The sequence below is a fragment of the Phyllobates terribilis genome, unplaced genomic scaffold (assembly GCF_046119375.1).
Source record: "Phyllobates terribilis strain yellow unplaced genomic scaffold, ASM4611937v1 Scaffold_186__1_contigs__length_3700242, whole genome shotgun sequence".
NCBI lineage: Eukaryota > Metazoa > Chordata > Amphibia > Anura > Dendrobatidae > Phyllobates > Phyllobates terribilis.
Window position 1 is genome coordinate 872,357 of NW_027362946.1, and position 141,447 is coordinate 1,013,803.

At 46.0% G+C, this 141,447-nt stretch overlaps 4 protein-coding genes, 1 long non-coding RNA gene and 1 pseudogene across 5 annotated transcripts; 2 read left to right on the forward strand and 4 right to left on the reverse strand.

Moving 5' to 3' along the window:
- The first annotated feature begins 1,737 nt into the window (after positions 1 to 1,737).
- Positions 1,738 to 2,227, forward strand: LOC141212767 (uncharacterized). The gene is made up of 3 exons (XR_012282412.1): positions 1,738 to 1,905; positions 1,988 to 2,111; positions 2,195 to 2,227. It is a non-coding gene; the product is annotated as an uncharacterized lncRNA (long non-coding RNA).
- A 1,126-nt stretch (positions 2,228 to 3,353) lies between these two features.
- Positions 3,354 to 15,709, forward strand: LOC141212799 (uncharacterized). The gene is made up of 2 exons (XM_073665105.1): positions 3,354 to 3,408; positions 12,849 to 15,709. The coding sequence occupies exon 2, from the start codon at positions 12,875 to 12,877 to the stop codon at positions 13,787 to 13,789; it is 915 nt and encodes a 304-aa protein (XP_073521206.1). The 5' UTR covers positions 3,354 to 3,408; positions 12,849 to 12,874; the 3' UTR covers positions 13,790 to 15,709.
- A 22,832-nt stretch (positions 15,710 to 38,541) lies between these two features.
- On the reverse strand, positions 38,542 to 42,898 carry LOC141212783 (uncharacterized). Its single transcript, XM_073665090.1, has 3 exons — positions 42,884 to 42,898; positions 42,492 to 42,582; positions 38,542 to 40,402 (listed from the first exon to the last, which is right to left on the reverse strand). The coding sequence occupies exons 1-3, from the start codon at positions 42,896 to 42,898 to the stop codon at positions 39,555 to 39,557; spliced, it is 954 nt and encodes a 317-aa protein (XP_073521191.1). The 3' UTR covers positions 38,542 to 39,554.
- A 33-nt stretch (positions 42,899 to 42,931) lies between these two features.
- On the reverse strand, positions 42,932 to 44,694 carry LOC141212784 (gastrula zinc finger protein XlCGF66.1-like). Its single transcript, XM_073665091.1, has 5 exons — positions 44,658 to 44,694; positions 43,895 to 44,043; positions 43,463 to 43,617; positions 43,154 to 43,333; positions 42,932 to 43,072 (listed from the first exon to the last, which is right to left on the reverse strand). The coding sequence occupies exons 3-5, from the start codon at positions 43,538 to 43,540 to the stop codon at positions 42,932 to 42,934; spliced, it is 399 nt and encodes a 132-aa protein (XP_073521192.1). The 5' UTR covers positions 43,541 to 43,617; positions 43,895 to 44,043; positions 44,658 to 44,694.
- Positions 44,695 to 52,103: 7,409 nt separating this feature from the next.
- LOC141212805 (uncharacterized) lies at positions 52,104 to 114,967 on the reverse strand (annotated as a pseudogene).
- On the reverse strand, positions 58,655 to 87,436 carry LOC141212804 (gastrula zinc finger protein XlCGF66.1-like). Its single transcript, XM_073665110.1, has 6 exons — positions 87,377 to 87,436; positions 59,644 to 59,792; positions 59,335 to 59,514; positions 59,128 to 59,251; positions 58,891 to 59,044; positions 58,655 to 58,749 (listed from the first exon to the last, which is right to left on the reverse strand). The coding sequence occupies exons 2-5, from the start codon at positions 59,719 to 59,721 to the stop codon at positions 58,923 to 58,925; spliced, it is 504 nt and encodes a 167-aa protein (XP_073521211.1). The 5' UTR covers positions 59,722 to 59,792; positions 87,377 to 87,436; the 3' UTR covers positions 58,655 to 58,749; positions 58,891 to 58,922.
- Positions 114,968 to 141,447: the final 26,480 nt, after the last annotated feature.

Below are 141,447 nucleotides of genomic sequence, written 5' to 3' on the forward strand. Positions count from 1 at the left end.
AGGGATGAGGGGTGCCATGCATGCCAGGATGGAGGGGTGCCATACATACCAGGATGGAGGGATGCCAGGCATGCCAGGATGGGGATGGGGGCCACGTATAAAAGGAAGGGGGACATATAAACCAAGATGGGGGATATTGTTAGAATTGGAGGACATTACCCCTATACCAGTGTCAGCAATGTCAACACATTTTTTGCTTAAATTTTTTTTTTATATTTTCTTCCTCTAAAACCTAGGTGCATCTTATAGTCCGAAAAATACGGTACTGTAAAATAATATATCTCCTCATATGTTTCTGTGGCATCGCGGTACCCGTTCTACTGCTGCTAAATGAGCCAGTTGTAGTGTGATAGTAGACTTGTTCCAGTGTGGGCACTGTGAGTTAGGGGATATAATACATTGCATTGTAAATTGGACTTTCCTGCCATCTACTGGCCAATGTGTGTATATGAAAGGTAAGTGATTATTCTCCTCACAATAAGCTGCCATAGAAACGGCTGTGAGGAGTCTCCCAGCTCAGGGCTCGCACACTGACTGAGCACTGGTACAAATCAGTAGTGGGGGGTTCAAGCTGCCTAATGAAGATATAGGAGACGGACACTATTTCTCACAGAAGAGTTTCCATGCCAGTCCACGCTGGGGGGACATTTTTCTCCACATAATCTCCTTCCCAAAAAGACAAGCGTCTTCCAGTCAGGAGAGATAACGCTGTTCATGTGCTCTCCTGCACGTTGGTTATCCTGTTTGCTTCTAGCCGGACCAGATCCACGTGGCTGCCACACCACCGACTTTTTGTTTAAACCTACCCCCTGCGAAAGGGAACGGTGGGCTAAAAACTGAGCACACCCAGACTTTAGTGTGTTTCCACGGAGAGCCAATCTGTGAAGGTCCCTCCATCAGTGTAATATTTCTTAGACTGTGCATAGCATTTCCTCTACTAGCAAGTGAAGAGGACTCTGCTCCAGCCGCCCTGAGAGACCATAACCTCGCTTGTCTCATGAGGAGAGAACCATTACTTTCCTATGCACAAAATACTGTAAACTTTGCCTTCAAGAGAGACTGTACCCCGTTACCTCCTTCAGTAAAATTGTTATGTTTACAAGTTCACCTCCGTGTCTGGCTGCTTGAGTTTGCACAAACATCACGGACACTCCAAACTTGCACCCAGACACCACAACTACAGGAGTGCCCCCTGGGGGTCCTATACCATCCACAAGTGCCACCTTCCGACAATTGTTGTGGACACTAGGGAAGTGTTTAGGGGTCCACTTCAACTACTGTGACATCATTATCTGCTGCCTTTGAGACTACATACCCCAGCTGGCCCTTCTGCAACATCTGGGACCTCCTCAGTGGCCCACCACATTTCCCCTTATTATCTCCAGTAATTGTATTCTTACACAGGATTTTTATGATGTTATATAGGCTCATCATCTTCTCATTCAGGTCCCTACAATATCGGATCCCCTCAGTGAAGATCTTTTATATAAGAGAATTTTCCTGATTTACCCATCAAGGATGGATATGGACAGAGACAAGATGGCGGAGAGGATATTACACCTCACCCTAGAGATCCTCTTCCGGCTTACTGGAGAGGTGAGAGATTCTGATGACGTCCCATTACATCATTCTTATCTATGGGAATAACAGATGGACAGAACTGGAGAGGTGAGGACTCTGGAAATGTCTGGAGGGAGATTTATTAATGTGTCTCTCCATAACCAGGATTACACAGTAGTGAAGAAGACCTCTAGTGAGCGCTGTCAGGACCCTGTGTCTGAGGGATGGAAAAGACCCCTGAGCCCAATCACAGGACCTCCATCTCACCCCCTGATACATGAGGACATCAATGACCAGAAGATCCTAGAACTCGCCTACAAGATGATTGAGCTGCTGACTGGAGAGGTGACACTGCTGGGAATGCTGGGACATTATACAGTAACAATATGAAGGGATCGGGGGATGACATTATCATTGTATGTGTCAGGTTCCTTTAAGATGTCAGGATGTCGCTGTCTATTTTTCCATGGAGGAGTGGGAGTATTTAGAAGGACACAAAGATCTGTACAAGGACGTCATGATGGAGGTTCCCCAGCCCCTCACATCACCAGGTAATAGACAGGACTAAATACACACGGCCTATAATTATCTGTATGTAAAGAATGAATTCAGTCCCTGTATGTGTTTCCTACAGATTTATCCAGTAAGAGAACAACACCAGAGAGATGTCCCTGTCCTCTTCTTCCACAGGACTGTAAACAAGAAGACCCCAATGTTCCTCAGGATCATCAGGTAGATGGAGAGAAGGTGTCATGAGATCTCCCCTATGATGTGTAGACTGCTGTGAAAGTCTTGTGCTCAGTCTTGTTTTATCCACCAGTATTATATGTTTTATACTAGCTATTGAACCCATTCTACGCCCAGGTGGTGAGCATTTTTATTGGTATATGGTCTCCCATGCTGGTATGTGCTGCCCCCCTCTTGGTATTTGTGCTGCCCCCATCCTGTCCCCACCATCCTATCCTGGTATGCATGGCACCCCTCACCCACAAATCCTTGTATGCATGGCACCCCTCACCCCCACATCCTGGTATGCGTGGTACCCCTCACCCCCCAATCCTGGTATGCATGGTCCCCTCACCCTGCAATCCTGGTATGTGTGGTACCCCTCATCCTGGTATGCAAGGTCCCCTCACCCCCCAATCCTGATATGTGTGGCCCCCTCACCCCCCAATCCTGATATGTGTGGCCCCCTCATTCCTTTCACACTGTACACACATACAAAAAAATAAACAGTTATACTCACCTTTCTTCTCTGTGCTCCAGCTCTTCTGCGCCCTGTTCTGCCGGAGGCCGGGGGAGGAGTGTGTCACCGGAGCACTGCGTTGTCTGGCGCCATTTTGCTGAACGCACACTGTAAATGTGTCTTCAGTAAAATGGCGCCGGATAGCACTACGCTCATGCGCCAATTCGACGCCTCACTCCAGCCCCATCTCCGAAGAAGAGAGGCGCTGCAGCAACGCTCCTCCCGATCAGGTAAGTATGGCGCCGGAGATTGTGGTATGTGTTCAGTGCCTACGCATATCGCGATCTCCGGAGCCATATACTCCTCTTACCTGTAACGGCTGGATGCCTGATTCTGTCTGGAGCCAGACTGCGCGTCGCGCATGCGCAGTCTATCGAGGCTTAAGACAGAGATACGCATCCCCGGTTATATTATAGACTATTGTAATGAGAACGGTGGAGATGGCAGGATTAGAGCTAATCATAGATGGGACTTCTCCATCTGTCTGTGACTTTTCCAATATTTGTTTCAGGGTGAAGATCTGACCCATATTAGTACTACAGAGACATATGTGAGGGGTGATGAGCGCTGTAAAGAGGAGATTCCTACATATGACTACCCAGGTGAGTAGTAACCACTAAATGCAGAGAAGTCACAGATTCTTCTCAGTCACCGGCTGTGGCTGCTTTATCGGTGGTGTAGTCCGGCCGTATCACAATCGTGTGATCATCATTTTGCCTCTAGGCCACAACATTCTCCTCCACCCTAAACTGTTCAAATCATTTTGGACATTGAAAGCCCTTTTCTATAGAACTTACAACCTCGACAATCCACCTACCCCCTGGGATTAGGAGACTCTGACCGTGACCTGCGCAGATCTGTAAACTACAAAAAATAAATAAATAAAAAGATTATTATTATTAACTACAAAGCCAAATGACAGCGTATGAAGAATGGGCTGACAAGTTAGAAAATCACTTGAAGAAAAATATTATGATGGGCCTGTAAGAGAAACAGAGGGTAATGATGGTGTTGGCTTCCTAGATCCCTGATATCTTATTGGATGAATCTACCTTCTCTCCCTTCTGTCCTGCTGAATGTCCTCATATGGTTCCTACAAGACCAGGTCCAGTCTTTCTGGCCAAACGTCACTTTTATGATCTACAACATTAAATGTGCAGTGAGGCCAAGTGTGAATTTCTGTACAATAACAGTAGAGTCTCCCTTTATATTGAGTTTTCAATTTCTTCTAAAACGGACTAACTTCAAACAGGATTGTGATAAACTATACAGAAAACATTACACCTGTGCATGATATATCTCTAAGCTGTGCGTGGCTGATGGCTGTAATATACATTTATTCCCGCCTGCAGGAGATGTGTTGGCTCGAGTCCTGGTTTCATGGATTCACTCCACGTCATAAATTACATTATATTTTCAATCCTAAGGAATTCACATTACTGCACAATCTCTCCTGAAATTGGGGCGCTAATACTTTCTCTACTCTTCTGGTCAGGACTCATAGTAGCGCCAATGGTCCACCACAAATGAGTGCAACTCCAGTTTAGTTTGTAGTTCTCCTCTCATACATACATTGTTGTTGAGGATGTAACATAGAATAAAAAAATAAGTTATTTTTTTCCAGGTTCATTCTGTATGATAGTTTGATTGTGGTGGGATCGTCCGGCCTCACTTACTTCAGTCTGTAACTCCTTGGTAGCCTTTAAAAAAAAGGTCTCCATTGACTCTCCCAGATGCCCGAGATCTAAAATTAAGACATTTTCAGCTCTGCACTATTATAAATAGTTCTCTTTAATAAAAGTATATTTTTTTCTTGAATCTCATGTGATAGAAAATATTTATTAGACATTACAATAATTTAGATGGCCAAGAGCCACCAAGCCGCATACTATAATTACCCCAGAGAGGTTTCACCATTAGTTACTCATTTTTTACTGATGAAGACTCTTGAGTTTGATCATTTCAGGAGATGTGTTATTGTCTATACTCACAGTTTTGCTCATCACCCTTTAACCCCCTCTACATGGATCTGGCGTTACACAGAGACCCCTAGGCTTGGGCCACAGTGTTACCTGCTGTTCTGTGGAGTGAGATGGGAAGAAGAATAGTCAGGTAGCCGGGTCAGAACCAGGAGAGCAGAGAAAATACAAAATCAGAAGACACAAGAGTAGTCAGTAAACGGGCCGAGGTCACAACAGGAAACAAATACACAAGCCGGGAGCTGAGCACAGAGGACTGACCCAGAGGAGAACAAGGCTGTATCTGGCAGCTTCCAGCAATATGCTTCCAGCTTTAGTAGGGTGTGGTGCTTTCCAGTTGGCTGAAGCAGGGAGCAGATTACTCCAGCTGGACAGCACACACCCATACTGCCAGACTGGATGATACTACAGGTCCCAGGCACCCTAATCTTAGTGGCTGGACAGAGCCTTCGCCATACAGAGCTTCTGGTTCTGACGTCTCCTCCATCACCAGCGCCGCCTGCAGGATGAATAAGGCGGCTTCTGGTGAGAGAAGCAGACGTCGGGGAGCAGATCCCAGAGGAGATGGGACACACCATTTGCAGAAGCCCTAATATGACGTAATAACAGAAAACCAGAGCAGTAATAATCTTTATTTTCTTTATATATATATATATATATATATATATATATATATATATATATATATATATATATATATATAGCGCCAACATATTCCTCAGCGATTTACATACATTATCATCGCTGTCCCCATTGGGGCTCACAATCTAAATTCCCTATCAGTAGTATGTCTTTGAAGTGTGGGAGGAAACCAGAGAAACACGGGGAGAACATACAAACTCCTTGCAGATGTTGTCCTTGGTGGCATTTGAGCCCAGGACCCCAGCGCTGCAGTACGAAGCACTGAGCTATCGTGCTGCCCTAAGCAGGGCAGCACAGTGAAATCCACATAAAGTGACTCCATTGCTCCATTGTGTAATTTTTAACCCTCAGGGAATTAATCTAAAGGGGTAGTGACTATTTTGATTCTACTGGCACTTTCCGGATATTAGAATGCAGTGGATGTTGGAGAGTGAAAATTGCAATTATGCCATTTTATTGCCCAACACATAGTGCCCAGATTGTGCTCCAGGAGACACACACCGTAAATTAAGTGGGTTCTTCTCACTATAGTAATGTCAAATACATAGATGCTAAATGTGGTTTGGGCGCACTGCAAGGCTCAGAAGCAAGGGGGAGATTTGACTTTGGGAGATCGGATATTGCTGGATTGGGTTATGGAAGCCATGTTGCTTTTCAAGAGCCTTTATGGAAACCTCTGTTTTTTTTTCCTTTTTCACCACCTGAGAGAGGGTATCCGCCCACCAAGGGTACACGCGGGAGTGCAGTGGTATTATGCACCCTGTGGCTAAGCGCGCTGGCAAGTGGGACTTCCGGGGTTGTGCACATGCAGGGCACGTGTCAAGAGGTTCCGGGGCGCCCTGCTAACGTAGCGTGCCGGGACCAGGACTACACACACGCAGAGCGCATGTTAGTTTCCGGCGCACCCTGCTGACGTTGCGCGCCGGAATGCTGGTCCATGGGGCTGCGCACACGCAGGGCGTGTGTCAGGAAGTGAAGCGCCCTGCGGCAAGAGCCGCAGTCACCAGAGCAGAAGCAGCAGAAGCCACCAAAGCAGCCTCAGCAGCAACAGCAGCTCCATCAAGGCCACAGCAGTGTCAGTCAGACAAGCGGCAGCAAGACCAGCCAGAGGAGCAGGGCAGGTCGCGAGTCCACCACCTCCAGCCGGGAGCGATCATATGAATTGATCCAGCCTCAATCTCCGGTACCCTGAACGGCAGAGTAGTGAGTGATCTATGTGAAAGTTCACCATAGTAGATGGGTCCCTTTTTTCTATGTATTTTTTCTACTAGGAAAAACCCAAAAAGTGTAGTGCCAAGAGGAATAACATGGAGTGTGCGCTGTGCAGGGTTAATTTTCCCAACACTTATACTAAAAAGCTTAGCCCGAGTTGTATCCAAGAAACCATATCAGAGGAAACACCTAATTTTGCTATGGATTTAAAATCTTTAATCCAGACGGAGGTTAGGGACTCCCTAAAGACGTTGGTTATACGTAAAAAGAGTAGGAAGCTGAGATGTCATACATCAGACTCAGAAATTCTGTAGTATTCCAGGGCAAGGGGAAGTCTGTTTCCTCTCCTACCTACTCGTCATCCTCATCATCATCATCTTCCTCAGATAGCAATACAGGAGGTAGGCCATGTTTTCCAGTGCAAACCACGGATAAGCTGATTAAAGCCATCAGAACAACTATGGGCATAGCCGATACCAAGACCCCTAGTACTGTTCAGGACATCATGATTGGGGGTCTGGATCAGAAGAAGAGGCGCACATTCCCTGTCAATGAGAGGATCGTTTATCGACAGGGAATAGAAAAGACCTGATGGGAGAGGGCAGTTACCATCACCTTCAAAGAGAAGATACCCGTTTGAGGAAGAAGAATCAACCAGGTGAGATAAAACCCCAAAAATTGACGTGACAGTATCAAAATTCTCTAAAAAAAAATCCACCCTGCCGTTTGAGGATTTAGGAGCTTTCAAGGATCCTCTTGATAAAAAAAGCGGAAACCTTATTAAAACAAACCTGCGAGGGACCAGCGGGAGCATTGAAACCGGAAGTCGCAGCCACTTGCACAGCCAGGTCAATGATGGTCTGGTTTCAGCATCTAGAAGACCAGATTAAAGGGGACATTCCAAGGGAAAAAATCCTGGCCAGTCTTCCGCTAATGCAGGGGGCGGCTGCTTTCCTCGCGGACGCGTCGGCAGATTCAGTAAGGCTGGCCGCCAGATCAGCGAATTTATCCATCGCAGCTCGCAGAGCTCTGTGGCTCAAGAGCTGGTCAGGTGATGTACAGTCTAAGATGAAACTGTTCAATCCCGTGTGAAGGGGAGTTTCTTTTTGGCAAAGCTCTGGATGACATACTGGATAAAGCCACAGATAAGAAACACAGGTTTTCCAGTGTGTTGATGCCTCAGTACAAGACTTCCTTTTGTAAAAGGAGGTATAGCATAGGTAAATTTTTCAGAGACCAGGGCAGATGAAAGGACAAGGAGTGAAGGCTTCATGTTCGGAGGTCCTTCCTCTGAGAACAGAAAAACCCCTAAGTGATGGGCCTCCCCAGGTAGGAGGAAGACTGTCCCACTTCCTGCCTACCTGGGAAAAAATTACATCCAGTGCCTGGATATTAGGGATTATAAAGACAGGACTGAGACTGGAATTCAGATCCATTCCCCTGCAGACCTTCAGGATTTCGTCTCCCAGGAGGCCCAGAGAGCAAACATCCCTGGAGCAAGAGGTATTAAAACCAGTGGAAAAGAAGGTTCTGAGAGAGACTGATAAGCAAGCAGGGGAAAGGATTCTATTCGCCCCTGTTTCTGATAAAGAAGCCGGATGGCTCCTTTAGAACCATAATCAACTTGAAGGGCCTAAACAACTTTCTAATCTACAGACCCTTCAAAATGGAATCTATAATATTAGCCATAAAGGTGTTGTTCCCGGGTTGTTATGAGTGTCCTCGACCTGAAGGACGCCTATTACCACTTCCCAATCCATACAGGATACCAGCAGTATCTGAGAGTAGCTGTATATATCATCAATCGTGTGAGGCAATTTCAGTTCACAGCTCTGCCCTTTGGCCTCTCCATGGCGCCGAGAATCTTTACGAAGATCATTCTGGAGGTCATGGCGCATGACCTCCAGAATGTCCCTTATCTGGACGACTTCCTGGTAGTATGCAGATCAAGAGAGCATTGAAAACTCGCATTGACAAGAGTCAGAGCCAGCCTGATCAATCTTGGATGGATACTGAATCTAGAGAAGTCAAGCCTGGAGCGTCGGAAGGTTCCGTCTTTTTTAGGGCTTATCTTGGACTCAGAGGGATAGACTTGTCTGCTACCAGAAGACAAGAAAAACAGAATTATGTCCTTAGACTAAGGAGTAGTCAGGAATCCATCCATGACCCTAAGGAAAGCAATGTCTCTTTTAGGTACAATGACATCATGTATCCCAGCAGTCCAGTGGGCTCAGATACACTCCCGATATCTGCAGCAAGATATCCTAGCAGCGGAGAAACAACTCAGGGGGACACTTGGACAGGAAGATGACACTTTCCAATACAGCCATCAGCTCAATCGCATGGTGGCTGGATCGGGAGAACCTGTCACAGAGAGTTCCCTGGTCGTATCAGGTCAGGGACATAATTACAGCGGACTCAAGCTCAGATGACTGGGAGCACATCTGGGAGATCGTGTAATACAAGGAATCTGGTCGGACAGTGAGAAAGCCTTCTCAAAACATGAAGTAGCTGTCGGCGATAAAGAATGCAGTGATGAAGTTCAGTTCCCAACTACAGGAACAACACATCCTAATTATGTCAGACAACAGTACAACAGTCGCTTATGTAAATCATCAGGGGGGCACGAGATCCCGACCTCTCCTGTTAGTGAAAGAGCAGATTCTGTAGTTTGCAGAACAACATCAATTTATGCTCTCGGCTCTGCATATAAGAGGCAAAGAAAACTAAAGATCAGATTTTCTGAGTCAGAATATACTGAATCAGGGCGAATGGGAGCTGAATCCAACAGTATTCCAGCAAATTGTGGATCGCTGGGGTCAATCAGAAATAGATCTTTTCGCAAACAAACGAAACAGAAAAACAAGGATCTTCTGCTCCTTAAATCCAAAAGAAAGACCCTATGCATTAGATGCATTACAAATACCCTGGAGCTTTGGCCTAGCCTATGCTTTCCCCCCACTAATGTTAATGCCAACGATTTTGAGGAAGATCCGAGAGGAGCAGGCAAGGGTCATACTAATCGCCCCATTCTGGCCCAAGAGACCCTGGTTCACCTGGATAAAGAGGATGTCCCAGTCAGATCCATGGGTCCTTCCAGATACTCCAGATCTCCTCAAGCAAGGCCCAGGCTTCCATCATCAGAGGTTGGGCATTTGATGGCCTGGAGTTTGAAAGGTCGTTACTAATCCAGGAAGGTTTTCCCTAGGTCTAGTAACTACTCTGCTCAAAAGCAGTGTGACGACTAAGATCTATTGTAGGACATGGTCAAAATTCCTATCTATTTCGGCGCAGTGAGCTAAGGTTAAAATTCCTATAAAGCTATTCTGGAATTTCTTCAAAGGGTCTTAGATATGGGGTTGGCTACCAGTACCCTTTAGGTGCAAGTATCAGCGCTTAGAGCTTTATATAACTATAATTTGGCAGCAGATAGATGGGTTATCAGGTTTAAAAAGGCGTGCAATAGATCCAGACCTATTGCTACCCCGAGAATGCCTCCCTGGGATCTAAACCTGGTCCTGGAAGCCCTGACTAAGTCTCCTTTTTGAGCACTTAGGAAGCGTGACAGAAAGAACTCTCACTCTGAACACAGTGATACTGATAGCGCTAACATCAGCCCGTAGAGTTAGTGACTTACAAGCTCTGTCAGTAAATCATCCTTTTACACAGGTCACTGTAGATGGAGTTACATTAATACCAGACCCAGCCTATTTTCCGAAGGTGGCCTCCAAATTCCACAGAACACAGGAGATCATTCTCCCCTCATTGTATCCTAACCCAACAGATTTAGGGGAACAGAGGCTTCATACTCTAGATGTTAGACTGGTTTTGGTTCAGTATTTGGAGGTAACAAGGCCTTGGAGAAGTGATGCCTTATTTGTCTCCTTCCAGGGAGCTTAAAGTTACAAGGGGAACTATAGTTAGCTGGATCAGGGACACTGTTAGCTTAGCATATTTCCCTAGTAATGTGCCAGTTTCAGAGAACCTGAAGGGCCATTCCACAGAGCTGGTGCAGCCTCCTGGGCTGAGAAGGCAGAAGTGTCCATTGATAACCTATGTAAGGCAGCAACATGGTAATCTCCTTCTACCTTTTATAACCATTACCGGCTTGATCTTTCTTCATCTGCTGATCTATCCTTTGGGAGAAAGGTGTTGCAAGTGGTGATCCATCCCTAAGGTGTCTGTTCTATATAAATCTCTCAGGTGGTGCTATCATAGGAGAAGGGGAAAAAAATCATAGTTGCCTACCGATAACGGGATTTTACAGAGCCCATAACAGCACCCTTTTATGCCCCCCCCTTTTTTTATCACTTATGGTGTTCTCTATATATGGGTGTATAGTGAGAAATGTTTTATTGGTGGTAGTTGTGTACTAACAGACTGTCTGGAGGTTCTCTCATGCTCTAAAACAAAACTGATGTGGAGGAGAGGTACCGCCTTTTTTATTCAGCAGGTTTCCTGTCCTGGGTGGGCGGATACCATCTCTCAGGTGGTGCTATCATGGGCTCTGTAAAATCCTGTTACCGGTAACTATGATTTTTTTTCCATTTACAGACGATGGACCTGAGTGGGGCTTGTTGTTTGTGAGATGAGTAGAAGTTTTAATTGGTATTATTGTTGCCTACATAACTTGGTGGCTTTTTATTCCATATTTGAAAGGCAGAATGAACAAACAGTTGAAAACCACGCTCTACTGGTTCATCCTATGAGGTTTTCTATTAGATTTTGAAATGTCAGTGTCTTGGTGAATAATTAATTCAATGTATTTTTCGGACTATAAGACGCACTTTTTTCCTCCTTTTTTTCTCCTATGCCCGCTGTTAAAGGGCATGAATATTCAACCTCTCTCCATGCCCATGGGCATGGGGAAGGGGTGAATATTCATTCCCTTTAATGAGCGGGCACAGGAGATAGCCAGCAGCCGCAGCGCGGCTCCGCTATGTGCCGGCTATGAAGGAGAGTGAATTCACTGCTCCCCGTGCACACAGTCCCGGCGTGGGAAGCAGTGACTTCCAGCAGCTAATCTCTCCTTGTGAGCCGTGCATGGCAGTGACGTCATGCACGGCTCACATGGAGAGATCAGTGCAGGCAGACAGGACGCAGCGCTGGAGGAGAGAGAAGAGAGGTGAGTAGGAGTGTTTATTTTTTTTTAATGTGCAGCATGATGGGGATTAGGGGTGCCATGCATATTTGGGCAGGGATTAAGGGTGCCATGCATACCTGGACAGGGATTGGGGGTGCCATGCATACCAGGACAGGGATGAGGGGTGCCATGCATACCAGGACAGGGATGAGGGGTGCCATGCATACCAGGACAGGGATGAGGGGTGCCATGCATACCAAGACAGGGATGAGGGGTGCCATGCATACCAGGACAGGGATGAGGGGTGCCATGCATACCAGGACAGGGATGAGGGGTGCCATGCATACCAGGATAGGGATTAGGGGTGCCATGCATACCAGGACAGGGATGAGGGGTTCCATGCATACTAGGACAGGGATGAGGGGTGCCATGCATGCCAAGACAGGGATGAGGGGTGCCATGCATACCAGGACAGGGATGAGGGGTGCCATGCATACCAGGACCGGGATGAAGGGTGCCATGCATACCAGGATAGGGATGATGGGTGCCATGCATACCAGGATAGGGATGATGGGTGCCATCCATACCAGGACAGGGATGAAGGGTGCCTTGCATACCAGGACAGGGATGAGGGGTGCCTTGCATACCAGGACAGGGATGAGGGGTACCATGCATACTAGGACAGGGATGAGGGGTGCCATGCATATCAGGATAGGGATGAGGGGTGCCATGCATACCAGGATAAGGATGAGGGGTGCCATGCATACCAGGATGGAGGGATGCCAGGCATACCAGGATGGGGATGGGGACCACGTATAAAAGGAAGGGGCGGCATATATACCAGGATGGGGGATATTGTCAGAATTGGGGGACATTACCCCTGTACCAGTGTCAGCAGAAGACCCCCCTCCCCCTTAAAAGTGCATCATGACCACATTTTATGCTTAAATTTTTATTTTTTTATTTTCCTCCTTAAAACCTAGGTGCGTCTTATGGTCCGTTGCGTCTTATAGTCCGAAAAATACGGTACATAACTTGCCATTATTATAGACAGTTTAAGTAGAAATGTAAAAAAATAAAATCCAAGGATATTTTATTGAAAAATAATAGATTTTTATCTTAGCAGATAACTGTACCTGGAGATCAGAGGTAATGCTGACATCTTCAATTTTTAAATCAGAAGATCTTGAGATCCCACAGGATACAATTGAATTGAATGCCATTACTCCAGATATACCATCATCCCTTCACAGCAAAGATTTGTCATCTGATCCTTTGAAACAGGTCCTGTCTTCTGATTCATTACCAACTACTAAGGAAAATTATAGTCACAAATTAAGCATTAAAAAACAAACTGCTCCTAAAGCAAAGAAGACATTTTTAGAATATGGAAATAGTTTTCCTCTCGAAAAATCTTTTCCTAACCATCAAAAAATTCACACAGCCGAGAATAGATTTTCTTGTTCCAAGTGTGGGAAATATTTTAACAAGAAATCAGATCTTGTTAAACACCAGGGAACCCACACAGGGGAGAAGCCTTTTTCATGTTCAGAATGTGGGAAATGTTTTACACGAAAAGCAGCTCTTAATAAACATCAAAGAAGTCACACAGGGGAGAAGCCTTTTTCATGTTCAGAATGTGGTAAACATTTTAAACAGAAATACGGTCTTGTTATACACCAGATAACTCATACAGAGGAGAAGCCTTTTTCATGTTCAGAATGTGGGAAATATTTTACACGAAAATCAGCTCTTAATAAACATCAGAGAAGTCACACAGGGGAGAAGCCTTTTTCATGTTCAGAATGTGGTAAACATTTTAAATTGAAATACAGTCTTGTTATACACCAGAGAACTCACACATGGGAGAAGCCTTTTTCATGTTCAGAATGTGGTAAACATTTTAAACAGAAATGCAATCTTGTTGAACACTACAGAACTCACACAGGGGAGAAGCCTTTTTCATGTTCAGAATGTGGGAAATATTTTACGCGGAAAGTAACTCTTAATAAACATCAGAGAAGTCACACAGGGGAGAAGCCTTTTTCAAAATTCAATTTTTATTGAAAGGTTAAATAATTTTCAATTACAAAAATACAAAAAAAAAAAAAAAAATGAATAACCAGGACAATATCAGCATCAATATATCATAGAATATAAGTATAACGTCCAATAAAACATCAAGTTATAGCAAGAAAAAGGAAGGAAGAAAACATTTTAGGCCATCAGTATTACAATTATGAAGTTACTAAAATCCAATGGAAACCATACGTAGTGCAGCCAGGCCCGAACCAATGCAGAGCACAATCCGGACAGAGAAGAAACGCTCCAGAGAAAAGGGTGGGTCACATCAGTGTGATGTAAGACTGTAGGCATCGGATTCCTGGAATTCAATCCAGTCTCTCCAAGACTCACAATCAGTGGGGGATCGGGCAATCAAATGTTCCATCCTATTTAGAAGAGCTATGTCACAGAACCACTCCTCCAGAGTAGGTGGAGAAGTACTTTTCCATTGACGAGGAATGATATTCTTAGCAGCCTGTATAAGGTAGCTTACTAAAGACCTTTTGTAATTGGTGAGACTAGTTGGGATCATAAAGAGCAAAAGAGATTCAGGAGAGTCGGGCAGAGAAGCCATTTTCATGTTCAAAATTTGGGAAATCTTTTAACCAGAAAGCGCATCTTGATAGCCACCAGAGAACCCACACAGGGAAGAATGCAGCAACTACACCCAATTGGTCTCTGTACAGACAGGCCCTAGCTAACTAAAAATAACACCTCAGACCTAACTCCCTAATAGGCAGTTGAGGAGTTTCTCTTACCTCCTGAGGAATCAGAGGGGGGGGGGGGCAGCAATACACTGTCAACAAGGGGAAAGAAAAGTGTGAAGATATGGAAACCCTGAGTGAGAAACTAAGACACATTCATATAGGGCAAAGAAGGCAAGCTAATGAGAACCAAAAATAAAAGGAATAAGTATAACTTCCCAGAAACCTAACCGTGGTAGAAAGAAAAGGTATTGGGAGGGAAAGAAAACAGACAAGGAGGATTGTTTCACCTTTGTGGTGAAACTTACAAAATTCATCCTCACCCACAATTATTTGAATTTGATAACATTTATCTACAGGAGACTGGTTCAGCAATGGGAAGTAAAATGGCTCCACAGTACGCAAATCTTTTTGTGGCCAAGCTTTATAGTGACTTCTTGTCCTCATGTCCCATCAGGCCTCTTGCCTACTACCGTTACATTGACGATATCTTAATCATCTGGACAGAATCTCAGCAACAGCTTAAGATGTTCCATGAACACTTTAATCAATTTCATCCCACCATCAACTTAACACTCAACTACTCCTGTACTGAAATCAACACCTTGGTGGCCTCAGAAAGGCCTTTTTGAACGAGGACTATCATACAAGAACAATTGTAAACCAGATTGCAAGAGCCACCAGAATATTATGGAATCATCTCCTACATTTCAAAACTAAACAAGAAAGCAATCTGGTGTCTCTAGTAGTCACCTACAATCCAAATCTGGAGATGCCAATGGGATCTGCATGGAAATTACAACCATTATTAGAAAAAGATGCTTATTACAATCTATATTTCCAGACCCCCCACTTCTGTGATTTAGGCAGCCCCCAAATCTAAGAAGCATCATTATCAGAAACTCCCTGTCCTTTCCAACAGCTACAGGAACTTTTCCCTGCAGCCAGAAAAAATGTAAAACCTGTCTATTTATAATGACCACTGGCAAGATAAAGATTCCCAACTCAAATCAGGAGACAACCACAAGATCCCAGGTACTTTCAGCTTCATCACATCTAATGTAGTGTACTTAATTATATGTACCAAATGTCCAGCTGGGGGTCTGTACATAGGGGAGACAGGGCAAAAACTTAGAACAAGGATGAATTCTCATCGCCACACAATAAAAGAAAAAAGAATAGATCTACCTGTGGCCAAACATTTTTTATCCCTGATCACAGCATCATTGACATGAAATTACTTGTATTAAAAGGTAACTTCAAATTTCAGAGGGACAGAAAAATGTGGAATTACAAACTTATGACAATCTTTGACACACTCACAGATCAGGAGTTAATGTGTCACATGGATTTATGTCAACTAAGGAACGTGCTCCTCAGACCGTTTTGGGCATCACAATCATGGACCAGACCTCAATCACAGGACAATAAAACTTTCACACTCCTTATCAATGAACTGTTCCAATATTCATGGCCACAACTGCTTCTCCCTCTCCGATGCTAATAGTTCTGCTTCACGCCACTTGTCTTATCTATTGCATTATTCCTGTGCCCTGTTGTGTATAAATATATGACACTTCAGATTTTGTGTTATACTGTGTCTGAAAAGAGACCTGAGTAGTCTTGAAATTTTGCAATTTACCATCTTTTCAGTTAGCCAAAGGTATCAACTACTGAAGATTCTCAAATTTTAATATTTTTCTCCAAACAGCAATTTTAAGATCTCTCCACAGGTGTTCAATGGGATTTAGATCCAAGCTCATTGGCGGTCACTTCACAACTCTCCAGCACTTTGTTTCCATCCATTTCTGGGTGCTTCTTGATGTATGTTTGGGGTCATTGCCATGCTGGCAACCCATGACCTAGAACGCAAACCCAGCTTTCTGAGACTAGGCACTACATTGCCACACAAAATCCTTTGGTAATCTTCAGATTTCATGATGACTTGCACACAGTGAAGGCACCCAATGCCAGAGGCAGTAAAACCACTCCAAAACATCTTTGAACCTCCACCATATTCCACTGTAGTTACTGTGATCTTTTCTTTGCATGCTTCTTTCTGTTTAAACAGTAGAACGATGTGCTTTTACCGAAAAGCTCTATATTGGTGTCTTCTGTCCACAAGACGCTTCCCCAGAAAGGGTTTTAGCTTACTCATGTACATTTTGGCAAACTGCAGTGTAGCTTTTGTATGCCTCTGTGTCAGCTGTGGGGTCCGCCTTATTCTCCTGCCATAGCGTTTCATTTAATTCAAATGTTGAAGGCTGGTTCACGTTGGCACTGAAGCAACCTGAGCATGCAAGACAGCTTGAATTTCTTTGGAACTTTGGTGGGGCTACTTATTCACCATCTGGACTACCCTTTCGTCAGTTTTTCTTCTGTCCACATCCAGGGAGATTAGCTACAGTGACATGGGTTGTAAATGTACTGATTATGTTGTGCACCATGGACAAAGGAACATCCGGATCTCTGGAGATGGACTTGAAAAATATCAAGAATTTCAAGATTAGAACAATTTTGGTTCTCAAGTCCTCAAACAGTTCTCTTCTTCTCTTTCTGTCCTCCATGCTTAGTATGGCACACGCTTGCACACAATGCAAAGATTGAATCAACTTCTCCCTTTTTATCTGGTTTCAGGTGTGATTTTCATGTTGCCCACACCTGTTACTTGCCACAATTGAGTATGAACGAGTTTCACATGCTTGAAACGAAGTTGTTTACCCACACCCCACAATTTTGAGAAAAGGTGCCAACAATTTTGACCGGTCCATTTTTTCTGGTTTTGTGTGAAATTATGTTCACTTTGCCTTTTTTTATCTGTTTTTTTTTTGTGTTGTTCACATACACATAAAGGAAATAAACATGTATAACAAAATATGTGTAATTGCAATAATTTTCTGGTAGAATTACGTCATTTTCTGGAACAATTTCAAGGGAGCCAACACTTTGACCATGACTTGTTTTTGTTGCAGCATTTCATCCTCTACATGTTCAGCTATATTAGAAGGCTCGTAGCAAATTCCAATTAACAGCGTTACATTATTGGCATTTCCTTGTACATTTACCCATACTGACTCTACATTGTCGAAGCTCCCCTCCAATGTCGTCATTTAGCGCAGGTCTTAAGTTGGATTTAATGAAAATACCCACCCCTCTACCTTTTTATCTTTCCTAACCTTTTGAATGTAGTGTAATCCTCTGTTTATCACTCAGTCGTGACTTGCCAGCCAGGTTTCCGTAATGCCCACCACATCGTAATCTGTGGCTGACATTAAGAGTCTCTAATTCATTAATTTTGTTTGCAAGACCTCTTGCATTTGCCAGCAGACATTTAATACTATTAACTATTTATTACTCCTTCTTGCCTCCTTACTTTCCTTGAATGTCCCAGCCCCCTAAATCCTCATTGACCCCTACTGTCTCTCTCTCTGTCTACTCTATCCCCAAATTTTCACAAAAAACCTCCCTCCCCCCAGATCCCAGTTTAAAAGCTCCTCCATCCATCTGACCATTTTTCACTGCAGCACATCTGCACCCCCCCAGTTGAGGTGCAGCCTGTCCCTATCGTAGAGCCTGTAGCCAACAGAAGTAGGCCCAGTTCTCCATGAACCCAAACCTTTTATCCTGCCACTTATTTATCTCCTTAAGTTCCCGCTAACTTTCTAGTGACGCTAGTGGAATCGGCTGTATTTCTGCAAACACTACCTTAGAGGTCCTGTACTTCAACTTCTCTCCTAATTCCCTGTGACCTTCCACCTTCCTCTAACTTTGTCATTGGTACCAATGTGTACCATGACTGCTGGGTTTTCCCCAGCCCCACCCAATAATCTGTTTATCTGATCGCAGGAAGATCCCCCATATTAACTTGGGAGCTACCTTAAGGACCATAATATTTCCACTTAACGAGATAGTGCAGACAGCGCCTGACCCACCTGGAACTAAGAACTCGCTCTACCTCATACTCCCGACACCCTTCCAAATCCACCTTATTTATGTCTTGAGGTCCCCTCAAATTTTTTTAAAAGAGAAAAATGGAAAGAATTATGATTTTCCAGGTAATAAGTTGCAACTTAACTGTCACATGATTTAAATTTGTAATAATTTTATAAGGACCTACAAATTTAGGTGCAAACTTTCTATATGTGACCTTTAAGCGCAGATATTTTGAGGGCAACCACACAAAATCCCCCACCCTAAAGATAGAAGCTTTCCTACGTCTGCAGTTAGCACCACTTTTGGCCTGGTCACTAGCTACCAAAAAATCCCTTTTGTCCTCCCTCCAGACCTTAATTAATTGGGACAAAATCTCTCCTCCACTGGCAGGGATGATTTGTAATCCTGAAATATTCCCAAACTCTAGATTAAAACTACAGCAGCTAAAAAAAGGCAAGGTCCCGGTAGCCTTTGAGGAACGGTTATTTAGAGCAGAGGTCCCCAACCGCCGGTCCGCGGACCAGGACCGGGCCGTTGGGGTTTTTCAGCCGGTCCGCGGGGAGAGGGGGCCCCTCCAGCCTCCAGCAGGGCCGCCATCAGGGCATGACTGCCCTGACTCCAGTATGGGGCCCGGCCGGTAGGAGCCCCCTCGGAGCCCCCCTCTTGTGCGTCTCTCTCCTCATGGGGCCCCCGGCCGCATGCTAAGCGCCGGGTCCGGGACATCTTAGCGCCGCGCTGCTGCGGCAGCACCTTCATGATTCCCCTGACTTCCGGTCATGTGACGGCGCCGTCACATGGCCGGAAGTCAGGAGAACCTGGTGTCAGCGATTTGGACGAGCGCCAGGATTCTGCAGGGATCGCATGGGGGTAAGTATAACAAGTTTTATTTTTTTTTAAATACAATTAACTAGGAGTGGGGGGAATGGGAGATGCACATGGGGGGAGGGGAGAGATGAGAGATGCACATGGGGGAGGGGAGAGATGAGAGATCCACATGGGGGGGAGGGGAGAGATGAGAGATGCACATGGGGGAGGGGAGAGATGAGAGATCCACATGGGGGGGAGGGGAGAGATGAGAGATGCACATGGGGGAGGGGAGAGATGAGAGATCCACATGGGGGGAGGGGAGAGATGCACATGGGAGGGAGGGGAGAGATGAGAGATGCACAGGGGGGTGAGAGATGCACGGGGGGTGGATGAGAGATGCACGGGGGGTGGATGAGAGATGCACGGGGGGGTGAGAGATGCACGGGGGGGATGAGAGATGCACGGAGGGGATGAGAGATGCACGGAGGGGATGAGAGATGCACGGGGGGGATGAGAGATGCACGGAGGGGGATGAGAGATGCACGGAGGGGATGAGAGATGCACAGGGGGGTGAGAGATGCACAGGGGGGTGAGAGATGCACGGGGGGGATGAGATGCACGGGGGGGATGAGAGATGCACGGAGGGGATGAGAGATGCACGGAGGGGATGAGAGATGCACGGAGGGGATGAGAGATGCACGGGGGGGTGAGAGATGCACGGGGGGGATGAGAGATGCACGGGGGGTGGATGAGAGATGCACGGGGGGTGGATGAGAGATGCACGGGGGGTGGATGAGAGATGCACGGGGGGTGGATGAGAGATGCACGGAGGGGGATGAGAGATGCACGGGGGGGATGAGAGATGCACGGGGGGTGGATGAGAGATGCACGGGGGGTGGATGAGAGATGCACGGGGGGGTGAGAGATGCACGGGGGGGATGAGAGATGCACGGAGGGGATGAGAGATGCACGGAGGGGATGAGAGATGCACGGGGGGGATGAGAGATGCACGGAGGGGGATGAGAGATGCACGGAGGGGATGAGAGATGCACAGGGGGGTGAGAGATGCACAGGGGGGTGAGAGATGCACGGGGGGGATGAGATGCACGGGGGGGATGAGAGATGCACGGAGGGGATGAGAGATGCACGGAGGGGATGAGAGATGCACGGAGGGGATGAGAGATGCACGGGGGGGTGAGAGATGCACGGGGGGGATGAGAGATGCACGGGGGGTGGATGAGAGATGCACGGGGGGTGGATGAGAGATGCACGGGGGGTGGATGAGAGATGCACGGGGGGTGGATGAGAGATGCACGGAGGGGGATGAGAGATGCACGGAGGGGGATGAGAGATGCACGGAGGGGGATGAGAGATGCACGGAGGGGGATGAGAGATGCACGGAGGGGGATGAGAGATGCACGGGGGGGGATGAGAGATGCACGGAGGGGATGAGAGATGCACGGGGGGGATGAGAGATGCACGGGGGGTGGATGAGAGATGCACGGGGGGTGGATGAGAGATGCACGGGGGGTGGATGAGAGATGCACGGGGGGTGGATGAGAGATGCACGGGGGGTGGATGAGAGATGCACGGGGGGTGGATGAGAGATGCACGGAGGGGGATGAGAGATGCACGGGGGTGAGCTGCACATGGGGGGGTGAGAGATGCACATGGGGGGGTTATGTTTACATAACTTTGTTGCCTTATGAAGGGCGGGGGGGGCCCCCAAAAATTTCTTGCACAGGGGCCCACTACAGTCTGTGTCCGCCCCTGGGATGAAGTAAATGCAGCTGAACAGCAGCTGTCAGGACAGCTGCCCTGTCCTGCTGCAGGGCGTGATGGGGCCTCAGTGATGCGGCTCCTGGCACAGCACATTATGTGGGGCTCCTGGCATAGCTCCTGGCGGGGACCTGGTCTACACTATATGATAAGTATGCACTAAACTCCAAATCCCTCCATTACCCCGCCCCCATATGACCAAAGCCCCGCCCACCCCACCCCCTCCTTGCTGGGCCATGGAAAAATGATCTTGCTTCAAGCCGGTCCCTGGTGCAAAAAAAGGTTGGGGACCACTGATTTAGAGCACGCTTGATAAGGGGCAGAGATTCCACCCAGTCTTCCTGATTAGAGGAGACAAAACATCACTAATACTGCTCTATTTCCTGGTTCATCCTTCTGGTTGACCATTAGTCTCGATATGATAGACTGAGAGAAAAAAACAGCTTATTACCCAATCTGGAGCAAAAACTAGCCAGAAATTGAACCGCTGAATCAAAAATTATATTTTTGGGAACACCATGAAATTTAATCTATGAGAAATGAACAAAGTTGCTAAGATCCTAGCAGTTGGCAACTTTTGAAGCAGGACCAAAAGAACCTTTTTGCTCAAATGTTCCACCACCACCCACACGACAGTAATACCACTAGAGTTAAGCAAATCATTGACAAAGTCCATGGACAAGTGGGTCCAGGGCTGCAACGAAACATCGTTAGGGAAGAGATAACCCACTGAGCTTGATGAGAGGCTTTAGCCTTGGAACAGACTTTGCATTTCCAAACATACTCTCCAATATCCTTAAGAGCATTCTGCCACCAAAAGGACCTAGAAAGAGATCTCCAAGTGGCAGACGAACCCGCGTGCCTAGCTAAAAAGGAATCATGTTCTTCATCAAAAAGATCTACACGTAAAGAGGGCAGTACATAAAGCTTGTTCATAGGTAAACCTTCCTGCGCACTGTCCTGAGCATCCTGAATGTGCTGCCTAAGATCTTTACCCACCCCTCTGTGACTGGAGAGGTGGATGGCCGTATATGACCCTTAGGGCTCATACCCATATGTGTGAAAAAAACGTTTCAATATATGGACCGGAAAATCGGATGAGTGTCATGCGATTTTCATGAGGACAATGCGATTTTTCGCACCTAGCATCCATATGACATCCGTATGCAATGCGTTTTGCTTTCTCTGCAACTATTATTCGATAATCATTTACAGTGTTATATGCTACAGAATAGTAATCTATCCGTAAAAATTGGATGCCATATGGATGGTCCATGTGCCATCCGTTTTTTTTCTCGCGCCCATTGACTTGCATTGGCGAGTCTTATCCGATATATGTGGCAAATTGCAACATGCTTTGATTTTTTGCGCAGATGAGCAGGGACTCATAGATTAACATTGGTCAGAGTGCAATCCGATTTTTTATCGGATTGCACTCATCCGTTTTTCACGCAGATGAGTATGAGCCCAATGCAAGAAAAACAGACTAGAGCAATCCGATAATAAATCGGATTGCACTCTGATCAATGTTAATCTATGAGGTACATCTCATCTGTGATTTTTTTTTCTCAGCTGAAATCGGACTGAGAAAAAAATCGCAGCATACTGCGTATATCGGACGAGACTCGCCAATGCAAGTCAATGGGACCAGCCATATGCCATCCAATTTTTATGGATACATTATCATTCTGTAGCACAGAACACTGTAAATGGCCTTGTAAATGATGGCAGAATAATAGTTGCAGAGAAAAAAAACGCATACGGATGTCATACGGATGCTAGGTGCGAAAAATCGCATTTTCCTCTCATGAAAATCGCATGGAACTCTTCCGTTTTTTCGGTCCAGAATACGGAATTTTTTTGTTCACACATGTGGGTATGAGCGCTTAGCTGGACTCTTCTGAATATAGTTTTTCAAGGCCGCCCTCCCTGGAAGGGGTTAAACATACGAGATTTCTGCATTTTAGCTCCTGGTATGAAGTGCATAGCACAATCATATGCCGCCATATAGTAGACGTCCGGTAACTGGTAATAATCTCCTCATGTGTCGTCTATTTGTCTCCAAGCAGGAAAATCCCACGTTACATTCCGCACATAAAACTGTAGAAAAGGCGGCGCGGGGTAATTGTGCCAGTAGTGAGGGGCAAATAATGCTGGAAATGTCACTGACTGCGGAGAAGTTTCTCCACCGGCTCTGCAGATGGAGATATGTGGAGATCCCCCATTACTGGGCGCAGGGGGCATTAACCCCTTCAGCACGGAGGCTCTTTTGGGGTCTCTGTGTGGTGTGAACAGTGAGGTAACAGCTGTGTACAGAATGCGGCTTAGCTGGTTCCCGTCCACATTAGATCCATTCAGACGACTGCAGGATGAAGGACAGAAGCCCAGAGAAGTCCTCACACAACGCCATTATTCCTCTCCTAGTTCTATCACAGAATACTGTATGTGGCAGGTACTCAATGGATCTTCTGCTTTCTGGACCGGTTCCTCCTGTAAGTCCTATTAACCCTTTCTACCCAGAGCCTGTTTGTTCACCTTCCTGAGCAGCATCCCTTTATGAGGTAATAACTCTGGAGCTTCAGCGGATCCCATTGATTCTGAGATTGAGTTTTCTTGACAAATTGTTCTTCATGTTAGTGGTAAATTTAGGACGATATTTTTTGCTTTTATTTGTGAAAATATCAGAAATTTGGAGAAAGTTTCACAATTTTCAAACTTTTAATTTTAATGCCATTGAACCTAAGAGTTCTGTGACACAAAATAGTTAATAAATAACATTTCCCACATGTCTACTTTATATCAGCACCATTATTGAAACATAATTTTTTTATGTTAGGAAGTGAGAAGGGTTAAAAGTTTATCATCAATTTCTCATTTTTCCAATGTGTGGTGAGCACCTTGAACCCCAAGGTGCTTCATGAGCCGTGAAAATAAAAAAAATAATTTTCCCCACAAAAATGTTGTTTTAGCCCCAATTTTTTTTTTCACAAAAGTTACAGGAGAAAATAGACTCCAAAATTGTTTGTGCAATTTCTCCTGAGTAAGCTGTTAACCCATATGTGGTGGAGGAAAACTAATGCATTACACAGCTCAAGAAGGGAAGGGACGCCATTTTGGCTGGAATAGGTAGCGGACGCCATGTCTCATTTGAAGAGCCCCTGACATGCCAAAACAGCAGAAACCCCCTCAGGTGACCCCATTTTGGAAACTACACCTCTAGAGGAATTCATCTAAGGGAGTAGTGAGCATTTTTAACCCTCAGGCGATTCACAGAATTGTATAACATTGAGCTGAGCAAAAGAAATATTACCATTTTTTCCACCAAAATGTTACTTTGGCCCTAAGTTTGTAATTGGAGAAAACAAACAATAAAATTTATTATGCAATTTCTCCTGAATACGTCAATACCCCTTACGTGGTGAAAAATTACTTTTGAGGCACAGTGCATAGCTCAGAAGGTAAGGAACGCCATTTTACAGTGCAGATTTTTCTGTTATGGTTTGTGGGTGCCATGTCACATTGGCAGAGCCCCTGAGGTTCCAGAACAGCAGAATCCCCCTTAAGTGAATAGAAGAATGGTAGCACTCACCATAAGTATGCGGGATCTGCAATATTTATTTGGATAAAGACATAAAGGAACAGCGGTGCAAGAGGAGTGCGGGGGAGAACGTTACTGGACTACGGACGTTTCACGCTTGATTTTGCTTCTACGGGTCTACATCCGTATAATGTACAGTGGACCTGTAGAAGCGCAATTAAAGGTGAAATGGCCGTAGTCCAGTAACGTTCTCCTCCGCACTCCTCCTGCACCAATTCTCCTTTATGTCTTTATCCAAATAAAGATTGCAGATCCCACATACCTATGGTGAGTGCTACCATTCTTCTATTCACTTACTGCATATACATGGACTCTGGGTATTAGCACCGCTGACCCTAGGCTGATCCTGCAGCAAATCTCTCCTGAGGACGTCTGCCCTGGATGAATGAGTCCTGGTGCTAGCTTAACTCTTTCATAGACCCCCCTCTTAAGTGATCCCATTTATAAACAACAACTCTCAATGAAGATATCTATGGGTGCAGTGATCATATTGACACCAGAGGTGTGTCAAAGAATAGTATGCACCATCACTGCAATGCATCACACCAGTGTTACACTGACATAAGCCTCTTACACCATGCTACTGGCATCTTGCAAAAAATGAAGGTTCTTAGCACATAAATTGGCAAATTTATGTATGCCCATCAACCATTGCAAGGTGACCTCCGCGTGATGGGTAACTATCCTCCTAAACATGCTTCTTTTGGGCTATAAGCCTAAGAACCTTAATTTTTTGTAAGTACATTTTATTTAGCAATAACGCAGTTTAGCTGTTATGTTCTCAGTGTTTGCATGTCTTGGCCCTTACAGTGTGCTGCTGTACTTTTTTATTATATGTTATGCAGTCATTGCAGCGTGCACCTGTTCACACTATATGGAGGTGCTGGTCAGGTTTTTTGTTTTCTTGCAGTTTATCATGGAAGTTTTGACTGCCTCCTTTTCTGACTCTGCACTCCACCCATCAGCCCAAGGGTGCTTTTAATTAGTGTTGGTTTCTACCTGCCCACTTAAAATTGTAGGCTTATAGCCCAAGAGAGGCATGTTTAGGAGGATAGTTACCCATGCTACTGGCATGATCCAAGCAGACCACTGTTGCTGGCAGACTGGATGTCATCATGACGACCTCAGGTTGATTTGATAACCATAGGGCCCTCTCGATGACATTCTGGGGGCAATGATTGGACAGAAGAGGGAATCCCTTACCTCTCCTAGCCTACTAAATATTGCGATTGATATCGATCGCAGCATTTAGTGGGTTAAACAGGGACAGTGCAGGCACTGCACCTGGCTATGAGAATTGTGGCTTGGCTATCATGTAGCCAAGACCCCGGCAGCGATCACGCTGTCACAGCTTCTGTGCCACGCATGATACCCATGTCGTACCTATACAACATCAGTCGGGAACCCCATCCGACCATGATGTATAGGTACGTCAAATGTCATGACGGGGTTAAGGATTAGGTGATAACTAATCGCAGCCTTCAAACTAGTTCTTTGTTCTCCTTTTAATGCATGGGGTGATACAGCATTCAAATATGCCAAAACAATAAAACTGTTCTCCAGGGGTTCTCCGGCAATGTGATAAAGATGGCCTTTGTCACATATTTTAGAGTGCAGTCTGTCCTAGTCACGTGTCAGGATGGGTTGCAGAATGAAGAAACACAGCTTGAGAAGTGTCTCAACTTTCAGAGAAGCAGCGTCATGAACAAACAAATCTCCGACAGCCAAAGAGCAGGGCTGTGACATGAGAAAAAATAAATCCCCCCGCTGACTGAGCACAACAGGGGTTTTTCTTCTGCTTCATCCTCCTCTATGCTTAACTGTATACCCGTTCTGCTCTGTCTGCCTGACGGCGTTACAACAGGGAATGGCGACGGACTGCGCATGTAGAACTGAGTCTGGAGAGAAAAAAACCCTGTTGTGCTCAGTCAGCGGGGAGGTTATATTTGTTCTCATGTCACAGCCCTGCCCAGTGGCTGAGTGACGTATGGTTGTTCAACAATTACCCCACGCCGCTCCTCTGACAATTGTTGCCTTTCTTGAGCTGTTTCTTAAGTCTGCAACCCTCCCTGACACATGAAAAGGATGAGTTGCAGTTTGAAATATTTGATGAGGACCATTTGTAAGCTTCGTTTATACGATACGGTTTCCCTTAATAGTGAGATCTTAGTATTATGTATACCTATCCATGTACTATAGATTTGAGTTACTGCAAATCATGTTGGCTAAACATACTCATCAAAATTGCTAAGAGGAGTATTTTTACCCCTCTGTAAAATATGTAGCATGACCTCTTCCAGAGCCTGTCCTATGGAACAGTGGGGGTACCACCAGTCAGACCCTCAGCCAAAAGAAACTTATGTCACTTTACAATAAAGCTGTAAAAAATGTTTCATCCCATATGATCTCTGCAATTAATCAGGCTGCATGGGGCACATGAAAGGCCGGAATACACCGGGAATCACTGGCAGGACCTAACACCTTGGTTGTATAAGCGAATATCATGGATGTTTTTGTTGTTGTTTTTAACAGGTACTCCTGAAGACAGAACAATTGTCAGCAAGATCTGAACGACTTAGTGCAGGTCTACTGGTGAGGACTTTGCTGCAGATAGTTTCTGCAACAAATCACACTGTGTGAACGCACCCTGATAATGATCCAACTGGCAGTTACTGTTCTTTAACCCCTTTCCAACGACGTCAGTAATAGTACCTAGCTGTGCCCTGGGACTTATGGACCAGCTACGTACTAATACGCATAATGCGATCGCGCCCGCACTCAAGCGCTGCGGGGCGATCGCCGCCGTGTGTCAGCTGATTGTCACAGCTGACACCCGGTGCTATGTGCCAGGAGCGGTCAAACACCACTGCTGGCACGTTAACCCCCGAAATGCAGCAATCAAAGTCGATCAAGAAACAAAATACTAGAGCTCCAAATCATGTCTCTATTAAAATGAGGCATAAATAAATTGTTTAAATTGTAATTTTATTAGGAATAAATATAAAACATACATAAAATAAGCAAAGGTATCAGAACATGTAGAAATCAAATAGCAAAGCATATGACGGAATAGATTTTAAGTATATAGTGTTTTATAATCATCCCTAGAGGAGTATAAATGCCAATAAATATAAAGAAGCAGGATGTAAAAAAGTATTAGAAAGTGCTAGTGCATAGATATCAGTACTCAATATATATGATAGCAGCAAAATTAAACAAAGTGCAAAGTGCCAATGTGTGTCAGAACATAAATAAGTAATGAATAAATAAGATGCAAGTGCCTAAATTCATTTACATTTAACACATACTATCAGCTAGTCAAGATATTGCACATAGGGAAGTCTGGAAAAAAGAGCAAATTTATCAAGTCAAGCATAATGCCACTTACATATTGTAGTTGAGGAGCCATGCTATCCAGCCACCACCCCCGAGGGTGATGGCCGGATAGCAATCAATCAATCAACATTGATTTGATTTCTTCCTCAGGTCATCATGTGATAAATAAATGTTCACTGTTTTTCTACACCTTCTCATCTTGGTTGTAATCGTGACAGCACCCGCCACAATGCCTTATTTTCTGATTTTTTGCCTCGCAACAGCTTCTATAAAGGGAATTTTGAGGAGAAGTTGCCTAAGAAGCTGAAAGGGAGGCTATTGGAGAGCAATAAAAAAATGTCCCAAAGTTCCACCAATTGAATGTAAGGAGGGTGCAATGAGCCACCTCCTGTAGGAAGGTCTTAACCTGTTTGTGAAATGCTAGTATATAATGAAAAAGTATGGAAAGGGCAGAAACCTGTCCCTTCAAGTAGGAAAACTTTAGCGTAATATAAGATCTTCGTATAGTGGAGGATCTGGAAGTGGAGGGCATTGTGGCCTTAAAATGGGTGTGTGAGGACAGTGTAGGTTTGAATGAGGGCTGCCTGGAGTTGGAGGGTCGAGAGGAGTTTGTCGTCTCTGTAGGAATAGGAGTCACGAGAGGAGGAAAACCTCTGGGAGCACCTATATGGCAGTGAGCATAGAGGGAGCCGGGCTAAACACATGGCAGACATTTGTCACAGCGCAAACAAAGACAATAAGTAACTAGAGCCACAGGAGGCTGCATGTGGGGCTCCTAGGAAGAGGACATGGTGCCTGGAAAATTGAAAATAGGCCTAAAATGGCACCTATTGCTAACCAGTAAAGGTGCAGGCATGAAAGCATGCTACTGTGTCCTCAAATGGCAAAGGTGACAGATGGCACCTGGGTCTTCTGTTTGGATGCTTACTTAGGAAAGGAAGAGTGTGAGAACAGGAGAAGAGAGTCAGCAAGAGAGTCTGCAGCAGAAAACCCAGGAAAATAAGGCTCTTCCCAAGTAAACCCAGTGAAAACTGCTTGAAGGGAGAAAAATGCCAGTCTCTTATTCCACCCCCCACCCTCCCTTCGCCTCCGTCATACCACTCCACCACTGCACCCAAGCCAGGTGGGGGAGGTTGGAGTGGTAGCATGCCACCCTATAGGCGGGACAAGATTTCAGACCTAGCCGCAAGAAAATAAACAGCACAGCCAAAGCAATGAAAGGAACTTTAAAAATTCCCTGAATAATTCATTTAGAAACAAAGCAAAAATGCAATGGTATTGATCAGCCAAGATCGCAAGGAAAATGCACACATGGGATGCAGCAGACCCCCTTACTAGAAGAGGTAACACAGGTGCAGAATACTGATGAACAACCACTCTCAGCCTCTTCATCCATTGAGGGGGGCGATCGCCTTGCATTAGAACTGCACATAGATGAACTTGCAATATTGTGCAAGTCACACACATGTAGTACAGTGCCTAGCCAGCAACCAGGACCTGGGTGGGCCCCGTACCACCGATAACACTTCCTCGAACTTCACAAAAAAGCACATGAACCCCCGAAAAATACCACAGAGAAGCAGCAAGAAAGTACAGAAAGGGAGAAAAGAATGGCCCAACAGAAATAGAAAGTTGGGAGACCCTCAATGGGATTATACTCATCTACTGTATCTGATGTCATTGGATGCTCACAGGGTCACCGCTTCCGTGACCTCACATGGACTGTGGGGACACCAGCACTCCACTGCGGTAGCTGTCATGGTGGACAATGGCCAGTGATGAAATGTAATGCGCGGGAGATACACTACAGTGAAGTGAAAGGGATGGTGAAAAAAAGATGGAGGAAATCCGCACCACCTGGGAAAAAAATTGTGTAGAAGATTCAATGCAATTTGTGCCTAACTACTATGGACACTGGGCTAAAATTGAGCTGCATAGTGTCTGAGTAGGGAATGTAGCCATTTATGTGGAGAAACATTTTTTTTAAATGCAGTTTTGAGCCTCCAGGTGACACTGTGTGTACCCACGGTTCTGTGTCCCCCAATACTATTAACAAGAAAAAACATTTTATGTTCAAAACATGACTCACTCCTCACCTCTCAGCCCCTTCAGGCAGATATCCATGTAAATAACATTAATCCCTTCCTTCAGATAACCAACATCACCCCCTTTCCTGTGACGTCCCCACCCCGCCACGTAAGTAACCTCACCCCTTCCCTTCACATAAACACCACCTACCTGCAGCCTCATGCAAATAACATCCCCTTTCCTGCGAAGCCCCCAGCATGCAGCACCATGCAAGAAACAGCCAGCAGCCGCTGCCCTGTACAGTCTCCAACATGCAGCCCTATGCAAGCAACATCACCCCTTCCTGTGCAAGCCACCCAACATGCAGCATTGTGCATGCAGTATCAGCACAATCCCTGTGCAAGACCACCGACATGTAACATCACCCCCTTCCCTGTGCAAGCTCCAAATTTGCAGCTCTTTACAGGCAGAATTGCCCCACTGCCTGTGCAAGCCCTCCCATATGCAACAATAGCCTTTCCCTGTGCAGCCCAGTCAACATGCAGCCCCGTGCTTACATCCTCCTCCTCCCTGTGCAAGCCCCCCAACATGCAGCATCAGAATATCCCTTATAAAAGTCCACTGACTTGAAGCCCCATGCAAGAAATATTAACCACTTTTCTGTGCTCTCAAAATACAGTCTCGGACGACTCACACATAGGATGCAGTCAGACAGCCGTATAAATCATGCATAGTGTAGCGTCGGCGTCCCTGCCTCCTGCTAGGCAGGGACGCTGTTCCCCTCACCTCTCCGCTCCGTGCCCGGCGTCTTCCTCCTGCTCTGCTGGCAGCGCGCGCTCCTCCCCGGTCACTGTGCTTAGGGCGCGCGTGCACTCCCCCTCTCTTAAAGGGGCCGCGCGCGCCGCCCTAAGGAGTCCCCGGCCAATGGCCGGAGGACCTCTCCATATATAAGGCACCTCCTCCAAGATGGAGGTGCCCGAGCAATGTTGTTGCAAAGCCTTCACTCTGCTTCAGCCCTCAGGTCCCGTTACCAGTCACCTGCCAGTCACCTGCCAGTTTCCTGCTTGTTACCTGCCAGTCACCTGCCAGATTCCTGCTTGTTACCTGCCAGTCACCTGCCAGATTCCTGCCTGTTACCTGCCAGTCACCTGCCAGATTCCTGCCTGTTACGTGCCAGTCACCTGCCAGATTCCTGCCTGTTACCTGCCAGTCACCTGCCAGATTCCTGCCTGTTACCTGCCAGTCACCTGCCAGATTCCTGCTTGATACCTGCCTGATATCCGCTTACCTGCTTGCAAGCCTGCGGTCCGACGGTCTGCCTTCCGACACCTGTCAGTCTGTCTATGGACCAGCCTGCCCGCTCACCTGGGAGCGTCCACCTGCTACCTGCCTGCTAGCCTACCTGGAGGCTCTGCCGTCACTTGCCGTGACCACCTGCCTGTCCAGAGACTCTTGCCCGCTCACCTGGGAGCGCTCACCTGCTACCTGCCTGCTAGCCTACCTGGAGGCTCTGCCGTCACTTGCCGTGACCACCTGCCAGTCCAGAGACTCTTGCCCGCTCTCCTGGGAGCGTCCACCTGCTACCTGTCTGCTAGTCTACCTGGAGGCTCTGCCGTCACTTGCCTTGACCACCTGCCTGTCCAGAGACTCTCGCCCGCTCACATGGGAGCGCTCACCAGCCACCTGCCAGCTGTCCTTCTACCCAGAGACTGTCCCTGTCACTTGCCGTGACTACCTGCCCGTCTTCCCTGGGAGCCACCCGCTTCCTTACAAGGACCGCCCCCTTGTATAGTTGCTCAGAGGTTCCGCCTCCCAGACCCGTTACAGTTTGCTCGGGCCATGGAACCCGGTGGCACCCAAGCTCCCTCGCTCTCGGACCTATGTCATGAACTGTCCCGTCAGAGGTCCCAAGAGGAGTCCATCCTGAGTCACCTGCGGAATGTCAACTCTCGCCTAGACAATCTGACTGCTCCACCAGCAACCACCGCTAGTGTCTTGACTCGCAACCCGGCAGCGCCGCTGCCCACCAATACCATGGTATCCTGACCCCGGCTTTCTGCACCTCCTCGCTTCGGAGGTGACCCCGCTCAAGCTCGGGGCTTCATAAACCAGTGCACCCTGCACTTTGAACTCTTGTCCCACCAGTTTATCTCCGACCGGTCCAAAGTAGCCTTTATCATGTCCCACCTCACGGGGGAGGCTCTGGCTTGGCTAAATCCTCTATGGGAGAGAGGAGACCCCCTGGTGTCCGACCTGCCAGCCTTTCTCACGGCTTTCCGGAAAGTCTTCGACGAACCCGAACGGAGGACCTCATCCGCATCGTCTCTGCTACGCCTCCATCAAGGAAATCTCACCGTTGGCCAATATGCCATACGGTTCCGTACCCTTGCTTCGGAGCTGGCCTGGGATAACGACACCCTGGTGTCTGTCTTCTGGGAGGGTCTGTCCGGCTGTATTAAAGATGAACTCGCCGGTCGGGACATTCCGACCACTCTCGACGACTTAATAACACTTGCCACTCGGATTGACATCCGGTTCCAGAAGCGCGCCAAAGAGGTCACCCGTGAGAGGAGGTTTCCACGTCTAGCCCCTACCTTCCAGAAACCCGTCACTCCCTCCGTTACTCCCCAGGCACACTCACCTGAGCCTATGCAGGTCGACCAGACCAAGATGGTCAAAACCCGTCAAGACTTACGCCGTGCCGAGGGGAGCTGCTTCTACTGTGGCAGTAAGGAGCTCCAGATCCGTTCCTGCCCAGAGAGGTCGGGAAACGCCTGTGTCTAGGATCGCTCAGAGAGGTCACCCTAGACAAAAGTAAACCCTCTCCATCCCTGATGCTGTCAGTCTCTATCATCTGCGGAGAGAACCGCTATTTTGAACTGGCTCAACTTGACTCAGGAGCTGCTGGAAATCTCATCTCTCAATCCCTGGTAGAAAAATACCACATTCCCACCAAACCTCTGGCCGTACCTTTATCTGTCGCCGCCGTGGATGGGGGTCTCTTACCACATCCCATCCAACTCATCACCGAATCTCTAACTCTACAGGTGGGAATGCTGCATTCTGAGAGCATCTCCTTTCATGTTCTGCCTGGACTCTCTCACGCACTCTTGCTAGGCCTACCTTGGCTCCAGAAACATGCACCCGTGCTTGACTGGCAGACCGGAGAAGTCCTTCGCTGGGGACAGGACTGCCATAAGACTTGTCTAGTTCCCGTTCATCCTGCTCGTCCTTCTCCTACCCCAGTCAATCTACCCGGTCTACCGGTTCCCTATTGGTCTTATGCGGACGTCTTCAATAAAAAAGAAGCAGAGACATTACCCCCTCATAGACCATACGACTGCCCAATCGACCTGATACCCGGCTCTACTCCTCCCCGTGGGCGTATCAACCCTTTGTCCGCTGCAGAGACCCGGTCCATGTCAGAATATATTGAGGAGAATCTGGCCCGGGGATTTATCCGGAAATCTACCTCCCCGGCGGGAGCAGGCTTCTTCTTAGTCAAAAAGAAGGATGGCTCACTCCGTCCATGTATAGATTATAGAGGTCTTAACCAGATTACAGTGAAGAATAAATACCCCCTCCCGCTCATTCCTGAATTATTTGACCGTCTGAGGGGGGCTAGAATCTTCACCAAACTGGATCTCCGTGGGGCGTATAACCTGGTCCGTATCCGTCAGGGGGATGAGTGGAAGACGGCATTCAACACCCGGGACGGCCACTATGAGTACCTTGTAATGCCCATCAGTCTCTGTAACGCTCCTGCCGTCTTTCAAGAGTTGGTCAATGACATCTTCCGTGACCTTCTCTACTCCTGCGTGGTGGTGTACCTGGACGACATCTTGGTCTTCTCTCCGGACCTTCCTACTCACCGGAGGGATGTTCGTCAGGTCCTGCTCAGGCTCAGGCAGAACCACCTCTATGCTAAATATGAGAAGTGCATCTTTGAGCAGACCTCTCTTCCATTTCTGGGCTACATAATCTCTCAGACCGGCCTACAAATGGATCCTGAGAAACTGCCATCCAGAAGTGGCCCCGACCAGAGGGGTTGAAGGCTATTCAGCGGTTCCTGGGCTTCGCCAACTATTACCGCCTCTTCATACCGCACTTCTCTTCCCGGACTGCCCCTATTTCTGCGCTCACCCGTAAGGGTACTAATCCCAGAGAATGGCCGCCCGAAGCTGAGGAGGCCTTTCTTTCCTTAAAACAGGCTTTCTCCTCCGCCCCGGTGCTGCATCGTCCGGACGGCAACAAACAATTCTTCCTAGAAGTTGACGCTTCCTCCTCCGGAGCCGGGGCGGTACTTACCCAAAAGTCATCTTCCGGAAGAATGGTAACCTGCGTTTTTTTCTCCAAACTCTTCTCCTCTTCTGAGCGCAATTATTCTATTGGAGACCGAGAATTATTGGCCATTAAGCTGGCACTGGAGGAGTGGCGTTACCTGCTCGAGGGGGCTCTTCACCCGGTAATAATTTACACAGACCACAAGAACTTGGCCTATCTCCAGAACGCCCAGAGACTTAACCCGCGCCAAGCCCGGTGGTCCTTGTTTTTTGCCCGCTTTGATTTCGTTCTTCATTTTCACCCGGCTGACAAAAACATCAAAGCTGACGCCTTGTCCCGATCCTTCCTGGTGTCTGATCTTGAGGAGGAGCCTAAACACATCATCGATCTCGCCAGAGTAATGCAGGTGGCCCCCATGAGTCTAAATCGTCTCCTTCCCGGTAAGACGTTTGTAACGGTACCTGATCGGGAGAAAATCCTACACTGGGGTCACTCGTCTAAGCTAGCTGGGTACGCCGGTCAGAAAAAGACCCTCCAGCTTATTACCCGGCACTACTGGTGGCCTACCCTGCACAAGGACGTTATAGACTTTGTTTCTGCCTGTGTGTCCTGCGCCCGCAACAAGGTTCCGAGACACCTGCCAGCCGGTCGCCTCCTTCCTCTTCCAGTACCTACTGCCCCCTGGCAGCATATAGCTATGGACTTCATAACTGATCTCCCTGTCTCTGCCGGTTGTATGGTCATTTGGGTGGTTGCTGACCGTTTTTCCAAAATGGCTCATTTCATTCCCCTGCCAGGCCTCCCGTCTGCACCCGAGCTGGCTAAAGACTTTATCCGCCACATCTTCCGTCTCCATGGCCTGCCCCTCCACATCGTGTCGGATCGTGGGGTTCAGTTCACCTCACGCTTCTGGAGAGCCACATGTAAGCTGCTAGACGTCACCCTGGACTTCTCCTCCACTTACCACCCACAGTCCAATGGTCAAGTGGAGCGGATCAATCAGATCCTGACCAGTTCCCTCCGGCACTTCGTTAATGCCCACCATTCAGACTGGGTGGATCTCCTACCTTGGGCCGAATTCTCTTACAATAATCACGAGAGCGAATCTTCCTCCAAATTCCCTGTTTTTTGTAGTCTTCGGTCAGCATCCTCGGATCCCATTTCCCGTCTCCACCTCGGTGGACAATCCGGCTGCGGAATCTCTCGTTAGCAAATTTTCCTCCATTTGGGAGAGTACCCGATCCGCACTCCTTCAGTCGTCCGAGCGGATGAAAAAACACGCTGACAAAAGACGCCTGGATCCTCCACAATTCCGTCCTGGAGATAAAGTCTGGCTCTCGTCCAAGTATGTCCGGCTCAAGATTCCTTCCTACAAGTTAGGGCCTCGGTTCATCGGCCCACTGGAGGTTATCAAACAGATCAACCCGGTGGCCTATAAATTGAAACTCCCGGCCAACTTGCGGATCCCTAACTCCTTCCATGTATCTCTCCTCAAACCCGTGGTACTTAACTCTTTTTCCAAGTCTACAGGTACGCCTCCTGCTCCGGTTTCCGCTGAAAACGAGTTTGAGTTAGAGAACATTCTGGCCACCAAAAGGGTAAGAGGAAAGACCTTTTTTCTAGTAGATTGGAAGGGGTTTGGTCCTGAGGAGAGAACGTGGGAGCCCCGGGAGAACATCCATGCCCCTCTCATCCTTGGTAAATTTCTGTCTGGCCTAAAAAAGGGGGGGCCTAAAGGGGGGGGTACTGTAGAGTCGGCGTCCCTGCCTCCTGCTAGGCAGGGACACTGTTCCCCTCACCTCTCCGCTCCGTGCCCGGCGTCTTCCTCCCGCTCTGCTGGCAGCGCGCGCTCCTCCCCGGTCACTGTGCTTAGGGCGCGCGCGCGCTCCCCCTCTCTTAAAGGGGCCACGCGCGCCGCCCTAAGGAGTCCCCGGCCAATGGCCGGAGGACCTCTCCATATATAAGGCACCTCCTCCAAGATGGAGGTGCCCGAGCAATGTTGTTGCAAAGCCTTCACTCTGCTTCAGCCCTCAGGTCCCGTTACCAGTTACCTGCCAGGTTCCTGCTTGTTACCTGCCAGTCACCTGCCAGATTCCTGCTTGTTACCTGCCAGTCACCTGCCAGATTCCTGCCTGTTACCTGCCAGTCACCTGCCAGATTCCTGCCTGTTACCTGCCAGTCACCTGCCAGATTCCTGCCTGTTACCTGCCAGTCACCTGCCAGATTCCTGCTTGATACCTGCCTGATATCCGCTTACCTGCTTGCAAGCCTGCGGTCCGACGGTCTGCCTTCCGACACCTGTCAGTCTGTCTATGGACCAGCTTGCCCGCTCACCTGGGAGCGTCCACCTGCTACCTGCCTGCTAGCCTACCTGGAGGCTCTGCCGTCACTTGCCGTGACCACCTGCCTGTCCAGAGACTCTTGCCCGCTCACCTGGGAGCGCTCACCTGCTACCTGCCTGCTAGCCTACCTGGAGGCTCTGCCGTCACTTGCCGTGACCACCTGCCAGTCCAGAGACTCTTGCCCGCTCTCCTGGGAGCGTCCACCTGCTACCTGTCTGCTAGTCTACCTGGAGGCTCTGCCGTCACTTGCCGTGACCACCTGCCTGTCCAGAGACTCTCGCCCACTCACCTGGGAGCGCTCACCAGCCACCTGCCTGCTGTCCTTCTACCCAGAGACTGTCCCTGTCACTTGCCGTGACTACCCGTCCTTCTACCCAGAGACTGTCCCTGTCACTTGCCGTGACTACCTGCCCGTCTTCCCTGGGAGCCACCCGCTTCCTTACAAGGACCGCCCCCTTGTATAGTTGCTCAGAGGTTCCGCCTCCCAGACCCGTTGCACATAGATCGAAATGCAATGATTGGACTGGCCGGCAGCTCTCCCGACACGAGCGTGACAACTTCATGTATTCCTATAGAGCTGTCACACTTGAGTAGGGAGAGTCGCCGTTAAACATTGCACTCCGATATACGTCCGATTAATATGGCTGTCAGACTGCGTCCTTAGTCCCATATTTAAAAAACAGAAAGACATTGTTCCCATCTCCTTACAGCTCCATGATGCAACGTCTTCCTCCTCTCATTGTCAGTATAGAGAAGCCTCATCTCCAGCCTTCTATCTCCGGCGTTAACACGCCGTTTGAACCCATTTTCTGCAACACTCACGGCTTGTTCTACCGACTCCGGCACGTGTCTATCACCTCTAGTTGCAGTTGTGACTTCTTCAAAGGACCCCTGGAAGCAGCACGCGTATATCTTCATTTGGACTACCATTTTCTCTTAGACAGGTAGGAATCACTCTTTTGGTATTTTGAGTGGTTTGCAGCGCATCTCTTTTCTTTTTAGCATGCACAAAGTTATCTTCACATGAGTATGATCAGGTCACTTACCAAGGGACCCGACACGTGTTTCACCACAGACGAAGCTGTGGTGAAACATGTGTCGGGTCCTTTGGTGGGTGAGCTGATCATTCTCATGTGAAGATAACTGTATGTGCATGCTATATGAAATCCCTTATATTACTTAGCAATTGAAAGACACTTAGTAGGAACATTCAATATCCCATCTTCCTTTTATTCATACAACATCTTGAACCTCAACAAACAAAATCTGTATATCACCGAAGGTAGATGCAGCATTAGAAGTATGGGGTGTACTCACTAACAAAATAAGTTCTATGCTAACTGCGCTCTATAAAAGCGCCTATAGAAACTTTAGAGCAATAAAATCCAGATTTTGAACTTAAAAATTGGTAACTTTTGGGTATTACATCAATTGGAGATTTGTATAAAAAGGAGGAATCAACCTCCTTCTCTTCATGTACAATTAAATATAATCTACCATATAAAGACTACTGTACAGTGGCATGCAAAAGTTTGTGCACCCTGGTCAAAATGACTGTTATTCTAATCTCTTAAAGGGCTAAAGTTAAAGATGACACATTTCCTGTGTGTTTTAGGCAAAAATATATATACTGTATATAGTCTTTTTTTTTTCAATTTAACAATTACAAAAATGAAAATGGGTTGATGCAAAAGTTTGGGCACCCTTGAAAATTTGTGTGCTCAGATAACTTTGACCAAGGTTTCAGACCTTAATTAGACTGTCAGGGTTATAGCTTGTTCACTATCGTCATTAGGAAAGGCCAGGAGACGCAAATTTCGCAGCTTTATAAAAATCCAGCCTTTTCTAACCTTGTGCTAAAAAACAGCAGCCATGGGTACTTCTAAGCACCTGCCTAGTACACCAAAAGTAAAAATGGTGGAGGCGCACAAAGCAGGAGGCTTTAAGAAGATAGCATAGTGTTTTCAAGTTGCCCTTTCCTCAGTTAAGAAATGACAGTTAACAGGAACAGTGGAGGTCAAGATAAAGTCTGGAAGACCAAGCAAAATTACAGTAAGAACTACTAGTAGTATTGCTAGAGAGGCAAATCAGAACCTCTGATTGACTGCAAAAGATCTTCAGAAAGATTTAGCAGACTCAGGAGTTGTGGTTCATTGTTCTACTGTTCAGAGACACATGCACAAATATCACCTTCATGGAAGTTTCATCAGAAGAAAACCTGTTCTGCATCCTCACCATAAAATTCAACATCAGAAGTATGCAAAAGAACATATAAAACAAGCCTGATGCATTTTGGAAACAAGTCCTGAGGAACGATGAGGTTAAAATAGAACTCAAAATCCACAATAGACTACCCCTAAAAAGGCGCAAGATAAAGGTTTCACAACTGCCCTGATATGAACACCACTGAACATATGTGGCTAGACCTCACAATCGCAGTGCATGCAAGACGACCCAGGAATCTCACAGAACTGGAAGAATTTTCCAAGGAAAAATGGATGAAAATCCCTCAAACAAGAATTGAAAGACTCTTGGCTGGCTACTAGGTAGTAACCATGCACAGTGCCCAAACTTTTGCATGGACCCATTTTACTTTTTGTAATTTTTAAAAAGTAAAAGATGACATCACTGTCCCCAACTTCGGACAAATCAAACATTAAGAGGGAATCGGAGAGCAGTCAAACCCCTGGCTTCCTGTTGATGTCCAATACGTCCAAGGTGGGGACAGTGAAGCTGGCGCTGATTGGGCGCAGGGCTCGTGTGATGAAACAACCTTACGAACCCCGGGAACACGAATACCGACACCGCCACAACGGAGCTGGCAAGGAAGGTGAGTATGAGTGTTTTTATGTTAACGAGGTCAAACATGAGGAATGACAAGAGATTGTCCTAGTAGTGGGCAACCCCTTTAAAAAGTTTTTGTACATTTTTATGTTAAAACATATCCAACATTCTGATCATGAAAAAGCCTTCTCCCCTGTGTGACTTCTCCGATGTTTATTAACAGTTGATTTCCGTGTAAACCATTTCCCACATTGAGAACATGAAAATGGCTTCTCCCCTGTGTGAATTCTCTGGTGTTTAACAAAATCTGAGTTATTTCTAAAACATTTCCCACATTCTGAACATGAAAAAGGCTTCTCTCCGGTGTGGGTTCTCTGGTGCCTAACCAAAGCTGATTTATCGTTAAAACATTTCCCACATTCTGAACATGAAAAAGGCTTCTCCCCTGTGTGAATTCTCTGGTGTTTAACAAGATTTGATTTATGGTTAAAACATTTTCCACATTCTGAACATGAAAAAGGTTTCTCCCCTGTGTGGGTTCTCTGGTGGCAATTAAGATTTGATTTTTGGTTAAACCATTTCCCACATTCTGAACATGAAAATGGCTTCTCCCCTGTATGGGTTCTCTGGTGTCTTACAAGATCTGATTTCTGGTTATAACATTTCTCACACTTGGAACAAAAAAATCTATTCTCTGCAGTGTGGAATTGTTCAAGTTTAAGAAAGGACTTTTCGAAGGGAAAACTATTTCCATATTCTGAACTTGAAAATGGCTTCTTTGCTTTATGATCAGTTCGTTTTTTAATGCTTATTTTGTGACTTTGATTTTCCTTAGGAGTCGGTAATGAATCAGAAGACAGGACCTGTTTCAAAGGATCAGATAATAGCTCTTTGCTGTGAAGGGATGATGGTAAATCTGGAGTAATGGCATTCACTTCAATTGTATCCTGTGGGATCTCAAGATCATCTGATTTAAAAATTGAAGATGTCAGCTGTCCCTCTGATCTCCTGGTGCAGTCATCTGCCAAGGATAAAAACAATTATTATTTTAGAATAAAATATCGTTGAATTTTATATATTATGACATTTCTACTTAAACTGTCCGTAAAAACGGCAAGTTATGCAAAAATATGGAATTATTCACTAAGACACTGAGAGATCACAGTTTAATAGAAAACCACATATAATGAACCAGTAAAGCGTGGCGTTCAACTATTTGTTCATTCTGCTTCCCAAATATGGAATAAAAAGCCACCAATGTTATGTAAGCTAAAATAATACCAATAAAACTTCTACTCATCTCATAAAAAACAAGTCCCCACTCAAGTCATTCATCTGTCGGTGGAAAAACAGGTTTCCACATTATTAGTGGCTCAAAGGCTCTTGTAAAGCAACATGGCTTCCATAAACCAATCCAGCAATATCCGCTCTCCCAAAGTCAGATCTCACCCTCACTTCTGAGCCTTGTGTGTGCCCAAACCACATTTAGCATCCACGTATTTGGCATTACTATAGTGAGAAGAACCCACTTAATTTACGGTGTGTGTCTCCTGGAACACGATCTGGGCACTAAGTGTTACATAGTTACATAGTTTATAAGGCCAAAAAAAGACAAGCGTCCATCCAGTTCAGCCTATTTCTTGTGCACTGCAGCTATTCCGCAGTTGATCCAGGGGAAGGCAAAAAGGCCAATTTACATCATTGAGGAAAAATTCACTTCCTGACTCCAATCTGGCAGTCAGATTAAATCCCTGGATAAATTAACTATCCCTAAGCATAAGATGTAATTTTATTGTTCTCAAGAAAGGCAAGAAAATGTTGGGTAATAAAATGGCAAATGTACAAGATTCATTCTCCAACATCCACTACGTGCTAATTTCCGGAAAGTGCATGTGGAGTCAAAATAGTCACTACTCCTATAGATTAATTCACTGAGGGTTATAGTTTCCAAAATGGAGTCACTTTATGGGGATTTCAACTGTTCTGGTTTTCTGCCATTTTGTCATATTAGGGATTCTGCAAATGGTGTGTCCTATCTTCTCTGGGATCTGCTCCCATGAAGTCTGCTTCTGTCACCCGACGCCTTATTCATTTTGCAGGTGTCGCTGGTAATGGAGGAGAAGTCAGAACCAGAAGTTCTGGGCGACGCAGGCTCTATCCAGCCACTAAGAATAGGGCGTAAGATAACACTAAGAAAATGGAGTAGATAGCGCCAAGCCTGTTCGTGGTGGCCATCTTTTGAGCTGCCAGGTGACCATGAACAGTGCCTCCAATACATTGTGTCTGCCAACTATTCCAGCAAGATCTGCATTCATATAGCTAAATGGCGCACCTTCCCTTCTTAACCTGCCATGTGCCCAGACAGTAGTGTACAACTGTATATAGGGTACTGTCAGATTCAAGAGAAGTTGGAAAATAATTTGTAAGGTCCATTTGTTTCCTATTATCCTTTGTGAAGAATTCCAAAGTTATCACCATATAAAGTGACAAACGTCAGATTCGAAAAATGAGGCCTGATTAGAAACACAAAACTGTCTGTGGGAAGGGGATAAATCTGAGTATTTTGGACACAAAATACTGTAGTCAAAAACTGTGAGTATAGACAATAACAAATCATAAAAGTTAAGTTTGGTCATAAAGACTGGACCTGGTCTTGTAGGGACCATATGAGCACATTCAGCAGCACAGAAGGGAGAAAAGGTAGATTCATCTAATACGATATCAGGATTCTAGGAAACCAATAGATCATTACCCTCCGCTTTCTCTTACAGGCTCATCATAATATTTTTCTTCAAGTGATTTTTTAACTTGTCAGCAAATTATACGTATGTTGTCATTTGGCCTTGTAGTTCACAAACCTGGGCAGGTAACGGTCAGCATCTTCTAATCCCAGGGGGAGGTGGATCCTCCAGGTTGTAAGTTCTACAGGAAAGGTCTTTCAATGCCCAAAGTTATTTGAACAGTTTTGGATGGAGGAGAATGTTGTGGTCTAGAGGCAAAATGGTGATCACACGATTGTGATACAGCCGGACTACACAACCGATAAAGGAGCCACAGCCGGTGACTGAGAAGAATTTGTGACTTCTCAGCATTTAGTGGTTACTACTCACCTGGGTAGTCATATGTAGGAATCTCCTCTTTACACCGCTCATCACCCCTCACATATGTCTCTGTAGTATTAATATGGGTCAGATCTTCACCCTGAAACAAACATTGTAAAAGTCACAGACAGATGGAGAAGTCCCATCTATGATCAGCTCTAATCTTGCCATCTCCACCGTTCTCATTAAACAAGTATAAAACACATAATACTGGTGGATAAAACAAGACTGAGCACAAGACCTTCACAGCTGTCTACACATCATAGGGGAGATCTCATGACACCTTCTCTCCATCTACCTGATGATCCTGAGGAACATTGGGGTCTTCTTGTTTACAGTCCTGTAGAAGAAGAGGACGGGGTGTTGTCCTCTTACTGGATAGATCTGGAGGAAACACATACAGGGACTGAATTCATTCTTTACATACAGATAATATAGGCCGTGTGTATTTAGTCCTGTCTATTACCTAGAGATGTGAGGGGCTGGGGAACCTCCATCATGACGTCCTTGTACAGATCTTTGTGTCCTTCTAAATACTCCCACTCCTCCATGGAGAAATAGACAGTGACATCCTGACATCTTATAGGAACCTGACACATACAATGATAGTCATCCCCCCGATCCCTCCATAGCGTTACTGTATAATGTCCCAGTATTCCCAGCAGTGTCACCTCTCCAGTCAGCAGCTCAATCATCTTGTAGGTGAGTTCTAGGATCTTTTGGTCATTGATGTCATCATGTATCAGGGGGTGAGGTGGAGGCCCTGTGATTGGGCTCAGGGGTCTTCCCCATCCCTCAGACACAGGGTCCTGACAGCGCTCACTAGAGGTCTTCTTCACAACTGTGTAACCCTGGTTATGGAGAGACACATTAATAAATCTCACTCCAGACATTTCCAGAGTCCTCACCTCTCCAGTTCTGTCCATCTGTTATTCCCATAGATAAGAATGATGTAATGTGACGTCATCAGAATCTCTCACCTCTCCAGTAAGCTGGAAGAGGATCTCTAGGGTGAGGTGGAATATCCTCTCCGCCATCTTGTCTCTTTCCATATCCATCCCTAATGGGATGGATGATTCAGAAAAATTCTGTTATATAGAAGATCTCCACTGAGAGGATCCGATATTGTAGAGACCTGAATAGGAAGATGATGAGCCGATGTAACATCATAAAGATCCTGTGTAATAATACAATTACTGAAGACCATGGGGGAAAACATATCAGGAGATAGAACGTGTAGTTGTTGTATTCTCTAGTCTTGTATGGATGGAACACCAGTTGAATTGCTGACTATGACATCTCCTTCATGCACTTTTCTGTGTTTGTTATGCCAGAACTGTTGGAGGATTATTAAAGGTGATAGTTTTCCCACCAATTAGAGGGGACACCTGTGGATATCGGTGTTTTTGTACCTGCTAGAGTTCTGGTGATTTACTAGTTAAAGTGCTCTTGTGGCAAAGTGGACGTTGGACAAACATCACGATCAATTACAATCAGACTGAAGGAACATCGTCCTCTATTCGGCTCTATGATTCTAGGATGAAATCCACTGCGGCCGCTGCTAAAAAAAATTGAAAAAGAGCAGAAGTTTGGTGAGACCACCGTGGCCAGACATTTCTCGGAGATAAAAGTTCTGATGTGCGATGGTCGGTGTTAGAAGAGGTTCTATAAGACAGTGTTCCCCAACTCCAGTCCTCAAGGCCCACCAACAGGTCATGTTTTCAGGATTTCCTTAGTATTGCTCAGGTGATGTAATTATCACCAGTGAAATCCTGAAAACATGACCTGTTGGTGGGCCTTGAGGACTGGAGTTGGGGAACACTGCTGTAAGACCCAATACGACCGGCCAATCACAGTAATGCCAGTATCCAACATGGCTACCGGATTACTGTGTATGGCGCGCAATCCCCGCATATTTATTGGCTGTGTAACAGCAGCAATTATTGTGCTGGACGGAACTAGGAGAGGAATAATGGCGCTGTGTGAGGACTTCTCTGGGCTTCTGTCCTTCATCCTGCAGTCGTCTGAATGGATCTAATGTGGACGGGAACCAGCTATGCCGCATTCTGTCCACAGCTGTTACCTCACTGTTCACACCACACAGAGACCCCAAAAGAGTCTCCGTGCTGAAGGGGTTAATGCCCCCTGCGCCCAGTAATGGGGGTCTCCACATACCTCCACCTGCTGAGCTGCCACCACATATATGGCTGCTCTGTGTGCACAGGAGCTGTGATGAGGTCACAGGAGGGGAGGAGTCAGGGGTCACATGATCAGGGGCCTCAGTGGATGCAGGACTCTGCTGTGCTGGTTGTCATGGTGCTGGATGAGCTGAAGTTTATGTGTGGGGTCAGGAGGGGTTTACAGTGTGGATGTAGCAGAGCCGTGTGTGTACGAGGTGTACGGAGCGGAGCCGTGTGTGTACGAGGTGTACGGAGCAGAGCCGCGTGTGTACGAGGTGTATGGAGCAGAGCCGCGTGTGTACGAGGTGTACGAAGCAGAGCCGCATGTGTACGAGGTGTACGGAGCGGAGCCGCGCGTGTACGAGGTGTACGGAGCGGAGCCGCGCGTGTACGAGGTGTACGGAGCAGAGCCGCGCGTGTACGAGGTGTACGGAGCAGAGCCGCGCGTGTACGAGGTGTACGGAGCAGAGCCGCGCGTGTACGAGGTGTACGGAGCAGAGCCGCGCGTGTACGAGGTGTACGGAGCAGAGCCGCGCGTGTACGAGGTGTACGGAGCAGAGCCGTGTGTGTACGAGGTGTACGGAGCAGAGCCGCGTGTGTACGAGGTGTACGGAGCGGAGCCGGAGGTGTACGGAGCGGAGCCGCATGTGTACGAGGTGTACGGAGCGGAGCCGCGCGTGTACGAGGTGTACGGAGCGGAGCCGCGCGTGTACAAGGGGTACGGAGCGGAGCCATGCGTGTACAAGGGGTACGGAGCGGAGCCGCGCGTTTACGAGGCGTACGGAGCAGAGCCGCGCGTGTACGAGGCGTACGGAGCGGAGCCGTGTGTACGAGGTGTACGGAGCAGAGCCGCATGTGTACGAGGTGTACGGAGCCGAGCCGCGTGTGTTCGAGGTGTACGGAGCGGAGCCGCGTGTGTACGAGGTGTACGGAGCGGAGCCGCGCGTGTACGAGGTGTACGGAGCGGAGCCGCGCGTGTACGAGGCGTACGGAGCGGAGCCGCGCGTGTACGAGGCGTACGGAGCAGAGCCGCGCGTGTACGAGGCGTACGGAGCGGAGCCGCGCGTGTACGGAGTGGAGCCGTGTGTGTGTACGAGGTGTACGGAGCGGAGCCGCGTGTGTACGAGGTGTACGGAACGGAGCCGTGTGTGTGTACGAGGTGTACAGAGCGGAGCCGCGTGTGTACGAGGTGTACGGAGCGGAGCCGCGTGTATACGAGGCGTGAGGAGCGGAGCCGCGTGTGTACGAGGCGTACGGAACGGAGCCAAGTGTGTGTACGAGACGTACGGAACGGAGTCGAGTGTGTGTACGAGGGGTACGGAGCGGAGCCGCGTGTGTGTACGAGGCGTACGGAGCGGAGCCGCGTGTGTACGAGGCGTACAGAGCAGAGCCGCGTGTGTACGAGGCGTACGGAGCAGAGCCGCGTGTGTACGAGGCGTACGGAGCAGAGCCGCGTGTGTACGGGGTGTACGGAGCGGAGCCGTGTGTGTGTACGGAGCGGAGCCGCGCGTGTACGAGGTGTGCGGAGCCGCGCGTGTACAAGGTGTACGGAGCGGAGCCGCAGGTGTACGGAGCGGAGCTGCGTGTGTACGAGGCGTACGGAGCGGAGCCGCGCGTGTACGAGGCGTGAGGAGCGGAGCCGCGCGTGTACGAGGCGTGAGGGGTGGAGCTGCGAGTGTACGAGGCGTGAGGAGCGGAGCCGCGCGTGTACGAGGCGTGAGGAGCGGAGCCGCGCGTGTACGAGGCGTATGGAGCGGATCCACGCGTGTACGAGGCTTACGGAGCAGAGCCTCGTGTGTACGGAGCGGAGCCGCGTGTGTACGAGGTGTACGGAGCGGAGCCGCGTGTGTACGAGGCGTACGGAACGGAGCCGAGTGTGTGTACGAGGCGTACGGAGGGGAGCCGCGTGTGTGTACGAGGCGTACGGAGGGGAGCCGCGTGTGTGTACGAGGCGTACGGAGCGGAGCCGCGTGTGTACGAGGCGTACGGAGCAGAGCCGCGTGTGTACGAGGCGTACGGAGCAGAGCCGCGTGTGTACGAGGTGTACGGAGCAGAGCTGCGTGTGTACGAGGTGTACGGAGCGGAGCCGCGCGTGTACGAGGCGTGAGGGGCGGAGCTGTTTGTGTACGAGGCGTGAGGAGCGGAGCCGCGCGTGTACGAGGCGTGAGGAGCGGAGCCGCGCGTGTACGAGGTGTATGGAGCGGATCCACGCGTGTACGAGGCTTACGGAGCAGAGCCTCGTGTGTACGGAGCGGAGCCGCGTGTGTACGAGGTGTACGGAGCGGATCCGCGTGTGTACGAGGTGTACGGAGTGGAGCCATGTGTGTACGAGGTGTACGGAGCCGTGTGTGTACGAGGTGTATGGAGCGGAGCCGCATGTGTACGAGGTGTACGGAGCGGAGCCGCGCGTGTACGAGGTGTACGGAGCGGAGCCGCGCGTGTACAAGGTGTACGGAGCGGAGCCATGTGTGTACATGGTGTACGGAGATGAGCCGTGTGTGTACGTAGCAGAGTCGTGTGTGTACGGAGCAGAGTAGTGTGTGTACGGAGCAGAGCCGCAAGTGTACGAGGCGTACGGAGCGGAGCCATGTGTGTACGAGGTGTACGGAGATGAGCCGTGTGTGTACATAGCAGAGTTGTTTGTGTACGGAGTGGAGCCGTGTGTGTACGTATTGGAGCCGTGTGTGTACGTTTCGGAGCCGTGTGTGTACGAGGTGTACGTAGCGGAGCCGTGTGTGTACGAGGTGTACGGAAATGAGCCGTGTGTGTACGGAGCGGAGCTGTGTGTGTACGGAGCATTGTCGTGTTCGTACAGAGCAGAGCCGTGTGTGTACAGAGCGGATCCATGTGTATAGAGCCGTGTGTATGGAGCAGTATGTGTACAGAGGGGAGCCGTGTGTGTACGGAGCCATGTGTGTATGGAGTCGTGTGTGTATGAGGCATACGGAGCAGAGCTGTGTGTGTACGGAGCGGAGCTGTGTGTGTACAGAGCCGTGTGTACGCTGTATACAGCTGTATACCCCCAGGTTCGGTTGCAGACCCCGCGGCTCTTTATCAGACTGTAGAAGAACTGACTCTGGACACTCGGTAAAACTGCGCTCGGACGTCTCTTGTTTCTCACACAGATATTGATAACATAAGATGGAGTCAGACGAACCCTCCTACAAAACCTGATAACAAAGTCATTACTACAGGACTGGATGAGAAAGGGATTTATTCTACAAGAAACGCTGGGGCCACAAATGAGAGAATCCGGGCCCCGTGGCTGGATACTCCGGACCCCCGGCGTGTTAGGACCAGACGGGGTCTTTGTCCCTGGAGCTTCTCTGCTCGGTATAATGAGACTCTGATCTTGTTCTTATAAAGAGGGTTGGAGTAGAATAGAAGCTGCCTGAATATGAGGACCTTGTCTGATCTCTATGTCCTTGTGTACAGGGCTATGGAGATAGCGCTATTCTCTGTATAATAGATGGGATGTCGCTGGAGCCCTAATATTCCTGTACAGGGGTCTCTGTAGAGATAATCTTACCCCAGCATTATGGATTGGGAGAAGGGAAAAAGGGATTGAGGACATTTTATTGTAATTTACCTTTAAAAATAAAACTGTAATTAAAAATAACTGATTAAAAACAGTGGTTTGTTTTTCCACCATGTTGTCTGGAGGAGGTAAAGAGCCGAGGCTGAAGAAGTTTTATCTACAGAAGTCTACAAAAGAGGGAGGATGGCAACTCCGAATGTCCTTGTCTATTTTGGGATTAGGAGTTAGGAAAAGGGGCAGGAGGACATTTTGGGATTTGTTTTGGGGGGTAGGGGCAAGAGATGCAACATTTGTCCATAAAGTGTAAGTATTAGTAATGAGCGAGCATGCCTGCCATTGCTTGATACTTGATCGAGCATCGCAGTGCCCGGGTATGTTTACTACTCGATCAAGTATAAAACCCATTAACGCGATGCGGCAGGCAAATCACAGTAATTCCAATAGCCAAAATGGCTACGTCATTACCGTGTATGGCAGGCAATCCCCGCGTGTTTTTTGGCGGTCTAACAGCTGCGAAACATGCGGGAGGGGGACTTAAGCACCCACGATATTCGATTGAGAACCTGAGCACCCTGATGCTCGATCAAGTATTGAGCAATGGCAAGCATGCTCGCTTATCACTAGTAAATATATGAATACAGTTAGGTCCAGAAATATTTGACCAAATCTTCGTGATTTCAGCTCTGCAGGCCACTAATGTAGATTTAAAATGAAACAACTGAGATGCAATTGAAGTGGAGACTTTCAGGTTGAATTAAAAAGGATTGAACAAAAATATCCTGTGAATCGTTTAGGAATTGCAACCATTTTTCTGCAAATCCTCCTCATTTCAGGGGCTCAAAAGTAAATGGACAAATTAACTTAGCCATCAAATGTTCATGTTGAATACTTTGTAGAGTATCCATTGCAGCAATTACTGCCTGAAGTCTGGAAGCCGTGGACATCACCAAATGCGCTGGCGTCACTATCCCCGCTTTCTGTCGAATTGAACATGAAGAAGTGTGGGCTGCAGCTGATCTTTGACTTCCTCTTTGTGTTCAATTCGTACAAAGGCGGGGACAGTGAAGCCAGCTATGATTGGGGGCCTGGCTCACGTGTCACAACAACCGCATGGGAGCCCAGGGATTGCGACTGCCAACACCACTGGAATGGCGCCAGCATGAGAGGTGAGTAGAAGCTTTTTCATTTTATCTGGGCCAAGCATGGGGTATGACAAGGAGTTGTCCAAGTAGTAGACAACTTCTATAAACCTATGAAATGCAGCTCAATTGGGTTGAGATCTGGTGATTGACGACCATTGCAGAATATTCCACCTCTTTGCTTTCACGCTATTTTTTGGGTCATTGTTTATCGGTACTGTGCAGCACCATCCAATCAACCTTACTGCATTTGGTTGAATCTGAGCAGAAAGTATCGCCGTGTACACACAGAATTCATCCAGCTGCTTCTGTCTTCAATCACATCATCAATAAACACTAGTGATCTCACACCATTGGAAGCCATGCATGCTTGCACCATCACACGGCCTCCACCATGTGTTACAGAGGATGTGCCGTGAATTGGATCATGAGCCGTTCCAAGCCTCCTCCATACCTTCTTCTTCCCATCATTCTGGTACATGTTGATCTTCGATTCATTTCTCCAAAGAATGCTTTTCCAGAACTGTACTGACTTCTTTAGATGTTATTTGGCAAAGTCTGGTCCTTGTATTTTTAAGTCTGATTAACAGTTTGCACCTTGTGGTGAACTCTCTGTATTTGCTTATTTACTCTCATGAAGTCTTTTCTTTTATGGTGGACCAAGACACTGAAACACCTTCTTCCAGAAAGTGTTATTCACTTAGGTTGATATTGTGGAGGGGTTTTCTTTACCATGTAAAGGATTCTGCAGTCATCCACTACTGTTTTCTTCAGTGGACGTCAACACCTTTTTAGTTCCAAAGCACACCAGTGCATTTTTATTCGCAGAATGTACCGTACTGTTGATTTGGCCACTCCTAACATTTCTGCTCTTTGGTGGATTTGATCTTTTCACTTCCATTGAGAGCTCCTTTCTGTGTTATGGGTTCATAGCAACAGCTTCCAAATACAAAAGCCACACCTGGAATCAGCCCCAGACCTTTTACCTTTTTAATTGATAATAGATTCATGAGGGAAGAGCCCAAAAAGCCAATGAAAGAGCCTTTGAGATCATTGTCTAATTACTTTTGATCCCTTGAAAAAGATGCAGCTCCATATTAAAGAGCTGGAATTCCTAAACCCATACTCAAATTAGGATGTAAATACCCTCAAGTTAAAGCTGAGAGTTGGCACTTTATTAAGACCAGATTGATTTTATTTTTGTATCTTGAATATGTTTCGGTAAACAGTGAAAATGCCCAAACTTGTGTCAGTGTCCAAATATTTTCTGGACCTAACTATCTAAAGGTGCTATTGAAGTGAAATTCTCACCAGATGTTGGTAACAACCCATCCAATCCACGCAGGCAAAGAAATTAAACCAAAGTTGGCCATAAATTAAAATATGTATTATAATGAGAAATGACACAGGGAAAAAGTATTTAACTTGCTTACTGAAGTTTATTTAATACTTTGTACAAACGCCTTTGTTGTTGATGTCAGCGTCAAGATTCCTCCAGTATGGAGAAACTAATCGCATTGCTCAGTAGCGATTTTGGCCCATTTGTCTACACTAATACTCTTAAAATCCTGAAGGTCCTGTGGGTTATCTTCATCATCTTGGTAGATGGCAGCAGATTTTTATCAAGAATGTCTCAGTACATTTGTCCATTCATCCTTCCTTCAATTATATGAAGTTTGCCAGTGCTATATGCTGAAAAACAGCCCCACACCATGATGTTCCCACCTCCAAACTTTGGTTTTGTGTTTTTGGGTGATATGCAGTGCCTTTTGGTGTCCAAACATGGTGTATATTATGGCATCCAAAGAGTTCAATTTTGGTCTAATCTGACCAGATTATGTTGTTGAGCAAACTTTAAACATGGTTGGATATGTTTTTGTTCAGCAATGGTTGTTGAGTGCATTACTTATAGTTTTCTTTGACACAATTGAACCTGCTTTGCAGTCTAGCTAGATCAAATGCAGAAGTTCTTCTGATTTACTAAGGAGGTACATAACATTTATAGCAAATCTCTTGGAGTATTTCCAAGGGTGCATCATCTTTAATATAATTGTTTAGCCACAATTATTGCCTTATATGATCAGAGGCAGAATATACAGTAAGTTCCTTAAAAGTCACATAGCATAGGTGTGGTGCAGGAAGCCAGCGCCATTTTGAATATCTTCATATAATATTGATATCTTTAACAATTCCAGTTCTTTCTGTTGCTCTCCTCAGATAATTCTTGGCTCTTTGACAATTTTTTGGATAATTCTTTTCACTCCTCTGCCTGAAACCTGGTTGTGGCTGGTTTATGGTGAAATGATGTTCTTTCAAATACTGGATTATTGCCGCAACAGTACTGTACGGTACCGTACTTTAGTAGTTCAGAAATTCTTCTGTAACCAATGCCACCAATATGTTTTGCAACAATAAGGATGCAAAAGTCTTGAGACAGCTCACTGGTTTTACTCATCATTAGATATTTCTTGTATGGCATTCTGGTGAGAATTTCATGTCAATAGCACCTTTAGAAATATACTTACATAGAAATTTGGTGAAGTGTTCAATACTTATTTCACCCGCTTTATAACAATGTGAAATATTGACTGTACATTGAAGATTGCTTTTTGGATTAAAGATAGTAGCAACTTCATATATTTTTAATTCTAATATACTATATTTTTCAGACTATAATACACACCTAATCATAAGACGCATCCAAGGTGTGAAGACCCAGGGTCTTCCGTGAGCAGAACACTACTCAGACAACACAGGGTAATGATAAACAGTGTGGCAATAATTTATTGAACCACCAGCAATCACATATAGAACAGTCCCAGCAAATTCACGAGATAGTGCAAAGTACAGATTCTCACCCTTCCACTGGCCCGCCGGATATAGAGCCATGTGATATGTGGCCAGGTGACCTGATGTTCCACCTGGATTCTTCAAATAGTCTCTGAGAGTTCAGCAATGGAGCAGTTCTGTATTTTTACAGCCAGGGCTGTGGTCCCTTAGGCTGTCATCTTGTGATGTCACACAGAACAGACACAGAGACCCCCTTTTAATAGTCCACATTTGTCCTTTCAAGCCATCATTCATAGGTCAAGGGTCGTGATATTAATTCACAATGCTCAACTATCCACAGCTCATCCCCCATAGTGTTGGCTGGCAAACACCCTGCAATGGTATTTAACTTATCTAGCAAACATCCATTGTTCCAAGGCCCTGTATTGTAAAAGTGGCAGACAATACTTTGTAAGAGTTGATACGAGTTGAGAATAGCAGCCATTCATCAATTACCACCTCAAGAGATCAGTATTCAGGGTTATACAAACAATTGTCAGTGTTGAGCAACCAAAGAAGAACACAGGTTTAAAAGTCAACACAACAATAAGGGGGTATGGTTCCTGGCCATGAAATGTATGTCTGGCATAATTAAAAAGCTGTGTCATCATACAAGGTTTAAACAGCAGGAAGAAGGAAAACATTTTTTTCTACTAATTAAATATTTCTCGATGGTGTAAAGTGGAGGAGTGTGTAACGACTCAGCGCCACTGGAAATTCTGGCCACTTGAATATTGCAATTTATTGTTAGTGTTCAGCATCCCTTTTTGCAGCATTCTGCTGTTTTGATCCTTATATTTTAATGATAGTCTAATAAAATATGCTTTTATATTAATGGATCGCTTCTGTGCTCAGACTAATTATTATGGGAGGGTATTATTCCACAGGGCTCATGTCTCATTGTTTGAGCATTTAATCAGTTTACGTAGTTGGTATAGCAGGGGATCTCTTGTAAATCAACATCTAGCTGGCTTTAGTACAATATGCAATTAGTGCAATTAGCATAGTAACAAACATTGTTTCACCCTGAATCACTGTCCTTGAATAGCCAAAGAAACACACATACAGTCACAAGTCAACACAAACACAATAGTGTATTTCTCTTGGCTTAACAAATCTAGATGTCTGGCTGATTAAGATTAGAAGTTGTTTCATCAAAATCAGGAAGGACAAGGTCTCATTGTTCTCCTCTGTCACAGAAAGCTACCTCCAGTCTATAAGATGCACTCACTTATTATCAAGATTTTTTTCTTGCTAAAAGTGTGTCTTATAGTCGAAAAACAAAAAGTTTTAAAGTAAATTCCCTTTCTCATTTGATTATACAACTGTCTGTTATATGTTTTTGTACAATCTGTCAATAACATATATAGTTTCTCCACCGTCTGAGTTATTTTTGATGGTCAACAAAATACGATTTTCCAGTAATTCATTTTTCACACTTAAGGTATAATAATGGATTCCCTCTGTGTGGGATTTTTGATCTTTAACAGGGTTGTCCAGTACTTGGACAACCCCTTCTCATTCCTCAAGTTTGGTCCTGTTAAAATAAAAACAATTATACAAACCTCCCATGCCTGTGCAGTTTCAGTCGTGTAAGCACTTCTGTTTCCGAGGCTCATGTGATGTTGCTACGTCATGTGAGCCCTGCAGCCAATCAGCACTGGCGTCATTGTCCCCACATTCGGACACATCGAACAAAAAGAGCAAGCAAGAAAGCAGCAGCAGCCCTGGCTTCCTGTTAATGTTCAATACGTCCGAAGGCGGGGACAGTGAAGCCGGTGCTGATTAATCGCAGGGATTGTGTGATGTAATAACTTCACTTGAGTCCTGGGAACACGAGTGCAGACACCCCTGGAACAGCACCGGCATGGAAGATGAGTATGAGTGTTTTTCTTTTTACGAGGCCACACATGAGGAATGACAAGGGTTTGCCCTAATAGTGAACAACCCCTTTAAGAAAATACAATTTTCAGTTAAAACATTTCCATCATTCTGAACATGAAAAAGGCTTCTCCCCCGTGTGAATTCTCTAATGTTTATTTAGAAATGACTTCAGTGTAAAACATATCCCACATTAAGAACATGAAAAAAGCTTCTTCCCTGTGTGAATTCTTTGATGACTAAGAAAAGAAGATTTCTTCACAAAACATTTCCCACATTCTGAACATGAGAATGGCTTCTCCCTTGTGTGGGTTCTCTGGTGCCTAAGAAGGTGTGAGCTCTGGTTAAAACATTTCCCACATTCTGAACAGGAAAAAGGCTTCTCCCCTGTGTGGGTTCTCTGGTGGATATCAAGATACGCTTTCCGGTTAAAACATTTCCCACATTCTGAACAGGAAAAAGGCTTCTCTCCTGTGTGGGTTCTCTGGTGGCAAACAAAATGCCCTTTAATGTTAAAACATTTTCCACATTGTGAACAGGAAAAAGGCTTCTTCCCTGTGTGGGTTCTCTGGTGGTCAACAAAAGTGGATTTCTGGATAAAGCATTTCCCACAGTCTGAACAGAAATAAGGCTTTTCCCCTGTGTGAATTTTCTGGTGCCTAACGAAAGTTAATTTGTGTTTAAAACATTTCCCACATTCTGAACATGAAAAAGGCTTTGCCACTGTGTGAGTTCTCTGGTGCTTAACAAAAGCTGATTTATAGTTAAAACATTTCCTACATTTTGAACATGAAAAAGGTTTTTCCCCTGTGTGAGTTCTCTGGTGGTCAACCAAAGCTGATTTCTGGTTAAAACATTTCCCACATTCTGAACAGGAAAAAGGCTTCTCCCCTGTGTGAGTTCTCTGGTGCATAACCAAAGCTGATTTGTCTTTAAAACATTTCCCACATTCTGAACATGAAAAAGGCTTCTTCCCTGTGTGAGTTGTTTGGTGCCTAACCAAATTTGATTTCTGGTAAAAGCGGTTTCCACATTCTGAACATGAAAAAGGCTTTTCCCCTGTGTGAATTCTTTGGTGGTCAACCAAAGCTGATTTCTGGTTAAAACATTTCCCACATTCTGAACAGGAAAAAGGCTTCTCCCCTGTGTGAGTTCTCTGATGCATAACCAAAGTTGATTTGTGTTTAAAACATTTCTCACATTCTGAACATGAAAAAGGCTTCTCCCCTGTATGAGTTCTTTGGTGCCTAACCAAACTTGATTTCTGGTAAAAGCGGTTGCCACATTGTGAACAGTAAAAAGGCTTCTCCCCTGTGTGAGTTCTCTGGTGGCAAACCAAATCTGATTTCTGGTTAAAACATTTCCCACATTCTGAACATGAAAAACGCTTCTCCTCTGTGTGAGTTCTTTGGTGCCTAACCAAATTTGATTTCTGGTAAAAGCGGTTTCCACATTCTGAACATGAAAAAGGCTTCTCCCTTTTCTTCGCTGTGTGAATATTTTGATGTTTAAGAAAATTTTTTTCAAGTGGAAAACAGTTTCCATATTCTGAACGTGAAAATGGCTTATTTGCTTTAGGAGCAATTAGTTTTTTTAAGCTTATTTTGTGACTTTGATTTTCCTTAGTATTCGGCAATGAATCAGAAGACAGGACATGTTTCAAAGGATCAGATGACAGATCTTTGCTGTGAAGGGATGATGGTATATTTGGAGTAATGGTATTCACTTCAATTGTATCCTGTGGGATCTCAAGCCCATCTAATTTAAAAACTGAAGAAGTCAGCTGTCCCTCTGATCTCCTGGTACAGACATCTGCCAAGAATAAAACCAATTATTATTTTAGAATAAAATATCCTCAAGTTTTATATTTTTTTAACATTTCTACTTACACTGTCCGTAGAAATGGCAAATTATGTAAAACTATTAAATTATTCACCAAGACAATGACAGTTCACAGTCTAATAGAAAACCTCATAGCATGAACCAGTAGAGCGTGGTGTCCAACTGTTTGTTCATTCTGCCTCCAAAATATAAAATAAAAAGCCACCAATGTTATGTAGGTGAAAATAATACCAATAAAAACGCCTACTCATTTCACAAAAAAAAAATCCCCACTCAGGTTCATGATCTGTCAATGGAAAAACAGAGGTTTATACATTATTAGTGGCTCAAAGGCTCTAGAAAAGCAACATGGCTTCAATAAACCAGTCCAGCAATATCCACTCTCCCAAAGTCAAATCTCCCCTTCACTTCTGAGCATTGCAGGGTGCTGAAGCCACATTTAGCATCCATGTATTCGGCATTACTATAGTGAGACGAACCCATTTAATTTATGGTGTGTGTCTCCTGGAGCACAATCTGGGCACTATGTGTTGGGTAATGAAATGGCATATTAGCAATTTTCACGCTCCAACATTCACTGTGTGCTAATTTCTGGAAAGTGGGTGTGAAGTCAAAATAGTCACTACTCCTATAGATTAATTCACTGAGGGTTATAATCTCCAAAATGAAGTCACTTTATGGAGATTTCTACTGCTCTAGTTTTCTGCCATTTTGTTATTTTAGGGGCTTCTGCAAATGGTGTGTCCCATCTCCTCTGGTATCTGCTCCTGTCACCATGAGCCACCTTATTCATTCTGCAGGTGGTGCTGGTGATGGAGGGGACATCGGAACTAGGGTTGAGCGAGTATATTCTGTCCGAGTATGCTCGGGCCGAGCTCCGAGTAGTTACAGCTGCTCGGTGATATGGTTGAATCGCTCCCGCGTGCATGATTTGCAACTGTTTAACAGCTTTATTACATGTGAGGAATGTGTAAGAAATAGACATTCCTCACATGTAATAAAACTGTCAAACAGTCACAAATCATGCACACGGGAGCGATTCAACCATATCACCGAGCAGCTATAAATACTCGGAGCTCGGCCCGAGCATACTCGGCGAAAGGGTTAATTGAACATACTCGCTCAACACTAATCGGAACCAGAAGCTCTGGGCGGTGCAGGCTCTGTCCAGCCACTAAGATTAGGGTGCCTGGGATCAGTAGTACCATCCAGTCTAGCAGTATAGGTGTGTGTGCTGTCCAGCTGGAGTAATCTGCTCCCTGCTTCAGCCAATTGGAGAGCACCACACCCTACTAAAGCTGGAAGCATATTTCCGGAAGCTGCCAGATCCAGCCTTGTTCTCCTCTGGGTCAGTCCTCTGTGCTCAGCTCTCGGCTTGTGTATCAGTTTCCTGTTGTGACCCCGGCCTGCTTACTGACTACTCTTGTGTCTTCTGATTTAGTATTTTCTCTGCCCTCCTGGTTCTGACCCAGCTAACAGACTATTCTTCTTTCCATCTCACACCACACAACAGCAGATAGCACCGTGGTCCAAGCCAAGGGGTCTCTCTGTAAGTCCAGATCCATGTAGAGGGGTTAAAGGATGATGGGCAAAACTGTGACTATAGACAATAATACATCTACTAAAATGATCAAACTCAACAGTCTTCTTAAGGAATAAAATGAGTAACTAGTGGTGAAATCTCTCTGGGATAATTAGAGTATGGGGCTCGGTGGCTCTTGGCAATCTAAACTATCGTAAGGAACAATATTTTCTGTCAGATGAGTTTCAAGAAGAAATATTAGACATTCAAAGAGAACTTTTTATAATAGTGCAGAGCTGAGGTGTCTTAAATATAGACCACGAGCATTCATAAGAGGTAATGGAGATCTTTTTTGAAAGACTACCAGGGAGTTACAGACTCACATAAGTAAGGCCGGCTGATCCCACCACAATGAAACGATCATACAGAATGAATGTGTAAAAAAGATATAGAATAAAAAAACATGTTACATCCCCAACAACAACGTATGTATGAGGGGAGAGCTCCAACATTAAACCAGAGTTGCACTCATTTATTTTGGACCATTGGAGCTACTAGGAGTCCTGACAAGAAGAGTACAGAAAGTATTAGTGCCCCCATTTCAGGAGAGATTGTGCAGTAATCTGACTTCCTTAGGATTAAAAACATAATGTAATTTATGACGTGGAGTGAATCCATGAAACCAGGGTTCGAGCCATGCCAACACAAATTGACACTTGTCCCTCACTGCACATTTAATGTTGTCGATCATAAAAGTGAAGTTTGGCCAGAAAGACTGGACCTGGTCTTGTAGGGACCATATGAGCACATTCAGCAGCACAGAAGGGGGGAAGGTAGATTCAACCAATAAGATATCAGGGTTCTAGGAAGCCAACAGCATCATTACCCTCTGCTTTCTCTAACAGGCCCATCATAATATTTTTCTTCAAGTGATTTTCTAACTTGTCAACACATTTTATGTACACTGTCATTTGGCTTTGTAGTTTACAGATTTGGGAAAGTAAGAATCAGTATCTTCTAATCCCAGGGGGTAGGTGGATCTTCCAGGTTGTAAGTTCTATAGAAAAGGGCTTTCAATACCCAAAGTCATTTGAACAGTTTTTGGTGGAGGAGAATGTTGTGGTCTAGAGGCAAAATGGTGATTACACGATTGTGATACGGCCGGACTACACCACTGATAAAGCAGCCACAGCCGGTGTCTGAGAAGAATCTGTGACTTCTCTGCATTTAGTGATTACTACTCACCTGGGTAGTCATATGTAGGATTCTCCTCTTTACACCGCTCATCACCCCTCACATATGTCTCTGTAGTATTAGTATGGGTCAGATCTTCACCCTGAAATAAATATTGTAAAAGTCACAGACAGATGGAGAGGTCACATCTATGATCAGCTCTAATCCTGCCATCTCCACCGTTCTCATTACACAAGTAAAAAACATATAATACTGGTGGATAAAACAAGACTGAACACAAGACCTTCACAGCCGTCTACACATCTTGGGGAGATCTCAAGACATCTTCTCTCCATCTACCTGATGATCCTCAGAAAAGTTGGGATTTTCTTGTTTACAGTCCTGTGGAAGAAGAGGATGGGGACATCTCTCTGGTGTTGTCCTCTTACTGGATAGATCTGGAGGAAACACATACAGGGACTGAATTCATTCTTTACATACAGATAATTATAGGCCGTGTGTATTTAGTCCTGTCTATTACCTGGTGATGTGAGGGGCTGGGGAACCTCCATCATGAAGTCCTTGTACAGATCTTTGTGTCTTTCTAAATACTCCCACTCCTCCATGGAGAAATAGACGGAAACATCCTGACACCTTATAGGAACCTGACACATACAATGATACAGTCATCGCCCCTATCCCTTCATAATGTTACCCTATAATGTCCCAGCATTCCCAGCAGTGTCACCTCTCCAGTCAGCAGCTCAATCATCTTGTAGGTGAGTTCTAGGATCTTCTGGTCATTGATGTCCTCATGTATCAGGGGGTGAAATGGAGGTCCTGTGATTGGGCTCAGGGGTCTTCCCCATCCCTCAGACACTGGGTCCTGACAGCGCTCACTAGAGGTCTTCTTCACTACTGTGTAATCCTGGTTATGGAGAGACACATTAATAAATCTCACTACAGACATTTCCAGAGTTCTCACCTCTCCAGTTCTGACCATCTGTTATTCCCATAGATAAGAATGATGTAATGTGACGTCATCAGAATATCTCACCTCTCCAGTAAGCCGGAAGAGGATCTCTAGGGTGAGGTGTAATATTTTATCAGCCATCTTTTCTGTGTCCATATCCATCTTTAATGGGTAAATCAGGAAAATTCTCTTATATAGAAGATCTTCACTGAGGGATCTGATATTGTAGAGACCTGAATGAGAAGAAGATGAGCTAATGTAACATCATAAAAATCCCATGTAATAATAAAATTACTGGAAATAAGAGAAAAACATGAGTAGATTTATTATTTTACAGTATTTAATTTTTTCTTTACATCTAATAATAAAACCTATATATGTTAGGCCACAGATAACAAGCAGTTTTTTCCTCGGAGCCTTCAGCTGAATACATTTCTCAAAGACTCAACTTCCATAATGCTATTTCTCGTTTCATTTACCGATACTGGAATCAACATGAACAATACTGCAGGAGATATTCATTACACGTGTCATGAGAAATAACTACTAAATGATGAATCTACTACAGCTCTAGAAACATATTTGGCCAGAGTTTGCCACTGACTACATCTCCACCGGCCGTCTATATGAATGTTTCCCGTCTTCCCCGGACTGTCATCTTCTATCATGTTAGATCTCATGTCTGATTCACACACAGAAGTTTGAGGCTTTTATAAAAGCTTTTTTATTTGCACAAATATCGCGGACAGAAATTATTTGATACCAAAGTCTCCATGTACAGTGTTTTATGGGGTTTATTTATGGCCTTAGGCTTTCCTATATTACAAGAAAAACACCAGAAAAAAGCAGAAATTAAAATGTTTCAAAAGAAAATTGGCACCAACAAATCTTGTAATAAAAAAACATGAAAAAGCATTAGATACATCTTATTTTTTTAAATGTTAAAAAAAAAAAAAAAAACCTGTTTTGGGCATCAGAACATAGATGTACACCTCAGGCACGGCACAGGTACGGTTGCAACAAAAAAAACTGGCAGCTTAACCACTTGTTGCTGTCAAAAGCAAATCTCAGAATGTTTGACAGAGTTTGGCCCAATACCCCTCCTTCCCCAAGTACTCGATAGCATGGGGATGCCCAATTACTACGATACTTAAATGCCTGATAATGGTGTCTGGGCCAGCAATATACGAAAATCTATTAGGCCGGGCCAGAGACAGCGTCCAATAAGTTACATTTTAATGTCCCCATTAGACTAAAGTGGCATGAAAGCACTGATTTCGGGGGGTTTGGTAGACTATATAATGTGTTTGGGGGCTTGCCGACAGATGATGTCAGGCAAAGAAGAATCTGGCATCCTAAATTTCAGAAGCTAATCCGTTTGTTCTTCCTGTAGATAATTCTCCGCTAGAGGAGTCTGGAGGTGACTCTCTCATACAGACCACAGGAAAGCTGGAACATTTGTGTGTATGGGGGAGTTGGGAGAGATAGCCGTCTGCCAAATGACCGATCAGACAACACTTATCTCATGTGTATGGGGCCATTAGCATTACACTGATAGGCAGTGATAATACACGGCAGTACAGTCGTAAAGTGCATCAACAGCACCAGCAGCACTACCATCAACAACAGTCGCCATAACAGTAGACAACAGCAGCAGCAGATGATTTACTCACAGAGGCGGTTCGTGGCACGTCAATGGCTTTGATTCCAATGTCAGCTGATGATTTCTCTGTCCCGAAGGCGGTGAGGAGAGCCTTGCAGCAAATTTCATCGGGTGGTGACATAGATGCCTTTTTAACCGTTTTTGAAAGGGTCGCCTATAGTTAGAAATTCCTGCCAGAGCAGTAAGTGGAAGTCCTGGCGTCAAACTTAGCGGGGGAGTCACAAAAGGCCTACTATGATTTAACCTTACAGGATGCCAAAGAATATGAAAAATTGAAAATGGAAATTTTGGCGCACTTGTGAGTGGCAATGTCTGTCAGGGCACGACTGGTTCACCGCTAGGCATATCACCATGAAAAACCCCCTTGCTCCCAAATGTTTGATCTACCTCACCCAAAAGTGGTTACAGCCAGAGTCCGCTACACCAGCACAGATGGTGGAGCGAGTTGTAATGGACCGGTTCGTGCACTCCCTTCTGAGCCCGATGCAGACGTGGGTTGCCCAGGGAGATCCCTGGAACAACTTGGTGGGACTGGTCGAAAGATATCGGGAGGGGTCGATGGGTCCGTGGGAAGGCAACCCATTCCATACTGGAGAGTGGATGTATAAAAGGGGATGGGGCGTCCAAAGTCCAAGGGAGCGGTGGAGGTCATGCAAAAGGTATCAGGGATGTAATTTGCTGGAGAGGTCACGGCCCAGGTCATATAGCTGCCCAGTGTCCCCTGACCACCGAGCAAATGGACTGTAGCATGGGATGCCGGTGTTCATTCTAAGCATATCCAGCTTGCAGTGTGGACTGTTCTCCAGGCAAGGGGCCCCAAACTTGTCCTGTAAAACTGAATGGCCTGCAAATGACTGGACTACTAGACTCAGGGAGTTTGGTGACCCTCGTGAGGGCCACACTCCTTCTCCAGTTGATTGCCAGGAAGAAGGTGGGCATCTGCTGCATCCACGGGAATGCTAAAGACTATCTGGTGGCCAGAGTGGTCATTGAGATGGCCAGAGGTACTGAATCCCATGAGGTCGGCGTGGTCCAGGATTTATTGCACCCAATTATCGTTCGGGACTTTGTGTTGTTTTAGGACTTGTGAGGGAGGGGCGGTGACCTCGATTATTTGGGTAAGAAATGGGTTGGCCCTAAAAAAGTCTCACCAACCCCAGAGTCTGACGAGTTTCCCTTCTGTGTAAAGGGCCAGAGAAAATTTGGGGTTCACCCAATATAGGAACCTAACTCTAAAAGAAGCATTCAATAAGGTAACCATTATAAATGGCATATCACAGGAGTCGGGGGCTGACACCAGGTGTCCCTATTTCATGTTGAGTGGGGACTTATTGTACCGGGTTACTAAGGTGAGGAAGGAGATAGACTAGCAATTGTTGGTACCAGGACCCTATAGACAAAGGGTGTTGGACAGGGCCCATTCACATGTCTTGAGTGGCCATCTGGGGGTGGACAAAACTCAAGAACGGGTCATGCAAAGGTTCTATTGGCCCAGATGTCACCGTGAAATCCTAAGAAATTGAAAGTCCTGTCCCACCTACCAGTTAAACGTTACCACCTCTCCCTTCCAAAATCCTTTTGTGCCACTATCCATCTAGGCAGTGCAACAGAGAAACCACATTGAAACTCTATGTTGGCTGGACAGACCACAAGGTGACACTAAGAGTGTCACCGTGGCAGAAACAATTTCACCAGAAACAACAGTGCCGAGAACTGCTTCAGCGGAACCAGGACCTGTTTTCAGAGTTGCCAAGATGTACGCAGGTTGGTGAACATGGAATCCTGACGGGATCACATGTGCAGGTGAACCAAAAGCCGTATAGAATCCCCAAAGCCCGCTGCAAGGTGATTTTAAAGATAGGGGGCTAAATTTGACGCATATCCGATATTGCGCAACTATAAACTCATAGAGAAGCTAGGACCAGCCAGATACATCACCTCCCTGGACATAATGAAAGGTTACTGGAAAATTCTCTTCTCTCAAAGTGCCAAGTAGAAGACAGCCTCTTACAGTGACCGGACGGTTGCTTCCAGTATAGCAGAAGCCCATTCAGGCTGCAAACAGACCCAGCTACCTTCCAGAGGGCCATAGACCTGCCCTTAGCCCCTCACAAAAAGTATGCCGCAGCATACTTCGACGGTATTGTGATATTTAGCCCGGATTGGGAAAGTCATCTGCAGGAGGTCCAGGCCGTGCTGGATGCAATGAAGAAAGGGTGGTTTGTCATAAACCAAAGAAGTGTGCCATCGGGTAAAAGGAGGCAAAATACCTGGGCTATATTGTCGGAAGAAGCAAAGTAAAGCTGCAAGTGAATAAGCCGGAGGCAGTCCAAAATTGGCGGAAACCAGTCTCCAAGGAACAGGTGTTCGGACATTTCTGTGAATGGTGGAATACTATCAGTGGTTTATCCCGAATTTTGCCATGATAGCCGTACCCCTGACCGACCTTCTTAAGGGGACAAGTCGTCAATGGCCAAATTGTCTCCTGAAGCAGTCATGGCATTCTCTGAGTTGAAGCTCAGGGATACAGGTCTTCATCTTTCATGTGAAACAGGCCTGGAAATCTGCATAGTAACGCAGATGCCCTGTTTAAACTTCCCTGTTTGATAACTGAAGGTGCGAAAACCTACAGCTTTGGGCAGAGGGGGGTAAATGTGACAAAGTCACTGGCAAAGTACTGGAGGGGAGATATGTAGCACTGAGATTGTTAGCTTCAGTAATAAAAAAATAGGAAAAATGTTCCAGCACACGAAGTGATAAGGGGTTAGTCAGCAATCTTTAGTGCTAGGGTGATTAAACACCTATAGAGAGGGAGGAGGTCAAAGGATAAATTCCCAGCCTTTTAGAGCATTTGGTGTCGGATGGGCCTGGAGGTGAAAGCTCTGAGCTGCTTTGTCATGTGAAGGAAAGCTAAACTTTGGGTTTGTTTCTGAAGCGGGTTGTTACCCGTAGCAACAGGTAACCCGTTGTTACCGGTTGTGTTTTGTTTTCCTGTTAGGCCGGGAAGGCCGTGTTTGTTTTTGCTAACATTACCGTGGTTTATGCAGCACTCTTAATAAACCCAGTAGAAGATTTAAAGAGACTGTGTTCCTGTATCTATCTCTATATGTGTTAGCGCCATGCCGGATCCCCGCTCTAAAAGGCAGGGACTCCGGCGTGTCAGGTCACTCACCCGCTCCGCAGCTGGCGCTTTCCTCCCCCATGCTCTGCCTTTTTCCAGCAGAGCTTCTGGTCGAGTCCTTAGGGCAAGCGCGCGCACTTGCCATTACGTCCCCAGCCAATGGCTGTGGGACATTACATACAGTTGTGCTCAAAAGTTTACATACCCCGGCAGAATTTTTCCTTTCTTGGCCTTGAAGCGCCCCTGGGCCTGTGTCGCGCTGCGTTGCGCATGCGGGAGCTTACCCGGAGCCGGATCTCTTGAGGGTTGTAGTCTCGTGGCGGTGATCCGGTCCGTGCCCAGGGAGTCAGACTAAGTGGCGCTGTTTTAGCGGTAGATGTTGGACGACTACGCCACCCGTTGAGTGCAGCCAGGGAGCTGCTGCTGCAGGGCAGACCGCTAAGGCCGGTGATAGGATTGTGCAGCGTGATAGTATAACCCCCAACGGGAGGGGTATGGCCTCAGGGCAGCCGACGTGGATGATGGGGGTAGCAGGAACCACTCGGAGACGGTACTGTGTAGTTCAGGGTCTTTACTGGTGACAAAGATAGACCCTCCCGGAGTACTGGCTAGCGATTGGGGCCTGGTCAGTCCTTGAGCAGATGGGATCTCCCCTGGCCAGGCGGAGTTGTAGGCCTCCCAAACTAACGATACTCTTCTGGCTACCTTGCTAGAGGCGGGTATAAGTAGCCCACGTCCCTGAGTGTACCGTGTGGTGCTCACCCGTATGGCCGGTGACTCGGGGCCTTCTAATGGCTTCCGCTCCACGATGGCGGTGCTGGTCCCACGCGTGTGACCTTGCCTTCGGGTTTCTGGGCCTGAGGACCTGAAATCCCCTGCCGGTCGGCTTCTGCTGCTGGGTAAGAGTTAGTCCCCACAGCCTCGGACGCCGGGTCCGGTAAGAAAGCTTCTCAGTCAGGGCGAGCTCTGCAGCTGCCAGCCCCTGACTCGTAGTAGTATTGCTCCCACTGAGCTTCTGCTGTTTCTTCCTATGACTGTTTCTCGTCTCTACTCTCCTTGACTCCTAACCCTGCCTCAGCCCCGGGTTTATATAGGGGAAGTTCTTCCCCTCCCAAGACTGGGCAGGAGGTGTGGCATGCACAGGATCCCTGACCAAAGGACCTCCCACCTGCTCTCAGACATAACATTACATTACTGTGGAAACCAGACCCCTGGGGTGCCACATTCCCCCCTAGTGAAATTTAGTACTCCGGGACTAAACATATTTTAGAAAAACATAACAAGATATAACAACAATAATAGTACAATAAGAAGAAACACATAAAGGTGGTCACGGCATGTCCGTAACCGGGTGCAGTCTTTGAAGAAAAGCAAGGTGTCCATTTCACCAAAACAGGGAGACGTAACCAGGTAGGGGTTTGTCCTGCCCCGAGTCCTTAACAGTCTTTAGTCCGTCCTGGGTTACGCTCCAACTATGTACAAAGGATTCCCGGTAAATCCACCAAGGACTCCTAAAAATAACTAGAAACACATAATTATACACAAGCAACAATAAACAGGTAACCACAAATAAAACAATTTATACACTTCAAATCCTCCAACGTGCGGGTAACTGGCCCCTAGTGGCCCTAGTGGACCTACGGAGCTGACTGTCTGGCCCTGAACTACAGGGTGTAGGAGCTGTTAAGGGTAAACTGGGCAGCGGTCTACGGGCCCTTTGGCTCACTAGGGATATGGCAGGCTCACTGCAAGCAGAGGGTTGATCCTCCTGGTCTGTTGGTGTGGGGTCTTCTGCCTCCTGGACCGGCTGTTCTTCCAGCTCTAGCTGTTGCTCCGTAGGTGCTTGGGATGCTGGTTGGAGGAAGGTGAGTACGGGTACCACAACTGCACCATTGACTTGAGTCCAAGACCGAGGGAAGTCTCCGAGCACAGTATTAACCATGTCTTCCCTTTCCTCTACGGGTCGAGGGTCTTCTTGTTCCTCTTCAGGGTTCCGTAGCTGTTCGGGACACTTCTTCAGGTGATCCCGGGATACAATGGTTGTGGTTTCCCCTCCATCTTTACTGATGGTACAGACCTTTGGGTTGTCGTGGCTTGAGGGCAGTACGGTGTACGGGTCCTTCTCCCACTGGTCGTCCAACTTGTGGAGCCGTCTTTTTCTCTTCAAGACCTGCTCTCCGGGTACCAGGGGAACAGCGGGAGCATACTGGTTGTAAGTTTTCTCTTGTCTTTCCCTAGCCTGACAGAGACTTCGCTCCACGCTCTCCTGTACTCTCCGGTACTGCTGCTGCCTCTCTGTGTCCCAGTCTGCTTCTGGTGAAGTGTCCTCAGGTGTCAGGACTCCCATTTCCAAGTCAACAGGTAACTTACCAGGTCTCGTCCTCATTAGGTAAGCCGGGGTACAGTTGGTGGAACCTACCGGGATGTGGTTGTATAGGTCCACCAGATCGGGCAGCTTCTCAGGCCACAGACTGCGTTCTTCCAGGGGCAACGTTTTCAGAAGATCCATTACCACCTGGTTCATTTTCTCACAAAGTCCATTAGTTTGCGGATGATAGGGTGTCGTCCTTATCTTCCGGCAGCCATACAGAGTGCAGAATTCTTGGAAGACCTCCGCTTCAAAGGCAGGTCCCTGGTCTGTCAACACTTGGTCCGGGTACCCGTGTGGACTGCAGAAATGCTGCTGGAAGGCTCTTGCTGCTGTTCGAGCTGTTAAGTCCTTGACGGGGACGACAACCAAGAACCGGGAGTAGTGATCCACGATGGTTAGTGCGTAGACGTAGCCACTTCTGCTTGGGGTCAGTTTTACATGATCCAAGGCTACCAGTTCCAACGGCTGCCGGGTGACGATGGACTGCAGGGGAGTCTTCTGGCTGGCACGGTCCTTCCTTCTTAGGTTGCACGGGCCACAGTCTCTGCACCACCTCTCGATGGTTCCCCTCATGCCTACCCAGTGGAACCGCTCGCGCAGCAGGAACTCCAGCTTCTTCCATCCGAAGTGTCCAGCCCCGTCGTGGTATGCCTCCATCACCATGGCTGCGTCTCTTCGTGGCACCACTACTTGCCAGATTAGTTCATGCATCCGGGAGTTAACCATTCTGCGGCACAACTTCCCCTTATAAAGGAACAGTCGACTCTTCTCAGCCCACAGTTGCTTGGCTTCCTCCGGAGCGTCTGGGTCAAGGCGAGCCTCTGGCCGAGTCAGCATCTCCTTCACCAGTCGGACGGCAGGGTCACTGTCTTGCGTTTCCTCCCAGTTGTAGTGAGGCAAGGGGTTAAACGTAGCGGCTTGCTTACTCCTTACCCGGTGGGAATACTGGATAGTCCCATGCCGGTGGAACGCAGGGAGTTCGACTTCTTCCAGTCCCTCTGGATCTTCTCCTACGTCCGGTAGGTTTGGCATCCTGGACAGGGCGTCCGCGTTGGTATTGGAGCGTCCTGCCCGGTATTTGATTGTGAACTCGTAGTTGGACAGACGGGCCATCCATCTCTGCTCTAGGGCACCGAGTCTTGCTGTGTCCAGGTGTGTCAACGGGTTGTTATCCGTGTACACGACGAACCGGGAAGAAGCGAGGTAGTGCTTAAAGCGTTCGGTGACTGCCCACACCACTGCCAGGAACACTAGCTTAAATGAGCTGTAATTCTCAGGGTTTCTCTCGGTGGGTCGCAGTTTTCGGCTGGCGTAAGCGATTACTCGTTCTTTCCCCTGCTGGATCTGGGACAGCACGGCTCCTAGCCCGATGTTACTTGCGTCGGTGTAGAGGATAAAGGGCTGGCTGTAATCCGGGTACGCCAGGATTTCATCCCCCGTGAGGGCCATCTTCAGCTGGCGGAAGGACTCCTCTTCCAACTTCTCCCATCTGAAGGGCGGCTTCTGGTTTTTGGCCTTCCGGGACTGGCCTATCAGGAGGTCCTGCATAGGAGCTGCCTTTTTGGTGAAACCGGGGATGAACCTGCGGTAGTAGCCTACCAACCCGAGGAACTGCCGCACTTCCTTTACACTGGAGGGACTTGGCCATTCCTTAATTGCGGTGATCTTATCAGGGTCGGGAGCCACTCCGTCAGCGCTCACCACGTGTCCCAGGTACTGCACCTTTGGTTTCAGGAGGTGACACTTGGAGGGTTTCACCTTTAGGCCGTAGCTTGCCAGAGCTTCGAACACTTCCGCCAGGTGTTTCAGGTGGTCCTCATAAGTCTTAGAATATACGATGACATCGTCCAGGTACAACAGGACCGTCTCGAAGTTTCTATGGCCCAGACAGCACTCCATTAATCGTTGGAAGGTTCCTGGTGCGTTGCAGAGTCCGAACGGCATGCAGGTAAACTCGCTAAGTCCCATCGGGGTGGTGAATGCGGTCTTCTCCCGGTCCGCCTCTGCTACAGGAACCTGCCAGTACCCACTAGTGAGATCCAAGGTAGAGAAGAAGTTAGCAGATCTTAAAGCAGCCAAAGACTCCTCTATCCTTGGTAAGGGGTACGCATCCTTGTGTGTGATACGGTTGATTTTCCGGTAATCTACACACATCCTCATGGTGTTGTCTTTCTTTTTGACTAAGACTAGTGGAGCTGCCCAGGGGCTACAGCTATCCCTGATCACCCCAGCCTCCTTCATGTCTCTAAGCATCCCCTTGGCGTGTTGATAGTGTGCAGGGGGTACGGGTCGATACCTCTCTTTTATGGGAGGATGGTCTCCCGTGGGGATGTGGTGTTCTACCCCCTTGACTCGCCCGAAGTCTAACGGGTGTTTACTAAACACTCTCTCGTACTCTTGAACCACCCGATAGACTCCCTGTTTCTGATGTGAGGGAGTGGAGTCAGTACCCAAATGTAGTTGCTGACACCAGTCCTCCATTGTTTTCTTAGAGCCGTTACCTTCCTCCGGGTGAGATGGAGGCAAGGGTTCCACAGATTGTATAGCATTTTGGTTAATGGTATATAATTTGGCTAGCGTGGCATACCGGGGCAGGTACACTTCCCTCTTCCCGATATTGATTATGCGAACGGCACCCTCCCATGGCGTACATTAACCACCCCCCGTGCTGTCAAGATGGTGGGCCTACTGTCTGAGTAAACTGGTTCTACCATTGCCTGGTAATCTCTACCTCTCAGACCAATAGCTGCCCGGCACCAAATCATCATTTCACTTTTTGGGGGCATGGCAATAGGGAAAGGGTCACACATTCTCACGTTACCAATCTCACCGCCAGAGAGTTCCACCTGTTGCTGTCGCATCAGTGCCCGGATCTCTTTTTGGAGCACTCGCTGCTCGCCGGAGCTGGCGTTCTTGGCAACCTGCTGTAAAAGGAAAATCACCTCTGCAAGACAATTTTCAATTACATTAGTTCCTAGAGTTATCTTTGGGTGACTCTCGTGTTTGTCAATGTCTACAATGATCAGTCCCTGTGCTGCCAGTTCAACTCTACCAATTTTAATGGTCACCTCTTTAAATCCGATCTGTGGCACGGGCTGACCATTGCTGGCGATGATACTCAAGTCGTCGTCAGGGTAGCGGGTAATATCCGAGTCATTCCAGTACTGCTTGAAGAGCACGTACGGGATGGTGGTGACCTGTGACCCGGTGTCCAGTAGGGCACTCATAGGAATGCCATCCAGTACCACAGGCAAGACTGGACGTCCTCCCACATATTTGTCGCGCCAGTTTGATGGGCCTGATGATCTTTTTCCTAGGGGTTGGCCCTCTACCCTAGGTTGTGCCAGTTTAAAGGACAGTACCTTGCCATATGTCCGGGTTGATTACAGCGGCGGCAGATGGGTCGTCCGTCCTCGTTGTATCGGTCGCTGGGTCTTCCTCTGGCCGGTGGGGTCCTCCTTGGTCGACGCCACGGGATGTCCTCCGGTCCGGATGCCAGCTGGATCTTCCCTGGAGTGGAAACCTGTAAAGACTGCACAGTTCGGGTTAGCGCAGCAACGCTTTTAGCTAGCTCTTGGACCTGATGGTGCAGGTCTGGAGCCGAGTCATTGTTCAAAGCCTGCGCATCAGCTCCCACAGGCCCTGCCGACAAGGGCGTCGCCTCCTGGTGGTAGGTGGTAGTGGGGCGTCTGTGGGTCACAACGCCACCTGGTGCCGGTTCTCGGAGCACCCGGATGGCTCTGTCCTTGAACTGTGCAAATCCCAGATGAGGGTCCTGTAAGGCCATTGCCCGCAACTGGGTTCGGTGGGCATTGCAATATAAACCCTCTATAAATTGTTCAGTTAACAGCCTGTCCTCGTCTCCCACGCCGTCAGGGTCGGTCTGCTTAATGGCTCTCAGGGCCTCTTGTAGGTTCAGGGCATAGTCCCTTATACTCTCATGTGCCCGCTGTTTGCACCCGTAGAATCTAAGCTTGATCTCGGCTGAGGTGCGGGTATCAAAGGTGTCCCTCAGCCGGGTTAGTATCCCTGCGACAGTCCTCCCCCCAGGTGGCCAGGACTTTACCTCCCTTTGGGCTGCCCCGGTTAATTGGGCCACCAGGATGCTTACTTTTTGCTCTTCTGTGAGGGGGTACACCTGGAAGAGGCTATCCAGTTTTTCTCTAAAGTCCTGCAGGGTATGTGACTCCCCTGAGTACTGGGGTAGCCAGGCTGCCCCCGGGATATAGGGCATGGTGAAAGGCATGACCGCAACAGCGGTGGCGCTGGCGGGGGTTGGAGCGGTGAAGCTCTCCTCCGTATCCGACATCCTTCTCCCCCCTAGTGGACCGTGGCCTACCTTGCGATGATCCTCTTCCGTAGGCCGCGGCTCCGCAGTGGATCGTCAGGGTTGAGGACCTTCCGTCGCGCTCCTGTGACGTCGGCGTCTGCTGGGCTCCTTCCAGGACCTTACGCAACGTCCGGACGTGAGGCGGGGCTTCAGTTCTCGCGCGTTTTCGGAGTCCACGCCCCTCTTCTTCCCGCGCGGCGTCCTCAAGATGGCGTCCAATGGCGGGAAAACTCCACGGATGGCGGGAAGAAGGCCGAAGATGGTGCCGGATGGCGGGAAAACTCCACCGATGGCGGGAAGAAAGTGGAAGATGGCGCCGAATGGCGGGAATCTTCACCACGGGTAAGTTTTCACAGTCTTTTTCAGGCACGCAGTACCCGGTGGTTGCGGGCACGAAATCCTGCCGACTACGCCAAAAGTTGACGCGCCCCTGGGCCTGTGTCGCGCTGCGTTGCGCATGCGGGAGCTTACCCGGAGCCGGATCTCTTGAGGGTTGTAGTCTCGTGGCGGTGATCCGGTCCGTGCCCAGGGAGTCAGACTAAGTGGCGCTGTTTTAGCGGTAGATGTTGGACGACTACGCCACCTGTTGAGTGCAGCCAGGGAGCTGCTGCTGCAGGGCAGACCGCTGAGGCCGGTGATAGGATTGTGCAGCGTGATAGTATAACCCCCAACGGGAGGGGTATGGCCTCAGGGCAGCCGACGTGGATGATGGGGGTAGCAGGAACCACTCGGAGACGGTACTGTGTAGTTCAGGGTCTTTACTGGTGACAAAGATAGACCCTCCCGGAGTACTGGCTAGCGATTGGGGCCTGGTCAGTCCTTGAGCAGATGGGATCTCCCCTGGCCAGGCGGAGTTGTAGGCCTCCCAAACTAACGATACTCTTTTGGCTACCTTGCTAGAGGCGGGTATAAGTAGCCCACGTCCCTGAGTGTACCGTGTGGTGCTCACCCGTATGGCCGGTGACTCGGGGCCTTCTAATGGCTTCCGCTCCACGATGGCGGTGCTGGTCCCACGTGTGTGACCTTGCCTTCGGGTTTCTGGGCCTGAGGACCTGAAATCCCCTGCCGGTCGGCTTCTGCTGCTGGGTAAGAGTTAGTCCCCACAGCCTCGGACGCCGGGTCCGGTAAGAAAGCTTCTCAGTCAGGGCGAGCTCTGCAGCTGCCAGCCCCTGACTCGTAGTAGTATTGCTCCCACTGAGCTTCTGCTGTTTCTTCCTATGACTGTTTCTCGTCTCTACTCTCCTTGACTCCTAACCCTGCCTCAGCCCCGGGTTTATATAGGGGAAGTTCTTCCCCTCCCAAGACTGGGCAGGAGGTGTGGCATGCACAGGATCCCTGACCAAAGGACCTCCCACCTGCTCTCAGACATAACATTACATTACTGTGGAAACCAGACCCCTGGGGTGCCACAGCCTTGTTTCAGAGAATATGAACGATAACAAAAAAATTTTTTTTCCATGCATGGTTATTGGTTGGGTGAAGGCATTTATTCTCAAACTACTGTGTTTTCTCTTTATAAATATTAATGACAACCCAAAACATCCAAATAACCCTGATCAAAAGTTCACATACCCCAGTTCTAAATACTGTGTATTGCCCCCTCTAACATCAATGACAGCTTGAAGTCTTTTGTGGTAATTGAGGATGAGGTTCTTTATTTTCTCTGATGGTAAAGCTGCCCATTCTTCTTGGCAAAAAGCCTCCAGTTCCTGTAAATTCCTGGGCGGTCTAGCATGAACTGCGAGTTTGAGATCTCCCCAGAGTGGCTCAATGATATTGAGGTCAGGAGACTGAGATGGCCAATCCAGAACCTTCACTTTGCTCTGCTGTAGCCAATGAGAGGTCGACTTGGCCTTGTGTTTTGGATTGTTGTCATGTTGGAACGTCCAAGTATGTCCCATGCGCAGCTTCCGGGCTGATGAGTGCAAATTTGCCTCCAGTATTTGCTGATAACATGCTGCATTCATCTTTCCTTCAACTTTTACCAAGTTTCCTGTGCCTTTGTAGATCACACATCCCCAAAACATCAGCGATCCACCTCCGTGCTTTACAGTAAGAATGGAGTTGCTTTCATCATAGGTCTTGTTGACCTCTCTCCAAATGTAACATTTATGGTTGTGGCCAAAAAGTTCAATGTTGGTCTCGTCACTCCAAATTACCTTGTTCCAGAAGTTTGGAGGCTTGTCTCTGTGCTGTTTGGCGTATTGTAGGCAAGATACTTTGTGGCTTTCTTCTGGCAACTCAACCATGCAGCCCGTTTTTCTTCAAGTGCCTCCTTATTGTGCATCTTGAAACATCCATACCACTAGTTTTCAGAAAATCCTGAATTTCAGCTGATGTTACTTGTGAGTTTTTCTTTGCATCCCAGACAATTTTCCTGGCAGTTGTGGCCGAAATTCTTGTTGGTCTACCTGACCGTGGTTTGGTTTTTACAGAGCCCCTGATTTTCCATTTGTTAATCACAGTTTGAACGCTGCTGACTGGCATTATTAATTCCTTGGATATCTTTTTGTATCCCTTTCCTGTGTTATACAGTTCAACTACCTTTTCCCTTAGATCCATTGAAAATTATTTTGCTTTCCCCATGACTCACAATCCAGAAACGTTAGTGGATGGATGAAGGATGCAAGAGTCTGTCTAGATCCCAGAAACGCACTCAGCTTTTATGCAGACACTCTGATTACAAGAAAACAGGTCACAGGTGAGGATGTTACCTTTAGTAGCCATTCAAACCCATTTGTGTCAAATTCTGAGCATGTTATCAGGCCAAAATCACCAGGGTATGTGAACTTTTGATCAGGGTCATTTGGATGTTTTTGGTTGTCATTAAGATTTAAAAAGAGACAACACAGTAGTTTGACAATAAATGGTTTCACTCAATCAATAACCATGAGTGGAGAAAACGTTTTTTTGTTATCATTCATATTCTCTGAAACAAGGCCAAGAAGGCAAAAATTCTGCCGGAGTATGTAAACTTTTGAGTTCAACTGTATACCGTATATTGCTTCCTCCCTGCTGGGGAGGTGCCTGAGCAACCTTCCTGTTCTACAGTCTATGTTGTAAAGGTTGTGTACTACTTTATGCTACCAAGCCTGCTGCACTCCGGTGCAAACCAAGCCTGCTGCACTTTAGCGAAACCTTGCCACACTCCGGTGCTACCCACCCTGATGCTCTCCGATGCTATTCTGTGTGCCACTCTTGTGCACCATCCTACCTGACCACCTGGGCCACCTCCCTCAGGTCGCGGAGTCATAGAGCCGCCGTGCATCCAGGGTCAGATTGGGTCAAAGCCCCTCCAGGCACTCCTCGGTCCGTGGCACAGTGGTTCCACAAACCACGTTCGTGACAGTTTGCTCAGGCCATGCACTCCGCTGGACCCTGGATCCCGTCCGATCAGACCATGTACCAAGAGCTCTGCCAACAGAAAGGCGTGCAGAAGAAGTTGTCAATGCAGTTACAGTCCCTGACTACCAAGTTGGAGGCCATAAACATCTCTCCAGAGTCCCCCCATTTTTAAGGAGCCATATCTTCTTTGGAACCTTCTCAGTCTGTTTGCTTAGCTCGAGGTTCAGGCCCCCAACTCGCCCCCGACTCGCCGCTCCACCACACTTTGATAACAATCCGAAGCTCTGCCGAGAGTTCATCAATCAGTGCTGGCTACATTTTAAACTTCTTCCTCACCTCTTCCCTTCGGACCGAATAAAGGTAGCATTCATTATGTCGCACCTTGGAGGCAAGGCCCTGACGTGGTTGAACTCATTATGGGAGAGAGAGGACCCAATCATCTCCAATTTTCCGGCATTCTTGGAGTCTTTTCACTAAACATTCGATGAACCCAGGCAGACCACCTCTTCAGCTTCCGCTCTTCTCCGTTTACGTCAGTCCAATTCATCTGTGGGTCAATATGCGGTACGCTTCCGCACTCTGGCATCTGAACTCGACTGGAAAAACAAAGCTTCGATGGCGACGTTCTGGGAGGGGCTTTCTGGAAATATTAAGGATGAGCTAGTCGGTTGAGACCTACCAACTACCATCGAGGACCTCTGAGAGCGTACCTAAGAGGTGGCACATGAGAGAGGATCATGCTGCCTGGCTCCAACCTTCCAAGGGCCGCTTGTTCCTCCGTCATCCCCTGTCGAGGCCTCACCTGAACCCATGCAGGTCGACCGCTTTGCACTCGCCAGTGACAGAGGGATCGCCGCGCTAAAGGCCAGTGCCTGCATTTGGAGAAATGGGCCACTTCATTCGCACCTGTCCTGTGAGGCAGGAAAACACCAGCGTCTACGGTTGGTAGGAGAAGCCTCCCGAGACAGAAAAGACACCTCTCTACCCCTGACCCTTACTGTGGCTGTGTCAACCAGTGAATATCAGTTTATGGAGACTGCGTATTTGAATCCCGGGGCAGCAGAAAATGTTATCCTCCAGGCTGTAGTGGATCGCATCCAAATCCCAGTTCATCTGCTCCAAAACCATCTGGCAATAACATCTGTCAATGGGAGAACTCTTCGGGAGATGGTTCGCCTGGCTACTGAGCCACTTGAAGTTCATATCGGGGTGCTTCATACTGAGAAGATAGTCTTTTATGTTCTTTCCCACATGTCTCACGCCTTTCTCTTAGGCTTACCATGGCTATGACAACATGAACCTGTGTTGGACTGGAGGACTGGAGAGGTGCTCCACTGGGGACATTCCTGCCATGAGAAGTGTCTGAACAATGTACGTCCAGCTAGGGCGCTGTCTTCTCCAGCTTTGCGGCCTGGTCTGCCGTCCAACTATTGGGCCTTTCCTGATGTATTCGACAAGTAGGAAGCAGAGACTTTGCCGCCTCACAGGTCGTATGACTGCCCTATTGACTTGATTCCCGGATCTACACCCCCAAGAGGCCAAATTTATCCACTGTTTCCAGCTGAGACTCAAGCTACGTCAGAATACATTCAGGAGAATCTGGCCAGGGTTCGGAAGTCCTCTTCTCCTGCTGGGGCCGGATTTTTCTTTGTTAAAAAGAAAGATGGACCGCTCCGACCCTGTATAGACTATCGGGGCCTCAACCAAATCACGGTGAAAAATAAATACCCTATCCCACTAATCCCTGAGTTGTTTGACCAATTAAGGGGTACCAGGTTCTTCACCAAATTAGATTTAAGAGGCACCTACAATCTAATCCGCATTCGCCAGGGAGATGAGTGGAAGACAGCCTTCCGCCCTCTTAAAGGGTCAGCGTGTGCACTTGCTATTATGTTCCCAGCCAATGGCTGTGGGACATTACATATACACTACCGTTCAAAAGTTTGGGGTCATTTAGAAATGTCATTATTTTTGAAAGAAAAGCACATTTTTTTTCAATGAAGCTAACATTAAATGAATCAGAAATTCACTCTATACATTGTTAATGTGGTAAATGACTATTCTAGCTGCAAACGTCTTGTTTTTATTGCAATATCTACATAGGTGTATAGAGGCCCATTTCCAACAACCACCACTCCATTATTTTAATGGTACATTGTGTTTGCTAACTGTGTAAGAAGGCTAATGGATGTTTAGAAAACCCTTCACAAGTATGTTAGCCAAGCTAAAAACGGTTTGGTTGATTTGAGAAGCTATAAAATTGACCTTCCTTTGAGCTAGTTGAGAATCTGGAGCATTACATTTGTTTGTTCTATGAAACTCTCAAAATGGCCAGAAAAAGAGAACTTTCATGTGAAACTCGACAGTCTATTCTCGTTCTTAGAAATGGAGGCTATTCCATGCTAGAAAGTGCCAAGAAACTGAAGATTTCCTACAAAGGTGTGCACTACCCCCTTCAGAGGAGAGCATAAACAGGCTCTAACCAGAGTAGAAAGAGAAGTGGGAGGCCCCGCTGCACAACTGAGCAACAATACAAGTACATTAGAGTCTCTAGTTTGAGAAATCGACGCCTCACAGCTCCTCAACTGGCAGCTTCATTAAATAGTACACGCAAAACGCCAGTGTCAACGTCTACAGTGAAGAGGTGACTCCAGGATGCTGGCCTTCAGGGCAAAGTGGCAAAGAAAAAGCCATATCTGAGAGTGGCTAATAAAAAGAAAAGATTAATATGGGCAAAAGAACACAGACATTGGACAGAGGAAGATTGGAAAAAAGTTTTATGGACAGACGAATCAAAAGTTTGAGGTGTTTGGATCACACAGAAGAACATTTGTGAGACGCAGAACAACTGAAAAGATGCTGGAAGAGTGCCTGATGCCATCTGTCAAGCATGTTGGAGGTAATGTGATGGTCTGGGGTTGCTTTGGTGCTGGTAAAGTGGCAGATTTGTACAAGGTAAATCAGATTTTGAAAAAGGAAGGCTATCACTCCATTTTGCAACGCCATGCCATACCCTGTGGACAGCACTTGATTGGAGCCAATTTCATCCTACAACAGGACAATGACCCAAAGCACACCTCCAAATTATACATGAACTATTTAGGGAAGAAGCAGGCAGCTGGTATTCTATCTGTAATGAAGTGGCCAGCGCAGTCACCAGATCTCAACCCCATTGAGGGGTTGTGGGAGCAGCTTGACCGTATGGTACGCAAAAAGTGCCCATCAAGCCAATCCAACTTGTGGGAGGGGCTTCAGGAAGCATGGGGGGAAATTTCTCAAGATTACCTCAGCAAATTAACAGCTAGAATGACAAAGGTCTGCAATGCTGGAATTGCTGCAAAGGGAGGATTCTATTACAAAAGCAAAGTTTGAAGGAGAAAATTGTTCTTTCTTATAAAAATCATTATTTCTAACCTTGTCAATGTCCGGACGATATTTTCTAATCATTTTGCAACTCATTTGATAAATAAAAGTATGAGTTTTCATGGAAAACACAAAATTGTCTTTGTGACCCTAAACTAATGTATACTGCTTCCTCCCTGCTGGGGAGGTGCCTGAGCAACCTTCCTGTTCTACAGTCTATATTGCAAAGGTTGCATAGCACTCCATGCAAACCAAGCCTGATGCACTCCGGTGCAAACCAAACCTGCTGCGCTCCGGTGCAAACCAAGCCTGCTGCACTCCGGTGCAAACCAAGCCTGCTGCACTCCGGTGAAATCCAAGCTTGATGCACTCCGGTGAAATCCAAGCCTGATGCACTCCGGTGAAATCCAAGCCTGATGCACTCCGGTGAAATCCAAGCCTGATGCACTCCGGTGAAATCCAAGCCTGATGCACTCCGGTGCAATCCAAGCCTGGTGCACTCAGGTGCAATCCAGCCTGATGCTCTCCGGTGCTATCCTGTTGTTATGATCTGCAACATGAACTAAGGAAAGATAGGGGAAAGCTGTCCCTACAGTAAGACTAAGCTGAATCCCTACGAAGTAGCGGGCTGCCTGTTCCTAGCTAACAGACCCGCCTCAGTCCTCGGCTAGTCTGAACGGAGACCTATAGCATAAAGGGAGGGGTCCCTAAAAAAACTAAGGACTGGAACAAATGGGACACCTCCTAAACAGAGAAGTTGTTGCAAAACACAAAAAGACAAACTGACAAAAAGGTACTAGAGGTCCCAGAAGGACCAAGCGAACTGACAGAGAAAGGCACCGAAGCACCTGGCTAGAGAAACAGTCAAACACTGAAGTCCAGCACAGCCAAAAGGGCGGAGCTGGAATATAAAGGCAGATGATCACGTGTCCACAAAAAACAAGATGGAAAAAACAAACAGGAGGGTTCTAACACCTGTATGCTGCTAATGGGCACCATCCTACCTGTCCTACTGGGTCCTGGGTGCAGCTGCTGGGCGGCCATTGGCCTGTTCTGGAGTATCACCTAGGCCTCCGCCCTCGTCTATTCTCGGATCGCGGAGTCGTAAAGCTGCCGTGCGTCCAGGGTCAGATTGGCGAGGCCCCTAGTTACACCACTCCAAGCACTCCTCGGTCCGTGGCACAGTGGCTCCACAAACCACGTTCGTAACAATATGCAGCCAAGTGAACTGATCTACTACTATATATATTTTAATTTTTTTTTTAATATTATAAATAGAAGGCAGCACTCTAAAACTTACAAAATTGAAATAAAGATGGACTTTATTATGCCCAAATGGCAACTTTTTGGTTCATATAACCTCTCTCAAGCCAATCGTTGTCAATTGGGCTTAATAAATTCCACCTCTTTTATTTTTGGGGGGCTACTCAGCAATGAGAGTTGACTGTCTTTGAGGGAGCTATCAGTTTACATGTTATCTCTGCTTCCCTTGGAAGCATTGAGTGTAGGACTATACCTTGGCATCCTCTAGGATTATATCTGCATATTGTTGCCTGGTCAACCTCACCTAGGGGTAAAAACATTTCTATCGAATATTTACATGATATCTCAGCTCTATTGCATTAAGTATCTGAGCATTATTTGGACCATAATATTTTTATGATGATGTTTAAACTTGAATGTATAAATCTCTGAATACTACCTGCTGCAGTTATCATTGAGATTCACCTGAGGCCTTTATGCAGCAAATGTTATGCGTATCCATTGTGGAAGCTGTATAAATACCAAATATCTATCTGGGACTCTCAGACTTTGAGGTCCTACAATGACTTGACTTCACTTCAGGAGATGGGGTGTCATGACAACATCCGGGTCACCAGACAGCAGGAAGATACTTTGGTCATGTGCAGTGCATGACCAAAGTGTCTTCTGCATCTGCAGCGCTGACAGCTTGTATAGCACAGGGATGGTGTTCTATCTCTATACAGGTGATCAGAGTAAAAAAAAGAGAATGTTCCATAGTGGGACAAAGTATAAAAGTAAAAAAAGTGTTAAAAAATGAAAAATAAATAAAAAAAATAATCTACCAAAAATAAAAATATAATGTACCCATCAATAAATATTTTTATGAAAAAAAATAAAATAAAAGTACACATATTTGGTATCGCCGGGTCCGGAACGACCTGACCTATAAAACTGTCCCACTAGTTAACCCCTTTAGTGAACACGGTAAAAAATAAATATAAAAAACGAAGCAAAAAACAATGCTTTATCATCATACCGCCAAACAAAAAATGGAATAACACGCGATCGAAAAGACAAATATAAATAAAAATGGTACCGCTGAAATCGTCATCTTGTCCCGCAAAAAAACAAGCCGCCATACAGCTCCATCAACCGAAAAATAAAAAAGTTATAGTTCTCAGAATAAAGCAATGCAAAAAATTTTTTTTTCTACAAAATAGGTTTTATTGTGTAAAAGCACCAAAACATAGAAAACTATATAAATGTGGTACCGCTGTAAACGTACTGACCCGAAGAATAAAGCTGCCTTATCAATATTACCACACGCGGAACAGCATAAAACCAAACAAACAAAAAAACAATTCCTGAATTGTCGGATTTTGTTTATTCTGCCTCCCAGAAATCAGAATAGAAAGCAATCAAAAAATGTCACAAGCCTGAAAATGGTACCAATAAAAACGTCAACTAGTCCTGCAAAAAACGAGCCATCACATGACTCTGTCGGCCGAAATATGGAAAAATTATAGCTCTCAAAATATGGCGATGCAAAACCTAGATTTTGCAAAACAAAATGTGCCTTTTAGTGTGTGACAGCTGTCAATCATAAAAACCCCATATGATTCTGGTATCGCTGTAATCGCACCAACCCGAAGAATAAAGTCGTCTAATCACTTATACCGCACGAGAAACGGCGTAAAAAATAAATTCTAGGGTTAGGGTTGGGCTAGGGTTAGGGTTGTGTTGGGATTTTTTTCAAAAGTAAAAAAAAAAAAAAGATGACGATATGGTGACTAGTGTTGAGTGCAAGTGCTCACTACTTGAGTTTGCATTGGGTGCTCGGGCATGCACTGAGTATCGCGGATGCTCGAGGGACATGCTCGAGTCTCCGCCCCATATGCTTCGCGGCCCAAAAAAACTTGCGAGGACTGCCTGCCATGCACGAGCGATCCCCGCATGTTTTTTTACGGGTGTCTAATAACCGTGAAACATGCGAGTGGGCACTCGAGCATGTCACTCGAGCAGCTGCGATACATGGTGCATACCTGAGTACCCGATGCAAACTCAACTAGTGAGCACTTGCGCTCAAGACTAATGACAACTTATTCAATATGATGACCTAATGTTATCAAATTCTGTGTCGTACCTCTGGGTTCAAAATGTTCACTATACCCCTTGATAAAATACTTGAGGGGTGTAGTTTCCAAAATGGGGTCACTTGTGGGGGGTTTCCACTATTTAGGCATATCAGGGGCTCTCCAAACGCGACATGGCGTCCACTCTCAATTCCAGCCAATTTTGCATTCAAAAAGTCACACAGTGCTCCTTCCCTTCTGAACTCTGCCATGCGAACAAACACTGTATTTTCCCCACATATGGGGTCTTGGCGTACACAGGAGAAATTGCACAAAAGTTTTTGGAGTCCATTTTCTCCATCTACCCTTGTGAAAATAAAAAAATTGGGGCTAAAACATCATTTTTGTGGAAAAAGTTAGATTTTTTTATTTTCACGGCTCCATGTTATAAACTTCTGTAAAGCACCTGGAGGTTCAAAGTGCTCACCACACATCTAGATAAGTTCCCTGAGGGGTCTAGTTTCCAAAATGGTGTCACTTGTGGGGGGTTTCCACTGTTTAGGCACATCAGAGGCTCCCCAAACGCAACATGGCGTCCGATAATTATTCAAGCAAGTTTTACATTCGAATAAGTCAAATGGCGCTCCTTCCCTTCCGAGCCCTGCCATGCGCCCAAACAGTGTTTATTCCCCACATATGTGGTATCTCCCTGCTCAGGGGAAATTGCACAACAAATTTTGGGTTTCATTTTTTCCTGTTACCCCTGTGAAAATAAAAAAAATTGGGCCTAAAGTAACATATTTGTGAAAAAAGTTAAATGTTAACTTTTTTCTTCCACATTTCAAATATTCATGAAGCACCTAAAGGGTTAATAAACTTCTTGAATGTGTTTTTGAGCACCTTAAGAGGTGCAGTTTTGGGTATTTTCTGTCATAAAGACCCCTCAAAGTGACTTCAAATGTGATGTCCCTAAAAAAATGGTTTTGTAAATTTTGTTGGAAAAATGAGAAATCGCTGGTCAACTTTTAACCCTTTTAGCTCCCTAATAAAAAAAAAATTTGGTTCCAAAATTGTGCTGATGTAAAGTAGACATGAGGGAAGTGTTATTTATTAACTATTTTGTGTGACATACAGTATAGACCAAAAGTTTGGACACACCTCATTTAAAAAAATTTCTGTATTTTCATGACTATGAAAATTGTACATTCACACTGAAGGCATCAAAACTATGAATTAACACATGTGGAATTATATACTTAACAAAAAAGTGTGAAACAACTGAAAAAATATCTTATATTCTAGGTTCTTCAAAGTAGCCACCTTTTGCTTTGATGAATGCTTTGCACACTCTTGGTATTCTCTTGATGAGCTTCAAGAGGTAGTCACCGGAAATGGTTTTCACTTCACAGGTGTGCCCTGTCAGGTTTAATAAATGGGATTTCTTGCCTTATAAATGGGGTTGGGACCATCAGTTGTGTTGTGCAGAAGTCTGGTGGATACACAGCTGATAGTCCTACTGAATAGACTGTTAGAATTTGTATTATGGCAAGAAAAAAAGCAGCTAAGTAAAGAAAAACGAGTGGCCATCATTACTTTAAGAAATGAAGGTCAGTGAGTGCGAAAAATTGGGAAAACTTTGAAAGTGTCCCCAAGTGCAGTTGCAAAAACCATCAAGCACTACAAAGAAACTGGCTCGCACTACAAAGAAACTGGCTCACATGAGGACCGCCCCAGGAAAGGAAGCCCAAGAGTCACCTCGGCTTCTGAGGATAAGTTTATCCGAGTCACCAGCCTCAGAAATCGCAGGTTAACAGCAGCTCATATTAGAGACCAGGTCAATGCCACACAGAGTTCAAGCAGCAGACACATCTCTACAACAACTGTTAAGAGGAGACTTTGTGCAGCAGGACTTCATGGTAAAATAGCTGCTAGGAAACCACTGCTAAGGCCAGGCAACAAGCAGAAGAGACTTGTTTGGACTAAAGAACACAAGGAATGGACATTAGACCAGTGGAAATCTGTGCTTTGGTCTGATGAGTCCAAATTTGAGATCTTTGGTTCCAACCACCGTGCCTTTGTGCGACGCAGAAAAGGTGAACGGATGGACTCTACATGCCTGGTTCCCACCGTGAAGCATGGGGGAGGAGGTGTGATGGTGTAGGGGTGCTTTGCTGGTGACACTGTTGGGGATTTATTCAAAATTGAAGGCATACTGAACCAGCATGGCTACCACAGCATCTTGCAGCGGCATGCTATTCCATCCGGTTTGCGTTTAGTTGGACCATCATTTATTTTTCAACAGGACAATGACCCCAAACACACCTCCAGGCTGTGTAAGGGCTATTTGACCAAGAAGGAGAGTGATGGGGTGCTACGCCAGATGACCTGGCCTCCACAGTCACCAGACCTGAACCCAATCGAGATGGTTTGGGGTGAGCTGGACCGCAGAGTGAAGGCAAAAGGGACAACAAGTGCTAAGCATCTCTGGGAACTCCTTCAAGATTGTTGGAAGACCATTTCCGGTGACTACCTCTTGAAGCTCATAAAGAGACTGCCAAGAGTGTGCAAAGCAGTCATCAAAGCAAAAGGTGGCTACTTTGAAGAACCTACAATATAAGACATATTTTCAGTTGTTTCACACTTTTTTATTAACTACACTGTGTTCCAAATTATTATGCAAATAATATTTTCTCTGATTTTCCCAAATTAGCTATATGAATTGCAGTCATTGTAATTTTCCAGTCAAATAACTATTAGAGTACAATTGAAAGGTTTTTGTACAAACTGCCTATGATAACTGCCTTTATTCTAGGTGATGTTACATTTGCACATAGGACCGCTTGTTCAAAAGGAGCTTCTGAACTCTCTCGTCCATTGAATTTGTCAGGTTTTGGATGGTTTCTGCTTTAATTGTTTTGCATGAGGACAGAATACCCTCCCAGAGCTGTTGCTTAGATGTGAACTGCCTCCCGCCATCATAGACACTCCTTTTGATGATGCTCCAGAGGTTCTCAATGGGGTTGAGGTCAGGGGAGCATGGGTGCCACACCATAAGTTTGTCCCCTTTTATGCCCATAGCAGCCAGAGATGCAGATGTGTTATGTGCAGCATGAGACGGGGCATTATCATGCATGAAATGATCTCGATGGTCCAGATGTATGGAGTGGAGGATGGCTGGTTGATGTACCATCACCTAGAATAAAGTTTTGAGTTGAAAACTGTTTGATTTCAGTTTGTAATAACCTGCTAACGCTTATAATTTCAAAAATGACCATTTTTTTGTTCTTTATTAAAATGAAAAGGTTGAAAACTCTGCTGTGCATAATAATTTGGAACATGCATTTTAAGTGCAGTTTGAGTTTTTTATTTTTTTAAAAATATACTGTTATCATAGGCAGTTTGTACAAAAACCTTTCAATTGTACTCTAATAGTTATTTGAAAATCTGAGAAAGTATTATTTGCATAATAATTTGGAACACAGTGTACATAATTCCACATGTGTTAATTCATAGTTTTGATGCCATCAGTGTGAATATACAATTTTCATAGTCATGAAAATACAGAAAAATCTTTAAATGAGAAGGTGTGTCCAAACTTTTGGTCTGTACTGTATCTCTCTGATTTAAGGGCATAAAAATTAAAATTTTGAAAATTGCTATATTTTCAAAATTTTCGCCAAATTTCCGTTTTTTTCACAAATAAACGCAAGTGTTATTGAAGAAATTTTACCACAATCATGAAGTACAATATGTCACTAAAAAAACAATGTCAGAATTAGTAGGATCCGTTGAAGCGTTCTAGAGTAATTACCTCATAAAGTGACAGTGGTCAGAATTGTAAAAATTGGCCTAGTCATTAACGTGCAAACCACCTTGGGTAGTAAAGGGGTTAATTAATCCGCTTTGACGCGGTTCTCCCACAGGTTCATCAGAAGGCTTGATACAAGGATGTTAATTCATGAAGTTCAGCATAGTGCGCCTAATAGCCAGGTGTCCATGCATAAATATCTCACTTCATCCAAAACCGCTCCCCAGACTAGGAGATCTATTACTATTGGTGAATTGACATAGGACATATAGAATGAAGTGTGTCTACAGTAATGTACTGTGCCTGCGCTACTTGTCATGAACGACCCTTTCTGAAAGTTATTGTAGGAGTAGATACCACAGAACCACGCAGGTCCGTGTCGGCCACAATTATATCCTAGTCTTTTCTGGAGTATATTAAAGATATGGTCACTCTATTGTCGTCAGTTCCTACTACTTGTGTTATCCCATCTTTTCTTGGTGTCTTGGTTAGGTATGGAGGATTGTCTGTCTCTTCCGTTTTTCTGCAAACGATCGTGCGGAATCCAAAATGTACTGTGGATACCTTTTTCCCTGAATCTGGTGTTCATGCATGTCTATTGCCTGTATATTAATATCTGTGACATTAGAACAATTCCTTCTCAACTGTAAAAATTGTCCCTTGGGTATTCCTTTTTTTAGTGGAATGGGGTGGTGACTATCCCACTTCAATAGTTTAATAGTGCTCATAGGTTTATGATAGATGAGTGTCCCTAGGGTCCCATCCCGTTCTTTCTTGATTAGTACATCCAGGAAAGGCAACTGGTTATAATTAACCTCTGATATAAATCTCAGGCCCACTCTATAGATATTGAGTTCCCAGACAAATTCAAGAAATTGTTCACTCGTCCCAGACCAGATGATAAAAATGTCAATATATCTATACCACACCCCAATATATGGATGTCACCACTTATGATCATCCCTGAATATTGTGGTTTCCTCCCACCAGCCCAGGAATAGGTTAGCATACAAAGGGGCACAGGGGCTCCCCATCACAGTACCGCTGAGCTGGTGGAAGTACTTCCTGTCAAAAAGAAAGAAGTTATGAGTAAGAGTGAATTTTAGAAGATCCTCCATGAAGTCATTATGTCTGCTACACTCTACTGATCTCGATTTCAAGAAATGTCTTACTCCTCTGATACCATCCTCATGCGGTATATTACTGTACAAAGCCTCGATATCTAGTAAGGCCTGCTCCCCTACATGCAAGTATACATGCTCGAGAGTCTACATGGAGGGGAGCAGGCAAAGGTAAAAACATTTTCTAGAGGGATTTTTCCAACTGTAAGGCTACGTTCTCATGATCAGGAACCAGCAGCGCTTTGGATGCAGAGTTATTTGGCTGCGTCCAAAGCGCTGAGTTCTAATCACGCACTTCAGTACGCATTTGTTCACTGAACCATGCAGATTTAATGCATCCTATACAATGTATTGTGGAAATTTCTGTTGCGGAGACTGGCATCTCTGCAACAGAAATTGACATGCTGCGGCTCGTAGACCCATGCCGCAGGTCAGTTTGCGCAGAGTCTAACAGAAGCACAGTGGGCATGGGATTTATAGAAATTCCATCCACTCTACTTCTACTGTAGAATGCAGCATTTTGGACACAGCGCAGGTGAGCTTCGTCCAAAACACTGCTAGTCCGGATCATGGGCAAGTACCCTTAAACTTCAGGACTTATTCTAACTGCAGGACCTCAGGCAGTACTGTGGGAACATTATACTGTGTGGGGAGGGATAGCGGTACTGTGGGAACATTATACTGTATGTGGGGGGATGGCGGTTCTGTGGGAACATTATACAGTGTGGGGAGGGATGGCGGTACTGTGGGAACATTATACTGTGTGGGGGCATCATACATACGGCATAAGGGGCATAATGGGGGCATTACACTATGTGGGTGCATCATATATACTGCATAAGGGTCACAATGGGGGCATTACACTGTGTGGGGGCATCATACATACTGCATAAGGGGCATAATGGGGGCATTACACTGTGTGGGGGCATCATATATACTGCATAAGGGGCATAATGGGGGCATTACACAGTGTGGGGTCATCATACATCCGGCATAAGGGGCATAATGGGGCATTACACTGTGTGGGGTCATCATACATCCTGCATAAGGGGCATAATGGGGGCATTACACTGTGTGGGGGCATCATACATCCTGCATAAGGGGTATAATGGGGGCATTACACTGTGGGGGCATCATACATACTACATAAGGGGCATATTGGGGGCATTACACTGTGGGGGCAGTAAAGGGGCCCTGTACTATGAGAACAATAAGTTTCCTCCCTTCCTGTCTCCATAGTTGGGTCGTATGTATCTATTACAGGAAACAGAACAAAAACCTTATGATTCTTATAAAGGGGCAACACAAGACACCAAAAGAGTCTCCGTGCTGAAGGGGTTAATGCCCCCTGCGCCCAGTAATTGGGGTCTCCACATACCTCCACCTGCGCGCACAGGACCTGTGATGAGGTCACAGGAGGGGAGGAGTCAGGGGTCACATGATCAGGGACCTCAGTGGATGCAGGACTCTGCTGTGCTGGTTGTCATGGTGCTGGATGAGCTGAAGTTTATGTGTGGGGTCAGGAGGGATTGAGGCCTCTTTCACACATCAGTATCTCCGGTAGGAGTGGTGACAGTTTCCACACGTACCGGAGACACTGACACATGGAGATCCATTCAAATCTATGGGTCTGTGTACATCTCCGTGTTTTTTCACGGACTGTGTGTCCTTGTGCTCCACACGGAGACATGTCCATTTTTTTTATTAGGGAGCTATAAGGGTTAAAAGTTGACCAGCGATTTCTCATTTTTCTAACAAAATTTACAAAACCATTTTTTTAGGGACCACCCTTCAGGTGCTTCACAGGAATTTTTGGAATGTGGAAGAAAAAAATGAACATTTAACTTTTTTCACAAAAATGTTACTTTAGACACAATTTTTTTTATTTTTGCAGGGGTAACAGGAAAAAATGGACCCCAAAATTAGTTGTGCAATTTCCCCTGAGCACACAGATACCCAATATGTAGGGAAAAACCACTGTTTGGGCGCACGGCAGGGCTCGGAAGGGAAGGAGCGCCATTTGACTTTTTGAATGTAAAATTTGCTTGAATAATTAGCGGACGCCATGTTGCGTTTGGGGAGCCCCTGATGTGCCTAAACAGTGGAAACCCCCCACAAGTGACACCATTTTGGAAACTAGACCCCTCAGGGAACTTATCTAGATGTGTGGTGAGCACCCTGAGCCCCCAAGTGCTTTACAGAAGTTTATAACATGGAGCCGTGAAAATAAAAAGCACTTGCGCTCAACCCTAGTCGCCATATCGTCATCTTTTTTTTTTTACTTTTGAAAAAATCCCAACCCTAACCCTAGCCCAACCCCAACCCTAATCCTAGCCCAACCCCAACCCCAATCCTAGCCCAACGCCAACCCTAACCTAACCCCAACCCTAACCCTAACCCCAACCCTAACCCTAGCCCAACCCTAACCCCAACCCCAACCCTAACCCTAACCCCAACCCAACCCCAACCCTAACCCTAGCACAACTCTAACCTCAACCACAACCCTAACCCTAGCAGAACCCTAAACCGAGAGTTTATTTTTTACACCATTCCTCGTGCGGTATAAGTGATTAGACGACTTTATTCTTCGAGTCGGTGCGATTACAGAGATGCCAGAATCATATTGAGGTTTTATGATTGACAGCTGTCACACACTAAAAGACGCATTTTTTTTGTAAAATCTAGTTTTTGCATCGCCATATTTTGAGAGCTATAATTTTTCCATATTTTGGCAGACAGAGTCATGTGACAGCTTGTTTTTTGCAGGATGAGTTTTTACTGGTGCCATTTTCAGGCACGTGACATTTTTTGATCGCTTTCTATTCCGATTTTTGGGAGGCAGAATAAACAAAAACAAACAATTCAGGAATTGTTTTTTTTTATTATTATTATTCTGTTCCGCGTGTGGTAAAATTGATAAGGCAGCTTTATTCTTCGGGTCAGTACGTTTACAGTGGTACCACATTTATATCATTTTTTTATGTATTGGAGCTTTTACACAATAAAAACTATTTTCTAGAAAAAATAATTTTTTTGTATCGCTTTATTCTGAGAGCTATAACTTTTTTATTTTTCGGCTGATGGAGCTGTATGGCTGTTTTTTTGCAGGACGAGATGACATTTTCAGCGGTACAATTTTTATTTATATTCGTCTTTTTGATCGCGTGTTATTCCATTTTTTGTTTGGCGGTATGATGATAAACCATTGTTTTTGCTTCGCTTTTTTATTTATTTATTTTTTACCGTGTTCACTGAAGGGGTTAACTAGTGGGACAATTTTATAGGTCAGGTCGTTCTGGATGCGGCGATACCAAATATGTGTACCTTTATTGTTTGTTTTTTGTCATAATAATATTTATTGATGGGTACATTATATTTTTATTTTTGGTGGATTATTTTTTTTTAATATTTTTACAACAAAAAATTCTATTTTTTTTTTCACTTTGACACTTTTTTTTACTTTTATACTTTGTCCCACTCTGGGACTTTCACTTTTTTTATTCTGATTGCCTGCATAGCACAGTAATGGAGCACCATCCCTGTGCTATGCAGGCTGTCAGCGCTTCACAGGGAGAAGATAGTTTGATCATGCACTGCGCATGACCAAAATATTTTCCTGCTGTCTGGTGACTCGGATGTTGGCATGACGACATCGGGTCGTCAATGGCAACATCCGGGAAGCCGCGACAGCGCTGGAGCCCGGAAGAGGAGGTGAGTAATGCGATTATCTCCCCTTGCCACCGAAATGCTGCGATCAACTTCGATCGCAGCATTGCGGGGGTTAATGTGCCGGGAGTGATGCGGGACCGCTCCCTGCACCTAGTACCGGGTGTCAGCTGTGACAATCAGCTGACACCCGGCGGCGATCGCGCCCGCACAGCCTGTGTGCGATCGTGATGACGTACTAATACATATCAGGCTCTTAAAGCCCAGGGGGCAGATGCGTATTAGTACGTCTTGGGCTTTAAAGGGGTTAAAGTGTTAGTTCATTTTTAAAAAATGAAATAAATTAGCTGCCATGTGTACATCCAGTATGTGTGGTTATTTGTTTGGCCAGATCCTTTTAAATTTTTGCACCAAAACAAAGTGCAATATTGTTTGGATTTCCCTTCCATGGCCTTGTAACTTTCTGCTAGCATTTATTTTATTTCTGCTTCTTGCATTGCACCATATGTGAAGTGAATTTGATGCCTTTGAATTTTTACCCTTATGGATAAATTTTCACATATATAATCCAATGTATTAACTGTATGTTGCAAGGCGAGTGTAAGTTTTCTTGGCTTTTGGGGTTTTGGATCCATAATATCTGTGCCAAAATTAAACATTACATGTATCAACCATTAGGTGGCCATGTGTTGCCTGGTATTGTTCTCCATGCATATGGCAAACATTACTTAATACTACCCCTTTGTGTGAATGTTTGTTTTTTTGTGTTATCTGTTTGAGTAAACACGGACCATTTATTGCCCCTGCCAAGCCCACACATACAATGTGTTATAATAATTGTAATAAAGTCATTGCTTATTTTATTATTTATTGTATATAAGGCATTTTAGATGTAAAATGACATTCAGTTGAAATAAGAATGAGGAGTGTATCTTCTAAAGTTTGTGAATATCTGCTGATCTCCTGAAAATAGTGTTTTCACTTTCTTATCTCTTTAATTAGATGCTTAGTCAAAACTAGAGGGTCTTCATATCTTTTCTGTCCATATGTTCTTTATCTCTTTCTGTAAGTTTCCAGAAGTAGAATACACGCCTTTCAGTGTCTACGTAAACTCAAACAAATTGACAATGGGGTAGACATTTGATTTTGTGGCTATCAATTTGTCTCCTTGCTACAAAATAACTAAACAACAAATTATCTTGCGAATTCAGGTGTGGACGATTTCTAATTGGTAAGGAAGAAAACTCCACTGACATTTTGGTGCGTTGACCGGGAATCCAACATCTTTCCCTCACCGGTGAGGACTGCAAGCTGTGGACGGGGGAGTTTTGTAACTCTTGTAGTAAGTCCTCCACCTTCAAATTTGGTGTCAACAGAGGCATTGTCAGTTATCCCGGACTGAGGGAGAGTGACGGATTTAGTATAGTTCAAGGATCTCTGGGAATCGTCTATATCTGAATACAGGTAAGACCATTCAATTTGGTAACTTTGTTAATCCAGTATTGATGTTATTCTAGAAATTGATTTGGCGACTGTGATTGTGAACATTTGCAATTGGAGTTTGTAGGCTCCTGTAAGTTGGAAGTTGTTCACATGCAATTGGGGTTGTAAAACTCCTGTAAGTTGCGAAACTCCATAAATGTGATTGGAGTTTGTTAGTTGTTGTAAGAAATTTTGTAGAATGGGTACACAGCCAATGTGAGAAGGCTACTGTGGAATAAAAAACTCTGTGTGCACGTTAAATTTATCTAGATGGTGAGGGTCGAGGACCCCCGGGGATTAAAGAATCCACTGGATTAACCCAATATAAGAGCTCAATATAAGATTACTTTTTACCGGTATTTTGCTTTGTCTTCTGTAGTTTGTTGAATTTTGATTCCTGTTGAATGTGCAGTTTTCATTCGTTTGTTTTTTGTAGAACTAAAACGCCAGGAATATGTTTTATGTTACATATGAGACTCCTTTAATGATCTCTTGAGTGAATGTATAAGGATTGAAATATAAAATCCTGAGTGTATAAGGGAGTCCACTTAGGTGTGGTTGACAGTCATTTGTGGACTGGAGACAACTCATAGGTTATTGTGATGTTTAAAACACCAAGGTACACGCCATCTGATCCCTAAATAGAGAATATTTGCTGTTGTATTGTTATGTGTTTTTCTCTTAATAACACTGAGGAGTTCATAGAGTCCGCGCCGGTGGTGCTCTGAATACCTGATTTTAAGAACGGGAACGTCTCTGGAAATAAAGAGGCGGTGTCAATAGACTTTATCTCAGCACTTCAGCTCTAGGAGTACGAGGGAACTTTTATCTCTTGTCTTATATGTTTTTCTTGTCTATTACACACATACACAGAGACATATATTGTATGTCCAGTCTCTAACTGTGGAAATTGTTGTATATTGTGTGCTTGTACTGTTATAAACCTTTATTGGACGAAGGTGGCAGGATATAGAGATTCAAGCTGGTATATACCTAGGACATAGTGTAATCAGCGAGGATTATTTAGATCCTGGGTATTAGTAACAGTAATAAGAAACCAGTAGAATCTTCTATCTTATTAATGACATATGAATTCCACTGATATTTGTCAGACTTCTTACAAGTGGGTAGACATCTATTGTGTAAGGATTTGCATTGTACATATATCTCATCTTGTTGTTTTACCTTCGTCCTTATGGGACGTAGATCCACAGCTATATTTTAATGTCTTGTCCTCACTTGTAAGGCAGGATTGTTATTATGTATTTCATCTGAAGGCTGGAAAGTTGTTAAGATTGTATCAAGAAAGTAACCCTTGAATGAAACTGGATACGGTCCTTTTTCATCATGATACATGGAAATAACAGTCTTCAGATTAAATATACATTGTGTTCTTGTTGGCCATAAACTTATAGGCCTAACTCTTACACAAATAGAGTGAAAAAGTGTATGTTTCTAAAAAATAGACCATTCAGGTGTCCCTTTAATCTTGCACAACCAGGAAGAACATACCACCAAAGCTGAACAAACAGTCTGGAGTTTGGGATATAAGTTGTGAACATGGGAAATGTTTCAGGCAATAGTGTGGATTGTGGTTGTGTCTGGTGTGACAATAAAAAGGGAACACTAGAAGGGGATATTAAGTATATGCAAAAAATAGACCCTGAATGTGTGAAGTACCTTGATAAATGGCATAAAAAGTTTAGATTTTATGATAAACTTACTTTGACAAAATGTGAAAATTTGGTACAAGAAATACAACATTGTAATGAGAAGGAGAAAAGAAAGTATGGTCTTGCCAGTGTGAATAAATGGTTGAGTGAGGCAAGAAAGAGAGAAAATGGTAGACAAAAGAAAAAAACAGGAGAAAAGGACTGAGATGATGCCCTTGTGTGATAAGGAAGATGTATGGCTGCGAATAGACCCCCACCTCATCACGCTTCCTCTCCTGCCCCGCAAGTGCAACCACCCTCTGCTCCAGAGTTTGGAGACATTCCTCCTACCATAGAGTTAACTCAGACCAGGGATTTAAGTATTCCAGACCTGGATGTAGGTTCTCCTATAAGGTTAGACCGTAGTTTGACCCGTACTGGTACTGCCTATAGCCATTGGAGTGTGACTAGTCCCAAACTCCTTAGAATAGATGAGGCACAGAGTTACCCCATGATTGAGGTCCCCAATGGTCAAGGAGGAATGGTCCATGTGTACAGACTTTGGACTGACAAGGACATTATAGATGCCACTCAGAATATTCCTTACTAGTGATGAGCGACCATGCTCGCCACTGCTCGGTACTCGCCCGAGCATCTCAGTACTCAAGATGCTCGGAGCTCGCCGAATACTTTATAGATGCTCGGGCGGGAGCTCGGGTCCCCGTCCTGCATGTTTGGTGCTATTTAGAGCACCAACCATGCAGAGATTATCTGCCACTCACTGTAATGTCACAGCCATGGTGGTTGTGGCATTACAGTGATTGCCCAAATCGATGGGAACAGTGCTCACAGTGAAACATGAAAAGCCGACAATTCAGCAGCGGTATACACCGGTACCCGACAATTTAGAACAGAAAGAATAGAGCATCACACATAGATTAGATAGAAACATGTAAGTCACACATATAATAAATACAGTGACAGTGTTGATTACTGTACTTGTCATTTAGTGTTAAAATAAAGGATTTATTAAAAAAAAAAAAAAAAAATTGGCGTAGGGTTCCCCGTAATTTTAGCCTTTAGCAGACAGCAGATGTTTGAAGCCTGGGAAGGGGGTAATACCCACAGAGCTTCCCAGGCTACTAATATCAGCCCCCAGCTGAATACCTAGCCTTTACTAGCTATTAAAATGTGGGACCCCAAAAAAAATGACGTGGGGTCCCCCCTTTTTTAATAGCTAGCAAAGGCTAGGCAGACAGCTGGGGGCTGATATTAATAGCCCAGGAAGGGTGCCATGAATATTGGCCCCCTCCCAGGCTAGAAACACCAGCCGTCAGCCGCCCCAGATATGGCACATCCATAGGATGCGCCAAATTCTGGCACTTAGCCTCGCTCTTCCCACAGCCCTGTAGCGGTGGCAGTGGGGTAATAGGGTTGGGGTTGATGTCAGCTTATAATGCCAGCTGACATCAAGCCCAGGTTACTAATGGAGAGGTGTCTATAAGACACCCCCATTACTAACCCCATAGTGAAAGTTTTAAAAAAACACAAACACCCAGAATAAAGCCCTTTAATTGAAATAAAGACACAATTGTTTAATGTTGTAAATTAGACTCTACTTATCGTCACACCCATTCCAGCTAAAGCCAACGATCTCCTGCAATAAAAGTAAAATAATAAACCAATCTCATCCTTACCTTTCCATGGTTCCCAGGGCGGCTTCAGCTCTGCTACATTGACATGTCAGGCTGGATCGCAGCAGAACTCTGCCATCCAGTTTGCCATGCCGCAGACACTGAGAAGCTCCTCAGTGAAGCTCCTCAGTGTCTGGCTGTGACGGCATCCAGATGAGCCTAGTTCATGTCCAATGAACTCAGCTCACCTCATGCACGTCACTGACAGCGTGGGAGAATTCTCCTATGCACGCAGTGCCGGCGAAGGACGTCACCGCTTGAGCAGGAGAATTCTTCCACGCTGGGACGGCATTGAGATGGCAGGCTGGATGGTAGCAGAACGCTGCCGTCCAGCATGCCATCCTTCAGAGACACTGAGGAGCGCAGGCACGTTGTCAGAAAATACTGCCATTTCTGGCCTCCATTAAAAATTTCCTTTAGTGTGTAAGTGAAGCAATTCACAGCAGTTTACTGTTCAAACTACTTACCTACAGGCCAGGTATTTAAAACTGTGTTTTCTGCATCACACAGATTAAATATACGTTTTCAGAAAATACTGCCATTTCTGGCCTCCATTAAAAAAAAATTTCAGTGTGTCAGCAAAGTTTTTGACACTGGTTTGCTGTTCAAAACAGTTGCCTACAGGCCAGGTATTTAAAACTGTGTTTTCTCCATCACACGGATCACATATACGTTTTCAGAAAATACTGCCATTTCTGGCCTCCATTAAAAAAAAATTTCAGTGTGTCAGCAAAGTTTTTGACACTGGGTTGCTGTTCAAAACAGTTGCCTACAGGCCAGGTATTTAAAACTGTGTTTTCTCCGTCACACGGATCACATATACGTTTTCAGAAAATACTGCCATTTCTGGCCTCCATTAAAAATTTGTTCCAGTGTGTCAGTGAAGCAATTGACACCAGTTTGCTGTTCAAAATTGTTACCTACAGGTCAGGTATTTAAAACTGTGGTTTGTCCGTCACACGGATCACATATAAGTTCGCTCCAAATTCAGTCATTTGTCGTGAGCGTGGAAGATATTGTCCTCCATTTAAAATGGGCAAGGCACGTGGCAAGGGACGGGGAACTGGACTTGATGGTAATGATGGTGCATGCAGAGGCCGAGGCCGTGGGCAAGTTGAAATTGTGCCACAACAAACACCCACATCTTTTCGCTTGACCTTCCTGTCCCAATTAATAGGGGACTGCAGCACACCACTACTGAACCCAGAGCAGTGTCAAAAGGTTATTGGTTGGATAGCAGATAATGCTTCCAGTCACTCAGCCACCACCACCACCTTGTCTTCCACATGGTCAAGTCTCAGTAGCTGTGAGTCTGGAAAGCATATTCCTCACCCTGAACCTCCTTCCTCCCACTATGCTGAGTGCCCAGAGACAACTGATCCCACACTTGGACACTCCGAAGAGCTGTTTACTTTCCCATTTATAGATTCGGGCCTCTCACCCGGTCCACTTGAAGCGGGGCAAGAGGAGATCGCATGTAGCGATGCTCAAATATTTGAGCAGCTATGGTCACATGAAGGGGACGGTGGGAAAGGGTCACAAGAGGTGGACGATGATGAGACACAATAGGCAGAAAGTCAGGATTAGGACCAGAGTGCAGAAGTGGAAGATGAGGTGGTGGATTATATAGTAACTGACCCAACCTGGCAGGAGGACATGCAGAGCGATGACAGCAGCACACAGGGAGAGGGAGGCGGAGCACCCCAACAGGCAGGAAGAAGCATTGTGGTGGCCGCAGAAAGAAGGCAGGCAACCGTGGCAGGGGTGGCAAAACGACCAACCTGACCACCACCAGCATGATCAGGCACATGGCAGAAAAGCACCTGACTTTGCAGGCCGAACCCCAGGGTCCAGGAACAGTGTCTGCGGGTGGCACCATTGCTTCTTCCGCTGTTGTGCATGCAAGCCAATCCCCTGTCCATGGTGCATGCGAAGATGCCTCCTGCCCTGCATCTGTCATTGCACACTCTCAAGTAGCAGCATCAGGTAGCACGTCCAAGTCCTGGTCCGAGCGCAGCGTTCAGTTGTCCATACCCCAGTCCTTGGAACGGAAGCGCAAATACGCAGCCAACGCCCCACAGGCCACAGTACTAAATTCCCACATTTCACGACTGCTTGCGCTCGAAATGTTGCCTTTTAGGCTCATGGAGACGGAAGCATTCCGCAACCTGATGGCACGGCCGTCCCTCAGTACATGGTCCCGGGCCGCCACTATTTCTCCCGGTGTGCCATCCCCGCATTACACAAGCACGTGCCCAAAACATTAGCCATGCCCTCAACAACGCAGTTACCGGGAAAGTCCACCTAATCACGGACAAGTGGACAAGTGCTTGTCGGCAGGGATGGTACATCTCGCTGACGGCAAATGGGTTAACATAGTGGATGCTGGGACCCAGTCGAACTTTGGGACGGAACACGTCCTCCCGACGCCGAGGATTGCGGGCCCTAGGTCAATCAGGGATGCCCCCACAGTCTACAGCTCCTGCACCTCATCCTCTTCAGCCTCCTCCTCCTCTTCAGTCTCCATCTCCGAAATGATCACATCAGTCACAAGCTGGAAGCACTGCAGCACTGCCTCAGCCAAGCGGCAACAGGCTGTGCTGAAACTAATATGCTTAGGTGACAAACCGCACAATGCTGAAGAGTTGTGGACAGCTCTGAAAGAGCAGGCAGATCTGTGGCTGACACCGCTGAACCTACAGCCAGGCATGGTCGTGTGTGACAATGGCCGGAACCTGGTGGCGGCTCTGAGGTGAGGCGAGCTCACACACGTACCATGCCTGGCCCATGTGCTAAACCTCATGGTTCAGCGGTTTCTCAAATCCAACCCAGAGCTGCCGGATCTGCTTATTAAAGTACGCCGCCTGTGTGCCCATTTTAGAAAGTCACCTACAGCTTCCGCCGCCCTTGCCGTGTTTCAGCAGCGTTTGCAGCTTCCGGCTCACAGACTGGTATGTGTTGTCCCCACGCGTTGGAACTCTACACTGCAGATGTTGGGAAGGATCTGTGAGCAGAAGAGGGCAGTTGTTGAGTACCAGCATCAACAAGGTCATCGGCATTCAGTTCAGACTCCAAACATAAGACCTCAGGAGAGGACATTGATGTCAGACATATGTACCATCCTTCAAAACTTTGAGGACTCCAACAAGATTGTGAGCGGCGATGATGCCATAATTAGCGTCACCATCCCGTTTCTCTGTCTTCTGAAACACTCTCTGCTCACAATCAAAGAGGATGCATTGCAGGCAGAACAAGATGAGATGGAGCAAGGAACCATACAGGGTGATTACACACAGCCCAGCCTCATCTCATCCCAATGTGGATTTGATGACAATGAGGAAGAGGAGGAGGAGGAGGAGGAAGAATAGGAGCTAGTTTCATGCACTATAGATGGTACTACCTGCACAGCTGTCATACCTTCTGTTCAGCGTGGATGGCCAGAGGACAGAGAGGGGGAGGAGGAGGAGAGCATGGTCAGTCATCCTCTTGGTGAGGACACGGAAGTCTTGCCTTTTAGCAGTCTGGCACGCATGGCTGAGTTTATGTTGCGCTGCCTTTCCCATGACCCTCGCATTCTCAAAATTTTGGGTGACAGTCATTACTGGTTGGTGACACTTCTAGATCCATGCTACAAGGAGAACTTTATATCTCTTATTCCTGAGGCGGACAGGTCTACAAAAATGGGGCAGTACCAGAAGGCCCTTGTTGCGGAACTATTAAAAAAATTCCCATCTGAAAACGCTGGCGGCAGAGGTCACAGTTTGTTGAACAACCAAGGAGTACAGGCGAGAAAGACACAAATGTAATCCAGCAGAGGCAGGGGAACACTGTCAAAGTTCTTGGACAGTTTTTTCAGACCCTTCCATCGCACAGGCCCCAAGTGCCGGGTACTTTCACAAGGAGTGCAAAGTTTGGGAAGATGCTGAGAGAGTACCTTGCCGACCGTACCAACATCCTCCGTGATTCCTCTGTGCCTTATAAATATTGGGTATCCAAGCTGGATACGTGGAATGAACTGCCTCTCTATGCCTTGGAGGTCCTGGGCTGCCCTGCCGTTAGCGTTTTATCAGAGCGGGTTTTTAGTGACGCTGGTGGAATTATAACTGATAAGCGCATCCGCCTGTCAACTGAAAATGCTGACAGGCTGACTGTTATAAAAATGAACAAGGGCTGGATTGGGCCAGACTTCTCAACACCACCGAATGATAGCAGCGTAACATGAACTAAAATTCAGTGTCTTTGTTTGGGAGGTGTATTCCCATGCACCTCCTCACACCCACACATGGGTATACGCTTCCTAATTTTGGCTATTTGCTCTTGTCCTCCTCCTTCTCCTCAACCTCCACCACCATATCACCAGGGTGACCGTGGTCAGTGATGCAACACCCACATAATTATTTTAAAGGGTGTTTATGCCCGTAAAAAAAAAAAAATTATACAGTATGTTCATGTGTTTTTTTACTAAGACCCTCCTCTATGTCTCTTCAAAGGGGTATTGGGTTGCGTCCAAATTTTTGGCAGCCCTTGCAGTCACTGCATACGCAATAACAGTATAGGAGACCCACTTGTTAATAATGGGAACAACAAAGCATAGCTGGCTGATGGCTCTCTAACAATAGGGAGGGCCGACTGCTGGCCTTTTAAGAATAGTAAGGGCCGTCTGATGGCCCTATAAAAATAGGCTTTATGACTTTCAGAGTCCCTCCATCATAAATAAAACAGGATGTGTCTGATGATGTGTCACACACCACATTGCCAGATAAGGTTGTAAAATGTTAAAATGACATTTCCCGGTGAATGCATTTGTCTTAAAAAATAACGTAAAAAACCCCAAAACAATAGGATCATTCTTTAGTATAAAAGAATTTTAACCCCAATATAATCACATTGTTCAGCTCCTGCACCTCCTCCTCCATCTCCGAAATGACCACATCAGTCACAAGCTGACAGCACTGCCTTGGCCAAGCGGCAACAGGCTGTGCTGAAGATAACATGCTTAATACTTAGGTGACAAACCGCCCAGCGCTGCAGAGTTGTTGAAAGCTGTAACACAGCAGCCTGATCAGTGGCTCTCACCGCTGAACATACACCCAGACATGGTCGTGTGTGACAATGGGCGGAACCTGGTGACAGAGAAATGACAGCCAGAGTAGATACAGTTTCTCTTTATGCCAGTACTTTCACCGAGCTAAAGAATATGGCTGTGGTGAAATACAACTCCCACTAAGAAGCTGTTTCAGATTGAAAAACACTGTGCCCACCAGAGGATTTGATTCTGAGGGCTCACCTTTCTTCCCCGCTCAAGAGCCCCATAGCAGCTGCAAAGTTAGCGCTATCATGAACTCTCCTGAGGTAGAAGCCAGGGCACACCAGAGGATTCTCTGGTGGGACCGTCCAACCCTGCCGAGAAGCAGTCCTGGCTAAGAAAAGTGTGGGGAAGGTTCCTGGACACTCTATGGCTGCTATTTTATGTGGATCGGACGTGCTTGTGCATGTTATTTCTCAAACTGCATTGCAGATCAGGCCATTGTCCAACTCTGTATTCATCAAATTAAATGCGCAAAGAAAGATGTTTGTGTGTCAAAGCACCACTGACAAGTGCGAGTTGATGTTGGACGGGCTGCCATTGCTTCTGCAACAAGCTGCATTAGAGAACTTCCTGGGAGAAATGACACCCAGGGTAGATACGATTTCCCTCTATGCCAGTCCTTTCACCGAGCTAAATACAACTCTCAGCAAAAAAAAACTGTGTACTGGCTCCGTACCGTCCCTGGCCACATTTACCTGTCCACGTGTTTGTGGTTAGGCGGTCCTTCCCAGTAAGTGCACTGGAGAGGGCACGGGTAATATTGTGGGACCCGTGCTTGTGGAAGGCGGAGACTATACCGGGAGAAATAGTGGCGGCTGGGGACCGAGTATGGACACCCAGCTGCCGCTGGCATGAGATTGTGAAAAGCTTCTACCTCCACGAGCCTAGAAGGCCATATTTCAAGTGCAAATAGCTGCCCAGAAATCTGGCAGTTTAGTATTGTGGCCTGTGGGTGCGTGGGTGGCTGCATACTTGCGCTTGCATTCCAAGTAACAGAAAACTAAGCAGATGGTGGCCTCTATCATCATCATGGCCTCATCTCAGGACTATGAACTCTCCTGAAGGAGAAGCCAAGGCCCACCGAAGGAGTCTCCGGTTCTCTGGTGGGCCCGTCCAACCCTGCCGAGAAGCAGCCCTGGCTAAGAAAAGTGTGGGGGAAGGTTCCCGGGCACTCTATGGCTGATCCATTTAATGTAGATCGGACATGCTTATGCATGTTATTTCTCATACCGCATTGAAGATCAGGCCATTGTCCAACTCTGTATTCACTGTATTCATCAAATTAAATACGCAAAGAAAGATGTTTGTGTGTCAAAGCACCACCGACAAGTGCGAGTTGATGTTGGATGGGCTGCCATTGCTTCTGCTTCTGCAATAAGCTGCATTAGAGGACTTCCTGGGAGAAATGACACCCAGGGTAGATACGGTTTCCCTCTATGTCAGTCCTTTCACCAAGCTAAATACAACTCTCAGTGGTCCTTCCTAGTAAGTGCACTGGGGAGGGCACAGGTAATGTTGTGGGACCCGTGCTTGTGGAAGGCGGAGACGATACCGGGAAAAATAGTGCCAGCTGGGGACAAAGTATGGATAACCGGCCGCCGCCGCCATAAGATTGTGGACAGCTTCTGCCTCCACGAGCCTAAAAGGCCACATTTCAAGTGCAAGCAGCTGTCAAAAATTTGGCAGTATAGTATTGCAGCATGTGGGAGGGTGGGTGGCTGGCAGCATACTTGCGCTTGCATTCCAAGGAATGGGGTAGGGACAACTGAATGCTGCACTGTGACAAGGACGTGGACAGGGATTGTTGCAAGTCTGCAATGACAGGTGCATGACGGGAGGCATCTTCGCATGCTCCCAGGATCACTTATGATGGGCACACTTTTAGGCAGTGACCTGGGAGTCAGAAATGCTTCCAGAGGTCTTCCCCATGCTGTTACCATGTCTTTTCAGCACTGTATGCATGGCCAGATAAGGTTGTAAAATGTTAAAATGACATTTCCCAGTGAATGCATTTGTCTTGGTTGAAAGCAATGCAAAAGTGCAAAAACGCATCAAAAACGCTACTTGTGAACATAGCCCAAGGTGTGGAGGAGTATTTTTGTTTTTGGCTATTTATTTTGCCTTATATACAAGTCATTACCCTGGAAAGGAAGTTCCTTAACATATTTCCCAGGAAAATACATTTTGGTTTTGTATGTTTTATTGTGAGTCCGTAAAAGTGGCGTAATACCTCTGACAACATTGTTTACAGCAGTGACCTGGGAGTCAGAAATGCTTGCAGGGGTCTTTCCCTTGTCATTTGAGCACTGTTCCCATCGATTTGGACAATTTTTAGACCCTCTGCAGACCGCCGGGGAAGCCGCCTGAAAAATACTCGAGTTTCCCATAGACTTCCATTGGACTCGTTGCTCGGATCGAGCACCCGAGTATTCCAATTTGCTCGACCCGAGCAACGAGTACCTGAGCATTTTAGTGCTCGCTCATCACTAGTCCTTAATGATTAATTGCTTACATTCTAGACTTTTCTTACACCAAACTGTGGAGTAGTGAGAGACAAGGATGGTGAGAGATGTAACCAAGATATTGCAGCTATGGAGAAAAGATTTCAAGGAAAATGAAATCCATCAATGCTTCCAGATTATTGTGGCATAATTTTAAGAGATGATCCGATACAGTAGTACAAGAAACAAGCAAAAAACAGTTGTTACTGAATGAGGACTAATTTTGTAGTGCAATTTCTGTAACTGTTTAAAATTCGCAATAGGGTATAGACAGGTTTTAGTTATTTGAATTGTTTCTAAGTTTTCTCTACATAAATATCAGAAAATTGGCATAATAAAATATTCTGCATCTGTATATTTACAAAAATAATAATGTTTCAAAGTATTGAAACTTTTATCATTAATTATATGTAGCAGTAAAAGGAAAACTCATTGTCCAATTTAAATTCAGGTCAAACTCATTAAGAAATGGCACAGTTCATAACGGAACCTGACAACTTTTAAAAATATGTAAAACAGTGTTACATGATCTGAAAGGTCCATGAGCTAGGTTCTTCAGCTGCTCAGTCAGGACGTGCAGCCTCCGGACAGGTCCCGATACCTTCCTCTCCTCCTCTGCACCAAACAGATCTAAGTGTGGGGCTTGAGGAGACAGCAGTTCTCTCACTGATCAGGAAGGACACAGTCTCATTGTTCTCAGTCACAGGAAGCTATCTCCAGTCTATAGGATGCACTCACTTATTAGCAAGAATTTTTCTTGCTAAAAGTGTGTCTTTTCAAGTAAAACATTTTCCACATTAAGGATATAAAAAAGGATTCTCCCCTCTGTGACTTCTCTGATGTATATCAAGATGCGCTTTCCGGTTAAAACATTTCACACATTCTGAACAGGAAAAAGGCTTCTCCCCTGTGTGAGTTCTCTGGTGACTAAGAAGATGTGATTTCTGGTTAAAACATTTCCCACATTCTGAACAGGAAAATGGCTTAACCCCTGTGTGAGTTCTCTGATGTCTAACAAGATCTGATTTCTGGTTAAAACATTTCCCACATTCTGAACATGAAAAAGGTATCTTTTCTGTGTGAGTTCTCCGATGTCTATCTAGATCCACTTTAAGGTTAAAACATTTTCCACATTCAAAACATGAAAGAGGCTTATCCCCTGTGTGAATTCTATGATGTTTGATAAGACTTGATTTCTCTGTAAAATATTTTCCACATTCTGAACATGAAAAAGGCTTCTCTCCTGTGTGAGTTCTCTGGTGCTTAACAAGATTTGATTTCTGGTTAAAACATTTCGCACATTCTGAACAGGAAAAAGGCTTCTCCCCTGTGTGAGTTCTCTGATGTGTAACAAGATCTGATTTCTGGTTAAAACATTTCCCACATTCTGAACAGGAAAAAGGTTTCTCCCCAGTGTGAGTTCTCTGATGTCTATCAAGATCTGATTTCTGGTTAAAACATTTCCCACATTCTGAACAGGAAAAAGGCTTTTCCCCTGAGTGAGTTCTTTGATGATTAAGAAGACTTGCTTTCTTGTTAAAACATTTCATACACTTGAAACAAGAAAATTTATTCTTTGCTGTGTGAATTTTTTGATGTTTAAGAAAAAACTTTTTGAGGGTAAAATTATTTCCACATTCTGACCATGGAAATGGCTTCTTAGCTTTAGGATCAGTTTGTTTTTTAATGCTTATTTTGTGACTTTGATTTTCCTTAGTAGTTAGTAATGAATCAGAAGATAGGACCTGTTCCAAAGGATCAGATGGCACATCTTTACTGTGAAGGGATGATGGCATATCTGGAGTAATGGCATTCCCTTCAATTGTATCCTGTGAGATCTCAAGCTCATCTGATTTGAAAATTGAAGATGTCAGCTGTCCCTCTGGTCTCCTAGTACAGTCATCTGCTAAGTAAAAAAAAAATTACATTTGAATAAAATATTCTTGAAATTTATATTTTTGAACATTTCTACTTAAACTGTTGGTACAAATGGCAAGTTATGTAAAAATTTTGAATCATTCACCAAGACAATGACAGTTCACAGTCTAATAGAAAACGTCATAGCATGAACCAGTACAGCTTGGTGTTCAACTCTTTGTTCATTATGCTTCACAAATATGAAATATGAGAAAATGATACCAATAAAAATTTCTACTCATCTCACAAAAAACAAGCCCCCACTCAGGTCCATCATCTGTCAATGGAAAAACAGAGGTTTCCACATTATTAGTGGCTCAAAAACTCTTGAAAAGCAACATGGCTTCCATAAACCAATCCAGCAAAATCCGCTCTTCCAAAGTTAAATTTGCTCCCTACTTAACTCAAATGGAAAGCACTACACCCTACTAAAGCTTATGCATAATGCCAGAAGCTGCCTGATACAGCCTTGTTCTCCACTGGTTAAGTCCCCGTGTTGTGTATTTTCTTCTTCGTTTCTTCTTGTGATCCCAGCCCATTTACTGACTACTATTGTGTCTTCTGAATTTGTATTTTTTCTGCCCTCCTGGTTCTGATTCGGTAACCTGACTATTCTTCTTGTAATCTTACACCACAGAACAGCAGGCAACACCAAGTCCAAGCCTAGAGGTCTTTGTGTAAGTATAGATCCATGTAGCGGGGTTAAAGGATGATGGGCAAAACTTTGACTATAGACTATAACACATCTAATGAAAAGATTGAAAAAAAAAAAGAAAGAGTAACTAGTGGTGAAGCCTATCTGGGATAATTAGAGTATGCTTCTCGGTAGCTCCTGGCAATTTAAACAATAGTAAGGGCCAATATTTTCTGTCAGATGAGTATCAAGAAGAAATATACATTTAATGAGAACTTTTTATAATAGTGCAGAGCTGAAATGTCTTAAATTAAGAACTCGGGCATTTGGAAGAGACAATGGAGACCTTTTTTGAAGGACTACCAGGGAGTTACAGACTCACATAAGTGAGGCAGGCCAATCCCACCACAATCAAACTATCATACAGAATGAACCTGTAAAAAAAAAAGACAATAAAAAAACACGTTACATCCCCAACAAGAATGTATGTTTGGGGGAAGGGGGAGGACTCCAACACTAAACCAGAGTTGCACTTATTTATGGTAGACCATTGGAGCTACTATGAGTCCTGACCAGAAGAGTAGAGAAAGTATTAGTGCTCCCCATTTCAGGATAAATTGCATCTAAATTCTTTAGGATCGATAATATAATTTATGACATGGAGTGAATCCATGAAACCAGGGCTCGAGTCATGCCAACATATCTCCTGCAGGCATGAGTAAATTTTATTATAGCCATCAGCCACTCACAGCTTAGAGATATATCATGGCACAGGTGTAATGTTTTTTTGTATACTTTATCTATTTGAAGTTATTTGGTTTAAAAACAAATTGAAAAGTCAGGGTAAAGGGAAACTCTGTTGTTATTCTACAGAAATTCACACTTGGTCCTCACTGCACATTTAATGTTGCCGATCATAAAAGCGAGGTTTGGTCATAAAGACTGGACCTGGTCTTGTTGGAACCATATGAGCACATTCAGCCGCACAGAACGGAGAGAAGGTAGATTAATCTAATAAGATATCAGGATTCTAGGAAGCAGACAGCATCATTACCCTCCACTTTCTCCTACAGGCTCATCATAATATTTTTCTTCAAGTGATTTTCTAACTTGTCAGCACATTCTACGTACGCTGTCATTTAGCTTTGTAGTTTACAGATCTGGCAGGTAAAAGTCAGGATCTTCTAATTTCAGTTGGTAGGTGGATCTTCCAGGTTGTAAGTTGTATAGAAAAGGGCTTTCAATGCCCAAAGTCATTTGAACAATTTTTGGTGGAAGAGAAGGTTTTAGTCTAGATCCAAAATGGTGGTCACACGATTTTGATATGGCAAGCCTACATGACCAGTAAACTATCCACAGCCTGTGACTGAGAAGAATCTGTGACTTCTCTTCATTTAGTGGTTACTACTCACCTGGGTAGTCATATGTAGGAATCTCTTCTTTACAGAGGTCATCACCCCCTTCATATGTCTCTATAGTATTAATATGGAACAGATCTTCATCCTGAAAAAAATATTGTACAAGTCACAGACAGATTGAGCAGTCACATCTATGATCAGCACTAATCCTGCCATCTCCACCGTTCTCATTACACAAGTATAAAACATATAATACTGGTGGATAACACAAGACTGAGCACAAGACCTTCACAGCCATCTACACATCATAGGGGAGATCTCGTGACACCTTCTCTCCATCTACCTGATCCTGAGGAACATTGAGATCTTCTTGTTTACAGTCCTGTGGAAGAAGAGGATGGGGACATCTCTCTGGTGTTGTCCTCTTACTGGATAGATCTGGAGGAAACACATACAGGGACTGAATTCATTTTTTACATACAGATAATTATAGGCCGTGTGTATTTAGTCCTGTCTATTACCTGGTGATGTGAGGGGCTGGGGAACCTCTATCATGATGTCCTTGTACAGATCTTTGTGTCCTTGTAAATACTCCCACTCCTCCATGGAGAAATAGACGGTGACGTCCTGACACCTTATAGGAACCTGACACATACAATGACAGAGTTATCCCCCAATCCCTTCATAGCTTTACTATAAAATGTCTCAGCATTCCCTGCAGTGTCACCTCTCCAGTCAGCAGCTCAATCATCTTGTAGGCCAGATCTAGGATCTTAAGGTCATTCATATTCTCATGTACCAGGTGATGAGGTGGAAGCCCTGTGATTGGGCTCAGGGTTCTTCCTAATCCCTCAGACACATGGTCCTGACAACGCTCACTAGAGGTCTTCTCCATTATTGTGTAGTCCTGTTTATGGAGAGACACATTAATAAATCTCACTACAGACATTTCCAGAGTCCTCACCTCTCCAGTTCTGTCCATCTTTCATTGCCATAGATAAAATGATGTAATATGGCATAATCAGAATCTCTCACCTCTCCAGTAAGCCAGAAGAGGATCTCTAGGGTGATTTTTAATATTTTCTCAGCCATCTTGTCTGTGTCCATAACTATCTTTGATGGGTAAATCAGGAAAACTCTAATATAGAAGATATTCACTAAGAGGATCTGATATTGTAGAGACCTAAATGAGAAGTTGAGCAGATGTAACATCAAAAAATCCTGTGTAATAATACAATTACTGGAGATAATAAGGGAAACATTTGAGATTTATGTTCTACAGTATTTAGATTTCTTCTTTACATCTAGTAATAAAACCTATATATTTTAGGCCACAGACAACAAGCAGTTTCTTCCTTGGAGTCTGCAGCTGAATACTTTGTCATAGACTCCTCTACTTTATTGCTAATTTTTGTCTCATTTACTGACACTGAAATCAGCATTAGCAATACGGCAGGAGATATTAATTACACATGACATGAGAAATAACTATTTCATGATGAGGACGACATCTTCATCTTCTACTACAGGTCTATAAACATATTTAGCCAGAGTCCGTCACAAACTACATCCCCAACGGCCGTCTATATGTTTCCTTACTTCACCGGACTGTCATCTTCTAACAAGTTAGAGCTCAGGTCTGATTCACACACAGAAGTTTGAGGCATTTCTAAAAGCTTGTTTGTTTGCACAAATACCGTGGACAAAAATTATTTGATAGCAGTCTCACCAAGACAGGAGGTATTTGATGCCAAAGTCTCCATGTACAGTGTTTTATGAAGTCTATTTCTGGCCTTAGGCTGTCTTATATTACAAGAAAAACTCCATAAAAAAGCAGATATTAACATTTTGTTAATTATTTTAAAACAAATGTTTAACATGTTAAAAAGTAACTCTTTTGGGCACCAGAACATAGATGTACACCGCAGGGATGGCACAGATGGCCAGATGGCTACACAAACCCTGGCAGTTTAACCACTTGCTGCTGTCAAGAGCAAACATGGCATCTAAGATGGTTTGACAGAGTTCGGCTGAGCGCCCCTCCTCTCCCAAGTACTTGATAGTATGGGGCTGCATAGTTACTACGATACTTAAATAACCAATAATGGTGTCTGGGCCCGCAATGTAGAAAAGTCTATTAGGCCGGGCCAGAGGCAATGTCCAATAAGTTACTTTTTAATGCCCCATACACATTAGACTAAAGTTGCATGAAAGCACTGATTTCCGGGGTTTGGTAGACTATATACATTATTTGGGGGCCTCCCAACAGATAATGTCAGGGCAGAGAAGGATCTGGCATCCTGGATTTCAGAGGCTAATCCGTTTGTTCTTCCTGTAGATAATCTTCCAATACAGGAGTCTGGAGGCGACTTTCTCATATAGACCACAGGAAAGCTGGAATATTTGTGTGTACAGAGAAGTCAGAAGAGATAGCAGTCTGCCAAATGACCGCTTAGCCAACACTTATCTCGTGTATGGGGGCCGTTAGTATTACATACATACAGCTGACACCTATCGGGCGGCAATATTCCCTTATTCCCTTGTTCTCCTGTGTGCCCATCTAGCTCAGAATGAGGGCTCCCAGACAGTATGATTGCCCTCCCAATTCCTGATATTTAAAAACAAACAAAAAAACACACCACACACGGCTGAATGGTGGATCAGGGACCCTTCAACTCCCTGATTCACTGTTCTATTCAATGGTATCACCATCATAGGAATGTGGATATCACTGAAATTGTGATGATGGGTAAGGAGAGCGTGCTCGGTGCCGAGCCGTCTCAATTCATGGGCACCATACAGGCCGCATGGGCGGCCACTATGGATGATACGGTCTTACCAACTATTGTGCGGCAAATATCTCATAGATACTGGGTTCATTATTATCTGAACCAACAATGGGGCTAAGTGAGTATTCATTCATTAGCTGTGGGGTACTCCGTGGGGTAGATGGTACCATATTGTGTGTGAAGGGGACAATACTGTGGGAACTCCACCCTAAAATAAAATACTAAACCTTTTTTAAATATATAAATTGAAAACGGGGACTAACAACATATATATTTACTTATACTAAAAACTAGCAAAATTACCTGCTGAATGGCTTGTTGTGGATGTACATAAACAGATGTAAGCAATGATGCTGCTGAACAAATGAAACAGTCACTACTGTACCCTATCCTGTACCTAAACAAAGCTGATATTGCCTAGCTGCCGAGGTTAGCACCATAAGGAACGACAATGGCGCCCCCGCTCACTGGTGGCTGTCCTTCAGAAGCCCTAGTTAACTCTGACATACAGTTAGGTCCATATATATTTGGACAGAGACAACATTTTTCTAATTTTGGTTCTAGACATTACCACAATGAATTTTAAACAAAACAATTCAGATGTAGTTGAAGTTCAGACTTTCAGCTTTCATTTGAGGGTATCCACATTACAATTGGATGAAGGGTTTAGGAGTTTCAGCTCCTTAACATGTTCCACCCTGTTTTTAAAGGGACCAAAAGTAATTGGACAGATTAAATAATTGTAAATAAAATGTTCATTTCTAGTACTTGGTTGAAAACCCTTTGTTGGCAATGACAGTCTTGAACTCATGGACATCACCAGACGTTGTGTTTCCTCCTTTTTGATGCTCTGCCAGGCCTTCACTGCTGTGGTTTTCAGTTGCTGTTTGTTTGTGGGCCTTTCTGTCTGAAGTTTAGTCTTTAACAAGTGAAATGCTTGCTCAATTGGGTTGAGATCATGTGACTGACTTGGCCATTCAAGAATATTCCACTTCTTTGCTTTAATAAACTCCTGGGTTGCTTTGGCTTTATGTTTTGGGTCATTGTCTATCTGTAGTATGAAATGACGACCAATCAGTTTGGCTCTGAATACGTCAGAATTCATTCGGCTGCTTCTGTCCTGTGTCACATCATCAATAAACACTAGTGACCCAGTGCCACTGGCAGCCATGCATGCCCAAGCCATCACACTGCCTCCGCCGTGTTTTACAGATGATGTGGTATGCTTTGGATCATGAGCTGCACCACGCCTTCGCCATACTTTTCTCTTTCCATCATTCCGGTAAAGGTTGATCTTGGTTTCGTCTGTTCAAAGAATGTTCTTCCAGAACTGTGCTGGCTTTTTTAGATGTTTTTTAGCAAAGTTCAGTCTAGCCTTTTTATTCTTGATGCTTGAGTGGCTTGCACCGTGCAGTGAACCCTCTGTATTTACTCTCATGCAGTCTTCTCTTTATGGTAGATTTGGATATTGATACGCCTACCTCCTGGAGAGTGTTGTTCACTTGGTTGGCTGTTGTGAAGGGGTTTCTCTTCACCATGGAGATTATTCTGCGATCATTCACCACTGTTGTCTTCTGTGGGCGCCCAGGTCTTTTTGCATTAATGAGTTCACCAGTGCTTTCTTTCTTTCTCAGGATGTACCAAACTGTAGATTTTGCCACTCCTAATATTGTAGCAATTTCTCGGATGGGTTTTTTCTGTTTTTTTTTCAGCTTAAGGCTGCGTTCACATATTGCGTATTTTCGCGCGCTTTTTTGCGTGCGCTTTTTCAAAATACGCAATGTGCCTTGTGTCTGCCAGCAAAGTGAATGGGAAATTCACTTTGCCGTTCAGACACTGTGTTATATTACGCAGCGCGAAAGCGCAGCTGCGTCCTGCGCTTTCTCCTATTGTGCCCATTATAAGCGATGGAATTACGCAGCGGTGTTCACACACTGCGTAATTCCATCGCTTTTTTACGGAGGCGCAGGATGGATACTCACCTACCCGATGTCAGGGGAGAGGCGCCCGGTCCGCTCCAATCCCGCGCTTCCAGCATCTGCCGGTGAGCTGATCAGCTGTTAGCTAACCGGCTTGTAACCGGACGGTCAGCTGATTACAAGCCGGTCAGCTGACAGTCTGCTGATCGCTTCACGGCAGATGCTGCAAGCGCGGGACGGAGCAGACGCGTCTCTCATCCATTGGGTAGGTGAGTATCCATAGTCTGTACATACACTGCTAGGGACACACACGACACATAGACACACAGACACAGACAGTACACACACGACACACAGACACAGACAGTACACATGTCACCCTTCATTTCACATTGCGTTTTTTGCTGCGCTTTTTTATGCAGTGTGTGAATGGAGGTGCTTTTTTTACCTGCGTAAAAAACCGCAGGTAAAAAAAAGCAGGAAAATATGCGCGCGTAAAAAACCGCAGGGAAATATGTGATGTGTGAATGCACCCTAAGGATGGCTTGTTTCACCTGCATGGAGAGCTCCTTGGACCGCATGTTTACTTCACACCAAAACCTTCCAAATGCAAGCACCACAGCTCAAATCATCTCCAGGCCATTTATCTGCTTAATTGAGAATGACATAATGAAGGGATTGCCCAGACCTGTACATGAAATAGCCTTGGAGTCAATTGTCTAATTACTTTTGGTCCCTTTAAAAACAGGGGGGCACATGTTAAGGAGCTGAAACTCCTAAACCCTTCATCCAATTTTAATGTGGATACCCTCAAATGAAAGCTGAAAGTCTGAACTTCAACTGCATCTGAATTGTTTTGTTTAAAATTCATTGTGGTAATGTCTAGAACCAAAATTAGAAAAATGTTGTCTCTGTCCAAATATATATGGACCTAACTGTATATAAAAAAAAATGTCTCAAGGTATACAGGGTGGTCCAAAAGTAGGTGGACAGAAAGTGTAATAAGGTTATGAAGGGGGAGAGTTATCAAACAAGGTGTAAAGTGAAACTGGCTCAGTTGCCCTTAGCAACCAATCAGATTCCACTTTTCATTCCTCACAGACTCTTTGGAAAGTGGAAGGTGGAATCTGATTGGTTGCTAAGTTATCTAGTTTTCACAGATAGATCTCCCCAAAATCTGTTTTCTTTTCAGATAATTCAGATAACACATAATGGCAAATAATTTAAAAACATATCAAAGAAAATGGAATTTAACAGAGTATTGGAAATCTCAAAATGCTGAAAAATTGGGTTGAAACATTGGGTACCCAAGCCCCAAAGAGACAAACCATTTACCGCATTCGTGACAAATTCAATGCCACTGGCTCAATCCTTAAAGCTCCAAAAACTGGTCGACCCAAAACAGTCTGTACAGAAGATAATAAACAACTGGTTGCTGAAACATTTTTTCAGAGTCCAAAAAAGTCCACAGAAGAGCCTCTTTGGAATTGGGATTTTCACGAGCTGCGAATCCTGAAATCTATTGGGTGGAAAGCTTATCGCCCACGTCTAATTCATGATTTATTAGAGGATGATCCAGACAGGTGGCTACAATTTAGTGAGATTATGCTTAACGAAATTGAAGAAAATCCAGTAATTTTAGATAACATGTGGAGTGATGAAGCTTCTTTCACATTATCCAGCCATATTAACAGACATAATTGTATTTACTGGTAAAATGAGAACATGCATTTAACATTAGAGCAACAACTAAATGAGCCTGGTGTCAATGTTTGGGGTGGTATTTCAAGTTTTGGTGTTTTTGGACCAATATTTTTTGATGGAACAGTCACAGGAGATAAGTATCTCGAAATTCTAATGAATCAAGTTGTTCCCCAGTTACAGCAACAGCCTAATTCAAATGACCTTTATTTCCAACAAGATGGGGCCCCTCCACATTATTCAAGAGTGGTCCGCGAGAATCTTGATGAAACATTTCCTAATAAATGGATTGGCCGAAGAGGCCCACTTGATTGGCCGGCACGTTCACCAGACTTGACCCCAATGGATTTTTTCTTATGGGGAGTAGTCAAGGACAAAGTTTATAATCGAAAACCAAAAAGTGTCAGTGATTTGAAAAATTACATAAGAGATGCATTTCAAGAAATTAATACCCAAAGGACTTGTGTAAAAAAGTTTGTTGAAGCGACAGGCAAACTTCAAAGCTGTGCAAATTGTAATGGAAAACAGTTTGAGCACCTGCGTTGATAAAATTTAAGGGCTTTTGTATTATTGTTCAGAATATCTAATTGTCAATGTTATGCTTGTGTTAGTAAATATAATTTTATATATAAATCAAAATAAATGTTATTATTTTCTGTCCACCTACTTTTGGACCACCCTGTAAAAAGGAAAGGGTTTGGTACTCATCAGAGAATGTTTCAATAATCCGCCATCAACGCGTTTCCCAAACAGGTTCATCAGGAGGCTTAATACAGGGATGATAATTCATGATGTTCAGCATAGTGTGCCTAATAGCCAGGTGTCCATGCATAAATATCCCACTTCATCCAAAACCCCTCCCAGACTAGGAGACCCATTCCCATTACTAGAGGTGTATTGTCATAGGACATATAGAATGGAGTCTGTCTACAATAACGTACTGCACCTGCGCTACTTCTCATGCGCTAGAGGTCCGATAATGACCATCCCCTAGTGCGCATGTCCGGAACTGAAGTGCTTTACACTGAAACGCCAGATAAACTGATTGCCGCCGCGCCACTCGTACCCGTGACTGCGCATGTCCGTAGTTATGTGTTCCATGTGGGAGAACATAATGGCCTATATGTGCCCGGACCATCACCCTTGTCAGTAGATAAAGTAACATAAGGTTAGAGGGTGTCTGTTTGCCTGTGTGTTGTATCCAGTCACCTGATTACAGGGGCATAATGGGGGCATCATACATACTGAAAAAGGGGCATAATGGGGGCATTACACTGTGTGGGGGCATCATGCATACTGCATAAGGGGCATAATGGGGGCATTACACTGTGTGGTGGCATCATACACACTGCATAAGTGGCATCATACATACTACATAAGGGGCATAGTGGGGGCATTACACTGTGTGGGGGCATCATACATACTACATAAGGGGCATAATGGGGGCATTACACTGTGTGGGGGCATCATACATACTTCATAAGGGGCATAATGAGGGCATTACACTGTGTGGGGGCATCATACATCCTGCATAAGGGGCATAATGGGGGTATTACACTGTGTGGGGGCATCATACACCCTACATAAGGGGCATAATGGGGGCATTACACTGCGTAGAGGCATCATACACCCTGCATAAGGGGCATAATGGGGGCATTACACTGCGTAGGGGCATCATACATCCCGCATAAGGGGCATAATGGGGGCATTACACTGTGTGGGGGCATCATACATCCTGCATAAGGGGCATAATGGGGGCATTACACTGTGTGGGGGCATCATACATACTGTATAAGGGGCAATATTGGGGCATTACACTGTGTGGGGGCATCATACATCCTGCATAAGGGGCATAATGGGGGCATTACACTGTGTGGGGGAATCATACATCCTGCATAAGGGGCATAATGGGGGCATTACACTGTGTGGGGGCATCATACATACTGTATAAGGGGCAATATTGGGGCATTACACTGTGTGGGGGCATCATACATCCTGCATAAGGGGCATAATGGGGGCATTACACTGTGTGGGGGAATCATACATCCTGCATAACGGGCATAATGGGGGCATTACACTGTGTGGGGCATCATATATCCTGCATAAGGGGCATAATGGGGGCATTACACTGTGTGGGGGAATCATATATCCTGCATAAGGGGCATAATGGGGGCATTACACTGTGTGGGGGCATCATACATCCTGCATAAGGGGCATAATGGGGGTATTACACTGTGTGGGGGCATCATACATACTGCATAAGGGGCATAATGGGGGCATTACACTGTGGGGCAGTAAAGGGGTCCTGTACTATGAGAACAATACGTTTCCCCCCTTCCTGTCTCCATAGTTGGGTCGTATGTATCTATTACAGGAAACAGAACAAAAACCTTATGATTCTTATAAAGGGGCAACACAAGACCCCAAAAGAGTCTCCGTGCTGAAGGGGTTAATGCCCCCTGCGCCCAGTAATGGGGGTCTCCACATACCTCCACCTGCAGAGCCGCCACCACATATATGGCTGCTCTGTGCGCACAGGAGCTGTGATGAGGTCACAAGAGGGGAGGAGTCAGGGGTCACATGATCAGGGGCCTCAGTGGATGCAGGACTCTGCTGTGCTGGTTGTCATGGTGCTGGATGAGCTGAAGTTTATGTGTGGGGTCAGGAGGGGTTTACAGTGTGGATGTAGCAGAGCCGCGTGTGTACGAGGCGTACGGTGCGGAGCCGCATGTGTACGAGGTATACGGAGCGGAGCCGCGTGTGTACGAGGTGTACGGAGCGGAGCCGTGTGTGTACGAGGTGTATGGAGCGGAGCCGCGTGTGTACGAGGTGTATGGAGCGGAGCCGCGTGTGTACGAGGCGTACGGAGCGGAGCCGCGTGTGTACGAGGTGTATGGAGCAGAGCCGCGTGTGTACGAAGTGTACGGAGCAGAGCCGCGTGTGTACGAGGTGTACGGAGCAGAGCCGCGTGTGTACGAGGTGTACGGAGCAGAGCCGCGCGTGTACGAGGTGTACGGAGCGGAGCCGCTCGTGTACGAGGCGTACGGAGCGGAGCAGCGCGTGCACGAGGCGTACGGAGCGGAGCCGCGCGTGCACGAGGCGTACGGAGCGGAGCCGCGCGTGTACGAGGCGTACGGAGCGGAGCCGCTCGTGTACGAGGCGTACGGAGCGGAGCCGCGCGTGTACGAGGCGTACGGAGCGGAGCCGCGTGTGTGTATGAGGCGTACGGAGCGGAGCCGCGCGTGTACGAGGCGTACGGAGCGGAGCCGCGCGTATACGAGATGTACGGAGCGGAGCCGCGTGTGTACACCCTGGCCACACCCCAATATACGCCCATTTACCATTTCTTTCTTCCCTGGCAGGAGGAGTTGTCAGAGGGGCGCTGGTATGAGGGGCATTCAGCAGACAGCCCTCATCCCCATTCCTGATATGCATGGCCCCCTCATCCCCCATCCAGGTGTGCATGGCCCCCGCAGACCCAATCCTGGTGTGCATGGGCTCCGCAGACTCAATCCAATCCTGGTATGCATGGCCACCTCAGCTCCAATCCTTGTATGCATGGCCTCCTCAGACCCAATCCTGGTTTGCATGGCCTCCTCAGATCTAATCATAGTATGCATGGCCTCCACAGACCCAATCCTGGTATGCGTGGCCCCCTCATCCCCAATCCTGGTATGTGTGGCCCCCTCATCCCCAATCCTGGTATGCGTGGCCCCCTCAGCCCCAATCCTGGTATGCGTGGCCCCCCTCACACCCAATCCTGGTATGCATGGCCCCCTCAGACCCAATCTTGATGTGCATGGCCCCCTCAGACCCAGTCCTGATGTGCATGGCCCCCTCAGCCCCAATCCTGGTGCGCATGGCCCCCTCAGGCTCATTCCTAGTGTGCATGGCCCCCTCAGACCCAATCTTGGTATGCATGGCCCCCTCCTCCCCAATCCTGGTATGCATGGCCCCCTCAGACCCAATCCTGGTATGCATGGCCCCCTCCTCCCCAATCCTGGTATGCATGGCCCCCTCAGCCTCAATCCTGTTATGCATGGCCCCCTCAGCCCCAATCCTGGTATGCATGGCCCCCTCAGACCCAATCATGGTATGCATGGCCCCCTCAGACCCAATTGTGGTATGCATGGCCCCCTCAGACTGAATCCTGGTGTGCATGACCCCCTCCTCCCCAATCCTGGTATGCATGGCCCCCTCCTCCCCAATCCTGGTATGCATGGCCCCCTCAGACCCATTCGTGGTATGCATGGCCCCCTCAGACCCAATCGTGGTATGCGTGGCCTCCTCAGACCCAATCCTGGTATGTGTGGCCCCCTCATCCCCAATCCGGGTATGTGTGGCCCCCTCAGCCCCAATCCTGGTATGCGTGGCCCCCTCAGCCCCAATCCTGGTATGGGTAACTCCCTCAGCCCCAATCCTGTTATGCCTGGCCCCCTCAGCCCCAATCCTGGTATGCGTGGCCCCCTCACACCCAATACTGGTATGTGTGGCCCTCTCACACCCAATACTGGCATAAAGTACAGACCAAAAGTTTGGACACACCTTCTCATTTAAAGATTTTGCTGTATTTTCATGACTATGAAAATTGTACATTCACACTGAAGGCATCAAAACTATGAATTAACACATGTGGAATTATATACTTAACAAAAAAGTGTAAAACAATTGAAAATATGCCTTATATTCTAGGTTCTTCAAAGTAGCCACCTTTTGCTTTGATGACTGCTTTGCACACTCTTGGCATTCTCTTGATGAGATTCAAGAGGTAGTCACCGGAAATGGTTTTCACTTCACAGGTGTGCCCTGTCAGGTTTAATAAGTGGGATTTCTTGCCTTATAAATGGGGTTGGGACCATCAGTTGTGTTGTGCAGAAGTCTGGTGGATACACAGCTGATAGTCCTACTAAATAGACTGTTAGAATTTGTATTATGGAAAGAAGAAAGCAGCTAAGAAATGAAGGTCAGTCAGTCTGAAAAATTGGGAAAACTTTGAAAGTGTCCCCAAGTGCAGTTACAAAAACCATCAAGCGCTACAAAGAAACTGGCTCACATGAGGACCCCCCAGGAAAGGAAGACCAAGAATCACCTCTGCTTCTGAGGATAAGTTTATCCGTGTGACCAGCCTCAGAAATCGCAGGTTAACAGCAGCTCAGATTAGAGACCAGGCCAATGCCACACAGAGTTCTAGCAGCAGACACATCTCTTCAACAACTGTTAAGAGGAGACTTTGTGCAGCAGGCCTTCATGGTAAAATAGCTGCTAGGAAACCACTGCTAAGGACAGGCAACAAGCAGAAGAGACTTGTTTGGGCTAAAGAACACAAGGAATGGACAATAGACCAGTGGAAATCTGTGCTTTGGTCTGATGAGTCCAAATTTGAGATCTTTGATTCCAACCACCATGTCTTTGTGCGACGCAGAAAAGGTGAACGGATGGACTCTACATCCCTGGTTCCCACCGTGAAGCATGGAGGAGGAGGTGTGATGGTGTGGGGGTGCTTTGCTGGTGACAATGTTGGGTATTTATTCAAAATTGAAGGCATACTGAACCAGCATGGCTACCACAGCATCTTGCAGTGGCATGCTATTCCATCCGGTTTGCGTTTAGTTGGACCATCATTTATTTTTCAACAGGACAATGACCCCAAACACACCTCCAGGCTGTGTAAGGGCTATTTGACCAAGAAGGCGAGTGATGGGGTGCTACGCCAGATGACCAGGCCTCCACAGTCACCAGATCTGGACCCAATCGAGATGATTTGGGGTGAGCTGGACCGCAGAGTGAAGGCAAAAGGGCCAACAAGTGCTAAGTATCTCTGGGAGCTCCTTCAAGATTGTTTGAAGACCATTTCCGGTGACTACCTCTTGAAGCTCATCAAGAGAATGCCAAGAGTGTGCAAAGCAGTTATCAAAGCAAAAGGTGGCTACTTTGAAGAACCTAGAATGTAAGACATATTTTCAGTTGTTTCACACTTTTTTGTTAAGTATATAATTCCACATGTGTTAATTCATAGTTTTGATACCTTCAGTGTGAACGTACAATTTTCATAGTCAAGAAAATACAGAAAAATCTTTAAATGAGGTGTGTCCAAACTTTTGGTTTGTACTGTACATGGGCCCCTCAGACCCAATTCTGGTATGCATGGCACCCTAGACTCAATCCTGGTATGCATGCCACCCTCCTCCCCAGTCCTGGCATGCATGGCCCCCTCTCACCCAATCTTAGTATGCTTGGCCCCCTCAGAGCCAATCCTGGCATACATGGCCCCCTGTCATGCAAGGTGTGGGAAAGACTTAGTGCAACACTAAGGGAAGAGGGGAAGGAGCTCAGACTCTAGGGAAAGGGGTGGAGTTGAGACCTCCTAAGTTGGTCTAGTGTCACCCTGTCTCCTCTAACGACCCTATATTGGCTCTTCACCAATCGCCGCACGCGTGCCTCGCCCTATCTTTCCCTGGCATATGGCTAAGGCTAGGGAAGGGAAGAGATGAGCACTAGTCGATCCCCACTGAACACTAAAGACAACAAGGGAGAACAAACAGGGAAATACCTTAGGTTTAGATGACTCCAGACAAATGCACACATGTCCTCAAGCTCCAGAGAGGAAGAAGTACTGCTCTTGCTAAAGCCTTCACAAGCAGTAATGAAAATCGCTGGCACCTCCCTCTGGAACACAGCAGGTATTTATACCCCCAGGACAGGGTGTTAATTGGCCAGAGGAAGGTAGCAGCTGTATCCTAGAGACAGCCTCTAAGAAGATGTCTGTAATGCCAAACGTAGAGATCTCCTGCAACCAACTGCAGGGCAACTGTCTGTCACTTTTGACAGACCTGTGACACGCCCTCAGACCCAATCGTGGTATGCATGGCACCCTCAGACCCAATCTTGGTATGCATGGCCCCCTTATCCCCAATCCTGGTATGCGTGGCCCCCCATCACTGCACACATGAAAAAAATAAACACTTCTACTCACCTTCCTACCTCCTGTCTGCTCCAGCGCTGCGTCCTGTCTGTCAGTAGCTAATCTCAGCATCTGATCAGCGCATGACATCACTGCCATGCATCCTCAGATGCCGAGGTGAGCTGCGGGGATATTCGGGACTATGGGCGTGGAGAGGAGTGAATAGTCATTCTCCTCAATATTGCGCACTGACAGCACGGCCGTGTGGTAGCTGCAGCTTCCAGCTACTACCTGGTGCCCACTGCTCCAACGCCGAAACCCCCACCTTCACTGCTGGGACAAGTGCTGAGCAGTGACAAGATGCAGGACTGAGCCCTCAAAGCAGGACAGTCCCACGGAAACTGGGATGGCTGGGAGCTATGCGCGTGTGTACGGAGTGAAGCAGAGCGTGTACGAGGCATACGAAGGGGAGCCGCGCGTGTACGAGGCGTACGGAGCGGACTCGCGCGTGTACGAGGCGTACAGAGCGGACTCGCACTTGTACGAGGCGTACGGAGCGGACTCGCGCTTGTACGAGGTGTACAGAGTGGACTCGCGCGTGTACGAGGCATAAGGAGCGGTGCCGTGCGTGTACGAGGTGTACAGAGCGGAGCTGTGTCTGTACGACGTGTATAGAGCGGAGCCGCGTGTGTACGAGGCGTACGGAGCAGAGCCGTGTGTGTACGAGGTGTACGGAGAGGAGATGTATGTGTACAAGGTGTACGAAGCGGAGCTGCGTGTGTACGAGATGTATGAGGTGTACGGAGAGGAGATGTGTGAGTATGACGTATACGGAGAGGAGACGCGTGTGTATGAGGTATACGGAGAGGAGCCACGTGCGTATGAGTTGTACGGAGAGGAGACGTGTGTGTATGAGGTATACGGAGAGGAGCCGTGTGTGTATGAGGTGTACGGAGAGGAGTCGTGTGTGTATGAGGTGTACGGAGCGGAGCCGTGTGTGTATGAGGTGTACGGAGCGGAGCCGTGTGTGTATGAGGTATACGGAGAGGAGATGTGTGTATGAGGTGTACGGAGAGGAGACGTGTGTGTATGAGGTATACGGAGAGGAGACGTGTGTATGATGTGCTCGGAGCAGAACGATGATAACGGAAATAGTGCGTGTGGAGCATAGAGTGAAGCACTTGCTGATTGGTGTCAGAAGGAAATTGTGAAATGTCTAAAGTCGGTACAAATTTGCTTCTCTAGTCTGGAGGGTCGGCCGTGGTACCTGACGGACTTCAGAGATGTGTTCTCGGAATAAGAGGCGGAGATACTACCTCACCATCGTCCTTATGATTGTGCTATTAATCTAAATGCTAAATTACCTAAAGCTCATATCATATAGAAAATGTACTGATGAACCAAGATGCATAAAATATAACAATGCTTTATGAAATACAAGATAAAATACACAAAATATATTACAATAAAAATACAGTGGGAAACGACAAGATGGCGCCACAAACCCACAATATGGAATCATGTAAAACTAGGTACTGGATCTCTATATCGCCAGGATTAATCATCAAGTGGGAACCCAGTGTCAGACACTATTATAGGAACCTACAGAAGTCTCTGCTGTCTCAGCAAGTACATAGACACATGTTGTAAGATAGCAATAGAGTATATACATTACCTTCTTGTGGGTGGTATCACCAGCCCCTAATAACTCAATGTTAGAACATAGAAGAAATATATGTATAACCATTTGTCCATGAACCTACCACTTGGGTACTTCACACCACCATGGAAGCGGTAACTGGTTCCCTACAGAAAACCCTCATCATATAGAAAATGTACTCATGAACCAAGATGCATAAAACACTTATAGATCGTAAGCTCTTGCGAGCAGGATCGTCATTATTTTTGCTTTAATTATTGTATTATCTTTAGCTATGTTACTTATGACTGTTGTATATGAATTGTACAGCGCTGCAGAATATGTTGGCGTTATATAAATAAAGATTATTATTGTTATTATATTGTGGGTTTGTGGCGCCATCTTGTGGTTTCCCACTGTATTTTGTATTGTAATGTATTTTATCTTGTATTTAATAAAGTATTGTTATATTTTATGCATCTTGGTTCATGAGTACATTTTCTATATGATGAGTGTTTTCTGTAGGGAACCACTTACCGCTTCCATGGTGGTGTGAAGTACCCAAGTGGTAGATTCATAGACTAATGGTTATACATATATATTTTTTCGGGGTACTATAAACCATTGACACAACTTCTCTCTATTAACTTGAGCTCGTCTGTACAATTTGTCTGGACCTGAATGGACCTCCATGTTAAATAATGTAAAGGAAAGTTTACGGAAGGGTCATATCCATCCTTTCTCCTCCTCTGGGGCTACTGGATTTTTTCTTTAAAAAAAAAAGATGGGGTCTACGTTTTTGCCTCAATTTCCAAGTACTGAACAAAATCACGATGAAGAATACATACCCACTTCCACTCATCCTTGAGCTATATAATCAGCCTTTTGGGATAAATGGTTTTCTGACCTTGACCTTAGAGGGGCTTATTACAATTTGATTCCCATCATGACGGGTGATAAATGGGAATCGGCGTCTTTAACGTCTGAGGGTTTATTCGATAATCTCGTCCTCCCATTTGGATTCTCCAATGCACCAACAGGATCTCACAACTCTCTGAATGATATTTCTCTGATTACATTGGGAGATTTCTTGTGATTTATCTTGATGATATAGAATCTTCTCTCCTGATTTGGATTCTCACCAGGAACATGTCCGTGTTGTATTAGAAAGGTTGAGGGAGAATTCTTTCTTTGTTACAATTGAGAAATGTTTTTTTCTGTTCAGGAAGTTTCATTCCCGGGTCATTTTATCGGCTGATGGGTTTACGATGGATCCTGGGAAGGTGAAAGCCATAATAGATTGAGTCCAACCAGGTGACCTAAAAGTGTTGCAACATTTTGTAGGATTCGCCAACTATTATAGGAAATTCATTAGGCTTTTTTCTCAGATTGCTGGACCTCTTATTGTCTTCACATGGAAGGGGGCAGATATGAAGGTTTGGTCACCAGATGCTATTGGGCTTGTGAAAAATTGGAAGAGTGTTTTATGTCTGCTCCTGTTCTACATAATGCATCTAGTAGTGCGGGGCTATGTAAAATAGAAGGCAGGTCAGTGAACTATCAGTGAGCTGTCATAACAGCATACAGATGAATATATAAGCAGAGCACCACAGGCCACCCTGGAGCACGAGCATATCATTATCTCCAAGCTGAAAGTAAAGGTTACACAAGAACCACAGGACGGATTTCATCAACCAAGGTATCATATTATTCAGTGTAATGTCGTCCACCAGACAGTGTATGTAGTTTATTGAGCACAATCCTGCTGACGTGTGCTTTAAAGTGCCTTATTATAATATAGGGGATTTACGAGAAGCCGGCAATAATAGTGAGAATTGTATGTATGATTCTCCTGGAATATGGTGGTGGTATGTAGATAGAGATTATGAATAGTGATGGGCGATTCCGAACAGTAATGTTTGGGGTCCGTACCGAACAACTACTGTTCGGGCACGGACTTTCTCGGGAAATCCGTGTTACTGTTCGGGTCCAGGTTCGGGTGTTTCCCGGGCTGTCATCTGCGTGACAGCGCAGGAAACACAGGCTCTGATTGGCGGTAACATAGTTACCACGGTAAGAGCGCTGTGGGATTATGCTGACAGATGTCAGCATGATCCCACAGCTGTGACAGTGACCTGCGGTGAAAATCTTACTGCAGATCATAGACGCCAGCTGATGTGACTACTACCCCCATCAGCCGGCACCTGCTGTCATAGAAAATAGGGAGCACAGGCGCCACTGGATTGAAGCAGTAGTCTGTTGTCAGCGGCGCCTGTGCTGAAAGTAAAAAAAACAAATGTCGAAATGAATAAAAAGAATTAAAATAAAAAAAACACATTATACTCACCTACACCTTGTCCCTGATGTCTTCGACCCCTACAAAAAATAAAAACACGCCATATACTCACCTTACACCTAATCCCTGAAGCCATTGTCTCCTGAAATAAAGATAAAATAATAAATGACCATAATCTTCACCTGTCCACCGTAGTCCATATTGTGAGTGTCCCACATCGATCTCATGAATAGAACGGCCACATCAGAAAATGTGACGTCTCTATTCTGCAGCCGCGATACACTGACAGGAGCGTGACCTCACTTACGGCACTACTGCTGCGTGGGAATTTTTTGACAGTCTGTGTCAGGCGCAGCACTTCCTGTGGTGCTGAAGCAGCCTGTGACATGCGCAGTACGATTTGATATTCTTACTTCAACAATCATGGCGCTGGATACACTCAGGTGCTTAGAGCGCATGCCCGGCCAGAACACCTCCTGGCACTGACACTGACATGCGCGGTAGCATTTGATAGACACTCAGTTTTGGCGCTCGATTGTATGATCCAATGGGGTGAGTCATGTTATCTTAGATTATTGAAAGCTACGCATCTGGTACTTGATTGCAATTAAATGTAATATGTGTTTTGTGTAAATCTGCGATCTGTGTATCACCAGGACTTTATTCATAAATATACAATGAGGTTTGCACATGTCTTTTGTACTAGGCATTTTGGTTCTGTAAAGCACTTATGCACTTTATTTACATCATTGATTATCTGATGGATGACTCTATTTATATGATGTAACTTCACTTATTCACTGCTTGAGAAAGGCTCAAATCGGAGCCGAAATGTCACCACTAGCCCTTATGGGCCATGAAACCACATTATGTTTTCTACAAGGAGTGCTGTCCTTTATTTTTGGAGTAGAGACATGGATAGATAGATATACAGATAATAGATAGATAGATACATAGACTGATAGATAGATAAATAGATACATGGATAGATAGATATACAGATAATAGATAGATAATAGATAGATACATAGATAGATAGATACATGGATAGATAGATAATAGATAGATAATAGATAGATGCATAGACTGATAGACAATTAGATAAATAGATATACAGATATTAGATAGATAATAGATTCATAGACTGATAAATAGATAGATAAATAGATATATGGATAGCTGTCTGAAAGCAGGAAAAGCGAGAATCTGTCCTGTTCGCTGACGGCTCGTTATATGGATGAGATGGAGTTACTGTGTCTCCTGGACATCGTGTTCTGTATCTGCACTTCTGATTAGCTACAACACCTAGTCGCTGATAACAATGCCTCAAATAAGAACCTGAAAAGTCCTCTGTATCTGTGTGAATAGAGTCCTCTGTATCTGTGTGAATAAAGTCCTCTGTATCTGTGTGAATAAAGTCCTCTGTATCTGTGTGAATAGAGTCCTCTGTATCTGTGTGAATAAAGTCCTCTGTATCTGTGTGAATAAAGTCCTCTGTGTCTGTGTGAATAAAGTCCTCTGTGTCTGTGTGAATAAAGTCCTCTGTGTCTGTGTGAATAAAGTCCTCTGTGTCTGTGTGAATAAAGTCCTCTGTTTCTGTGTGAATAAAGTCCTCTGTGTCTGTGTGAATAAAGTCCTCTGTGTCTGTGTGAATAAAGTCCTCTGTGTCTGTGTGAATAAAGTCCTCTGTGTCTGTGTGAATAAAGTCCTCTGTGTCTGTGTGAATAAAGTCCTATGTGTCTGTGTGAATAAAGTCCTCTGTGTCTGTGTGAATAAAGTCCTATGTGTCTGTGTGAATAAAGTCCTATGTATCTGTGTGAATAAAGTCCTCTGTGTCTGTGTGAATAAAGTCCTCTGTATCTGTGTGAATAAAGTCCTATGTATCTGTGTGAATAAAGTCCTCTGTATCTGTGTGAATAAAGTCCTATGTATCTGTGTGAATAAAGTCCTATGTATCTGTGTGAATAAAGTCCTCTGTGTCTGTGTGAATAAAGTCCTCTGTATCTGTGTGAATAAAGTCCTATGTATCTGTGTGAATAAAGTCCTATGTATCTGTGTGAATAAAGTCCTATGTATCTGTGTGAATAAAGTCCTCTGTGTCTGTGTGAATAAAGTCCTCTGTATCTGTGTGAATAAAGTCCTCTGTGTCTGTGTGAATAAAGTCCTATGTATCTGTGTGAATAAAGTCCTCTGTATCTGTGTGAATAAAGTCCCCTGTATCTGTGTGAATAAAGTCCCATGTTTCTGTGTGAATAAAGTCCTATGTGTCTGTGTGAATAAAGTCCTCTGTGTCTGTGTGAATAAAGTCCTCTGTATCTGTGTGAATAAAGTCCTCTGTATCTGTGTGAATAAAGTCCTCTGTATCTGTGTGAATAAAGTCCTCTGTATCTGTGTGAATAAAGTAATCTGTATCTGTGTGAATAAAGTAATCTGTATCTGTGTGAATAAAGTCCTATGTATCTATGTGAATATAGTCCTCTGTATCTGTGTGGATACTGTCCTCTGTATTAGTGATGATCGAGCATACTCGCAAGTACTCGGTACTCGCCCAAGCATCTCAGTACTGCGAGATGCTCGGGTGGATGCTCGGGTCGCCTCCCTGCATTTTTGGCACTCTTTACAGAGCCAATGAACATGCAGGGATTGCCTGCCACTCACTGTAATGCCGCAGCCATGTTGGTTGTGACATTACAGTGATTGGTTGGCTGCACAGCGTCATCAGGTCTATATCAGACCTGGCGCCGCTGTGCTCGTCAGTCTACTTCGCAATCAGGCAGTGTAGGGAGAGGTGCTGCTGAGCTAGGGAGAGATTTGGTTGTGTATTAGGTAGTGTAGGGAGAAAACAAGTACATTACACATATCCATCTCAACAAACAGTCCTTCTGAAGACGAATCCATCTGCAGAGATATCAGGCAGGCAGTGTATATAGGCAGGCAGGCAGTGTATATAGCAGACTGCAGTGCATATAGCACAAGAGGCTCCATTCCAGTTCTGCCTTCTGCGGATGTTAGATATTTCTAGACAAAGGCCCTAGTCTCAGGGGCCAGGAATATTTTTTTGGGGGTCTTAATCCTCATTATTTGCTTAAAAAGCAATCCAGAGAACACTTTTTTTTGCGCCATTTGCTTGTTAGCACTGCAGAATACAGCCAGGTCCTTTCCATATTAGAGCGCTAGAAATCCAGCTATTTAAAACTGTGGGTTGTCCGTCACACGAATTATATATAATTGCGCTGAAAATACTGCCATTTTTGGTCTCCATTCAAATTTTTTTTCAGTGTGTCAGCAAAATTTTTGGCACCAGTTTGCTGTTTAAAATAGTTACCTACAGGCCAGGTATTTAAAACTGTGGTTCTACATCACACGGATTACATATAACTTCGCTCCAAATTCAGCCATTTGTAGTGAGCGTGGAAGATATTGTCCTCTATTTAAAATGGGCAAGGCACGTGGCAAGGGATGGGGAACTGGACGTAATGGTGATGGTGCATGCCGGGGCAGTGGGCAAGCTGAAATTGCAACAACGCAGTTACCGGGAAAGTCCACCTAACCACGGACACGTGGACAAGTGCTTGTGGGCAGGGACGGTACATCTCGTTGATGGCACACTGGGTTAATATAGTAGAAGCCGGGACCCAGTTGGACCTTGGGACGGAACACGTCCTCCCGAAGCCAAGGATTGCGGGCCCTACGTCAGTCAGGGTTGCCCCACAGTCTACAGCTCCTGCACATCAGCCTCCTCTTCAGCCTCCATCTCCGAAATGACCACATCGGTCACAAGCTGGAAGCACTGCAGCATTGCCTCGGCCAAGAGGAAACAGGCTGTGCTGAAGCTAATATGCTTAGGTGACAAACCGTACAATGCTGAAGAGTTGTGGACAGCTCTAAAAGATCAGGCAGATCTGTGGCTCACACCGCTGAACCTACAGCCAGGCATGGTCGTGTGTGACAATGGCCGGAACCTGGTGGCGGCTCTGAGGCGAGGCGAGCTCACACACGTACCATGCCTGGCCCATGTGCTTAACCTCGTGGTTCAGTGGTTTCTCAAATCCTACCCTGAGCTGCTGGATCTTCTTGCCCATTTTTAGAAAGTCACCTACAGCTTCCGCTCGTGCTGTGTTTCAGCAGTATTTGCAGCTTCCGGCTCACAGACTGGTGTGTGATGTCCCCACGCGTTGGAACTCTACACTGCAGATGTTGGGAGGATTTGTGGGCAGAAGAGGGCCATTGTTGATTACCAGCATCAACAAGGCCGTCGATGTTCAGTTCAGACTCCACACATAAGACCTGAGGAGTGGACATGGATGTCAGACATATGTACCATCCTCCAAAACTTTGAGGACTCCACCAAGATGGTGAGCGGTGATGATGCCATAATTAGCATCACCATCCCTCTTCTCTGTCTTCTGAAATGCTCTCTGCTCACAATCAAAGAGGATGCATTGCAGGCGGAGCACGATAAGATGGAGCAAGGAATCATACAGGGTGATTACACACAGCCCAGCCTCATCTCATCCCAATGTGGATTGGGTGACAATGAGGAAGAAGAGGAGGAGGAAGAACAGGAGCTAGTTTCATGCGCTATAGACGGTACTACCTGCACAGCTGTAATACTGTCTGTTCAGCGTGGATGGCCAGAGGACAGAGAGGAGGAGGAGGAGGAGAGCATGGTCAGTCATCCTTTTGGTGAGGACACAGAAGTCTTGCCTGTTAGCAGTCTGGCACACATGGCTAAGTTTATGTTACACTGCCTTTCCCATGACCCTCGCGTTCTCAAAATTTTGGGTGAACGACATTACTGGTTGGTGACACTTCTAGACCCACGCTACAAGGAGAACTTTATATCTCTTATTCCTGAGGCGGACAGGTCTACAAAAATGGGGCTGTACCAGAAGGCCCTTGTTGCAGAACTATTAAAAGAAATTCCCATCTGAAAACGCTGGCGGCAGAGGTCACAGTTTGTTGGACAACCAAGGACTACAGGAGAGACACAACTTCAATCCAGCAGAGGCAGGGGAACACTGTCAAAGTTCTGGGAGAATTTTCTCAGCCCCTCCCATCGCACAGGCCCTGAGGTGCAGGGTGCTTTCACAAGGAGTGCAAAGTTTGGGAAGATGCTGAGGGAGTGCTTTACCGACCGTACCAACGTCCTCCGTGATTTCTCTGTGCCTTATAATTATTGGGTATCCAAGCTGGATATGTGGAATGAACTGGCTCTCTATGCCTTGAAGGTCCTGGCCTGCCCTGCCACCAGCGTTTTATCAGAGCGGGTTTTTAGGGCCGCTGGTGGAATTATAACTGATAAGCGCATCCGCCTGTCAACTGAAAAGGCTGACAGGATGACTCTTATAAAAATGAACAAGGGCTCCGATTGGGCCAGACTTCTCAACACCACCGAATGATAGCAGCGTAACATAAACTCAAATCCAGAGTCTTTTTTTGGGAGGTGTATTCCCATGCACCTCCTCACACCCACACATGGGTATACGCTTCCTGATTTTGGCTAATTGCTCTTGTCCTCCTCCGTCTCATCCTCCACTATCATATCACCAGGGTGACCGTGGTCCGTGATGCAACACCTGCATAATTTTTTTAAAGGGTGTTTATGATGCCCGTAAAAAAATTTTTTAGACAGTATGTTCATGTATAAACCCAGGGGTAAATGTTTGTCAGCCCATACACTTAGTGCATGGGCATCACAAGTATAGGAGGTCCTCTCCTTTCTAATGGGAACATTTTTTTTATGAGGCCCTCCTCCACTTCTCTTCCAAGGGGCATTGAAGTGCCTCCCAATTTTTGGCAGCCCTTGCATTCACTGCATAGGCAAACACAATGGGAGACCCACTTCCTAATAATGGGAACATTGTTTTCAGGACGCCCTCTGACCTCCACGTCTCTTCCAAGGGGCATTGGAGTGCCTCCAAATTTTTGGCAACCCTTGCATTCACTGCATAGGCAAACACAATGGGAGACCTACTTCCTAATAATGGGAACATTGCTTTCAGGAGGCCCTCCTCTAAGTCTGTTCAAAAGGGGTATTGGGGTGCATCCAAATTTTGGGCAGCCCTGCCACTAACTGCATACGCAATAACAGTATAGGGGACCCACTCTTTAGTAATGGGAACAATAAAACATAGCCGGCTGATGGCTCTCTAAGAATAGTGAGAGCCGCCTGATGGCCCTATAAAAATAGGCTTTGTGACTTTCAGAGTCCCTCCTTCATAAATGAAACACGATGTATCTGATGATATCTCACACACCACATGGCCAGATAAGGTTGTAAAATGTTAAAATGACATTACCTGGTGAATGCATTTGTCACGGCTGAAAGCAATGCAAAAGTGCAAAAACGCATCAAAAACGCTAAGTGTGAACATAGCCCAAGGTGTGGAGGAGTATTTGTTTTTGGTTATTTATTTTGCTTTATATACAAGTCATTACCCTAGAAAGGATGTTCCTTAACATATTTCCCAGGAAAATCCATTTTGGTTTCGTTTTTGTATGTTTTATTGTGAGTCCGTAAAAGTGGCATAATACCTCTGACAAAGTTGTTGACAGAAGTGACCTGGGAGTCAGAAATGCTTCCAGGGGTCTTCCCCATGCTTTTCCTGTCTCATTTGAGCACTGTTCCCATCGATTTGGGCACTTTTTTAGGACCTCTGCAGACCGCCGGGGGGATCCGCCTAAAAATGCTCGCGTTTCCCATAGACTTACAGTCATGGCCAAAAGTTTTGAGAATGACACCAAAATTATATTTTCACATGATCTGCTGGCCTCTGGTTTTTAATAGTGTTTGTCTGATGTTTATATCACATACAGAAATATAATTGCAATCATATTATGAGTACCAATAGGTTATATTGACAGTTAGAATGAGTTAATGCAGCAAGTCAATATTTGCAGTGTTGCCCCTTCTTCTTCAAGACCTCTGTAATTCTCCTTGGCATGCTCTCAATCAACTTTTGGACCAAATCCTGACTGATAGCAATCCATTCTTGCATAATCAATGCTTGCATTTTGCCAGAATTTGTTGGCTTTTGCTTGTCCACCCGTCTCTTGATGATTGACCACAAGTTCTCAATGGGATTAAGATCTGGGGAGTTTACAGGCCATGGACCCAAAATCTCTATGTTTCGTTCCATGAGCCATTTAGTTATCACCTTTGCTTTATGGCAAGGTGCTCCATCATGCTGGAAAAGGCATTGTTGGGCGCCAAACTGCTCTTGGACGGTTGGGAGAAGTTGCTCTTGGAGGACATTCTGGTACCATTCTTTATTCATGGCTGTGTTTTTAGGCAAGACTGTGAGTGAGCCGATTCCCTTGGCTGAGAAGCAACCCCACACATGAATGGTTTTAGGATGCTTTACAGTTGGCATGAGACAAGACTGGTGGTAGCGCTCACCTCTTCTTCTCCGAATAAGCTGTTTTCCAGATGTCCCAAACAATCGAAAAGGGGATTCATCAGAGAAAATGACTTTGCCCCAGTCCTCAGCAGTCCACTCCCTGTACCTTTTGCAGAATATCAGTCGGTCCCTGATGTTTTTTCTGGAAAGAAGTGGCTTCTTTGCTGCCCTCCTTGAAACCAGCCCTTGCTCAAAGAGTCTCCGCCTCACAGTGCGTGCAGAAGCACTCACACCAGCCTGCTGCCATTCCTGAGCAAGCTCGGCACTGCTGGTAGTCCGATCCCGCAGCTGAAACAGTTTTAAGATACGGTCCTGGCGCTTGCTGGTCTTTCTTGGGCGCCCTGGAGCCTTTTTGACAACAATGGAAGCTCTCTCCTTGAAGTTCTTGATGATGCGATAGATTGTTGACTGAGGTGCAATCTTTGTAGCTGCGATACTCTTCCCTGTTAGGCCATTTTTGTGCAGTGCAATGATGGCTGCACGTGTTTCTTTAGAGATAACCATTGTTAACTGAAGAGAAACAATGATACCAAGAACCAGCCTCCTTTTAAAGTGTCCAGTGATGTCATTCTTACTTAATGATGACTGATTGATCGCCAGCCCTGTCCTCATCAACACCCACACCTGTGTTAATGGATCAATCACTAAAATGATGTTAGCTGCTCCTTTTAAGGCAGGACTGCAATGATGTTGAAATGTGTTTTGGAGGTTAAAGTTCATTTTCTGGGCAAATATTGACTTTGCAAGTACAGTAATTGCTGTTAAGCTCATCACTCTTTGACATTCAGGAGTATATGCAAATTGCCATTACAAAAAATGAAGCAGTAAACTTTGGAAAAATTACTATTTGTCTCATTCTCAATACTTTTGGCCATGACTGTACATTGTGCTCGTTGCTCGGGTTGAGCACCCGAGTATTCCAATGTGCTCGACCTGAGCATCGAGCATTTTAGTGCTCGCCCATCATTACTCTGTATCTGTGTGAATAAAGTCCTCTGTATCTGTGTGAATAAAATCCTCTGTATCTGTGTGAATAAAGTCCTCTGTGTCTGTGTGAATAAAGTCCTATGTGTATGTGTGAATAAAGTCCTCTGTATCTGTGTGAATAAAGTCCTCTGTATCTGTGTGAATAAGGTCCTCTGTATCTGTGTGAATAAAGTCCTCTGTGTCTGTGTGAATAAAGTCCTCTGTATCTGTGTGAATAAGGTCCTCTGTATCTGTGTGAATAAAGTTCTCTGTATCTGTGTGAATAAGATCGTCTATATCTGTGTGAATAAAGTCCTCAGTATCTGTGTGAATAAGGTCCTCAGGATCTGTGTGAATAAGGTCCTCAGGATCTGTGTGAATAAGGTCCTCTGTATCTGTGTGAATAAAGTCCTCTGTATCTGTGTGAATACAGTCAGACATTGTCAGTACTTTCCCTGGAGTGCTGCTCCTGTGGCGCCCCTGAGGGTTCAGTCGCCACAAGGGGGGATACTGCAGCCTGTCAGCAGGTGTAGTGTCTCTTCACCCAGGTAAGGAAGGTGCACTGGTCAGGACCCTGAATCTACATTCAATACTACACACTCCTGACCTATGGGAGGCAAGTATGCACCATAGTGCTGCCTCAGCAGGATCACGAGTGGGGGGAACCAAAAGTTAGGGGAACCAAGTAGTGGGTGAAGGGTAGAACACAGTTTTAGTTTGCACACATAGTTTCATATATAATAGCCAGCCATTTTAAGCACAAGGTTCTTTGATTGTGGTCTTTGCAGCTGACAGTGGCCTTGTGTAGGAGCCTGCAGTGTGCTGAAGATGCACGGTCCTCATGCTCTGACCTTGACACGAGGAGCGGGTATGAGTTAACAGTGTCTCTATCCCGGTCAAGTTCCCTTGCTTAAGAAGGTCGGGAGCTATAGTGACAGCTCCACAAGCAAAAGGATCCCAGGGAGCACGGACGGAGCGACGTACACCACCTGTACTCTCCATTCTGGCCCTGCCAGAGGGACTCCTGCTGCAAGAGGGGTACCGGCCCCTGAAATCTGACTTTGCCACTTCACGTCTCTGTCAGAGAAGCCCGGTAGGCTACAGTGGATCCCGTCGGGTGACAGGCGGAACGGAATTGCCGCCTTACCCTATATCTGTGCATAGTCCAAAGGGAGACTCAGCCTTTGCACACACACACACAGGAGAGGTTCAAAGGGGACTGTTGGGAACACTCGGACGGTCCTGATTGAAGTACCTGAATACTTTGGGTGCGCTGAACCCTCATCCCTGGAGGCCACAGTGATCCGTGAGGAGCTGGGAGAAGCCTTGCCGCTGCTTAAAAGAACTGTGAGTAAAAGACCTGGAAGACTATCCCTATGGCCTCTGGTTCCTTTATTTCTGCGCTGCACTACACCGCACCTGAGTGACCCAGGACTACTCTCCCCATCCTCCTGTTACATCTGCCCTGAGGCCCAGCTCCGCCTGTGGGGAGTTATACCATCGCCTGCTGCCACAACATCCAGCCTCAGAGGGCTGCTAGCAGCGCTGGTGGCGCATCACCAGACACCACAGGTGGCGTAGTCGATAAATACCACTCAACCCTGATAGCCCATTATTTTTAATGTGACGGCCCTGGACACGGAACGGGTCCAGGCCACGACTGCCTCCCCAACATCTGACCCGGCTCCGAGTACCCCATCTTCCCAGGACAGGGCTGCGAGCGTCACACTCCTCTTACATGTTCTCTTTATCAGTGTTTAGCTGGTTGCGTGTACAAGTCCTTCATCCACAACAACAGGATTCTGCTGCTCTTCCTCCTTCCATGTCACATCCTTCTAGAAGCAGATATGTCAGGTAAGGCCGGAGTCACACTACCGTATAACACATAAAACATCGCACAGCACTCGGCCCAGTGTTATTCTATGGGGCAGCTCAGATAACCGTTTTTTTTCTCGTATTCGGTGTGCGTGCAAAATCGCACCATGCTGTGATTGTACGCGTATATCGTGCGAGACTCGCCAATGCAAGCCTATGGGTGTGAGAAAAAAATCGGTCGCCACACGGACCATCCGTACGCCGTCCGATTTTTACGGATACATTAGCATTCTGTAGCACAGAACACTGTAAATGGTTCTGGAAATAATTGGAGAATAATGGTTGCAGAGGAAAAAACGCGTTGCATACTGATTTCATACGGATACACGGGCGAGAAAATATCACATCATCGCATTACACATGGATTACACACGGAGAACTCGTGCGACTCTCATCAGTGAGAATGGGAATGATTTTGTCTACGTGTAGGGTGACACCGGCCTAAAGCTTCTTTTCTGCTCCTATAGTCTCAGAGGTTAACAAGAACACATCCTTCACAATAAGCATCTGACTTTATACACACAAGACTTGATTTATTGCGGAAATTTATACCTCGAACTGTGTTTTCCTTTGAACTTTATGTCTATATCTATATACAGATATAGATGTGTATATATATATATATATATATTTGCATATCTATAATATAACCGGGGATGCGTGTCTATGTCTGAAGCCTTTATAGACTGCGCAAGCGCGACACGCCTGCGCAGTCTGGTTCCAGACAGAAGCATGCATGGAGCCGTTATAGGTAAAAGGAGTGTATATGGTGCCGGAGATCGCGGTATGCATAGACACTGAACGCATACCGCGATCTCCAGCGCCATACTTACCTGACCGGGAGGAGCGTTGCCGCGGTGCCTCTCTTCTGGCCGGAGACCGGGGGCGGAGTGAAGGCGTCAGAATTGGCGCATGTGCATAGCGCTATCCGGCGCCATTATACTGAAGACACATTTGCAATGTGTCTTCAGCAAAATGGCACCAGACAGCGCGGTATGGGCCAGCGCGTACTCCGGCACCACACTCCTCCCACGGCCTCCCGCACAACAGGACACTGCACCACTGGAGCACAGGGAAGAAAGGTGAGTATAAGTGTTTACTTTCTTTTTGTATGTGTGCAGCGTGAAAGGGATGAGGGGTACCATGCATACCAGGATTGGGGGATGAGGGGGCCATACATACTAGGATTGGGGGATGAGGGGTACCATACATACCAGGATTGGGGGTGAGGGGACCACGCATACCAGGATTGGGAGGTGAGGGGGCCACACATACCAGGATTGGGGGATGAGTGGGCCACACATACCAGGATTGGGGGATGAGGGGGCCACACATACCAGGATTTGGGGTGAGGGGACCTCGCATGCCAGGATTGGGAGGTGAGGGGGCCACACATACCAGGATTGGAGGATGAGGGGGCCACACATACCAGGATTGGAGGATGAGGGGGCCACACATACCAGGATTGGGGGATGAGGGGGTCACAAATACCAGGATTGGAGGATGAGGGGTACCATACATACCAGGATTGAGGGGTACCCTGCATACCAGGATTGGGGAGTGAGGGGTGCCATGCATACCAGGATTGGGGGATGAGGGGACCATGCATACCAGGATTGGGGGTGAGGGGACCACACATACCAGGATTGGGGGGTGAGGGGTGCCATGCATACCAGGATTGGGGGATGAGGGGACCATGCATACCAGGATTGGGGGGGTGAGGGGTGCCATGCATACCAGGATTGGGGGATGAGGGGACCATGCATACCAGGATTGGGGGTGAGGGGACCATGCATACCAGGATTGGGGGATGAGGGGTACCATACATACCAGGATTGGGGGTGAGGGGACCATGCATACCAGGATTGGGAGGTGAGGGGGCCACTCATACTAGGATTAGGGGTGAGGGGTGCAATGCATACCAAGATTTGGGGATGAGGGGACCATGCACACCAGGATTGGGGGATGATGGGACCATGAATTCCAGAATTGAGGGGTGAGGGGTACCATGCATACCAGGATTGGGGGATGAGGGGGCCACACATACCAGGATTGGGGGATGAGGGGTACCATACATACCAGAATTGGGGGTGAGGGGACCATGCATACCAGGATTGGGAGGTAAGGGGGCCACACATACCAGGATTGGGGGATGAGGGGGCCACACATACCAGGATTGGGGGATGAGGGGTACCACCCATACCAGGATTGGGGATGAGGGGTACCATGCATACCAGGATTGGGGGATGAGGGGTACCATGCATACCAGGATTGGGGGATGAGGGGTACCATGCATACCAGGATTTGGGGATGAGGGGTACCATACATACCAAGATTGGGGGTGAGGGGACCATGCATATCAAGATTGGGGAGTGAGGGGGCCACACATACCAGGATTGGGGGATGAGGGGTACCATACATACCAGAATTGGGGGTGAGGGGACCATGCATACCAGGATTGGGAGGTAAGGGGGCCACACATACCAGGATTGGGGGATGAGGGGGCCACACATACCAGGATTGGGGGATGAGGGGTACCACCCATACCAGGATTGGGGATGAGGGGTACCACGCATACCAGGATTGGGGGATGAGGGGTACCATGCATACCAGGATTGGGGGATGAGGGGTACCATGCATACCAGGATTGGGGGATGAGGGGTACCATGCATACCAGGATTGGGGGATGAGGGGTACCATACATACCAAGATTGGGGGTGAGGGGACCATGCATATCAAGATTGGGGAGTGAGGGGGCCACACATACCAGGATTGGGGGATGAGGGGGCCACACATACCAGGATTGAGGGGTACCATGCATACCAGGATTGGGGGATGAGGGGTACCATGCATACCAGGATTGGGGGGTGAGGAGTGCCATGCATACCAGGATTGGAGGATGAGGGGAGAATGCATACCAGGATTGGGGGTGAGGGGATCATGCATACCAGGATTGGGGGTGAGCGGACCACACATACCAGGATACCAGGATTGGGGGATGAGGGGTACCATGCATACCAGGATTGGGGGATGAGGGGACCATGCATACCAGGATTGGGGGTGAGGGGACCATGCATACCAGGATTGGGGGTGAGGCGACCACACATACCAGGATTGGGGGATGTGGGGTATCACGCATACCATGACTGGGGGATGAGGGGTACCATGCATACCAGGATTGGGGGATGAGGGGTACCATGCATACCAGGATTGGGATGAGGGGTGCCATGTATATCAAATTTGGGATGAGTGGTGCCATGCATACCAGGATGAGAGATGGGGTGCCATGCATACCAGGATTGGGATGAGGGGTGCCATGTATATCAAATTTGGGATGAGGGGTGCCATGCATACCAGGATGAGAGATGGGGTGCCATGCATACCTGGATTGGGATGAGGGGTGCCATGTATACCAGATTTGAAATGAGGGGTGTCATGCATACCAGGATTGGGGATGAGGGGTGCCATGCATACCAGGATTGGGGATGAGGGGTGCCATGCATACCAGGATTGGGGATGAGGGGTGCCATGCATACCAGGATAAGGATGAGGCGTGCCATGCATACCAGGATAGGGATGAGGGGTACCATGCATACCAGGATGAGGGATGGGGTGCCATGCATACCAGGATTGGGATGAGGGGTGCCATGTATACCAGATTTGAAATGAGGGGCGTCATGCATACCAGGATTGGGGATGGGAGGTGCCCTGCATACCAGGATTGGGGATGAGGGGTGCCGTGCATACCAGGATTGGGGATGAGGGGTGCCATGCATACCAGGATAAGGATGAGGCGTGCCATGCATACCAGGATAGGGATGAGGGAGCCATGCATACCAGGATAAGGGGCGCAATGCATGCCAGGATTGGGGGTGAGGGGTGCAATGCATACCAGGATAAGGATGAGGCGTGCCATGCATGCCAGGATAGGGATGAGGGTGCCATGCATACCAGGATTAGTGGTGAGAGGTGCCATGCATGCCAAGATTGGGGGTGAGGGGTGCTATGCAAACCAGGATTGGTCGTGAGGGGTGCCATGCATACCAGGATACGGATGAGGGGTGCCATGCATACCAGGATAGGGATGGGGGCAGCACAAATACGAGGATGGGGGCAGCACAAATACGAGGATGGGGGCAGTACAAATACCAGCATGGGAGACCATATACCAATAAAAATGCTTGCCACCCGGGCGTAGAACGGGCTCAATAGCTAGTTTATATGTATCTCTCTGTGACGACACAGCATTTCTTCTTCTTGTATAGATTATATCGCCCCCTACAGCTTATTGCCCTGCTGTCCTTGAGGAACAAAGCCACATGCTAACTGACCCATTGATTATTGTTAGTTTTGCTGTCTACCTATTGTATTAGTGCATTCAAGTTTGTTCTGCAAATATTGAAGAACAAACTATGAACACTGGGACAAGGAGAGAAGACCTTCTCCCAATCCTGTGGGAAAATACCTGAATAAGAGCTGTGACCTAGAAAAGTAGGATCTGCCTCTTTTTCCACACACCCTACAGCAAGCCACCGACCAGCTGGTGGAACACAGATCTGCTCCACTGACCATCGCTGAACCCTCAAAAACACTGGAGAATCCAGGTTGGGACAATCAGGTCACCTGGCCAAGTACTTCACTGCACTCGCTCAGCTTCCCAAGCTTGCCGCTACCTCCTCTCTGTGGTTGCCAGCCAAAAGTTGGGGTAGTCGCTCCTGGATGCCCCGAAGTCACAGCTGCTCAGAGCCAGCGGAAAGGTGAGACTATGTCATGTGCACCATCTCATGTACTTGCTGGGGCTGTACTGTATGTGACCGGCTGGTGTTGGGGCAATAAATTATTGCCACACTGTGTTACCCTCACCCTGTCTGGTCTGAGAAGTGTCCTGCCCACAGGAAAGGAGAGCGGGCGTTCAGTGGGGTGCGCCCTGGTCAATATGGTTTTTTAAAGATGGACGAGACCACCCACTGACCCTCGTGTCTCCACACTATCTATCTATCTATCTATCTATCTATCTATCTATCTATCTATCTATCTATCTATCTATCTACAATGGGTACGGAAAGTATTCAGACCCCTTTAAATTTTTCACTCTTTGTTTCATTGCAACCATTTGGTAAATTATAAAAAGTTCATTTTTTTCTCATTAGAGTACACTCTGCACCCCATCTTGACTGAAAAAAAATAGAAATGTAGAAATTTTTGCAAATTTATTAAAAAATAAAAACTGAAATTTCACATGGTCATAAGTATTGAGACCCTTTGCTCAGTATGGAGTAGAAGCCCCCTTTTTAGCTAGTACAGCCATGAGTCTTCTAGGGAATAATGCAACAAGTTTTTGCATTTGGGGATCCTCTGCCATTCTTCCTTGCAGATCCTCTCCAGTTCCGTCAGGATGAATGGTAAACGTTGGTGGACAGCCATTTTCAGGTCTCTCCAGAGATGCTCAATTGGATTTAGGTCAGGGCTCTGAGTACGGAAAGTATTCCGATCCCTTTAAATTTTTCACTCTTTGTTTCATTGCAGCCATTTGATAAATTCTAAAATGTTCATTTTTTTTCTCATTAAAGTCCACTCTGCACCCCATCTTGACTGAAAAAGAACAGAAATGTAGACATTTTTGCAAATTTATTAAAAAAAAACCTGAAATATCACGTGGTCATAAGTATTCAGACCCTTTGCTCAGACACTCATATTTAAGTCACATGCTGTCCATTTCCTTCTGATCCCCCTTGAGATGGTTCTACTCCTTCATTGGAGTCCAGCTGTGTTTAATTAAACTTATAGGACTTGATTTGGAAAGGCACACACCTGTCTATATAAGACCTCACAGCTCACAGTGCATGTCAGACCAAATGAGAATCATGAGCGCAAAGGAACTGCCCAAGGAGCTCAGAGACAGAATTGTGGCAAGGCACAGATCTGGCCAAGGTTACAAAAGAATTTCTGCATTACTCGAGATTCCTAAGAGCACAGTGGCCTCCATAATCCTTAAATGGAAGAAGTTTGGGACCACCAGAAGTCTTTCTAGACCTGGCCATCCAGCGAAACTGAGCAATCGTGGGAGAAGAGCCATGGTGAGAGAGGTAAAGAAGAACCTCAAGATCACTGTGGCTGAGCTCCAGAGATGCAGTAGGGAGATGGGAGAAAGTTCCACAAAGTCAACTATCACTGCAGCGCTCCACCAGTCGGGCCTTTATGGCAGAGTGGCCCAACGGAAGCCTTTCATTAGTGCAAGACATGAAAGCCCACATAGAGTTTGCTCAAAACATATGAAGGACTCCCAGACTATGAGAAATAAGATTCTCTGCTCTGATGAGACAAAGATAGAACTTTTTGGTGATAATTCTAAGCGGTATGTGAGGAGAAAACCAGGCACTGCTCATCACCTGCCTAATACAATCCCAACTGTGAAATATGGTGGTGGCAGCATCATGCTATGGGGGTGTTTTTCAGGTGCAGGGACAGGACGACTGGTTGCAATTGAAGGAAACATGAATGCGGCCAAGTACAGAGATATCCTGGATGGAAACCTTTTCCAGAGTGCTCTGGACCTCAGACTTGGCCAAAGGTTCACGTTCCAACAAGACCATGACCCTAAGCACACAGCGAAAATAACAAAGGAGTGGCTTCAGAACAACTCTGTGACCATTCTTGACTGGCCCAGCCAGAGCCCTGACCTAAACCCAATTGAGCATCTTTGGAGAGACTTGAAAATGGCTGTCCACCAACGTTCACCATGCAACCTGACGGAACTGGAGAGGATCTGCAAGGAAGAATGGCAGAGGATCCCCAAATCCAGGTGTCAAAAACTTGTTGCATCATTCCCAAGAAGACTCATGGCTGCACTAGCTCAAAAGGGGGCTTCTACTCAATACTGAGCAGAAGGTCTGAATACTTATGACCTTGTGATATTTCAGTTTTTCTTTTTTAATAAATTTGCAAAAATTTCTGAATTTCTGTTTTCTTTCAGTCAAGTTGGGGTGCAGAGTGTACTTTAATGAGAAAAAAAATGAACTTTTTAAAATTTACCAAATGGCTGCAATGAAACAAAGAGTGAAAAATGTAAAGGGGTCTGAATACTTTCCGTACGCAATGTAGTACTTATGTGTTTATATATGTATGAGCCCACCAGTTTGTTGCGTAATACCTCTCACCACCCGCATAAAAATCCTTTCAGTACCAAACTATAGTAGCAGTAAAAGGCCAAGTGTAGCCCATATAATGAAAGTATCAGCGGGATGTGGGGAGTTCTTCAGTGGCGCAAAACACAAGATAGAAATAAGTGTATTAAGTCTATGGAGTCTATGCTGATCTGTGCACTCTATCCAAGCCTCAGTTTGGTATTGAAAGGTTTATACTTATACTGTTATATTAATTATTTGGTATTCTAATTAGGGCTGTTAGATTCCCTTTTTCTTTATTTTGGTCTGTGGTAGCCATAATACTGTGTGGGGTCTGTGCTGACCATCATACTGTGTGGAAGCCCTCAGTCTGACCTACAAGGGCACACAGGAGAAATGAGTCAGATAGGGATAAGTAAGTGAGAAATACAGACCTTTGGTCTATGTGGCTGCAGACTTGAATTGATATGGTGTTGTGTGCCAGTGGGACATCAGATAGTACGTTCTGAAGGAAAGGAAAGATATAATGGCAGTGGGAATCCGGATTCCAGGCAGGGAGTATAGAGGAGATAAAGAGCAGGACAAGGTCCTTAGCTCAGGCCAGGAGGCCTACTTAAATGGAACAGAGCTTTAACCAGGGGGAGCAGAAGGCAAGGAGGCCTAATTAAAGTGTCTGCAAACTCTTGCGTAAAGCTGAAAAAACAGTGCCACAGCAAGGAGTGTGTGGCCCTCATCGAATGGACTTTGAGAGTACTATTGAGGAGTCGTACCGATGCACCTCAGCCATCGAGGTCCTCACAAATCAACTGTGAGCTGAGAATAGCTCTGAGGGGCTGTAGCGAC

Bases quoted from the DNA above. Each gene is read 5' to 3' on its own strand.
- LOC141212784 (XM_073665091.1), bottom strand. From the start codon at position 43,540: ATGGATATGGAAAGAGACAAGATGGCGGAGAGGATATTCCACCTCACC. The intron at 43,334-43,462 runs GTGAGAGATTCT...CTCCATAACCAG, and splicing joins TCTTCCAGCTTACTGGAGAG to GGTTACACAGTTGTGAAGAA. The intron at 43,073-43,153 runs GTGACACTGCTG...TGTATGTGTCAG, and splicing joins TTGAGCTGCTGACTGGAGAG to GTTCCTATAAGATGTCAGGA.
- LOC141212783 (XM_073665090.1), bottom strand. The intron at 40,403-42,491 runs GTGAGTAGTAAC...TATCCTTGGCAG, and splicing joins TCCTACATATGACTACCCAG to ATGACTGCACCAGGAGATCA.
- LOC141212804 (XM_073665110.1), bottom strand. From the start codon at position 59,721: ATGGATATGGACACAGAAAAGATGGCTGATAAAATATTACACCTCACC. The intron at 59,515-59,643 runs GTGAGATATTCT...CTCCATAACCAG, and splicing joins TCTTCCGGCTTACTGGAGAG to GATTACACAGTAGTGAAGAA. The intron at 59,252-59,334 runs GTGACACTGCTG...TGTATGTGTCAG, and splicing joins TTGAGCTGCTGACTGGAGAG to GTTCCTATAAGGTGTCAGGA.
- LOC141212799 (XM_073665105.1), top strand. From the start codon at position 12,875: ATGCTGACATCTTCAATTTTTAAATCAGAAGATCTTGAGATCCCACAG.